Below are 135,309 nucleotides of genomic sequence, written 5' to 3'. Positions count from 1 at the left end.
GGTGGAATTTGTGGTGAGTGACGTTTTTTTTATTCTTTTTACTTTTTCTAAAGTTGATAATTGCACAAAGTACAACCGCGAATTTACCATGATGATGATTGTGTAATTACTGCGTGCTTTTGAGCAAGGTTATCAGTCAAATGATTGTCATCAAGATATGCAACTTCTCCAAGAGCTCCACTACACACACGCACACACTGTCGCTCTGAGTACATAAGGGTGTTTGCCTTTCTGTAACTGTTTTCCTTGTCTCCCTTTCAGGAAGGTAATCACAATCTGTCCTCCAAGAAAGCTGCTCCTCTGTCCCTATTCAGCGCTGCAGACATCACCCAGGTGGTCCCATCCTACTCCGTCCCTCTCGGATTGCACTGGAAGGATGGCAAATGTGGGAGTAAGTAACTTTCTGGGTCACGTGATTGTTACATGATGGCATAATTCAAAATGACCTAATTGTTTGTTTTTTTACATGTTTGAACTAAAAAAAGCTAAATTTGTTCACTTTCAAAATACCTATGAAATCTGAAAACTTAAAGCATTCACTCAACACATGTGGCTCAGACAGGAGAAGTGGTCCTAGTACACAACTAGAAAAACTGGTCTTGTTGCTCTGGAATGCAGAACATCATCATCATCACATGGCCTGACATTTCTAAATACTGTGCATTCGCAACTGTCTGCATACCTCATATGTAGTCCTGTGTCGTGTTAGTTTAATCTGATCAGGCAGGTATGTGACAAGCCTGAAAACAAAATGTCATATGACTTCTAACGACAAGCCTCTTCTTCCCTCGTCACCGTCACCTTCCATATCTGGCTGCAGGTGTAAACAGAAAAGCTGTGACACGCATCCGCTCCATGCCAAATATTGGATCCAGTACACGGCGTGTGACGGAGAACCATACAGAGCAGAGTGTCATTCAGAACCAACAGAGCACCACAACTCATGACTCTTTGGAGGTGGGATCCATGGTGGAGGTGGTTTCCAATAATGGGACCATAGTGTATGGCGTCGTCAGGTGGTTGGGCTTCCCTGCAGGAAAGTCGGATGAATGGGCAGGGATCGAATTAGTAAGGAACTCTAATTTCATACAGTTTTCTGGCTGCTTTAGCTGTGTATCGGCTTCATTTCATGTCTCATTGTTTTAGGACTATGAGGTGAATGGCTGCTCTGATGGAAAGTATGGAAGTCAGAGGTATTTCACCTGCAAAGGGAACAGGGCTCTGTTTGTTCCTGTTACAAAGTGCAGCCCTGACAGCAGGTTTTCCTGCTCCTCTATGGGAATAGAGGACCTCAAACCTACAGAGACCTCTCAAGGTGAGACACTTTGCTTATTCTTTTGAAACGCATATGTAAGGAAAATCCACATAAAAATCATATTACACACTGTGTATGTGCCACACAGGAGCTCCCTGCTTTTAAAAAAGATCCTTGGGGATAATCTTGATTGTAAGCTCTACACAAGTTCTAAATCATCACATCATATTCTCTTTTTTTAGTTCCTCAATTTGAGGACTCGGATGAGGATGCACCACCTGTCCCTGAATCAGAGGCTTTGTCTTTGTTTGTGGGAAGAATGAAGGGGATTCAGGGTCATGTTAATTCTTGTTACCTTGATGCTACACTCTTCAGGTAAAACTAGTTCACCACCCTTCAGGGTATTTTAGTTTCCCTTCAAGACGATGTTACAAACAGCCTCATATTTGATTTACATTATCTGAGTAACATTGATTTTGTTATTAGGAACTGTTGTTGAACCAGAGGAGCTATAAACTGCAAACTGCCTTCAGATAAGTGCTTAGTTGCTGAAACTTTTCTTTCCTTAGTTTATTCAGTTCATCTGTGACCTTGGATGGTGTCTGCCAGAGACCTGCTGACACAGGACAGCCCCTCACCTGCACTCTGAGAACAATAATCAACCGCTTACGCAGGTATAAACACTGCCTTAAAGACTTCACATTTATCTCATCACTTTTGTCATCATGTAGTCCCCAAAACAAAGACACAATGATTCTTTACCCAATTTCAACCGGTATCAGTCACTCTTGCGTTCTGTGCCAACCCTGATACACTACAATCACAAGTTCTCAAAGTGTAGCTGTGTCCCTGTTTGCTCTTATGTGTCTGTTGTCTTACTAGTTATTTCATAAATGAATTTCAGGCAAGGGTTCGTACCTGCAGAGAGTGTGATGAATTTTCGTAAACAACTCGGCTGTGACACATTTCGGACTGAAGAAAAAGGTATACGCCCATATCTTGTAACACAGAAGGTTTTAATGAGGTCATTGCAACATAAAATATGACTTGTTTTTTCACCACTCACAGACCCAGAGGAGTTTATTACAGTCCTCTTTCAGAAGGTGCTCTGCATGGAGCCACTGCTCAAGCTCAGGTTTGATCTTTAGCTGAAGGTCTTACCCAATTTGTCTGTGTATAGGTGTGTTTCTGAAACTGTGTCTCTCCTTAGACTGAAAGGAGAAACTGCTCAGGGTACATACACCTTTCAAATCTTTCTGGAAAAAGAGCAGGTGGGAAAGGTGCCAACTGTCCAACAGCTGCTGGAGACGTCCTGCCTGTCAGGTGATCTCAAATTTGAGACGGTAAATAGAAATGAAAGTCTTAGAAATGAAAAGGGCTAAAAGAGTGTTTTGATCAAGTCTTGTAACCACAACATTACTTTTCCTTATTGTCTCTCAGGTGCCATCCTGCCTAATAGTACAGATGCCAAGGTTTGGCAACAAGTACAAAATGTTTTCTCACATCATTCCTTCCATGAAGCTCGACATCACAAATCTCCTACATAACTGTGAGGAACCCATATAATCAGTTCCTATTCAAATCCAGCAATATATGAAATTATTTTATTTAAGATCCGAAAGATTCTTACAGATCTTGTACTTCTTACTCCATCAGCTCCGAGGGAATGCTTCATCTGTGGGTGCCTGGCAGTGTACGAGTGTCTTCAGTGTCTAACAGATCACAAACTGCAGCCAGGAAGAATCAAACAGTACTGCGCTACCTGCAACACACAGGTATACCTATGAGGCAATTCTACATGTCAAGGACCCTACTGATCAGTCTTGATTTGTAAAGGGACTTACTGTCTGTTTCTCCTTAAGGTGCACACTCACACCTCACGACATGGTCACTCTCCTAGTGCTCTATCAGTACCAGAAGGTGTAGCCAGTGATGCTCCAGTGCCCAGACACATGATGCAGCTATTTGCAGTGCTCTGCATTCAAACCAGCCACTACGTGTCTTTTGTCAAATATGGACCTGACTCTCATTCCTGGCTCTTCTTTGACAGCATGGCAGACAGATGTGGTAAGACCAACATCAGATCGTTTTGATTTAAAGTTCTTGTGGCAATGAATTGCCTACAAAGATATTTATTTCTGAGTTTGGTGCAAAGACTGGCTTGATTTGCTTTTTGTGCAAAGTGGTTACCCATGACTGCTTTATTTTCTGATAATGAATCCTCCACAGTCTAAGATAAGAGCACTGCTGAGGGCAAGTCTGACGTCTGACTGGCCTTTATCTCCTTTGAACTGATGTGTAATCATAAGGCCTCTCTTCCTCATAGGTGATGATCAAAGTGGATACAGCATTCCTGAGATCCAAGCTTGTCCAGACCTGGGTGACTTCCTGTGCCAGCCAGAAGAGGAGTTGGCCCGGGCCAACCTTTCCCAGACTCCTGAACTCGTACGCAGGCTGCTGTGCGACTCCTACATGTTTTTATACCAGAATCCTGCCACAACACTTTAAAAGCCAAACAATTAGGAGCCTGAAACACATCTGAGGACACAATGTTCCCATAACAGTGCCTTTAATAACCTTACATCTCTGTTGATCAGCCTTTGTTTACTTGATTACGTCCACACAGCAGGAACTGAAATGGATGCTTTTAAAATCATGGAGAAAATGTTGTAGATTAGAAATCGGACTTTAGCTCATCCAAGTCAGAGAAAATAAGCGGTGAAAAAATAACACTTTACTGCCTTTTAAAATTGTAAGATTTAAATTAAGTCTTGTTGCTATACAGTGATTATTTAAGATTTTTGATGTGTGGTATATCAGTGATTGTATGACTTTTTGTATGCCTGTTATTTGACAAATTGGATGTATAAACTCATTGAACACTCAGATCACTTGAACTGTACTTTTTTTCTTGTTGATTATAGGCTATGGTTTATTTTATTAACTGTAAATTATGTCACTGTTGCATTTATGCTACTGTTTGTATTACTGTGTGCGCTATACCATGGTTTCATAAATAAATGTGAAACTCCAGACTAACACAGATGATTAATATACCTGTGTGTGTGTGTGTGTGTGTGTGTGTGGAGGTTGAGGTTCCGAGTGGTCGGTTGTTTGCAATTCTGTACTCCACTGCCACCTTGTGGATAAAATATAGTTGCTTTGAATGTTACTTGGGCCAAAGTGTTAAAGTGAGGAAAAACTTACCAGTGTGTGTGAGGACCCTATTGATGTAACGATTACATTGATTGTTGTGATGCCTCTTTTTTACTTGCATATTCTCGATGCAAGCCACCAAGCCACTATGACCTGCAGTTTGTAGTGGAAACCGTTACTAAGCATTTTTACTCAGTTTCTCAGTGTTTGTACATCCACTGCGTTTCGTAGTTATATGTTTACCACTCCACTACATTTAACTGGCAGCCTAAGTTACTTTTCACGTGCAAATTCTAAAGTCTATGCATAATGTTTCACAAATAGGGCTTGTTTGCAGTTTAAGAAATGTCCAAATAGTCTTAACAGCCAATCATTAATCAATGGCTCAAATTCATATGCTGTATATAAAAGTTCATATGAAATATTTTAAACTACCTCCACTTCTAGCAGCTATAGCTGCTAGAAAAAACACTGATACCTCCCTATTGATAATCTTATAATGTGAGGTATAAATCATTTAGAGGGATCATACCAGTACTTTAAAAAACAACTCGAACATGGGCTACTGTACTCAGCGCGTCATAAGGCTGCTTTTCTGAATATCGACCATATAATATTGTTGATTGATTATAATTCAAGAGCTCTATGATTTGTCTTTAAGTTGTTATGCGATAGGCCTCTGAATGTGGTGGCAGGCAGGAGCTTTCTGTTACATGCCACACATCCTGAATTTCCTCTCCAGAATCAATAAAGTATCTATCTGTCTATCTATCTCTACTACACTGTTGAACTCAGTAAAAGCTTCACCAGCACCATAACAGAGCTTTTCAACACGAATACAAATCCCATGATTTATATCATGTTACTAAAATAATACAAAGTATAAAGAGACGTGTATTGTCACTAAATTGCAGTCATAGACAGAGTAATTATGATGACGGTGGTGCATGGAATCGCTCCTTTCATTAGTTTGTTACCGTTGCTTAGCAATCAAATGTATTCTAATCTACCTATATGTCAAGTAAATGTAAACAAGTAACAGACACCGAGCCCGGAGCAGCTTGTTCTCCTGGTACATGTGGACCGTGCGACCATCGTGGGCCTGAGAGAGCAACACGTTTTGTTAAGAGGAGGAGCCACGCTGCTCTGTACCATTTAAATTCACACGCCTGCGCAGTAAAGTGCAATAGGGACTTGGGTTACTGCTTACACAACTGTGTCTTTTCTTCATTCTGCCTGCATCTCCTCGCCGGTGTGTGTACCCTACACGGTTCTCTTTTGCTTTTAAATCGCTTAGGAAATGAGTGGGGACCATTACCACAACGAGGACCAGGTAACGTGAGATGCATTTCGTATTGTCAGCTCTTATGGTTACAGCCTTTCTTGCTACCTTTTATTTTCTTGGTTTGACAGGGTAACTCGGCTAACAGTGTAGAGTACTTGTTTATAAGCCATCATGTTTTTTGTTAACAGCCTCATGACAAGTTTCGTCAGATTTATTATTTGTGATGTTAAGTAAAGCTGCTGTCCAGACAGCTTTGGTTTTATCTCGGTAAATATTACCACAAAGACAAAGTGTGGTAATGCTACATGTATTTTGGCGTTAGCTTTTAGCAGTAAGAATTAGCCGCTAAGCCATAGCACCCATAGCACCAGCCAGCGTAGCAAGCTAGCATAGCTAGCTGGATAGCTAACAAACTGTCGCTGTATCATACAGCAAGTTCAAAGTTAGTTAGCCGGCTAGTTAGCTAACCTGCATCGAAATTTAACTGTCATCTGTTTTTGATTTTCAGATTAACTGTGGCTCTCGGGTTAATGGTAAGTTTATTACATCAAGCTAGCGATAGAAAATGATAAATATCCTCGATTTCCGAGATGTCTTAACTGATCAAATGTAATGCTACGTTAGTTCTCTGTAGAGGACAGAAATGGCGTCCAGAGACTAAGTCCTCTGTCTCACTCACAAGCGCCTATTGTTCAAAAGGGAGGTCTTGTTAAAGCTTTTCCGTGCATTATTTTTTAGATCCGAAGCGGTATTTGCACACAGTTCGAGGTGTTTTATCAGTTTGTAGCATTAGAATTTCTTTTTGGTTGGCTTTTAATGGCGTATTTCCCACCTGAAAGTGAGGGTTTGGGGGTTGAGGACTTAGTCTCTGCGCCATTTTCTTTTTCGGTGTAGCGGCCTAACTGTGCTGCAAGCTGAACCCAGGCTGGGAAGTGCAGATGGCTGTGTGGATGGCTGTGCGAGGGCATATTGCTTCATTATGAGCCAAAGTGGTGACAAGAAAAATTAGTTTTTATACGCTGCATCCATCAGTTGGGCCGTATTTTGGATACTGTTACAGGAACTTAATATTCCCACATGCTGGGAGAAAGGATAGGTTAGAAGTTGGATCTACAATTATTCGGTCAACACGTCAAGTCAGTAACTTTGATTCCCACGTCCCATTCAAGTCAAACACTGTGTTGTATTCTGGATTGTCTTTACAATATCTGAAAGAAAAGTGTGCTTTGAATACCTATTTATATTCCGTTTATCACATGTCCCTAAAGCTGGTGATAGACACCTTTAAATAACCAGCATCTTGTTTTTGTAGACTCGGGGCTAGTAGATGTCCTATTCCACATACATTTGGCAGAAACTTTGTGCCCTAAGATTGGTATACTTGATTTGTTGCAACGTTCATTTGAAGGGGGTGCTTTAATTTGGAGAACTAACTCTTATTATCATTATAATGTTTTTTTCCTGTCTTGGCTTACATTTTAAAGATGAGTGGAAGTCTAGTTTGTTCTCTTGCAAGTTTCAACCTGTCTGTCATTTCATATTGTCTCAAAGAGACTCATCCAGGCAGTAGGAGGTGCTGTGTTACTGTGGCTTTTTTGTTTGCAGCCTACATGATAGATTGTGCAGCATGGACAAACTCTTTATGTATTTAATGTTTTTATTTGGGCTTATGTAGGTGCTTCTTTGGTTATCAAACTAGATAAGAGTATTGTGTGTTATGGCCTGTCCACTTTTTGCCCCTGGCTGAAGGGAGTTCTTTGTCTTTAGATACAATATATAAACTCAAACTGGACAGCTGTTGTTAAATGATATTATCAGTCCAGTTGATTGGACTTTTTTCTTTTCCTGACAGACTCTCACAAGCATAAAGACAAGTATAAAGAGAAGGAACACAAGCATAAGGACCACAAAAAGGATAAGGAGCGGGAGAAATTCAAGCATGGCAACAGGTAATGTGTGTGCTTCCAGGCTCTTCTGGATATCTTGGAGCCTACAAAACATGCTTGATTACTTTATTGACTACTTGGATGCTGAGCTAATAGTTGTGCATTGTCAAACTCTAGTGATCACAAGGACCCTTCTGATAAAAAACATAGAGACAAGGAGAAGATGAAGCACAAAGATGGCAGCACAGACAAATTCAAGGACAAGCACAAGGAAAAAAGGAAAGAGGAAAAGGTGATTTGCCATTAACTTTTTTTTGTATCTGTCTAATCATGCTAAGCTTGGCCTGCCAAAACAATAGATGAACATCATTACTTTTTGTTGGTCTTTTGGAACCTTGCCTTGCATCACATGATGATGATAAAGATGATTACAGTATCAAACCAAGCTAGATGTTCTGGCTTTTACTACATGACGGAAAGGTTTGCAACCCACTTGTGTGTATTGAAAGGGCATTTGATCACGATTAATAATTACAGTTGCATCAATTTCTCATAATTTATTTTGTGAAACTGAATCTTTCAGATGAAGTCCTTTGACGGTAGAATAAAAAAGGAGAACGGCTTCGCCAGGTATGCAAGTTTCTCCTGGGTGCCATATTTAACATTCAGATGAAAATGTGTCTAATTCTATTGCATTTTCTTTGGCAGCCCTCCCCATGTAAAGTCTGAGCCTGAAGATGATTTTTACCACTCTCCAAGACATGACAAGCCTCTAAAAAGAGAACGAGATGATGATAACGAGTGAGTGCTCTGTTACATTGGATTTGAGTCTTTTTACTGGAGATTTATCATCTCTATATAAGTAGTGTAGTTTGATCTGTCAGACTTGTAACTCTGGGTTTTTGTTTCAGCTCTGAATTCAAGCCTAAGAAAATAAAGACTGAAAATGACAAGAAGGCCAAGAAAAGGAAACAGGAGGATGAGGTAAGCGAAGGCCTCAAGCAAGTGTAAACTTGGTCTTGGGTTTATGATTATTTGTCATGGGGCTGGGGCTGTTGCTTTCCCCAGTGTTATTGGAAAACTGAATGTAAGGGCGCTCCCAAAGAAGTGTGGAACACCTGATCCTAGCTCAAAACCCTAAATGCTTTCTCTTCCTTATTTTTAGGACTTCAAGTCCAAAAAGACAAAAAACAAAAAAGGAGAAGTAACTGATGGAAAAAAGAAAGCAAAGAAAGAGCCAGAGGAGAAGTGGAAATGGTGAGTCAATCATGTTAGCTAGCTACAGCATACCTATATACCACCCTGATGATGGAAAGTATAAATAAGTGGTGCTTAATTCCAGGTGGGAAGAGGAGAGATACACAGATGGTGTCAAATGGAAGTTCCTGGAACACAAAGGGCCGGTGTTTGCACCACCATATGAGCCTCTTCCTAGCCATGTCAAATTTTATTATGATGGTAGGACTGTAATTTGCACAAATGCTTGCCTTATACATATTGACTGGTGTTGAGTGTAAATTTTGCCGTGCATTTTTTCCATCACACATTTCAGGTAAACATATGAAGCTCAGCCCAGACGCAGAGGAGGTCGCCACATTCTTTGCCAAAATGCTGGACCATGAGTACACCACAAAGGACATCTTCCGTAAAAACTTCTTTAAAGACTGGAGAAAGGTAGAACAACAGATCCACCCTTTGGAATAAAACTGTAGTTGCTTGCCTGTTTTTGAATGTCCCATATTTTTGATACAGGAAATGACTTCAGAAGAAAAGGCTAAGATCACAGACCTAAAGAAGTGTGACTTCACTGAGATGAGTGTATTCTTCAAGGGACAGTCTGAAGCAAGGAAAGCCCTGACAAGGGAGGAGAAACAGGTCAGCAACCTATCAAATTCCTGTGTTCCTTTAATTTATAAGGATGTTGTCTTTTAGATGCCCTTGACCCAAATTCTTCTTACTGCACATTTCTGTCAGCCGACATTTACTTAGCAGAAATCCTCTGGCATCATAGCAGCCAACTAGTGCATGACTACATTTTAACAGAGTAATTGACACTTGGGAGTTGTGATAATCAGGTATTCTGTCTTATTCTTTTTAGAAAATAAAGGAAGAGAATGAGCGCACGCTGCAGGAGTACGGCTTCTGTATCATGGACAACCACAAGGAGCGTATTGCTAACTTCCGCATTGAACCTCCGGGCCTGTTCCGTGGTCGTGGAGACCATCCTAAAATGGGCATGCTCAAACGTCGGATCAGGCCTGGAGATATCATCATCAACTGCAGCAAGTGAGTGAACATTTGCATATTTTTGCTGTTGGTGAAGAATTGCTACAGTTTAAATTACCTGATAATGTCTCCATGTAGGGACTCCAAGTACCCCGAGCCTCCTCCAGGCACAAAATGGAAAGAGGTGCGTCATGACAACAAGGTGACCTGGCTGGTGTCGTGGACGGAGAATATCCAAGGCTCTATCAAGTACATTATGCTGAACCCCAGCTCCAGAATCAAGGTAAACTGTAGGGCTTGGCTCTGCACTGCATGAATATTTAAACCTGGTTTAAAATTGGTCTTTAGTCAGTCGTCGGTGTGGCTCGAATGACTGCGCTGTATCATGTGTAGAGTTTGTCGGCATATTTCAATGTGACTTTTGAACACCCGTTTATAAAATGTTTAAATAAAATGTTCTGCAATGGAGTCATCGCAATACCCTATGTATTTAACATGACTTCACATGACACCATTTAGGCTCCGTTTGTAGGTTTAACAAACATGGCCCCTAATGAATACATTAGTTTCCTTGCCTTTATTTGTTGTGTCCTTTGTCTGCAGGGAGAAAAGGATTGGCAGAAGTATGAAACGGCTCGTCGGCTAAAGAAATGTGTGGACCGGATCAGAGCTCAGTACCGTGACGACTGGAAGTCTAAAGAGATGAGGATTAGACAGAGGGCTGTGGCACTCTACTTCATTGACAAGGTAAGGATACATGACTACTATTGACATTTGACTGCTGGCTTCAGGGATTTTAATGTGGTTTAACTGCTTTTTAATGACCAACAAAAGTTGGGTTTGGTGGCCACTTAAACACTGGCTTCAGTGAGGGTAATGTCTTTAAGCCTTCTTTAATTCTAACTGTCTTTGATGTGTACTAGCTGGCTCTGAGAGCAGGTAATGAGAAGGAAGAAGGAGAGACTGCGGACACCGTGGGCTGCTGCTCACTGAGAGTTGAGCACATCAAACTTTATCCTGAGAAGGACGGTCAGGAGTTTGTGGTGGAGTTTGACTTCTTAGGTAAAGACTCAATCCGCTACTACAACACAGTCCCTGTGGAGAAGAGGGTAAGGACGAGTATCCTATAGCAATGTAGTGATCCGAGTGTGTGTGAAATTGGCATCAGTAAATATGCCTATTTCCCCCCCAGGTATTTAAGAATCTTCAGTTGTTCATGGAGAACAAAGAGCCTGATGATGATCTGTTTGACCGTTTGAATGTAAGCCCAATGTTACCTGTCAATTATGTACATATCTTTATGCCAGGAAAATATTTCAGATCCCTATTTGGAAATATTCTTAAAATAATGGTGTCAGAATGGCCTATCTTTATATTTTGATACTCAGTAGTTATGTAATGGTTACACTTTGCATTTTTCCAGACTTCAATTCTAAACAAACACCTTCAGGAGTTGATGGACGGTCTGACAGCCAAAGTTTTCCGTACATACAATGCCTCAATTACCCTGCAGCAGCAGGTGAAGGAGCTGACAAACGGTACGTCTAAAAGGAGCTAAGGCAGTTTTTGCACTAGAATTCTCATTAAATTTTCTTCTTAAACAAGAAGAAACGCAGTAACCCGTTTTGCTGCTGAAATTCTTGTTATGAATTGCTAATAAGCCTTTTGGAATAGAATATACTTTATTAATCCCTTTTGGAAGGTCCCTCAGGTTTTGCCTTCACTACTGTTTGGAGTCATTCTGCATACAGAAAACTGATTATGCTTACTGTCTCATGTAGCGGAGGACAACATTCCAGCCAAGATCTTGTCCTACAACAGGGCCAACAGGGCCGTTGCCATCCTGTGTAACCATCAGAGGGCTCCACCGAAGACATTTGAGAAGTCCATGCAGAACCTGCAGACTAAAGTATGATCTGTTCAGATAATTCCATCTGCTTTTAACGAATCCTGAAATAAAGTTTTGTCTCACATTACTCTTTAAAGGTTTGAGTCTTTACGAAAGTTTCTCTGCATTTTCATAGATTGATGCTAAAAGGAACCAGCTTTCTGACGCGAAGAGGGAACTGAAGAGTGCCAAGGCTGATGCCAAAATGCGGAAAGATGAAAAATCCAAAAAGTAAGTATGTTAAAGGTTTAGCATGGATAGAGTGCCATAACTGTTCATCCAGTGTTGCCACGTTTTTGACGTCATTGTTTTTTATCTGCAGGGCCGTAGAGACCAAGAAGAAGGCGGTTCAGAGGATAGAAGAACAACTGATGAAGCTGGAAGTGCAGGCAACTGATCGTGAAGAGAACAAGCAAATTGCTCTCGGCACTTCCAAACTCAATTATCTGGACCCTCGCATTTCTGTGGCTTGGTAAGAAAATATCATTAAAGTCTGTTGTGAACTTATACCCATAGTGGAACCTTGTTCGTCAGGTTAACTTTACTCCGTTTTGTGTTGTAGGTGTAAGAAGTGGGGCATTCCCGTTGAGAAGATCTACAACAAAACCCAGCGTGAGAAGTTCGCCTGGGCAATTGATATGGCAGATGAAGACTATGAATTTTAAATCCCAGTTTGTGGTTTTAACAATGATACAATTTTTTTTTATTGGATACTTGTTTTTAGCCTAACTTGATGGGCAGACCTGACAAAGCGACACGGTAAGACATGGCCATTATGAAGTGACAGGAGGGTGTGTGGATAGTTTAAACATCTGATCTGAGATCAGGCAACAAGGCTGAACTACCCACAACTGAGAATCAAGGCATAGCCCCTGTAATTGGGTCACCCACCCTCCCTTTTACTTTTGTCTGTCCTTCTAAGGACAAAACCTGACAATGCCTGAACTTTGAACTCTGTGGTCCTATAGCTACTGTATTGAGCAAAAAGAAAAATTGCTTTGTAACATTTATTTTCTTGGTTCGCTCACTCTGTATTTTAGCTCTCCCATGTATTATTACTGAATTCTATATTTTGATAGACAAAGTAAAATCAAATGAATTCCTTAACTTACACCCACGCGCCTTCCGAGGAAACGAAATGTGAGCTTTTTGTGTGCGCGTGTGTGCATGTGCGTCTGAGGGGCTCGATCATGGAAGCTGTCTGTTTGGGTGAATATTTTAAACTGGACTATGTTGAATTGTTGAGCATGAAAGAGGATGTCTGGGCAGGCAAAGGGGGGGGGGGGGGGGGGGGGGGGGGAATACTGCAACCTTGTCAATATTTACTTAAGCAAGCAGAATGTGAATATTTTGTTTTACAGCCTCTATCAGGGACTTCTTTTTAGTGTAAATGTGAACCAATCATTTTAAATCCTTTTTGGTTGCAAGCGTCCTCTGAATCTCTTTGCATAGCCCTGTGTACATCTGATTTTAACTTAATTTAACAATTGTTCCAAGAAAACTCCCATATCTGTTACTTGAAGAATAATGCTATGATAATGTATTTAAAGTCAGTAAATGGAAAGTTTCTTTTTTTTTCCTCCTCCTAGTGGGGTGTGTGAGGGATATCAACTTTGCCAAAAAAAATCACCAAACTGTTACAATTTAGGCAGGTTTTTTAATTGTGTAATGATTGAGGATAAAGAAATGTAACATTTAATGTGAATTATCAATTCATTTTATTCCATGGGACAGTTGATGTAAGTAGATGTAAAGTCAACATCCTATTCCTGTTTTACCTTTTGTCATAGCCTTTGATCATGTTGAGTTTTAAGCGCATTGTAGGTTGAAAAAGGAATAAAAACCCTACAGATAAATATATGCTGTACTCTTCATTTATTACCTCACATCTGTCTGCTTCTCATGTGTATGTCTAAAAAGTAGTGTTCTTCTATTCTTCAAAAACCTGTTTACATTGCATTTTACATTGCAACATCTGTTGTGTTGTGTGAGCTTGGACCACAAAAAACTGCAAGGTCTTGGACAAATGAACAAACAGCTATGGTGCATTCCTACAAATAACTGTTCCTTAGTACATCTGGAAGGCACCTTACTTTTCTCACAGTGCACATCCTTCATTAAACCACCATCTGCATGCCTAAAGTCTGAAGGCATAACTCACAACAGGCAAAATTAAAAGGTTTATTACTTTTACCTGTAATGTCAGCTGCTCCCCTGCAGGGGGGGCTGTATGCATTTCTCCTCACCACTGCTGCATGTTACTTTCACATTCATCACGCTGAATAATTTGCCTGTATCCACATTAAAATTCACTCTTGGTGCAAGGTGCTGACAAAATAAGAGACCTTACTGCTTGGTGAGTATTCGGTTTATTCTGTAAAGATTCAGAAGTGTAGAAAGGATGATACAACAGTGCTTTATGATCAGACTATTTCATAAAAGTTTTTTTTAAGTGATCATAACACCGTAAGTCCAGATTCCATTTATCTCAAACCAAAATAAATTTGTAACATTCGACACAAGTGCATACACTGCTGGTAGGAGATCAACCTCCAATTTCACTTTGGATGGTATAGCACCGTTCTTAGCTATTAGCAGCTTGACAAAGATGCAGCTTAGTAGGATTCATGTAGTGACTGTATGTTTATATAAACAAGAAAATTCAGAGGAGAGCAAAGATCTCCTCATTTGGCTCTCTAGCTAGCACAATATCTCACTCTGTCAGTGTCTAGGGATCAAATTGATAATTTTGCTTTTAAACAACATTTTGCCAGTAACAATATTTGATACAATTACAGCTTAAAGTTAAACATCTCCAAGTGTACAGAAAGCAGCACAAGATTTTTTTTCACAGATATAGACCAACAGTGACCATCGATGCACTGGCATGTTTTTTCTTTTTTTTTCTGGACAGCACAGTAGCTGGAAAGCAAGGTGATGGACAGACAGGTCATATAAACACATGGACAGAGCTGAGTAAGGCAACGTTAGCGTGACAGGCTTCTCTCTGTTCAGTTTGCAGGGCAGTGTAGTGTATTGATCTCGACAGAGCTGTCAATACCTTTTACTGTGGAGCAGTGTGATTTTTTTTTAGCATTGCTGTCTTCATTAGTGCATTGTATAGAGTCTCTTGCGTGTAGCTGAACTGCAATGTGATCACCAACATTTATACAGATCTAAATAAAACATGTTTGATTGCATCTGGACTTACAGTGACTATAGAAGAGTAAATAGAATTGAAAAAAACAAATAACGGAAAAGTAAAATTCAAGGCAGTGCTGAAGTACTGGTTGCTAAAAAAGTAAAAAATATCACAAAGCCAACAATAACATTTCCTTGACACATCTTTTGTTTGTCCAGTCAGTACAAACCCTCTTTTATAGTGCAGTTTCAATCATATATATATATTTCTCCCTCTGACCCAAAAACAATATCTCTCGGCCCTATCCTACCCTATCTTCGCTCATTCAAGTCAGTTTTCCAGTCAGTGTGCGTCTTTTCTCTTTTTCTTTTCTTTGATCCCTCGTACTGACCTCATTGTGCACCCTCCCCACACAACCACAAAGAAGCATGAAAGGCTTAAACATCACAGGACTCAAAGGTGAGAAGTTCTTTCATTTAACGATGGCAGGAAGTGATGGCAGATGGAAGAAGAAGAGGAGGAGGAGGAAGAGGAGGAGGAGGGGTGGGGGGTATTCACAGTTACAGTCAGAGTCCAACGGTCCAGCTACAATCACATCTGCTGTCATTATGAACACTCTTTCATTTTTTTTTTTTAGACCACAGCCAATGGAGCGAGCCAGCCTTTAAACATCACGATCCTCTGGCGAGATCTGGTCTGCTTCATCACACCTCCAGCAGCTCCATCCTCAGGCGATCCCTATCAGCAACACGCACACAGACAGGCACAAATTGTGAGGACGCGATAAAAAAGTTCCAGTTGTATTGTGTCTGTGCTGTACTGTAAACAAAGTACTTTTTTGGGAGGGAGCGGTGTAAAAAGATGCCTGTGTACGGCTTAACTTGCTTCTTGGAAATCCATCTCACCAAAGACAATTGTCATGATTTATTCACATATATTAGCATGCACTCTCAATCTATAATTCAGCGGCCCAGACTCCTACTTATCTAAAAATAGCTTCTTAAACACAGACCTGTGATTGCCGGAATAAGCTACTCAGCATGAGTACCTGTACACACTTCTGCTTCCTTTTTACTGTACATCACGCAGCAGCCTCTACAAACAACAAGCTGTCATGCTTTCATCACTCCACCTGGCACACATTGTTTTTGCTTTCTGGATTGATAAATCACACTAAGGCTGTAAAACATCACAAGACAGTGTGAATGAAAAGTGTATCATACTTTAGCAGTTTGTAAATGAATTGTACCTGGCCTGATTGGCATCAGTCTGTTGTTCAATGAGTGACTGATTTGCCACTGGCTGCTGGTGGTCCTCTGCTCTCTCTGACCAGTGATCCTGCAGGACTCCTGGCTGTGCTGACTCCTCAGCTCGGCCTCGCTCGCCACTCCCCTCAGACCCCATCAGGCCCAGCAGCGGTGAGTATGAATCCTGCCACACAACCCGCTGCCCTGACTTCAGTCCTGCTTCTCCTTCAAGGTGCTTGTTCATGTCTTGCTCAACAAGTTTCTTTTTGGCCAGTGAAGGGTCCTTAGGTGACTCGGCCTCTGGCTCTGCAAGGTCCTCTGACTCCGGTGGTGGTCGCTGATAGGTCTCCAGCCACTTCAGCTGCCCATTTTTGTGGCTGTAACGGCTGTCGCTGAACCAGCGCACCACCTCTGACTTTGGAAGGCCCGTCTGGATGCTTAACTCCTCGTACTGCTGACTGCTAGGCCAGCGGGTGTTGGAGAAAACCTGCCGCAGGATGTGCAGCTGCTGCGGGTTCTTGTTTCCCCAGGGGGGTGAGAAAGACGGCTGACAGGCAGACACATCGGCGATCTCAGACTTGTGTTCTTGATGTAAAATCTCAGATGTAGTCTCTGGTTCATTCATCTTCAGCCTCTTGAAGTTGATCTTGATGGGGTCAACTTTGAGCTCTGGGCAGCTTCTGTCCCCAGCATACGGGTCCTCCTCTTTAATGAGCTGCTGCAAGATTGACATGCCTTTAATGGGAAAGTCTTTGTTGCATTTAGCTTCATCTAAAATGGATGAGCTGCTTTTTGTAATGACAGTGGTGCTGGTGCTTTCAGTTGGGGATTTGCTGGCATGACTCAGGTTAGGGACACTGTCATTACAGGCAGTACTGGGGTATTCACTGCTAATACTGCTGTTGTTGTTCTTGTGGATGTAATTGTTGTGTTCGTCCTCGGGCTTTGCAGTGTGGGCGGGCTCCTGTGCGCTGCTGTTGTGATTGTTACAGGTGACGTTGGCTTTGCTGGTGTTGTCGATGATCACTTGACTCTTGGTACTGTTTGAACCTTCCAATCCGATTGGTAAACTGTTGCTTTTGGCATTTGGTTTGCCGTTGGTGTCAGCAACACAGTGCTCATCATTATTGCTAATGTTGGCAGAGCAAGTGGCGACGCTGTTGATGCTGTTGGTTGGGCTGCTGTTGTTGTTGTGCACCGGCTTCCTGGCGGCTGTCTCAACACCATTACTGCTGCTGGAATAGCTGCTGATGCTGCTGCTACTGCTGCAACTGCTGCTGCTACTGCTGCTTCGACTGCTGCTGGTGCTACTGACACATCCGCTGCTTCCAGCCATGTCCAGGCCGTTGCTCTTTTCTGGCTCCACAGTGGGTTCCGTGTTCTTGGTCAGTACCTGTGTTGTTCTGACTACTGATGGAAACTTTGGGGGGACAATTGGAGTAGAATACGAGACCCTGGTGACATGGGGGTTGGATGACATGCTGGCCTGTGTGGCTATGACTCCAACAGGCCTGGGCTTTATACTGCCATATGGAACTTTGGCCATCTGAAAGTTTGGTCCTTTTGAGCCTGGATGGGCAGTGACAGTGTGGTGGGTTACGATGTGATTGACGTGCCGTGGTGTAGTGAGTTGCTTCTGGGGTGCTCCACCTTGGAACACAGTGTTGAACATTTTCCTCCTGGCCTCTTCGATCTCTTCCGGAGACCAGCTTATGCCCTGCTTAAGCCGTTGGGCGGTAAACCACAGTTTGATCTGCTCTTCAGGGAACTCTGAAACCACCGTTAGGTAGCAGAGTTCGGCTTTGGTCGGGTAGGGGAACTTGCCAAAGGATGTCTTGAGAAAGCTGCTGGTGTCCATGGCGGCATCGTAGGTGGGGATGCTGCTGAGAGGGATCATCACCTTTGGAAGGTCTTTATTGGAATCAGAGGAGGGGGTAGAGTAAAGGGAGGGAGTGTGCTGGTGAAATACTTGGTTGGACACTGTCGTCTTAATCACATGAGTGACAGTGGTCCTCGGCATAGCTGGGGCACCAGAAACACTGAGAGCCCCGTTTTGGAGTTCAGGCACATTTGTCAGCATGCTGGGGTCTACATCCTTTCCAGTGTCTATCTTCCGTACCTCCACGGTGTGAGAAACCACAATCTTTTTGTGCTCTCCCTTGGCTTTCATCATCTTCGCAATTGGTGTTTTGGTGAGGGAGATCCCAGATTCTCTGTAGTCTTCTCCACTGTCCGTGAAGAGGCTTTGCTCAACAGTTGTCACTCCGTCCCTCTTGTTGACCGTTAGAGAGGCAGTGACCAAGCCCTCCATTATCTTAGGGTGGGAGTTGGCATTGTGGAGCGCAAGAGCCTCAAAGCGGACGACAGACACCCCACAGTTCAGGCAGTAGAAGGTGGGCTGGGCCCTGAAGTCTAAGTGGCAGTTGTGCATGTGATCCAAAAAGTAGTTAAGATCTCTGGACTCAAAACGGCAAGTTAGACAGCTGTATGTACCTCCTTTCTGCATCTCACTGCCGCTTTCAGATTTGGAGGAGCTGTGCGAGAAATGGCCAGACTCTTCTCCAGAGATGCTGAGTATGCTGTCTTCTGGGATTGTTGGTAGGAGTTCTGGTAGCGAGCCCAGGATGATTTCCTCACGCACATGTTTGGTTTTGGATGGTATCATGCAGGGTACAGTGGATTTCCTCTTGCTGGCCATAGTGCAGCTTTGTGTAAATGGGAGAGTGAGTGATTGGTTGTCCGGTGTGATGAGAACAGAGGGTGGGTGGATAGTGGAGAGGGTTGAATGGAGTTTAGTGTCATGGACCAGCCACTATGATATCACAGTGTTGCTTCATGCCTTCTGCCACCTTAGGACTCCTGTCACATGGATAAGTTTAACAGCTCCCAGGGAACCTGTGAGGAAAGAGAAGAGAAAAGCAGAGACATGTGACTCCATCAGCCCATTTTTAATGTAACAGAAAAAGACTCAAAGGCGCAGTAAGAAGACAGAAATTGTGAGAAATGTGAACATCATGTCTTAAAAGCCTTTCAGTTTAAAAGCAAATATTACAGTGTACAGTACAATCCAAAACTCGTAGCTTTTTATAGGTGTTCAGTGTGATACGTTTAGGCAGCATTTATCAGCAATTACAGCCGCAGAGTAAAAGTGTCTGACATTTTGCATTGTGCTCAACAAAAAGGAAGGTCATACTAAATGATTGTACAGAAAGGCAGTGAAGTGAAATGAATTCACTGAACACAGTTTTGAAAATGGCATCTGAGTTTGGGCACAAGAGTCATGGGGTCGAACCCCATCAGCCAAGTGGTTAGGGCTCATGTAGTAAGTGCCGATACAAGGAAAACCCAGTTCAAATCCCAGCTGGACCATTTGCTCTGCTCTCTTTCCCACAATTCCTGTATCTATTGGATGATGGCTCACAAACACCCCAAAATAAATCTAAAAGAAACAAATTCATATTTACCATTAAAGGCACTCTAATGATAAAACACACACTCCCTCAATCAATGCAGCCTATCGAAGTCTTCTGGTTATTTACTTGGATTTACAGACTTCTGTCTAGCTGTCACTTTTTATGAATGCAAGAAGAATGGAAAAGAATCGACAAAGCCACAAATGACAGTCTAATCTCAGCGATATTTGTTGTTTTTTTTCCCCCTGCTGCCACAACACCCAGCTTTTCTATTTATTGATTATGTGTGACCCCATTCTTTGGTAAAGCTTCATGATATTTGCAAATCATGCACCAAAATGATAATCAAGTTCAAATATGATGTATTTGAATTAATCAGATGAGCGTCGCCTCATCCTGAGATAATATCAGTTAAAAAATACAGCAGGGGATTTTGCACCTATTGAGTGGGTTGCAGTTGACTACAAATTGACAGTGCTGAATGTCTTAACCCTACAAACTGTTTTACATTGTCTCTACTACCACAAATATGCAGAATATGCACACGGTGTCTGCCAAACTGTTTTGTTCTGGCTGTGTGTAAGTGCAGGTATGATTATTTTAAATTATGGGGAATTTTTATGGGGCACAGGAAGGTGGAATAAATTTAATTTATATGTTGAAAATCTGTCACTTGCACGTTCTCTGCTGCTCCACTTTGGTTTGATATTGTAAAGCAGACATATGAAGGTTAAATGACTTTGCTGTTGAGCCACATTTGGATGTGAGCCATATGTTTTACATTGCAAGTTACAATGTACCTTCCTGACATAATGTGGTGTCAAGATACGAATCAGATGTTTGGTGTGTGTGTGTGTGTGTGTGTGCTGAAGCAGTCAGCCAACTGCAGTACTGTAAAGGACTTATCAAATATTCTCATAAGGTTACAGCAAACACATCTGAAACCATACACAAGCTGCCGGCTCAACCCGTCTCAGCCTACGTTTGTTCAGCCGGCAGCATGGCGATGCATGCATGCATACAAACACAATACACAGATCAGTGAATGCACAAATCCATTAGCAAACCACTTCCACAGGCTTTCCCCTCCTATAACACTCCACTCATAAGGATTGCACTGGATGCAGTCTTTAACATTTCTCCTCTTTCGTCTCCTCCCGCATTGTGACAAAAAACACGTTTCTGCTCTCACAAAGCCACAAATATTCAACCAGCTTCACAGGACAAGACAACGGTGTTTCATTAAAATAACAATTAAAAGCAGCTGTAGTGTTAACACTGGAGAGTACAAAAAAAAATATCAAAGTGGAGATGTAGCTCTGCAGCCTCTGCCCTCTGCATGAACTCCTGACACACACACACACACACACACACACACACACACACACACAGCCTCTGTATATCACTTTCGTCTTTATTTCTGAGAGTGGAGAAGTATTGATGTGTGACATGCTGCTAAAAACTTGTCTCATCCTATCATCTATCCATATAACGCAGGCTTTACCTTCTCCTGCAAGGCTATCATCAGCTGCATAAATTTAACCACCGCACCAGCCTTGGAAAAACATTCAGCTCACCTCACCTTCTTGTTCTGCATGTTAGAAAGAAAATCTTTTCACATACGGAGTTTTGTATCTGCACACTCTGAAAAGCTCTTTCACAGACTTTCATTTTACTGCATCCACGTGCATGTTCACCATGGCCGGCTGGATGGTAAATAAAAGATGAACCTGTTCCAGAATTAAAACCCTCAAATGACTGCCCAACAGTACACACTGATCCCAGACAGACTGTGACGTCCTCCTTGTAACTGCCTCTTTTTCATTTCTACTGACGGCCGCTGCTTTCTGACAGAAAAAAACTAAAACAAAACAAAACAAACAAACAACAAAAAAACTAGGTCACCAGCATCTTATGCAGTAATCCCGGTTCACTGCATCCAGACGCGGGCATGTGCTGTATGTTTTGCCGCCAGAGAGGTCATGATATCCTCTGATGGCACACTCGATTAACCCCTGGTAAGGACACGGCGTTCATTGAGTTTGTTCCACTGAATGAGGGATTTAGAAGTCAGCTTTCACGCAACACAGGGATGTAGTCATGCACATATGAAAAATCTGTGTGAGACACTTTACCGGCTCTCTGAGAAATCACTGGTGGAAAGACGTTGTTTTCTCAACAGACAGGTACATTATATGTTAATAATGTGAAGATATTTTGGTCGTGGCTGTGACCGGTGCAGCAGCTCCCACAGGGGATGCCGGTCTGTGACGAGACAGACGCTGGCCTAGTACAGACGCTCCACGAAAAAAAAACTCCACTTCCTGCATGAGAAAACCCAAGACAAGCCAAAAGTTGAGAAAGGTTACATAAAGAATCAGGTCACCTATCAAAAGAATGGGCTGCTTTATCTGGCGAGCGAGACGTGCGATCAGACACAAGACAAGGGCTTCCCAGACAGGGAGCCATTGAATGGTTCCCTCTGAAAAGCTCGGCCTTGTGTTTCAGCGGCGAGGTAGACAACGCTCAGACGATCACTGTCCCCGGTGTGTCATATGTCCTCGCACTGGCACTGACTCTGTGGCACAGGGGGAGGAAACTCTTTTCATCTGAGCAGACCAAGAGAGTCATATCTGTAGTGAGGGAAAGTGGCAGAGCTCTCAGACATGCTCTCTGAACACCCACGCTCAGTGTAAGCAGAGAGGCCTTGTTCACTGGACTAAACCCACGTTTGAACCATTCAACTTTTCAAAAACAAGCGTTTCAAAACAAATGGGATTAGGCTAGGTTTAAATTCTGATGGGGTTTATACGTTCCGCCTGATTTAATAGCAGCTTTAAGGTTTACAGGAAGGGCCCCCTTATGTGCTCGTACACTGTCATTTCCATAACAATATTATATTTACATCTCATTAATATTTAATTAAATCCTCTATACTTCTAAATGGCAAACAGACGAGCATGCTGCTCCCATTTCGGCAAACCAGTTAAAAGAAAGCAGCATGTATTCCGTTTCATCACCTCATAAACTGCTGCAGTAATTACAATATTACACCACGAAAAACATGCCCAATCTACAGCGAGCTGCTACCAGCGGGAAAGAGAGGCGAGGCTGCAAAGTGGTTGCTAGACATTAAAATTTAATTCAAAACAGTCCACTGATTCAGACACTCCCAGATCATTGGGTCACCTACAGTTGACATTAACAAACAGAGATTGGTGTTTTTGTTGTGCCGCCTGTCACATGAATGAGAATGTGAAGGCTGGAGGAGGAAGAAGGACAAAGGAAGACAAAACTCAGACATTTGGGAGTGAAGTGAGAGGATGACTGATGATGATGACAGGCTGTGCTGTTTCAATATTCCTCCCCGCTGACACCTCGTAGGCACACATCTACACACACACACACACTCCTCACACACTCCTTCCTCACCTCCACAACATTTAGCACCTGCACCGATCTGAAAATCTCTCTCTTTGAACTGAGTAACTGGCAAGGAGCCTCTCGGTGTGACAGTCGCAGAGGATCTAAAAAACAAAAAGATCAATTCTCTGTTATGACAACATTTGTGTATAATTTGACAGTGATCTGCGGCTGTCTTAAAAGTCTGTTTTAAAAGTAATCAGCCCCCTCCTCCAAAACAAAAAAAAAAAAGACCTGGTGTCCACTGGGGGTTGGGGCAGAGAGGGGGAACTCCTGACAGATACATTTGAATGATCAAAAAAAAATCTGTTTAGCTGGAACATTTTCTGCCAAATGTCCATTAAATAGATTAACGTCATGTGAGTGGATCAGCTGTACACCCAAATATAAGCCAGAGACAGAGAGCAATTACTGTCTTGCACAGAGAAGAGATTGGGAACAATGGCGCCTCATTTATAAGGGAAACGTGATCCAGTGCTGGGAGCCTTTAGACGGCTGACTGTCGAATTGCGATTGTTCTGCGTGTCTGGGTGTCTCCTGCGTCCATCATGCTGCCAGTGTGGACCAACGTGGGCTTGTACTCGACAGCATGGGTGGACAGGTTTCAGTTTGGGGACATCTTTGTGCGAGAATGGCACCGCACGCTTGCCAGCATGAATAAGTGTTGAGCACCAGTCTTACGTGTACTGAAAAACAATTCAGAGTCATCAGGGTCATTAGCACAGTGCTAATACAAGCATGCAAGTCTTAACCGCATGTCCAGCTGAAGACACACACAGAGGTTCTGGTGTGTAGTTTCTGTCTCCATTTTCCTTTACATGGGTGTGTTTGTGTGCGTACCAGTGTCTGAATGTCTGAGACGCAGGTGTTGTCAGCCAGCTCGTTCACGTCCTTCTCCTCCTCCTCACACACACTCACCCCCCTTACCTCCATGACTGCAGCCTCGTCCACTGGGAGACCGGTCGGTGGTGCCACTCATGTGTTAACATCGCCATGGCAACCCCTCTCTTCCCCTTGCCCACCACGCCACACACACTCTCTCAAACACACACACGGAGCCACTTGCCCACACCCACCAACCCCAAGATACACACTGAATTCCTTGGACTGCATCCGGTGAAGGACAAACTTAATCCACATGCCCTGCCAGCCATCTTTGAAAAGTCCATTCACGGTCCGAGCCTCTTTCAGATAACTTTGGGTGAGGCCCCTTTTCTCGTCCAATCACGTGGTAGACACAAAAATCACTGCTGCACTGTTGTTATGCGTATATCGCAGATGAACAGGCTACAAATGACCTTCTGTCACTGTTATTGTCTCACTAAATCATTGCCGAGGCCTGGATCCTAAAACAGAACAGCGCATACCTGCCTGTCCGAGCATCTTAGTTGGACGGCTCTGTTTTTTTTTTGTTAATATGAGCGCTTCGCTGTTGAAATCTTACATTGTTCTTCCAACCCTTCTATCTGTGGCCCAGATGAATGACAGACAAATAAACCATGGAGCACAGAAAAAAAAATCTGAGTCATGCATCCTTTTACATCACTTTTGATGAATAACTTCTTCAGTTCTGTAGCCAAGACTACAGGCATTCATTTGGCAACTTAAAAAAAGGAAGAAAGATGGCGGCATACCGCACATTGTACTGTCCATCCTAAAATGGCTGACATCACAGCCTCCTCTAACTGCCAAAGCCTGGCAAATGCCAGCTCCTGCTGACCAAACCTTTCTTGCATGGGACAGAGAAAGTGGCAGGGGCTCTTTTCCCCCACAAGCCCCGAGTTTTTTTTTTTTTTTTACCCCACATCAGTGCACAGACATTTCTTTTGGTTGGAACTGTGCAAACATGCTGTTTTAGTGAGGCTTTTGAGCGGTCTGGGCTTCGATACGCATTGGTCCAGTGACAAGAAAGGATGAAAGACCCAAATAAAAGTGAACCTGTATAGAACGCTGTCCTTATAGTAAAATAGCACCCAGCAATGTGTTTCAGTACATTTTCTGTGAGGATCATGAGGTACTGGAAAATAGATCTGCTTGGTGTTAGATAGTTGACTTTCTCCCCTGAACTCAAGGAATGTTATACACTCCATGTCAGCTAAATCGGCAAATCATGACCATATGACCTTCCTTGGTATTCTCTGGCACAGGACTCATTCTGAGCTGTGGGAGGCACACACAAACATAACCTCTACAGCGTCTGCTGCTCCAAATCAGAGCACCAAATCCTGAAAAGTACAGTATTCCAGGTATATGAATGGTAGCTTGTGCAGAGATGAGGGGAGTGGGCACTCTTGGCCCACTACATTGTATCTGTGTATACAAACACTCCGTTGTGGCCATAACGAAAACTATGAGCTGTGCCTAATTGCAGGGAGTGCGGGATGAAAGGCAATATGCCTGGCCTCATTAGAGCAGTTCCGAGAAGGGAGATTGAAGACCGTTCCCAGGGACCCACAAAAGGGAATTGACATTCCCCCAGTGTAAGCGTCCTGCTGGAGTGAAAACCTCCACACACACTGGACTCACCGGGCCAAGCTGAAACCCCGTCTGCCGGAGCCGCACAGCAAGAGCTCATTTACCTTTGTTTTGCCAGCCATCACACACGCCTGCAAATTAACTATCGGAGTGCAGAAAATGTTCACTGGAAAGTGGACCGTGCTCCAGTCACAGTCCACAACACCTACTCTCAGGGGAAAAAAATACAATACTTTGCGCAGTCATTTCCATGACCTACATTGTATGTAAGAAGCTTAAATAATTAAAATACATTCCAAAAATTACCAATGAATCATGCTTGTCTAGCTGTCTAGCTTCAATAATTCGAGGTTGTCTCCTGTGTTGTGGACACTGGACCCCACACATGATTCACAGAGCCAACATTAGTCAGCACAGAGGTCCCTCCCCTAAAGGCAGAGGGAGACACATGGCATTCAAAGCTGGGTCAATATTTATGTACAGATAAAAGACAGACCTACAGGAACTAATATTTTTCATTACAATGCCTCACTGATAGTCCAGAGTTTGCAAAATAACAGCGGAAACCAACAGCTCTACTTACTGTACTGTATGTTTGGTGTGTGTGTGTGTGAAAGAGTGTGTTTGTGTGTGTGTTTGTGTGTGCGTAAGGCAGCAGCAGCACATGTTGGTAGGAGGAAGAGAAGGAAATGAAAGAAAAGGAGTCCTGTGCATAGAGATACAGGCCTACCTTTCTGCTCTGGAAGAGGAAGAAATTTGTAGAGGGGGGGCGATCAATACCGGAAAATTGATACTTGGCGTACAGTTGATATAGCGCGGCGTTCAGAAGTCTTTCACAACTAAAAGCACTCACACTCACAGCACAGTGGGGAAATACAGCGCGTTGTGCAATAAAATACGCACATACGCCACATTGTATAGCGCGAGAAGAAGCGCAATTTCAGCCAGACGGAGGCTCTGTTGTTGTAACTATAACAAACTGACGAGTTAACCCGTTTCACTCCATTCACACGCCTGTGGGGCAACACACTGCTCGGAGCCGACTTGCCAAAGGCGATCTGGCACTCTATATAACCTTATGAATATTCCCAAAAATCCTCCACCCCCCTCCTCCACCTACTGTCGCCATTTTATACATTGGCGACTTCATATAAACTGCCTTCACTACAGCACCAGATGAAAATTCAATATTCAATAGCGAGACATAATTTCAGTAAACAACTTTGGATATCGCAGCTCGCCAATTATGAGCCATATTCGTGTTGTGGAAGAGTAGATGTGTCCTTACCTCAGCAGTCGGTGTGGAAAAATGGAATCCGACATTAATATATAAATGAATAATATTGGATTAGCTCCGATCGTTGCGCTTTGAGAAGAAGAGGAGGCGAGCCGGGGGTGGGAGCTCTCCTCAAGTGAACCCCGTGAACTGGCGTGAACCCGTCAGTGGCCACGGTAAGGTACATTACATTACCTTTCCACCCCTCAGCTACACTGTATGAAGACGGCAAAAACAACTATGGTCGGCGGCGCAGGACGAGGCAGCTCCAAAAAAATTATAGCGAGTGTATTTCCTATGAACACGTGATACGGAGCGTCATCCAAAATCCAAAAGCCCTTTCATCTAAAATTTTGGAGAGGGGCGGGGATGAGATGGGGATGTGTGTGTGTGTGTGTGTGTAGAAGGGGGAGGAGGGTACGTATACTGAGCCCAGTGCACATTTGGGTATATCGTTATAGGGGTAAGGCTAACAAACCGGGTTATATATAGCTACAAAGGCGCCGCGGCGCAGGCTGGACACATGGGCTATATTGTGTAAATCTGGAATTTGACAGGAGTTCAGTGATGAGTCTTTTCACTGAGCTTCATCACAAAAAGGTGCTCCTAATTAGGTCACATGCGTTTTCAATAGATGGCTGTCGTCTTTAGAAAAAAAAATGTCTTGATGGGCTACTGTGAATATTAATCGTTGTGGGAATTGTCATTTAAAGCACAGGCCTAATAGCCTGCCGGCTTTAAATAGACAGTTATGCAGGCGCGTAACAGTGGAAGACCAATTTACTTAACAGTACCCTAGTTGCTCTTGTTCATTTTTTACAGCTAAGAATGAGAGTACATGTTCCCTCAATCCAAATATTAGGACTTGCAGTGGTGGGGTCTTGCGGCTGCATCCCTCGTGACCTTGGCCTTCTGCGTAAAAGCGCACAAGCCCAAAACAGACAGAGGCGAGCTGTGGACGAGATCTTATAGAAACTGTAGAAAATGTTAATAGAGGATTATTATGGATAACGTGTTTTGCAGGGAATAATATTAATAAAACCCCAGTCACATCAGCACAGCAGATGAATCTTATAATACAGAAATAGCATCAAGTATGATAAGGTCACTCTAAAGCCTCTGAGTATTATGGACACACACATTAAATGTCCACTTAAAAATATCACAGGCCTGAGTAATATAACAGATTTAGATATGTGTACACTAGGCTATGTGGGTATGTAACTGGTAGGAGAAGGCCACACACTGTAAATATCACATCGATGTCTGATGTAATCAACATATAGAGTCAATACACGGCTCCTCTATTTACAAAACATGGATTTTGTCTTCCCTCACAGGTTGTCCTGGCTGGGTTCAGACGTTGCCTGTAGCTATGTACAGTCAGAAAAACAAAGGTTATCTATCAGGAAGATGAATCACACAAGAGTAAAACAAACACCCAGCCCAGGGTTCCGGTCTGCAGGACTGAGCACTGGGATGAAGTCATGTGTTGGCCTGAAATACTTCAGTACACTATAAGAATGAACATTTAATCTGTGTGCTGGATGTAGGTTTGGAAAAACAACCTTTTACTGTGGCTTTATACATTTGTTTTTTTTAATCATTAAAAAGGTTTACATTTTTATTGAAACAAACACGTTGCACTCACAACAAGGGCATATTACAATGAAAAAATAAAACATTATTTCTATGTGTATTAGTTACATTTCAAGTGTACAAACGTACAAAGTTCGAGTCTTGTTTAACTTTTGTTTGTTTGTTATTTAACCTTCTTAAGTAAAAATAATTATGATAAATATAAATAACTCTGTAAACAAGTATTGATGACTCGCTTCATTTAAACATATATGTCGACTCGATCTATCGCTTCCTCTGTTTATTCTCTGTAAAGTGGAGACGCCAGGAAGCAACAGAAAGACATTGTGAGTTGTTTCATTAACAGTGTGAGATTTCACCACAGAGGTCAGAGTGAGAGCTCGCTGCTCTTCGCTGCTTTCTGCTGTGTAACCGGATCAGGACGGAGCAGAGGGAGGAACGGGAGGCTTGTTTTCCTCCGAATGAGCCAATGAGACCGGTTTTACAGAGACTGACAGCCCGACTCCACGAGCCCGGAGTCGCCATTCCAGTTTCACAAGCGTGCGACAGCCAATACGGATCCACGAACGACAGGAGCGGAGGGAAACAACCAAATACAAATTTGTCTTCCTGTAGGTCAAAACGTTAGCTACCTGCCGAGGTGCGCCTGAGACCGTTAGAAGTGAAGGACCGGAGCAATGTCCCTGTCGCAGTGCCTGGACGACTCACCTCTGAGGCTGGGTCCAAAACGCACGACGGTCGACGAGCCGAACCTACAGGAGGTGTACAATGAGAGGCACCGGCTGGCTCTGGAGGAGCTGCTCTCCGGAGGGATAGATGACTTTCATGACTTTCTCAGGAGAGAGAGGATCCCCAACTTTCTGTCAGACGAAGAGATCCAGCAGCTTAGGAGCGCCGCCGTTCCCCCGCGATTCGCGTCTTTCCACGGGGAGAACCAGGCGCTGGAGCAGTCGGTCGGCAGCTCCCTGGACTGCTCCTCCGTGACATACTTCCCGGAGGTGTCAGACGTGGAGCCGCCGATACTGGAGATCGGGTGGCCCGCCTTCACTGCGGGGTCCTACCGGGGAGTCACACGGGCCGTGGCGCACTTCCAGCCCAGCTACGGAGAATGCATTTACAGCTGCAAGGAGGCTGCGAGGCGCATGATTAAAAGTGCCAAAGAGGTATACTCAAAAAACGAACTAATTAGGACCTACTATGAAATTCCCAGAAATCCACTTCCTCGGAGGGACTGCAGACACACAGTGTGTTTCTCTGTAGCTCTTACAGCATTCCTCAGGCCGAGGCTACAGTGACACTGCAACAGCATGGATACATTCAGTATTATGACAGGACTATTATAATTATAATTACTAGGTAATACTGTAACATTAAATCAGCTTAGTTTTATCTCCCACCACAAAATAGATGCGTGTTTAAAAGGTGTCTTTAAACACGCATTTATTTCGCGTGTTTCTTTGCACCATCCTTAAAATAATCATCAGATGGTCCTAGTGGAATTCCATTGATCACTCTGAATTTTGATTAGAGGAAATCAGTGACCAAAGGGATTAAAAAAAACATGAATATTTATTGTGATATTTTTTGATTGGAGCTGTCAGTCTAGTCTGCTTTTGAAAAGAGACATTCCAGCATAAGGAGCATACAGAGAGTTTGTGGCTTCAGCAGCACCCCAGGCCTGCGTAGAACCTGCGTACCAGATGTGCCTCGACTTGCTTTGCTTCTCTCTGAGAAAGTTTGCATTCTATCTTTCATTAGAAATCTTTAAACACTGGATTTCCCCTCTAGTTTACAGCTTTATTCATATATACACAGTGGACTGAGCTGGCAACCAGTTGAAACCTTGGAAAAATATTCTTGTCCAAGTCTAACTGTAACATCCTTTGTTCTTTTGTAATGTTAAACCACTCACTGCACACAGTCTTTATTGAACAAAGAAGCCACGAACTGTATCAACACACTGTGTACACACACACACACACACACACTGACTGGTTAGTTCACAGGAACAGCCTGTATTTCTGTGAGTTTCAATTCTCTTTTTACACACTATCTTAAAAAATAAGCATCCACATTCTATCATCCAAATAAGGCGTGGTGCTCCTGACAAAGCTGCATGTGGATAACGCCAGTTTGAACCAATAAATTTTAGATATGTAAACATCCATGTCTAATCCTCGACATGCAACCTTTACCACAGCATGTGAAATTCCATTCCTCTTTGCAAAAAAGGGAAAATCTCAGCACAAAACAAAGCTCAGGAAAATGGAGGCATACCCTACAGTGCACCTACTTGTCTCCTGCATAAAAGTCATTTGTTTGTTGACCAAGCGTTACCGCTGATTGCCATGGTAACAGACCACAGTCAATAGAAAGCTCATCAGCACACACATTACAGGGAGTGTGTCTGACAGAGATTCACAGCTCTGTTTGAATAAGCCTGTGTATTTGATAATAATGAAAACACAATTGTGCTACACATGGAAGAGCACGGCGGCAGCCCTAAAAGGAATCCTATTATATTACCTTTGTAATTTTCCACTGCAGGTGATTGCCATAGTTACAGACTCCCTGACAGACTTGGATATCTTTAAGGATCTTCAGGAGGCATGCACACTCCGCAAAGTCCCTGTCTACATTCTGTTGGACCAATCATGTGCTCCTGCTTTCCTCAAGATGTGCAGAAATGTCAGCGTTCGCCTGGATGACCTTCAGGTATGTGGTTGGTTCAGTTAATCTGGGCGTGGCTCTGTGTGCACAACATGAACATCCAGTGGCATCATATTAAAATATGCACTTAATCCTTGCAGCAAATGAGAGTGCGAACCATAACTGGTACGACATATTACATGAGATCTGGAGCCAGGATTACTGGGAATGTTCATGAGAGGTTCATGCTGATTGACGGAAACAGAGTGGCTACAGGTTCATACAGGTAGGAACCTGCTAAATGTTTCACCTAAAGTTATTTTATAGACTGCCTAAAATATTCTGACAGTAATGTACTACATTTTCTTGCTTGGTTTGATTATTTGTAGCTGCTTTATTGTCAGTCATGCATGTTTTTAAATCCCATTCCTGATCAGGTTCAACTGGACTGATGGCAAGCTGAACAGTAGCAACCTGATTGAGCTTTCAGGTCAGATAACAGAGAAATTTGATGAGGAGTTTCGCATCCTCTACGCCCAGTCTCTGCCTATAAACCCACGTGGACCTCCAAGTGTCCGTAGCAGCGGGATTTATGAGCACCTTGTCATCAAACATGCCTCCTCCCCTCGCCTGGCCAGAGAGAGGCCCGCGGAGCTGTTGTGTCTGACCAGCACACCCAGTCGCCTTAAACCCCAGACATTATCGGTGCAGCCTCCATGTGAGCCCCCATCTCCAGATCGTCACAAAGTCAGCCCAACGTCAGACTCCTCCACCTTAGATGGGGACTGGACAGAGCAGCAGCACATGCAGGAGGAGATCCTGGCTGGTAGCACCATCCAGCATTTCCCTGCACAGCCGCAGGCAGAGAATGAGCCATTGACCCCCACTGCAGTCTGCTGCCACGCCTCGACTCAAACTAGCCACTCAGTGACAGACAGCGACACCCAAACAGACCTCCAACTCACGCAACTTCTCAGTCTTATTACACCAAACAGAGACACCTCTCCCACCTCTTCTTCCAGGCAGCTCATGGCCACCCAGGCAGTTCCAGACACCACTTTAAAGGACTGCTTCCACAAGCTGGCCAAAGAGCGTCAGTACCACTACTCGACCATCCGCTCTAAGCTGGAACACATGGTGACCGCCCTGTCCGAGAGGCGAGAGCTAGCGGACGTCACAAACATGACTCAGGGGCTTGGCGCTAGCAGCAGGCAGAGAATACACAAAGAACCAAATCCCACAGTGCCTGTTGAAAATGCAGGCATGGGCACGTGGCCAAGAGCCAGATGTGTACACTAGTTAGTCTTCAAGGATTTTAGTGATGGATGGTACTGGGGTAAGAGCTGTTGCAAATTTTCTCTGTTCTAATTCAATTATCTTTGGCGTATTTCTCTTTGTCTGATTTTCTACAGTGCCCATTTTGGTGTTTTTTTTTCTATGTCCTGTTCATGCTGAACCAATTTCTGTGGAAGAGGTAACAGAATTGTATTGGCCATTAACATTTAGCAGAAATTTCTACATGATGGTGCATGGTGCAATAATGGATGAATATCTGCTGAAGTATGAGTGAAAATGCATTCAAGTGCCTTTATATTTTACTTTGTCTGACTGCTGTAACCACATCAGAAAGCTCACACACAGTGCCTTAAAAAAATAAATCACTATTTCATCTATCTTTCTAAAGCTATCATATAGCTTTGTTTTCACATTTTCTACTAATGAATGCTTTGTTTTCTCTTTTATCCTCATTGTAGTTTAAATTGCAGTCATGGAGAAATGCTCAGAAAATATTTACTCAGACGTTCCAGGATTCACAAGGATGCAAACCACGCCAAAGTGAATACACAAAGAGGACGAGCACCTGCGCCTTATGCACTGCAGTGTCTTTGCGCAATTAGACAAGAGACAGCATCTGCGATACTGGCACCTTTGCTGATTATGCCGCCAATCACAGTTGTCCAGGATGATTTGGAGACGGAGCTCTGTCGCAGATTACAGGCCCTCTATACACACACAGGTGGGATTTTATAACTGCAGAATATCATGTTTGTATCCCACAGATATTCTTTTCATTAAATGAGCTCTTCATGCCTCTGTCAAACAGGCTGTATAAAGTAATTGAGAATAATCATGGCTATACATCAGATGAATGTGCTGGTGAGCTGGGCACAAACAGCGTTTCACTCGTATCTCACACTGAAGCACAAAGGTCCAGCTGTAAAAATCAAGTGTTTTGGCTCTGGTGTGAAGTCAGAGTGTTCTTAGTTATAAATGTATTACTCATTCAGCTTTAGGTGAGTAATGTTTAACTACACTGAGGAGATGAGGTGTAATTCTTCCATAACAAGACATACAAATAAAATGTGGTTTTAATACATGATGCAGTGATAGAATCAGTGGGTGATGAAGTTTCTGTCATGCCAGCATCATGTTTTTAAGCCACATTTTGACATTTTCTCTGCAATTTCATGTACAACAGACATACATGTGTCCAATCAATTTCAAACCTCTGGAAAAAAACTCTTAAAAAGTCAAGTTGTAATTATTTTATAGCATATCATAGCAATAAATTACCAATTAGTTGGAAATTTACGCAACTAGTTAATAAACAAATCCAGATTTTACAGACAAAACTGGGTCTTTTTATTTTCTTATTATCTGATATCAGAATCAGAATCAGAAATACTTTATTGATCCCAGGGGGAAATTGCTTTCGTTCCAGGTGCTCCGTGTGTACTCAAAAAAGACAGAAATACAAATACGGTAAAGTAGTGAGCATAAAAATAAAAAATATAAAATAAAACCTAATAAATTCTAAACATTAATATACATTCAAGTCAAATATACTATAACTGATCTGCTTGTTAGGTGACCACAGTACAATTAACTTCATGTTAATCAGCAATATAATTTCATTATAAATATGATGTGTTTCTGTGCACTAACTTCACTAATGCAACCTGTCTCAATGCATCAGTGACAATAATCCAATGATACACACCCATCATGCCTCCATAAAGTGCTCTTACAACACATTTTACTACGGAGTATGTTTCACAACTGATTTATCAATGAATACATTTACCTTACACGTTCTTGTTAATGATCACAGAGACCTCCTTATACGAGCTATAATCAAATGATTGGTTAAATAGCAGGTTTTGTTGTGTGAGGAAAGTTGGTGTATTACAACCATACTGAAATAATTATTATAGTCAACAACCTCACTGATGAATTCCAAACCCAACATCAATGCTACAATGAACAACATACCACATTATCACCGTTCAGACTCAGTATGGCCTACACTTTAAACTATTACACGGCAATAAGGTGAGAACAGCAGGCCCACCGGCGGCTCCTCCTGTGGTGTGCACGTCTCCTGCAAGGCAAACACATCAAAAGCCTCTGCATTCATTATGCAAAATGGCGCAGCTGAAGGGAATTGATCTACAAGTAAATACAATGGCGGTAATATGTGAGAGAATGGTATTTGATTTTAATTGGCTGCTGCAAAGCAGCCACTGACTGTAATCAAGGAAGCAGTGGGGGATCCACAACACAGCAGTCTGCACCCACAGTATTAGGCTCGGCTCACTGGAAAACAGAGAAGCCTGCATGTTTCACCTCACAAGGGACAATTAAAAAACTATAACTATGATTTATGCTTTTTTGTTTTTTACCTTAATTAAAAGTGCCTGTTTTAACACGTTTACTGGTTCCTAGATGTGATGAATATTAGCTGCAACACTTGCACAATTCAGCCACCAGAGAGAGCCCTGTCCTTAGTAAACACAAGCCCAAGGGTTCATCCTCTTACAGAAAAGTGTTAACACTCTGTAAATACAGTGGTTCATCTCTCAACATAAAATAGACTGTCTTGGTCCAAATTATACAGATATTGAATTGTGCAGTAATGTGGGTTAAACTGTAAAAGCTTAGCTTTTAAATTAAGATTACACTGGACGGAGTCACTGTGATGTCCTCATCAGGTCACTTATGTTCCCTTGAGAACTGTAGTGGCAGAACCTCTCCTGCTGCATGCTGGGTAAAATCCTTGTGGATGTCAGCATGTCTGACGAGAAGGTGTAACATTATATCCCCCCAACTATTGTGTTGGTATTGTGTGTTAAGCAGTGTAATACTGAGCGAATGTGCTATTGTGCAGCATCACAGAGCGCCTCCATGCAGATGTATAACACATTTAAAATAATAGTGCTGATTGGATTTAAAGGCTTCTAATAAATGCTGAATGCCAATAAGCAAATATGCATTAAAAGTGCAAGATTTGAATGCCAGTATCCTCCCCACAACCCCGCAGAGTCCCACAGGACAGCACAGATCAGGATGATGCAGACAGACACAGTCACACAATTGATTATTGGATTTATATCCATCATCGTGTAAACCTACGCAGGCTCCCTCAATGGTTGAGTGTGAGCAGGCAGTCTGGATTTCTAACTGTACCTTATTGTATTATTTTTTATATGTTATGACCTAAATGAATAACCAGGAATTTGAGTCCAATGTTCTGACATTGCTCTGGTTCCTCACATCAGATCTGGCTTCTGACACAGGCTGACGGAGTCCAACGACTCTCCTGATGCTGAACATAAACCTTTTAATTACAGCAAACATGGTTGATGAGTTTGAAGCTTGATTACTTGGCCTTCATTAGTCAGATTGTGAGCTATAGTGACTCCCAGAGGTGCAATCTGGCATTTCTAAACACTGCCAGCCTCTGCCTTAAGCAATTACATTCACCCTACAGTACACCCAAACAGGTGTGCACACACATATACACACACACAAGCAATCATGTACGTGCACTCCTGGTTTTTATCAGCTCGAACTGGCTGAATGTAGGGATTTCAGTCCGTTCTTTAATTTGGAGAGAGAACCTGACTAAAAGAAAACACTGATAAAATGTGCTGAGTCCTGCGCTGCTGAACTCTGCCTGTCATAATGATTTCATGTTTGCTGTGCCACCTTGGCTTTGTTTTCCATCGGGGCGGCCGGTGGTTGTCACTACAGCAAGGAGGGAGCGTTCTGCCTCAGGCCACGACACGCTGATAATGAATGTTCAGCTCATTGGAAAATGAAGTGTGTCTGAATTGTGCGGTCAGGTTTTGCCCGTTGTTTGGGTATGTGAGTCAGACGCAGTGACATGCACGGATGTTCAGTTTGCACAACACTCCCTTCCTGTGTTGTAATGCTGATGTGAGGCCCAATCAGGCTAATGCAGGTGGAAGGTTCTGTTCATAGGCTTCTTGTGCTAAACTGTATGTTGAGCTTTAACATGAGGTCCAGCAGCAGCAGCCCTGCTGCTATTTTTAGATGACTACAGCTGCTCCTTAGCACCCACCCTTAAACCAGCCATTCACCAGAGATTTATGACACAAGCCCATGAGAAACAGCTGTAGTGTTGTACCACTTGGTTGTCTGAGAAGCACAGAAGCTGATGAAGAAACAAACATTTTTCTTTATGATGATGTCCTTTCACAACAGCTGACATCAGGTTTAAGTGCAGTTATCAGTTAAGTGGGACGTTTCAACCACAAGCCTAGAGCGTCCGGTGCTGCAGCGATGACTCAGAGTCCAGTCACAGCGCCACCTGATTCACAAGTTCAACAGGCTGCCCCACGGCACCATCTGTCCTGGGCCGATAGCGCAGCATCTGAAAATAACAAGTTTGTTTATCAGAGGAAAATACTTTGCGTTCCTCCTGAAGGTGGCCTGGTGTTTTTGCATCATGTGAGAACAGAGAAAGGATACCTGGGACTTGGTGTTTTGTACAGAAAACACACGTGTCCTTTAGTAAGGTTTCCATGCCCTACTGTTGCCCTGACACCATGTCTTTATGCATTTTTATAGTCATGTACATTTTTAGAGAAGCAGGCCTGGAGTGGACAGAGGGAGTGGTCCACTTATGTTATGGGGACCTAAATCTTTTCACACAGTCACATCAAGGAGACATGTCTTCCATAAGAGGACGTCACATTAACTATGAAATTTTAAGGTGAAGTCCTGATTTGAGGTTATAAAAGTGAAAATGTGTGTGTCTGTGTACAGCTCCACCAGGTGCACTGTAGCAGCTAAGCTGCAGTTTAGCTATCACTGCCAGTTTGTTGTCTGCATTATTCAAAGGGACACCTTATCAGCCCCGGGGCCACTCGTATTAGCCTTCTTCACTGTGAGTGCAACACAATGATGTTCTACGCTGTCCCACATTGACTGTGGTGTCTATTTCAGCAGCTCCCTATCCATTTATTGACGCATGTCCTTCATTGATCCCAGCATTGATTTGTCAAGCAATCCATTACCCATCTGTCTGTTTCAGCGGGCTTTTAAATGATCCATCAGATTGAGCTATTAAGGGGGTTAGTGGTGAAGTCCAAAGGTTGGTGTTACATTCAGGGAGATAGAGGTACGCGTGTGTGTGTGTTTGGGGGTTGGGTACAGGTGTTCTGAAAGTGTACGACTAAGAGTAAAGCCAATAAACACCAAATTCAGGGTACAAACAACATCAATCATCACCATCAATTACTGAACCAGCATGTCTGTGGCACACAGTGTCAAAGTTTTTCAGAGAATATCAGAATCAGAATTACTTTATTTATCCCCGAGGGGAAATTCTTGAAATAGCTTGCACAAGTGACATCATTATAACTTCTTTCACTTCAGAAGAATAAGGTTTTGATCCTGTTTTCATTGTATTTTAATAGGTCACATGAGGTCAATCAGAGGTGGAGGGATTTTACCTCTTTATTGATAGGTATTTTTTAAGTAACAGACACTCCTTAGTTTACAATGTTTTTATTCATTTTCTCACTACATGTTTTTTAATTATACACCAATTATACGTTTTTTTAAATGATTGTCACGCTGTGTAAAAGTAATCAAAAACTCATCAAACAATAAAATAATAAGCAATTATTCACAAAAATGTTCTGTTAAACTTAAAAATGCTGGCTCATCACAGTAAAGGCAGGCTGTGTTACTTTTGACATTTTAGAGTTTTTCACCTGACAACAGCAATATTTAGGAATAACACAGCGCGCTCCTGGAAATGTATTTCATAGGATTATTTTTTTATACTCTGAGAGAGGTATGCTGAGATTTTTGATGTTTCATACTTTTTTGAATTATGATCAGGGTATTTCAGGGTAACACTTTAATCTTCCTGTAAAAACACACTTTGAAGAAACAAAAAAACAAAAAAAACCCCAAAAAAAGCCACCAGCCAAACATAGATGTGGGGGCTACAGCGGGAAGCGGGGATTCAGATTGAGATGCAAGATGGATTCATATATATTCATGAATTCAGTCAGAAAAGTCAAACGGAAGCAGTATGATAATCTTGCAGTAATTGCATTTTTTCCCCCTCCGACTGTTTTTGGCAGAGCTGAGAGCCACATCCTGAGACGTGCGACAGGGAATGCAGTGGTGAGGAGTGTCACAGCAGTGGATACACTCTGACCCTGTACGCACAGCCAGTCAATTCACGCCGGGGTCAAGTGGTGGTTATGCCAAACCCACTGGATTCATGGGTAATGGGATGGCTATCATTAGTCCTTGGATGGTCAATTATATGTTTAATTAAGCAAGACAGACAGCAGATAATTGAACTATCGACTGGCCCCTCTGAGTCACATTTGTCTTCTGATCCAGCGAGACCACAGAGGAAGTCATATCAGATTTGTTTAGGGGTGTGATATGCCAATGAGATTGGAAATATAATCATCTCCTCTCATTTATTTGACAGTTTCATTGGATGTCCTGACCTCTGACTGGAGTGAACTTTTTGGGTTTATTCCCTGCCTTCTCTTCCGGGCCTCAGGAAACACCATTAAAAAAAATATCCAAAGGGCTACATTTCAAACTATCCAGCATTTTTTCATACATGTCAGTCTGCTGGATACATGTCAGCAGCCATCTGAAAAGTGCTGACATCGCTGCCCTCCTGTCCAGCAGCCTGCTCCCTCTGTGTGAACTTGGATTTAGCTCAAGGGTATAGCCACCCTGCTAATGTGATGTAGCTCCAAGAAGGAAACAAATTGGCCTGACGTCTCATACACTGCCTTGTCTTGATTGTGTGATGGCTTCTACTGCTAATGTGTTACGATGGCTAGACCTGCATGGGGAGGGAGACAGATGTGTGTGTGTGTGTGTGTGTAGAGAGAGAGAGAGAGAGAGAGAGAGAGAAAGAAACTGAGGGAGAGGATGGGGGAAGGGCCTCAGTCTGCAAGATCAGCACAAGTGGAATTGCATTGATTCAGTTAACTGCAGAGTTGGAGCGTGATGTGGAATTCTGTTTATCAAGGGTGGAGTTTACACGATAGGCTCCATTTTGATCTTATTTTCTACACTGTATTCATAATCAGCTGCGGCTCGCTTACTTATAGCAATAAAATATTAGATCACATATCTATGCTCCACCTGGACTCACATGTTTTTGTGAAAAAATGAGCACGTATTCATACTGTCTAGTAATAAACGGCCATGTACTTCCCTTTATTTTATGCGAATAACATAACTGGAAATGCTTGCACAGCTCAGATGAGACGATACAGAGAGATACACACTGCAAACATCATCATAATCTGTATTAATCTACAAGATCACATGCAAACAACTGACATCATGTTCTGTAAATCACCAGAAAATGTGCAGCGTATTCTGGGTAAATACCAACTCATGTTTTATATTCAAACTGAAGCCGCCGGCCCAGAAACGACATCTGCTGAATCTTAACAAACTGCAAAGTAAATCTCAGACATTGTATTAATTAAAGGGAACAAAGCTTGTGATAGGCTGTTTCGAATAAATGAGGGGTGTTTAGAGGCAGGAGAAACATGTTTATTATACTAAAACTGAGGGTTTTAATATAATAAATCAGGTCAAATACTACAGGACAAAAATCCTCCTGCTGGTGTTTTATTTGTATAAAAGCCATCTATCTGCAGTCAGGCCTTTGTTTTTGGCACTGAGAGGAGACATGTATTTTAAATTAATGAGAGTCTATGTTAAACAGCAATTTATGTTGTAAATTCTCTTTTCCCCCTGCCTCATTTCTATGTCTAGCTATAGGGAATTTGTCTCTAAGGGTTTATCATGACTGCCTCATAACCCCCCCTACCAGTTTGTCATTTTGCTGATCCAGACTCTTTTTCATATTTCAGTATTCTTATCATCCGCTGGCAGTCGGATGATCCATTTCACTTATTTCTTAGAAGTGTGACTGTAGCCTAAGTCAATATCTACAAAATGAATTCAGTGAAAGGAGGGCTGGCTGAGGAGGGGCAGCTAGTTAGTGGTGGTGGTGATGGTGGTACTGGTGGTGCAGGACACTTTTTTATCCAGAGTCAGCAAGGGTAAAATGTCAAGTATTTCTTAGGGAAGCAGCTCCATAGGATTTCATTCGGAGCTTTAATCTTAATTGAGAGCATCGCACATTGATATTCCATAGGCCTCTTTGCCCTTCGCCTCTCAGCTACTTTCATTTAGAGGACAGCCGTACTGCACTACAGCATGGGGATTGCTTTGTCAGACAGCCAAGAGGCCAAAGGCAAGGTCAACCTCTCTTTGTAATAGTGGCTCACTATGGAGTGAAGGCATCACCTCTTTGATGCTGTCAGTGCTTTTGTGGAACATGCAAGTAAATTTGAAATAAAAATGAATAAAATGTATTACACCCTGGCATTAAGTAGACAATTTAATATACGGTAATGTAAAAGACTCAGTTTTACTGTGCTATAAGAGAAAAAAACAAGAAAAATTATTTTCACATTTAGATTAATTATGATTTTTTTAACAAGCCACTTCCACAGCTTAGAGGCCAGTAAGTAAGAACTTGTCAAAGAGGTCAGCCTTGCCATCTTAGGCACATGCTTGTGAAGATTGCAAGTAATTGATTTGATCTTTTGTGGCTCACAGTGGGTGCAGCAGTATCTCTTAATCCTTAAACAAAGGGGAACGGCTAACTGGTCCTGGTAACTGATGCAGTGATAAGGCCCATGTCATCAAGTGAGGTGAGGAGAGGAGGTAGGTGCGGGATGGCAACGCTCCGCTTTTACCAGTGCTGTGGGAAGACTCGTCATGCCACCTTTCCAGAGGTGATGAAAACAGATGGAAATAAAGACTCACAACACACACACAAACACACACACACACACAGTGTTTACAGATGAGTGCACAGCCCCTATCTATGGGACTGAGGACCGAGTTCGCCTCCATTTCTCATGCTCCTGCCTCAGCCCACTGCTGACACAGATATTCTGTGAAGAGATAGCAGCACAGATAGATATGCGTGTGCATGACAAAGTAGCCCCGAAGGTGAGCCAGTCTGAAAACAAAGAATGAAGGGAGAACATGCGAGCTACCTGCCAATCAAACATTTCAATGACATTTCAAACAGACTTTGGGAGCACTCAACAACCAGAGGTCTGTGCAGCAAACACAAATGTTTCTCCTTCTGCTGATGAAACACTGAATCAGGATTAAAGGATTAGTCCTTTAAAGATTTGTTTTACTAACACATACTATGAATAACAGGTTTCTATAGAGGGGCTGCAGCTTCTGGCAGATTTATCAGGTAATCTGGGTTTGACAAACCTTCAGAGAAGCTACTCCTATTTCAAAGTCTTCTCCCCCGGTTCTGTGGGAAAGCCCATTGCTCCTGCTTTCCACTCTTTCCACCAATCAAGCATAGCCTTCTTTACCAAACACCTCAGCTGCCACTGACTAATCAACACAGTCAGACTGCAGATCCATCCAGACAACAAAGCTGCTGAAGTCCTCAGCAGGACATTTCACAATAACCTTTGCAGAAAGGGTTCAAGTTATAACACGGATCAATAAAATCTATTCTCACCAGGCAGTGATACTTTACTCTTTCCAATAATATGTAACCTACTTTGTCGGCTGACACGAGGACATTATTCCAAAACATGATACTACTTTGGTTTTTCATCACATTTAGTTTCCCCTTTGGGACATGCGCTTTATTTCAAAGTTAACTGTTATTACACAATCATGTCTTAAAATAATTATCACATTAGGTCATATGGATGCTGGCAAATTTATTTAAGGCAACTCAAAAAAGAGCAGTTTCAAATGTTTGTGCAGAAAAAGAAAGCGTAGAGTCCACACATGAGTCAAGGATGTTCCTCCTCTAGATTTAAATATAGCAACAGTCACCCTAACTGCTGTCACTCACAGACTCAGGGTAACCTTTTGACCTTGTCTGTACAAAAGAGAGTTAAAGCTGACATACTCTCTCTGAAGGCACAGTGTCATTTTAGGATCTTTTTTTCTGGGGCTTGATGTCATCAGTCTAATAGTTTGCCATGGTGTTATTTTAACTTATTTGTCTGAGCTTCTGTGTTCCAACAGATGAAAGGGAGGTGAGCGGTAAGGTAGGGTGGGGGTGGGGGCTTCCCAACAACAACTGAACAGTTGAACGCTTCTCAGCACCCGATGCACGAGTGAGAATTTGTCAGGTTACAAGTCAGAGGCCGTCAGCTCCTGCTGATATACAGTGTTGATGCTGCAAACCATTACTCAGCCACGTGTGGGCAGTGTGTTCCTTAACACTGTGCACGTTCTCCTCTGTCAAGAGGAGCTGCTTTCATAATAAAGGACAGAATACACTGCGATCTAGCACAACTTCACTGCTGTCTAAAAAAATGTTGCACAATGTGACTGAGGGGATGGCGAAGACTTGATAAAAGTGACAGAACTATCATGACATTTTGTATGTCTACATATATGTATGCAACTTTTTGACAGGTGGTTTCAATCTGCGTCCATCAAGGCGATGGCTAAAGCCTCCGATACTAAGCTTCAAAACCATTTTACAGGAAAATTCAAGGCATCATCAGTCAACAATGTAAACACAGACACTCACTATATACATTTTACCACTGTCACTTATCAAGGTGAAAGAATGAAATGTATGTGACTGCTGTCAGTCTCAAACAACATTTTCCATGGGAATTCTTATGACACCCAGAATAGCTTTAGTTGCTTACAAGTAACCTTTGATTTCATTTTTTTTTTTGAGAAGTTGGAGTTTCTTTTTTTTCCTGCCATTAAAGAACCCAGAACAAAGTACTTCCTGTATCTTGGCCACAAAAAGAGCAAACAAGTACATGGGTTCACTGTAGGATAAAGGCCTGCATCCCCTTAAATAGATCCCTTATAAGTTCTGTGTTGGCCAATCACAAGTTCCACTCCCTGACAGTCCGACCACAGCGCACAGTCGGTTGTTCCTCAGTTATTTTAGCTTAACATTGAACATGATGACAAAAATGGCCAAAGAATCAAAGAATGGGTGTGTAAACGTCTTCTGCCAAGTCGTCCAGCTGCAGCATTGAGTTAGAGAGGGACACAGTGGCGCTAAAATCAGCTGCTAGGAAAAATAATATGGCTTTAAGTTTAGCGGAGGGCTTCTGAGAAACATGAAAGAAGAGTTATGACACAAGGGAGATGTTAACATGACACATTAGTGGGAGAGTGACACACCCAATTCCAAGGAGGCCTGTTAGACTTCACCAAAACGTATGACACTGCTGCCATATTCGAATGTCAGCAACACCCGCTCAAGCTTATGAACAGAGTGTTAAATGGTACAAGAACAGTGACAGCTGTGGTTTCAATTTTTATCACCTGCTCATTTCTACTCCCCCCGTTGTTTGTGTATGTGCTCTTGCAGTGTGTTAGGGAAATGAACTCTAACACAGAATGAATATCTAGCTAAATCTAATTTAGGCAAATCCTTTTCTATGAAGATATTTTGCTGTGCTCATTTTATGGGCTGCCGTTCACTTAAACTCACAGTGACACGGCAACATTATCTCAAAAGCACTAAACTATCTCTTTCTTTAAAACCACTAATAATGTGCTTCCTTGTCTTTCATTTCCTAGCTAGAAAGAACTGTTTATTTTCTCATCTTCCCAAAAACCAGAGTCCTGCCATTACGTTCCCGGATACAAGTATGTTAAAGACCAGAGACACAATATGGTCCCCGGGGCCTGGACCTGCCTTCCAGGTTGTGTTAAACTCATCAGAGCACACATGCTGGTGTCTGAGCAAGAGTTGACCCTTAATCAGCAAAGCTTTGTCAACAGCAACTGAGAGCCACAATTATCTCCCCTATAGATAGGTAGGCTGTGTGCTGGGGTCCAGAGACTGTGAAGGGAAGAGGCTGTCAAAGAGTGTGGGTGGGGGGGAGGGTGCCTTAACCTTTGTGGCGTGTGTTTCTACTGTGCACTAATGGACGCCTGTCATCATTATGGACAGAAACAGGAGGGCGCCTGCCAGCTGCATGACCCCCATAAAACAGAACAGGAAATCCTAGCAGGGAATGAAAGGGAAAGACTCTTCTCTCTTCTCTCCTCTCCCCTCTTGCATTATATAAAATGATGCCTCGTTTTGCATTCCAGTGAACCCTCTGTGTTTTTCACCTCTGTTAATAGGCTCAGGCTGTTTTACAATGATCTGTCACACTGGGAGGAACCTGTATAATTATTACATACAGTGAATCACCCTTTGCTCTGCAGCCAAAGTCCAGGGTCTGTAATGTGACAGGACTTTGTCACACTTCTGTCAGTGGTGTCTACTGAAACGTGACCAGCACTTTATCATAGGCCCTACCTATCACATCCCCAGGAGTTCATGCACAAACACGGTGAACACTGCGTCCTCAGGAAGCCAGATTCATTGTTATAGCCAATAAGATAGCAAGACAAGCTTTATTGTAGGCTACACATTAATCCACTCTGTTGGATCCTGCAGAGACTGTCATGTGATTACTTGAGCCATTACCGGTAGTACAGTCATAATTACTGAGGAATCTTTCAGGATGTGGCAAAGTGGAAAAAATGCTGTCATAATGTAAGCAATAACCAGAGGAAAAAAATCACACAATCACAGTCATATGATAGAAAGATGTGTATGAGAGTGGAGATAACATAGACTAGTATGTATTTGCATACGCATGTATTTGTGTGTGTGTATGAGTGCCATGTCCATGGAGACGCCTGCATGCGTGTGTGATCGCTGCATGATTCACAGTGTCACAACTGTGCGCACAAGCGACTGGACATCCTGAGAGGAAACCGCAGCCATCGAAGCTGCGTTTTCCTGCACCACTCAACCTAACACTCTCACAAAGAGTCACTTGACCAGTCCCCCGAATAGGAAGTGAAAGAGGAAGCCTCTCGTCCATCCTGTCCTCCATCCCAATCTCTGCACTGCACTTCACGTGAAGCCACTCTTGTAGACGATCACACACGATGAGACTTTACTATTGCAAAACAACAGTGAAAGAACTGGCTGGGGCTGGAAAAGGGTTTGTTATTGGGGGTCAAACGTCTGGTCAGTTGACATTTGGCCACAGAAGATTAGTGACAATCATAGTAGAATTAACTGATTGATTAACGTTGAAAACAAAGGAATATTTACATAGCTGATCAAATAATTCTTTTTTGATTGAGCAAAACATTTCACATCTAATCTCTCACAGCCAGTCAGAATCTTCAACATGATACTAAATGTTTAGACAGTCGAGTTGGAACAAACTCAGTGCCAAAGGGGCGAGAGGTATGATATCACAGATGGAAGTGGTAAGTGATGTTTGACTGTGGGCTCTTTTGGCCTGGCCCTCCCTCATGGCTCGAGGCCTCTGGCTGTGTTCATTGGGGTTAGTGTACGTAGCCTGGCAGCCTGCATTCCTCTGCCTCTCCCCACACAATGGTGAGTATCTGCAGCATTCCTCTGTCTGTGTCCGCTGTCTGAGACGCAGCCAGGCCTTGGCAAACACTAGCATTCAACCAAGAGGTTGGCACCACGTTCATCTGATTCTGATGAGCATGTTTGAGTGTTCCAGCTGAACACTAGCTGTTGTTAAAGTGTTTTATTGTTAAATCTAAATTACACATTTTGTCTCAATAGTCGCAGTAATATAAAAAGCCCTCTGCAGAGGAGATTTTGAAATACTACAGGAGATGATGATGCTTCCTCTTTAACCTGCTTCATCATCTCGTATTTTTCCATGCAATCGTTCCTTCTCTCTGTGTGTTTTTTAAAAAATGCAAGCGTGTCTTTTCTGAAGCGTTTTCACTGCTCTTTATCCTTCTCCAGCTATTTTGCTCTCTCTCTTGTTCTGATGCCACAGCCGTGCAGACACCTTTCCCTCCTGCTGACTCAGTAGCCAGCCTCAGGCGCTGTGTGCTCGGGGTGTTGGTGGTTGGGGGTGGGGAGGGGATAGAGAGAAGTGTGAGGATACCACATCAGGCCAACCAGCCTATCACATGCAAGGGAAAAGAGCTGGCTAATCGTTTCTACAATGGCACCCCGCACACTGTCGCACAGTACCACAAACCGCTCTCCTCACCAACACTTCTACTGTATTATTCCACTGTTGCTTAGAAATTCACATGCGATGTATGCAAGTGTGCAATCACACCACCATACAGAAATAAATGTTCAGTTTGAAAAAACACATCTACTGAATTACATCAAAGTAAGTGTCTGTGTGCATGTACGTGCAAATCTTGCATTCAATTTTCTCCACCAGACTTGCTCAGGATAAGTCTGTCTACATTTTTCGGGATAATTTTAGTTGATGTTAAACAGTTGGTGTACACAGGAAACAGAAAAATGTAGGTAAAGTAAGTTAATAAAAAATGTTTGAATTAAAAAAGGTGAGCAGGCTGAAAATGAAAAGAAAAGGTGAGACAGCCACTAATTAATCAGCCCTTAAAGAGTAATAATTAGTGCCATCAGCGCTATTTTCTGCTACATCCTTGACGAATGTAGTCATCGACGTTACACACTCTCTGTGCAGCGAGCCGACCTTCAGGGATTAGGCCTGTTTTCAGAAAGAAAGTGCTTTTGCACCTGTGGTAGAGCTGACTTTCTACAGCAGAGGGCCGAGGTCGAAACTGTCACGGGTCACACATGAAAAGAGAATCTGGATTCCAGGCTAAAGTGTCGGTGCCATTAAACAAGCCACCTGCCCAGCTTAATTCTCACAGAGTGGAGACCTGTGACAAAGTCTCTTCTGACAGTAAAAAAGCTCTAAGAGTTTCTGCACGCAGGCCATCACAGAGGTTATAAACTCATTTTACAATGTGACTACTTATCACACATTATCACACTGGCCTTGGAACTATTACGGTCATACAAATATTATTGTAGTCTTGAACTGAGAATGATCTGTGTCCAGGAAATTTGCTTGAGGGTTTAAAAGAAAAAAAAAATCACAATCCTCCAGAGCCAGCCAAAGGAGCGCAGAGCAGAGTGTGCTGTGGTCGTTGTTTCTCTCTTCCTCTGTTAATGAATGCAGAGGTGATCTGTTTGTCTGAGGAAGAGAGCAGAGGGGAAGCCTGATTTCCACTCCATTTTATCTGTGCCCCACAGCCCCTGCCAGTTAGCCCCCTGTGCTTTCACATGCTGGGGTCCCGCAGGAAGCAGCACTCCACAAAGGGCAAAGGTCACGGAAGGAGAGACAGCACTCGGCCTTTCATTCACTACTAAACTAACTTACACACAGCGCTGTGATTGTTCCTGCTCTTCTGAAAACTGCTGCTACAAAATGTGCATTTTTATTGAGTCACAGGAGAATTTTCGAGTGAAACTTTTATCATGAAAACAATGTTTTTGTGCTCTTTCAGCACAATAAATGTGTAAAAACTAAGACCCTGAAATACCCTAGCTTTAAAATATGTATCTCTTTTTTATGGATTTAGAATCTAAAGGGGTTTATTTCTATACTGTGAGTGGGATTATTAGTTAATATTTTGCTGTAGCAAGTAACAATAACTACAGTAATTTGTCAGACACCGTTTTAAAAATTCACAATAGATTTATTGATCCATAGTAAATGAAAAACATAGTAAATGAAAAACAATTTGCATAATTTGTTGCATAATTGTATATCATCTTAAAAAGAAAAGCAAATAAGTAACACATCTGTCCAGCAGAATCCACTTCATAAAAATGATTGAAGTGTCATTTCAAGCGTCATTCTTTTCTGTATGTGTTTAGAAAGCATGAACACAAAATATAATTTGAGCTTCAAAATTTTAAGCAAAGCAAAAAAATCACCAAAATAAAGACTGAGCAGTAACTGAAGCAGAAGGATTAAAGCTGTATATGCTCTGATTTCAAGTATCTCCTCTCAGATAAAATACAGATATGCCTGTATAAAATAAGAACATCTCATACATGTCCTGCATGCATGCTTCATTGCCATTTTCTGTTCTTAAATTGTTATCTAGGCGTATCTATTACAATTATTTGACTGGTGTCCTTATAAAACTTGATGAATCCGCGGGATTGATTTTTTTTAAAGGCGAGCTGTCAACATGAATGCCTCTCACTGGAAAAGAATCAGTTCAGCAGGAAACCGTCAAACTCACATTAAATACTCTGGTGAGGAAGGGTTGTCACTGGTAGACCCAGTTTCGTGGTAACAGTTTGCACCGGACAGTTTCTCACACTTGAGTTTGTATGCGTCCCTCTCCCGCATCAGTCTGTTGAGTTCATGTTTCAGCTGCTCGACCTGTGACACCAGGCTCGACTTTTCGTGCTCTAAAATGTGTTTCTGCTGAACGCGCTTGTAGCGGCAGGACTGTGCGTAACCTCTGTTTTTCAGGGTCCGGCGCTTCTGCTTGAGACGCATCACCTCATCCTTGCTTAGGCCTCTGAGAAGCCGATTGAGCTCCCTGACGGACATGGACACCAGCTGATCGTCTGAGAAGTGCATGTCGGCGTTGGATCGCCTGTCGTGGCGGCTGTGCTGCTGCTGGAGGTGGTGGTGCGCACCGAGGACCTGCTGGGCCTCCGGCGACTGGGGGGACGCGCACCCCATGTCATCTTTGAGATAAGGGTCTTGACAGTGATTGCTGGGGATACCTTGCATATCGGGGTGACTCGGAAGGCCCGGATAGTGCTGGACCGGTTCGTTCAGCTGGCCGTACCCGTCGTAATCAGTCTGGAAGGGAGGCGGATGGTGACTGTGGGGCGCAGATGGGTGTCCCTGCTGCGCTGTGGCACCGATGAGGGCCTCCACTGCGTCTTCTGGTGTCAGGCCAAAAGCTTGAGGGTACATTTGCTGAGGGTAGCCCCCGTTGTTGGGTATCCAGAAGTGGTCGCCCCCGGGGTTGTTTCTCTGCTCGTTAGGATTGAGATTTGGTGATGAGGGTACCGAGTTGCAAGGTGTGCTGCCAGGGGTCGAGGAGACGGAGTCGGGTCTCTGGAGTTGGCCGCACGGTCCGACGAAAGAGCGATCCAGCCCCTGGATCGTCTCCTTCTTAACGCCGAACTTCATCATGTCAAAGTCGCTGACGAAATCCATGGAGGGTTTCTGCAGTCCCAAATGTGAGTGCGCCTCAGCGGTCATTTTAAATGGCAAGCAGGTCTCTAAAGAGCTCCTAATGTCCACTGACAGTTCATACAGTCAGCAAAATTGCACTCGCTTAAAAATAAAAAAACATATATTAGTACTTCCAAACTTTGATTTCAGCTCACGAAGGAAAAGATATTCGTGGAAAAATCTCTACAAATGCAGCTCCCACCTGATCGCACTCAACCCAGAGTTGTGATTCTGCAGCGCGCAGACTGTTTAGCTTCGGGAGCCACTAACTAAAGACTGACGGCAAAGGACCGGGCGCACCTCTGACTGTTCAGGAGAAGCGCACTTTCTTCATAAAAGCTGCATTGGCATGATGTCACGCCTCCAGACTACACCTCCACACAGCTCTCCAATCAAAACACGCTGACCAGGACGATTTGCATAAAAGCTGCTCCGAGCCTGTGCCTCCCGAGCTGTGCGTGAATTTCATTTGAGTGAAACAGCGACATATTCCTCTCTATAACGTGTCTGTTTTTTGACTTCTGATTTCGCATATATGACAATCTATTGCACAAATCCGTTTAAATGTTACACAATGTATAAAACACGGTCAGGCGTGCACACTTTGGGGGGATTACTGTCAATATTTCCCTACATACCATATGGGACCACGTTTATCTATTCCAATCTATATTATTCTTTAAAACAATGGGTCTATTTTTTATTATTAAGATCAATTTTGAATGTTGTTTTTTTAATGCCTTTGAAATGATGGTCATTTATAGGCAATGTCATGACAGCGTGATTTCACTTGGACAACAAAAAGGCTGAAAAAATTCAGGAGAATTCATTCGACACTGCCACTGTGGTTGCTGTGTTCCTTGCTTGGTACACTGGTAAATACTGACATCTAGTGGTCAACGGTGTACACTGCACTGAATGTCACAACATTCACAGGCTTGCATGAGTTCAAGAGGGATAAAGCAAACTTAAAGAAATTAAAAATGGTGTTTGTTAACAGTTTTTTCCACATTTGTGCATGTTGTGTAGCTCCATTTATAAAATATATGAACGAAAACAGGGATCATCTTGTTAAATTTTCTTTAAATATCTATATCTTTCATATCATTAAAAGACATACTTTCTCAACATGGTATATTATTTATAACGCAGACAAAACAACTACAGGCACACACACTGTACTACATACAACGTTCATAGGCTACCTTTGTGTCCTGAATGCACTACACTGGGACTGAATAACAGACCCCAATCCCCTCACAAAGAATAACTACACACAACAGGTCAACATCTGCCAGATGTGATGTAGCTGCATAGAATATTAAAGAGTTGTTCCTGCACTGAGATGACCCTTTTCAGGCAGTACTTACTTTAGATTGTGAAAGCCGCACTGACAAGATAAAAGCACTCCAGCCAAAAGCAACAGAAACTGCTGTCCGAGAAGGACCAGGCATTGTTTCAGTCAGTGGTATTTGCTGGGGAAAAGAGGAGACAGTGTGACTGAGTGAGCATTTCCCAGGAACACTTAGCATTTGCAGGGCAGGACGATACTGTGTGGTATAACTTGAATGCAAATACAGTAGTTTAACTGCTTGGCACCAGAAGCCACTCATTTTATATTTTGCCACAACATGCATGCACCTAAACAGAAAATACTTTTTATACAACACCTTTCACAGCAGTAAGGCTCAGGATTCACTTTTGTGAGACTTTTGTGCAGAAATTTAACACAATGTCCACTATTTTAAAGCAGTTAAAGTTTGTGGTCGCAGACAGTTTTGGTTTAGGAACAGCCAGCATAATCAGGATGTATTCACTCGGAAGAAGCACAGATTCATTGGTAAAGGATCGGCCACTGTGCTGTCATGCATTACATACCACATACAACAAAAAAAAAATATTGCCGCCACCACCACCTTTTCTGTTGCCAAACAACCATAAACAACCTTTAACACACAATAAAATTCATCTTCACCTAATGCTAATGGGATGAAGCATTATTGTGGCATTATATTTCCCTGTTGACATTTTAGAAATGACAACACTTCAATAAACAAACTATTGAAAACCAACAACCTACATCCAAACACCCATTAACTGGCTGTAGCGGACCCATTAGCACCATGAGGGCAATTAGCACAGGCCATTGGTGTTTCTCAAAATAAATTAAAATGTAACTACTGTAATACAGGCTACAAGTGACGGATCTATTATCAAAACAGCCAGGAGGACAGCAAGTGAAATTGTCAGTATATATAAAACATAAGCAGTGATGTTAAGTCCTGAGTCAGGATGTCTTTTCTATTATCTGGGTCCTTATCTCTCTTGCTGACTGTATACACAACATCTCTCCCACATAGCAACAGGTGGCTCCTGTGTGTTTCAGTGGATGTTTTGTAAACACACAGGGCCATAATTAAAAGTAAGCTTCACTTACCCTTCACTTCAGAGATAACAAACATGGAGCGAACAAGTAGTGTTCAGAGAAATGCGTTGGCAAGACAACCTAAGGTTGAAGTCATGATTGCAGGAGAGCAACTCAGGTATGAGGAAACATGACAGCGGTAAGACCAGGAATGTAAGTCTTTATATAAGATGTGAAGCTATAATGGCTGATCTGAACATCACTTCAAGGCTGAGACTTCATGATGGAAAACTGATCAAGGAGCGACGCTACCACTTGCGCACATATCCTAACTGCTTTGTGGCACAGGAGCTTGTAGACTGGCTTGTGAGCTATAAGGAAGCTTTGGATAGACCAACAGCTGTCTGTCTCATGCAGCACCTCATGGACCACGACATTGTTCACCACGGTAAGTAAAAGTACAACAGCAGCAAGACATTTTAGGGACACATTTTAAAAAATGTAAAAATGAACCACTCTGTCTTTCCTCAGTCTGTGATAAGTGGCCTGTATTCAAGGATGCAAAACGGCTGTATCGTTTCCGTAAGGATGACGGCACCTTTCCCTTCAATACAGAGGTGAAAATCCTCATGCGAGGACAACGACTATATGAACAGTAAGAGCTGCTGAGTTTGCTGGAAGTCAGTTGAGCAGGATCAAAGTACTAAAGTACTGAAATGTCAGATATGTTGTATGTATATAAATGTTCTTCACAGCACTTTTCCTGATATCATCTGTATCCATTTCTCCAGTCTCATAGCAGACAAAAACTCCATTCTGCAGCTGAGAGAGGAGCATGGTGTTACATATCAGCGCTCATTTCCTGCCTGCCAGCTGATTGACTGGCTCCTTCAGAATGGAGAGGCGGATAGCCGGTGTCAGGGGCTGGAGCTGTGCCGTATGTTGCAGGAGCATGGCATCATTCAGCACGGTGAGAGCTGCTTTTCTTTGCTCTTTCATGTACAGCTGCCAGTGGCTGGGATTTTTGCATCAAAAGCAAATACACCCCTTTTATTCTAAAAACCTGTCCCACTGTTTTATCTTTTTTTCTCTGTTATGTCAATCATCAGTGGCAAAAAGGCACGATTTCTTTGACAGCGGCTTACTCTATCAGTTTTGCATCAATTTCCGTCGCCGCCGGCGCCTATCTGAACTGCTGGATGACAACGAGCAGGACAATGATGAGAGTTTGGTTGCATCCACACAAGAGGACGATCATCCTGACAGTCCGTTTGTTCTGCAGAAACATCCATCCCTAGAGCACAACAGTGCTTTTCAGTCAGGTTAAGAAAGAAGTCCCTGTTTCATTTTTGCAAGGTGCATCTTGTTGTAAATTTGTTGCACTGAAATGTTGTCACTAATCCGGCCACAGTGGGGCCCTGTCAAGACCTGAAACAGATTACTAGTGGACGTCGAGGCAGCTTGAATTCCCTTCAGCTTCACTCTACAACCTTAGTAGTGAGAGTCAATCCTAAATCAGGCAAGTCTGGGATGAAGCTTTAGTGTTACTACACTGATTGAGCTGTCACTACTTAAAGACATAAACTCTGAATTGTTTTACAGTTCTTAAAAGACATGTTACATGTAAGGAATTATTGGCACCTGGTGCACCATTCATCAAGAGAGTGCTGACGGTGAGTTGGGTCATTTAAAAGCTAACATTTCTAAAATAAATCAGAACCTGGTCATGTTTGGTGCAAAGGTCCATGCCCATTTTAGGAATTAGAAAAACATTATCCCAGCCAAATATGATCAGCACAAACAACATCATGGCTTTTTCAATGTAGAATAAAAGTTCCTTTACCATGGTCTTAGGTAATAGGCGACGCTCTGGGCTGGGGTTTTGTTGTCCGAGGCATAGCTCCCTGTTACGTGCAGGCTGTTGACCCTGGAGGCCCCGCAGCTGCTGCTGGAATTAAGGTTAAATATGTTACATACATTGGAAGAAGGAATTAGCACAGTTTGTAGTGCACCTTTTTAACTACAAGAAAATACAACTTTGTTGATGGTATCTCTTTTGTCTTTAGGTGCAGCAGTTTGTTTGCCAAGTGAATGGCCAGAGTGTTCTTTACCTGGACTACAGGACAGTCTCCAGACTGGTGATGACTGGACCTCGCACTGTTGTACTGGAAGTTATGGAGCCACTGGAATGAAAACGGAACTGTCCTAATAAAAACAAAGGCTTTTTTGGGACACTTTATATTTGCAAAAACTAAAAATATCATACATGTTTATGTTTTGCATTACACATACCTACAGTCCAGTTTTTATTGTCATTTTTTACACCAAAATCGTTAGCAACAATCCTTAAACTAAACTGCAAAGGGCTGTCGTCTGTGTTTTTGTCGATCTAACTTATAAACACGATGTATGTTGTTTCTCAGTGGCAAACAAAACGTCATTATTTAGGCTATGTACAAATACAAACTTTGGGTCATCCAGGCTCTGTTAAACTCCCTACTACGACTTCCGCCTTTCTGTAGTCGCCATTTTGGATTGAGAGTTGATCATTGAAAGATAGATGAGGTTAGCTGGCAAGCTGGCCTGGTAACTGGTGCATGTAAAAAATATACTAGCGGGCACTGGGTGATCCTGGCAGGTATCACGTTTGGGCTATGTTGTTTTAATGAGATGTGCAGTACCCTGTTCTGCCATTCGTTTCTCCGTCTAGCCGCTGCAGTAAAGCAAATGTGATGCTAACTAGCTTAGCCAGGTAGCTAGCTGTGGAGCTGCTGAGCATCAGCACGCACCGGCTTTGAGGAGAGAGTGAAACATCACTCTCAGTCTGCACGTTCCGACCAAACTGTAAACGCCGCTGTTTGCCATTAATGTTGTGAACAACTTGTATGATACCAGCCTGCAGGCGCAACGTAAGGTGAGTGAAACGCATGTTAGATTTCGTCAGTGGCAACTGATAACATTAAATAACACTAACATGCTATGCAACGGGGACCGAACCTAGAGCGGGCAGTGTTGCTAATTTTGGCTAGCGCTATCAGGCTAGCTCATTAAGCTAACAACATGTTTTGTAAAACCGTAAGTCTCAATATTTCTGTTAATAGTGAAACCGTAAAAACCACAGATCTGTCCTGTGGTCCGGGTCTATGCTCAAACTAGCTAGAAAAAGGCATGCCCACAGAAACAGTCCAGACCATTGTAGAGACGCCAGTAAACATTTGATATTGATTCAATGAGTGTAGACAGCGGAGAGTTGAGCCTGTTATCTGGTATAACGCTTTTCTCTTGTGTTGTTTATTTATTTATTGTTCAGTAGTGTAATTGTAGTATTACATTATCTTAACACTGTTATAATTTTCCCTCTGTAATTTGACCTAAATGAAACCACCTTAACCTAATCTGTTGTTTCTTTTCTGTATGCTAGGAGAGATGTATCAGCTCCCTGTGAATAACCTCACAAGAATTAGGAGGGCCAGAAAACAAGTGAAAATAGCACTTGGAGACATTGGACTAGAGTACTGCAAGGAGGCAGCAGAGGTGAGGTTTCTTGTGTGTTGTGTGTGTGTAATTGAAAACTGTAGCCCATTAACTGGATGCTGGCTCTGCAGAATGGATTACCAGGCACAGCAGTGATTTAAAGGCAATACATGATATCACACATGTCAAGTTGTGGTAATCTTTTAATTTCTTTCTCCAGGAGTTCAAAGAGTTTAGCCCGGATGACCAGTTTGTAAAGGGTACTGTCTGCCTTGATATCTGTGCATGGGATCCTTCATACTCTAAATCACAGGTAAGCCTCTGTCCAAATGCCTTTTTTTACATATCACCTTATTTTTTCTAATTTCAATGTCACTGTTTTTGATGTGTGATGTCTTTTAGGAGTACAGATCAAAGCCATTCTGCTGCACAGAGTGCCCATTTTCTTCCAAATACTACTCAGGCTACAAGAACCACTTCCGTAATGTACATAGGAACCTCTTTGACAGTAAAATCCTGCTCAACTGTCCATACTGCGCTTTCACTGCAAACAAGAGAATGCTGGAGACGCATGTTAAAATATTCCACATACCCAGTACAGCACGGCAGAATTATGGAAACTCAATGGGAACTGTGCTGGGAAAGAATAACACAGTGCGTCTTGATAGAGCTAGACAGGAGAATGGTGTGGCAAAGGCCATGTACCTCTGCAAAAAATGCACATTTCGTGACACTCTCTACAATGTTGTGAGAAGACATATATACAGGGAGCATTTCCAGCATATCGTCGCACCATATCTAGGAATGGTTTCTGAATCATCTGTCAAAAATGGTGCTAACTCTGTCAATGGCAACAATATTCTCTGTAAACGATGCCAGTTTTCCACCCGTAGCTATGAGGCTCTTGTACAGCATGTTATAGAGTACCATGAGCGCATTGGTGCTCAAGTAACAACAATGATTGGACATGCTAATATTATAGTCACCAGGCCCCAGACCTCTCAGAAAGCTCCTATGATCATTACCAAGGGCCCACCAATTAGAACTGAGCCAATAGCACAACCAGTAATTGGATATATAAAGCCAGCTGCCCCTGTTGCTAAAAAACAGCCAGTCTCCAGCCCAACTGGTACTTTGCGCGTTGCTGTTCCTGGTAACACGACTGTTGCTGAAAATAGCACATCTGGTGTAAACACAGCCCAAACACAGAAATGGAAAATATGTACCGTCTGCAATGAGCTTTTTCCTGAAAACCTATACAGTGCTCATTTTGAGAGTGCACACAAAGCGAAGAAGGTGTGGGCACTGGCCAAGTACATCATGAAAATCCACAACTTCACCAGCAAGTGTCTGCTTTGCAATCGCTACCTGCCCAGTGACACACTACTAAACCACATGCTCATCCACGGCTTAACCTGCCCGCAGTGCCACTCTGCTTTTCACAATGTTGAGAAGATCATGGAGCATGTATCCCAGGCCCACCCTGATGAGTTTGTAGGGCCACCTGGTGCATCTCCTCTCACCTTCGATCTTACCATTAAGCAAGGTAAGTCCAGTAACATTCAGCTGGCTGTTCTCACTTTCAACATGAAGGAACCTGTGAATGGTCAAGATCAGCCTGCACCTGGTCGGAATAGTGCTCCACCTATTATTAAATTATCCACTCCTACAATGAGTGAGAAGAAAAGTGAGCCACTTGTGAGGAGTTTCTCCTCCCAGCTTCAGAAAAGCGAGGTGGGGAAGACTGTTTGTCCGTTATGTTTCACCATCCTCAAAGGTCCTATCGCTGATGCTTTGGCCATGCATCTGAGAGAACGACATCAAGTGCTCCAAACAATGCATCCTGTTGAGAAAAAGATGACATACAAGTGTATTCATTGCTTGGGTGTGTATACCAGCAATATGGTAGCATCCACAATCACACTGCATCTTGTGCAGTGCAGGGCTGTTGGTAGGAACCAGGCAAGCCAAGGCTTCAAGTCTTCCTTGACTCTCAACTCCTCTGGTGCTGGAATTATCAAGAGGCAGCTACCAGCGAAGGCCACATCCAACCCCAAGAAGATGAAACTAGAAAAGGAGTCTAAGATTTCTGCCACCACATTTGGAAGTCAGACTGGATCTGATGGGCTTGCTCTGGATCCTCGAAGCTATGAACACAAGACTTATGAGGCCAGGAAAGACTTCCTTACAGCTTATTTCAACCGGCGACCATACCTTTCTGTTCAAGAGGAGGAGAAGCTCTCTGCAAGTCTGTGGTTGTGGAAATCTGACATTGCTAGTCACTTTGCTGCTAAGAGAAGGCTGTGTGAGAGACATTGTGAGACCAACAAGGTGTCTGTGCTGCTCGGCTTTGATATGCAAGCTCTGAAAAGAGTTAAGCATAACCTAATTTTTGAGGAGAGCAAGTTGGGTGTTACCTTAGCAGCGAGATCTGGAGGCGTGAAGGCTACTGCTCCAAACACAGACCAAAACAAGCAGTGTGAGACACTAAACTGCACCTTAAAACTCAGTACATGCACAGAGGTCGTGTCCATAGACTCAGACAGTGAACCAGAAACACAGGATAGATCTAATGAGAATGAAAATTTTGACATCAACCAATACAAGAATGCACAGCCCACAGAGTCAGCAGACCTGACAGCAGATACAAAACATGCAGACATGGAGGGGCCTTCCAAGGAGAGAGAAAGCTGTTTACAAGAAGGGAGCGCAAATGCACCGATGACTTTCTGTTAGGGTTTCTCTGCAACAGCGTGCCTTGGAACAGTTTTCAAGTAGTGTATGACGAAGTAAATCGCAGATCCAAGCAGTTCCAATTTACAAACATTCGGTCAAATGGCATGGGCCACTAAAACTCCTCGGTTCCACAAGGAAACAATGTTTAAATTGCATAATTATATGTTGTATATATTTAACATTGTATATATTTTACCCATTGATCTTTGTTGGTTTCCTCACATACTCTGTGTTATTCACTGGTTAACAGTAATGTCATATATATTAAATAAGTATGCCAACTTAAATACTTCAGTATTTCTTTAATAAGTGTAAGAACTCTCATATTGTCATTTCACAATTAGAAAGTGTAGAATATATTAATTGCTTATGTACACATTTTAATAAAGATATTTGTTTGATAAAACTCATTTTTTGTATCTATATTTAACAGAAAAATAATTGCATGGAGCTTAATGACATTTTTGCCATTATATGCCACTACAAGGTGTTTAGGATTGAAAGCTACAAATTATGTATTGGATACATAGTCTACCAATTAAACTGGGGCTATATTTAAATGATTAAAACACAATTAATATAAAATTAAAGAAAGTTTGGATACTGAAACTTACCCAGCTGGGGAAACGACATGCTTTTGTCATAGTTTTTCTGTCATATTTACGGACCTCTGGACTTCCGGGGTATCTCGTTTTTTGATTGGTCAATGTGCAGTGTGAGGCGGGACTTCTGGTTGGTACAGTAACACAATTGGCCAATTGCCAGCTGTGCGTTCGCTGTCAGGGCCACAGTCTGCGACTGCAAATATGTCAGTGGTATTTGTATCCATAGCTACACGTTTTATTAACTCCATAGCTGTATTCTAAGCCTGAAAGCAACATTTTAGAGGCTGTAAGTATAACTATCAGTAATGGGTACCCCATGTCACTACCTTTTATGTATTTCATGTTTTTTTGGTTCGTTTCCTGTGTACTGTTTAGCAGCTAGTTAGCACATGAAGCTAAAATCGGTTATATATACAAGTACGTGACTTGTAGCTGGAGCTGTCTGAGATGACAAGTTGGCAACTTGCCGCGCATATCTGGCATGAAACATTGCGTTGAATCATCGTAGTGATATAGCTTTACTAGACCTCATAACGTTAAGCTTGGAATGTTGCTAGTTAGCCAATGCTAATGTGAGCAATATATACATGTAAATGTATTTTTTCCCTCTGTTATCTACAACGGGAAAACCTATAAGTCAGTTACTAAAATATGGGTGAACATTAAGTCTGCTTTCATTTCACATGTTATCCTTACGTACTAATGCCCAAAAATTTAAAGACAAAATAAATGCAGGAGTCCGTAAAACTCAGCATAGGTCGTGAACTGAATTTAACTGTAACATCCTTGTGTGTTTCCAGGCTGCTACTGCTAGCTGCAACACAAAGTTAAAAAGCCTTGATGTGACAGCTGACTGACTGGAAGGCATGGCAGGAGAAATCATTTAGGGTAGCTGTGTGTTGGGAATTTAATGTGTAAATAATGCCGTACAGAAACAGAGAGCTGGTGGAGTTCTTTATAAGCTACAAGTTGTCTCAGAAGAACTACCCAACCTCGTTGCTGAGGCCAGAGGATGCTGATGGACAGACTGACAGGGACATGGTCAGCTCGGCTACCAGCAATGGCTTGCTGGTTAACAGCAGGGGTGTCCAGCCTGAGACGGCTTCATCTCCACATGATGGCATAGAGGCAGTAAAATCAGCTCTCCAGGACTCAGCAGATGAGTTTGAACAGCTTTATACTCAAGCTTTCAGTGATCTGTCCTCACAGCTTGACATCACACCTGACGCTGCCTACCACAGTTTTAAGAGCGTGATGGACGAGGTGTTCAAAGATGGAGTCAACTGGGGACGTGTTGTGGGCCTATTTGCCTTTGGCGGTGTACTGTGTGTGGAATGTGTTGAGAAAGACATGAGCGAGTTGGTTTCCCGCATAGCAGACTGGATGACCATGTACCTGGATGAGCACATAAGTCTGTGGATCGAAGCCCAGGGAGGATGGGTGAGTGAAGTCAGCATGAAAAACTGTAATTGATAAACAGGGGAATTTAATACATGAAAGTAACTCTCTTTAATTTGTTGTGTTGTGATCAGTTGTAATAAAGCCTAGTCTGATACTGAAACTGTCTCTCTGATTACAGGATTGCTTTGCTGAGATTTTTGGGCGAGGCACCGCTGCAGAAGGGAGGAGATCTCGGGAGACTCTGAAGAGATGGCTGCTAGTTGGAGTGGTGCTGCTAACGGGAGTGCTGGTTGGTGTGTTCATTGCTAAGAAACAGTGAGGGTACATCTTGCTCATCATGGCACACCCTGTGTAATGCTACGCCAACAGAAATAAAACTAAATAGTTAATGTTTACAAAAAAAGCCCAGTCTGCTTGTGCACTGACAGAATGTGGATATGTTCAGTTTGTCGGAGTATCCATATTATGTAGCTTGGTGAGCTGTTACACTTCTCACCCCGCTTTGTCCAGTGACTTATTTTTTTAACACACAGCAGAGTATTTCAGTTGTTACTTTCCAGACTGGAAGTGCTTTAAATGAACCTGATAAGCTAAAGTGTGACAGATTCAGCTGGTTTGATGAGCCTGCTTATTTTTTATTTTTCTTTGTGCATAATCCAAGGACCAGTTTTTATGACTTACAAACTGACAGAGGATATAAGTTATATTTCCTTTTCACTGTGTATTGCTCAGCTACTTTTGTTGGCTGTACTGGAGTTTTAGGCATGCTTCAAAAATAAATATATTTATGTTTTTCTCCTGTCTTTAATTTGTTTTGTTGCAACAGATCTGGTAGGAAAATAATGTGGAAACACACACACAGCTATATTCTATGTTCAGAAAACCATGTGTGATAACAGGAGTACACAGTGCAGTCCCATTTACATGTATTTTCATATAAATTAATAACACTAGCCTTGTTCCAAATCACTGACGTTATGCTTGTCTCAGATTTCAGTGACTCAGATTCATATATAAGGTAGGTGAGTAGAAAAACAGGGATGTTTAAATACAGAAGTAGCAAATCTGACAGTGTTGTCAGTCATTTAAAAGATGCATTTTATAGTTTTGGCAAACTAGCTAAAAGTTTTTTTAAAGACATTTTAATATAAAATGTATTTGAAAGAGATGTAGTTTATGTGAATGGAGACATTTAAAAAAACAACATATGGAATGTGTACAAACTGTCTTTAAGCAGATAGATCGCATGGTAATAAAATTGATGTTTTAGGTTTAAGTAGTTAAAAAACATCTTCAGATATCTGCTGTCAGTCTCAAGGAGGTCAGGTGTTGGATGGCAACCCTAGTGGAGGATGGTCCTTACAGCATGGTATGGGTCCATTTTCACTTTTTGCTCTAAGTTGCTATGTTCAATTCGACCAAACTGAAAGAGCACCACTAATAACTGACTTTAGACCTTTTGCATCATAACTCAAGCAGCTGAATTGCATGAGCACAGAATTAGACGTGTTGTATCGTCTATGCACTGCTTGCTATCATGTTGTAAAATCCACAAGTTATACCTAAAATATCTTATGTAATTTAGTTAAGGTGTGTTTATCTTATTGTAGTCATTCCTCTCATGTAACGTGTTCCATACAATTCAATGCTCCTCAGCTGTCAGATGAAACTATAAGTTGTAATGTACACAGACACAGTCAGTGTTATCTCTAAGCTGCAGTGTTCAGGGTTTTACATCCTGTGCAGCGTCAGTTGGGAAAAAAACTGGAGCTGCAGCGTTGTGCTTTTACCAGTAGGGGGTGCTTGTGGACCACACATTTCAGAACAAGCAGACTACGTGTCTATTTTGTTTAGTTATAGTCATTACAGGAGAGGTAAATTAGTCACACAAGTTTGCTGAGAAATGTTGCCTACACTAATAAGCTAACACAGCTTCACAAGTTTCATGTTACAGCTTCTACCAGGACATTGTTCCCCGTGCAGGATGTGCTGTCTGAATGGGACAAACACTGAAGTAGCAGGAGGGAGAAGGCTGCCAACGGATGGCCTTGTGAGTGAACTGGAGCAGGCCTGTGGTTGCTAATCTATCCCCGTCATTTGTTGCCATTTCCCCAGAGCAGTGCTGACAGCTGCAGCAGATAAACAACAGATAGAGACAGTTGAGGAAAAGAGTATAAATTATGGATGGGCTTGCTAAATCCTCCTTTTGTGTCTTTTTTTGAGTTTGGTTTGTTAATGATAAATCCTGTGCCGCTGAACTGTGAAATATTCTCTGCTTAAGTGGGGATTAGGATAACGTGTGTGTGTAGTAAATGGATTCAAATAGAAACCTTCTCATACTTCATTGCAGTAAATTCCAGTCATTAAGGTCCTCTGGGTATCAGGGGCTTCCTGTACTGTAACGTCTGACTGCTAATTAAATTAGGTTCTTTTTTTATTTACCACTCTGTTGTTTGATAAGAAACTTGTATAACATGTGTACAGTCAAAAGTTCTTCCTTAGACATGGTTTATCATGCACTGATGTCTTGCAGTGTCATGAGTGGGTGGTGTGCCCAGATGTTCACAGGGCTGTGCTCACCAGGGTGTAACAAAATGCATAAATGGAAGTTTATTTCTCCCTGACATCTGCAGTGAAGCATGCACAAATTAGCACACAGCTGACTGATAATTTTTAGACAGTCTGAAGTGAAGCATTGCGAGCGTTGCCACAGGTTATGAGATATGACTGAATTCACTTGACCTAAACATGACACCTGGTTTTGAAACTAAAACCAATGTAAATATACAGTCATCTATTCAGGTGATTCCAGTGATAATAGCATTTGTCTTTGTTGTCTAAGGCGGGCACTGTGGTCCTCATTGACTTAACTGACGGGAGGGCGAGAGTGGCGGTGCCAGCAGCAGGTGGATGATTTGGGGTCTGTGGCCTCAGTGATAACTTATCAGTCATCCCCCAGTCCTGAGTTAGTAACCCCAGCCCTACTGCTCAGCATAAAACATACACACATAGTACATGTCCCTGTGCTGTGTTTACAGCAAGGCATTTTAGATAATAAATCGCTAAATAAATCAACTGTAAACACACTGGGTATTTAGAGGCTACCAGGTTTAAGGCATTTCTTTTATGATTTTCTTATGGTATTTTGCAGCAGCTTGCAGTCACTAAGAATTTTACCCTAATTAATCTAATCTAATCTATTACAACATGGCCACAAGTGATCAATATTAAACAGCCTACTTTGGTTTATTTGAGTGGGATTATACTTATATATCTCTGTAGTGATTTAAATGCACATTATGATAAAGTATTTGTTCATGTACTGCAGAGTCATTTTTAAACACATTTATTTTACTTGTGTTTAATTTGACTCTGCTCCCAATTGAAGTAAAACATTTTGCACAGCTTGATTTCCTGTTACTAATTCAAGATTTAAAACATTTACTAGAAATTATTCATAATGTAACCCTGGCAAGGGGTTTTCTTTTATAAAAATACTGTAAAGCTGTGATGTCATGAAACATTACTTACATTATTAGTTAGCCTGTTCTCTAAAATCTCTGAACTTTACATGCAAGCATGACTTCAAAACACAAAAAAGTGCTTCATGAAAAAACACCCAACTACTGGCAGCACTGGTCTAAATATAAAACCAGATATAAGTGTTGCACTTTAGATTAATGTTTGTCACTTCTGTGGAATGGAACATTTGCATACCCGCTATGTACAATTACACTGTCAAAGTGGAGCGCGGCCTGCACAAAGGCGGCATTATACCTGAGCAGAGGAGCACAATACCAGCACACAGGAGGCTTCACTGTGGTCAGGACACTGAGCTGAGCAGATGAGCAGGCGATTCAAATGACTTAAAACAAAGGCCTAGTTCACACATTTTATTATTTTCTCAGTAGCGCTTCAACGTGGTAATATCAAATACAAATACATACATAATTATGCAAATACAAAACAGACCAACAAAAACACAAAAGAGAAGTTTAGCTTTGCAAATAAAAAGCAGACACTTAGTCACATCAGATTTGTGTATTTACAGCTCAAAGAATTCATTATCAGTGTGTTGCATCCTCACTGGAGTGATTGTATCAAATATTAAACAAGTGCCTTATAAAGATAACATCAACAAAATGTTAAATGATAGAATACAGTGAAGTAAACTCAGATGACATGACATCCACTGTAGAAGCACATATGTACAAATCCACATAACCAGCTGGAAAACAAGCAGGTGTGCTGATTCCTTAATCTACATACAGGTGCCTGTTGTGTCATGTCACACCAGGGTGGGCACCATGCCAGAGTTGAGGTGGTGTGTGTATGGTAAGCTGGCTGAGGGGTGCAGTGGAGATGGTGTTGGAATGAGGTGTGGCGTGTGGCTGTAGGTGAGGAGAGTCCCAGGGCCGAGTGAGAAGGGCCCACCATTGTCGTCCATGGAGGGCAGCTGAGCCATTTCAGAGTACGGCTCCATCATGGCTGCCTTCTTGCTCTTCTTGTTCTTGTTGGAGACCTTTCTGTTACGAGTTTGAATCCCATCCTTCTTCATGGTGAGGGGCCGATTGACCTGGGAAAACAAGGGTCAAGTTAGGTTTTCTGGCTCTTCATGTACAAATAGGTGGTGGGTTGACTGACTCACATTGTGCAGTTTAAAGTAGAGCCCACAGGCGTTACACACTGGCTCTCCATTGGCATTGCGTCTCCACAGTGTTGTTGTGCTTGTGTGACAGTTGGCACACAGGGTACCTGCACGCTTGCTGACAATCTGAATCACAGAAAAGGAAATGGTCAAGGTTATATCCTATTCTGACAATGACTAATTATTTATGTAATAGCTGACTGAGGAGTCAACAAAAGGTCATGCCCCTGGCGTGTGTGTGTGTCATACCAGTCTCTTCTTGGGTCGGATTAAAGGCCTGTTCTGCCCGTTCATTTTGTGGTACAGTCCACAGGCGTTGCACAGATAGTGGCCTGTACCATCCCTGCGCCACAGAGGGGTGGCTGTGGCTCCACAGTTAACACACTCTCTGGCCTCTGTTCAGAATCATGAACACACAGTTACGTGAGTTTTCCAAACACTGCATCAAGAGTTTTTGTGTTCATTTGCAGATACACAGTTGCTATGGAAGTACAGATGAGATCTTTTTACCCACAGGTGATATGAATAAAAGCTTCTCAGCAGGCACTGAATGCTGTTTCTAAGGCTGAGTCTCATTTGTCCTTATTTCCAGAGTAATGGTTGATGTCATATTGTCAAAGTGTGTGTGGATCACATAGTATGACACATCTCAGTGTATCCTCACCTGGAGTGGATATCCTCAACTTGTTGCGGAGTTTAGGGGAGTACGAAGGGCTGATCCACGCTCCAGGGCTGGAGTAGAGGGCAGCAGGGCTGTACTCCTGTGGGCCACTCATGTATGAGCTGTAGGGGCTCAGCATGTGTGGATGTGAGTGGGGTGGTGTGTACACACTCCCTGTTGCAGGAGTCAGGTTTAGAAAGCTGCTGCTGCCCCCCGACCCACTCAGAGGGCTCAGGCGCTCCGCCTTCAAGGCCTCCTGGAGCCGGGGGCTCTCCCGTCCCTCTCTGTTTGGAGACGAGTATCCATCTCTAGAGGTTGTGAAGGAGGAGGTGACTCCAGGGGTGTAGAGGGAAGTTGGTGTGTGTGGGTGAAGAGAGGTCTTGGAGAGAGGATTGCTGCTCCATGCGGAGGCCGGGGGGTTGTAGGGTGAGCTCAGAGAGTGGCTTGGGGTCCCGTCCAGCAGCTGCAGGTTGCTGAGAAGACTCGGTGAAGTAAACACCTGGCGAACTTCAAAACGAAATAGAGATGAGAGTATGTTAGATCATAGTTTGGTGGTTGAACAAAGAGGGGGAAGTAGTCAGGTGACAGTGGGTGGAGGCACTGACCCGAGCTATGTCTGTAGGTGGAGGGAGCTCGGCTGTGATTTGGGTTGGTGAAAAAAGAGGGTAAGCCGGTGTAGTCAGTGTCTTGACTGGAGAAGAAGGCCTCCCCATCTTCTCCAGGAGGCAGTAAGCTGTGATCAGAGGAGAAACCGGCCAGGGGGTCTGAGCTGAGCAGGCCTGGAGATGCCCAGTGGGACTGTTCCGAAGAGTCCTCCATGTTGACAGAGAAACACTGACCACACTAAAACATAAGGCTGAAGTTTAGATTTGATTGTTAGTAAGACACCATGTTCACAGCTGAATGATTTACTGTATGTGCACAGGTTATTTGTAAGTTGCATGTAGGTCTGTGCGCTCATACTGAGGTAAAATTGAGCCTTTTGGGTTTTGATTAAGGGAGAGACATTTTTATCTAACTTTTCACTTCACAACAACCTGTGTCAACCTTAAAGTTATCAGGGACAAGATCTCTCGACAGCAGCCTTTTTTTCAAACTTCCTTTTCTAGGATCCTCATTTGACTGTAGCTGAAAGTAAAAACTAAAAATAAATGGGTCTATTAATGTAGCGATGCAACCAGTGACCAAATAGTTAGCAAGTGGCCTTTCTACAATAGGTGTGCCGGTTAGAGAAATGCAAAAGACATGTCCTCAGGGACACCCTGCTGGGTGGACAAACAGCACAACACACACACAAAAAGTTTTGTTTTCTGGCATATTTCCTCTGGTGAAAGTGTCACATTGCTCAGAGGTTTATGTCACATTTTCACACCTGTCTTCTAAAACAATGATTTTTTGTATTTTTATTCATAAATATCCTTTAATGTTATAATTTAGTTTTAAGTCCTTGAGATGAAAACGACATAAAATAACTCAAAGAACTGTGACACAGTGTCACAGCAGCGTGGTGTGAACTGTAATAACAGCCACTCAGTATCTATAGAGGGAAGAGAAGAGGAAAGAGAAGAGACTGATAGTGTCTGATAAAAGCTGAGAAAATCAGATAGACTGCATTATTATAATGCTAAATATATATCCAGTCCCACTGATACAACACAACCCTACTCTCATCTGATTATTGGAAATCTGTCAGACTGCTCAGACAAAATTAGAACTGATCTTAAATGGTTTCCAGACTCAGATCTTATTGGGTTGGGATTAGTCCAACTATTGATAATGACATAAACCCACATATCTGTGACATAAAGTGGATTAGAATTTATTTAAAACTGTATCATGTACCAAATAAACCAAATTAATTTGATCATTCCTTTGACTTTAAATATTGTGGAAAAAAAGAAATTGCAAGCATATAAATAAAATACTCAAATTTAAACTAATAAAAGAGAATCCCCGTTAATGCAAAGCTTTCAATTCTCATATCTCTATAAGGAACAGTTAGTCGGAATCCTCATTAGTGAAGATTTAAATTTCCTTTCACAGCAAACTAATACAACACATCATAATTTAACTGCCGCCTGCTGCAGAGTTTCAGACCAACAGGTCACCTACCTGAGTGGATGTGACAGATGAGCGACGACAGCAGTCAGGACTCAAATCTATACAACCAGGAGGAGGGCGGCCCGACTCGGCTGTCTACCTCAGCGCAGGCTGATGGCTATAAGAACAACTTCTCCAACCACCAGCAAAGTTTAGGGCTACGAGACAGTCCGTGGGAGGGGTTGGGGACAACTTTTTCAAAGACACACCTCTTTAGTCCAAAAGAAAAAAAAGAAAGAAAGAAGTTGTATTAATGTGCAATATTTACAGACAAAATCATATTTAACTGTGTCATATATCTACAAAATACAAATAGTGTTTGTCTTATCAAAGATTTGCGGCGTCAGTGCGAGGCGAAGGTGTCAGCTTTAAATCTTAGTTGCCCTGCTCTTCCTTTATTGCTGTGTGTGCTGCTTGTGTAGTATTGATAACATGTATGTATCTGTGATGATTTCCACAGGGGAAGCACTGCACGGCCGCAGCCGATGGACAGAAATAAGCACACCAAGTATATTTTATATCTTTATTTGTAAAGTACATTCATACATACATTGGTTTCATAACACACAGCCGTTGCAGGCATGACTGTGAGCATGCAGGATGAAGCTTTTTGTCTGTTGATGAAATGTGCATACAGCCCCTGATAAGGCCAAGCCCACATGGAAAAAAGTTTGAGACATTTGAACAAAGCAAATGTAAAATGCAAAGACGCAACTTCTTTGTGGTCCAGCAAAGCTTAGAGTGGAACACAGTAATGCAAATCGGGAAAGAAGCTGCAATCATTGGGGAGAGATATGGTCTGGACACGGCCTGGCTGCGCACAAGCCTGACACTGTCCCAGTCATTTGATAGTCAAAGCAGCTCCCCAACTTTCCTGTGTCTTTGTTCATTTACAGTTTTCAGGGAAATCAGGAGAGAGAAACAGGTGGGAAGAATTAGGGCCTTTTTCATTCAACGCTGGGCCTTTTTCTGCCATTTAAAAAACCCACAGCAGTTAAATTGAAATGGCATTTGTGAGGTAAAGATGCAGATAAAATGCTTCAGTTAGGCCAGATGCAAATCAAAATATGAGTAACTGTGGCACAGAATTGTAATTGAGCCACCGCTGTGCCTAAATTTCTACATACAGTGCAGTGGTTTCACAGGAAAAGCTACTGCTGCCTGTGCCGACAGAAATAAACTGTTGGTCAAAGTCAGCAAGGTGCACCATTGACTGGATGGGTATCAGGAAACACAGTCACACTGAAGTGTGCAAGAGTTTAAATCCAGACAACTGGACTCAAGGCATTGTTTTTGAAGACGTTTCACCACTCCTCCGCGTAGCTTCTTCAGTTCAGCTGCTATGACCTGGATGAATGAGAGCATTCATAGACATGTCATACTGAAGTATCTTCCTCACTGAGGACACCGGGGCTACAGGTCATGGGGAAGGTGGAAACCTGCCACCTGCCTGTGTCAGGTTTTAGAGTAAATAAAGTGTGGACAGAACATTTCATCTTTATGAAATTTCAAGTTGTGTGAAAAGTCTCAGTCGGGTTCAGTCCAAGCTCTTCATCCTTTAATGGTCTTCACCCATGAAAAGAAAGTCTAATAATGCCTTTGTTGACTCACTAATTAACTGATTGCATGATTAGAAGGATACTGTTTGCTTGAAGGTTTTAAAGCATTACTTTGTGCTGATTGTCTACATTAAGAAACCATAAGACCTATGAGCCGCAGGAGCACTTTCCTCAGTGAAATCCTGAGCTGAACCTGGTGTTTGAGTCTGAGTATGCCTCAGTTAGCCTTGACTGTAGACAGGAGTAATTGTTGGTAAAGCTCATTTTTCTCTTTTTTTTGTTACTTGGTATGAACTCTTTAGTCTCACAGGGCTCACAGTGGTATAGAAAATGAAATGGGAATGCAGCACATCAGCCTTTGCAAGTGCACGCAGTGTTATGAGTGAGCTGGTGTGTCTGCGAGTGTGGACAGCTGGGCAGGGATGTGGCGGCGGCCGCTGTGTGAGCGGGCTGCTCTGTTCTGATAAGAGGTTATCAAGATGAGAGGAGGAGGCCAGGAATTACAGCCCCGCCGCTCTCTTCTGTCACACAGTCAGGGCCACAGGGCCCTACAGCACGTTTGTGGCTGTGCTATGTTACACACACGAGCTGTGACACACACACACACACAACAAGCCAGTTCTGTTGACAATAGCTCAACAGAAGCAGTTTGAGCTGACAGTGGAGCGTCTTCTCAGACAGTTGGGAGGTGGTGTAAACCCGTTGTGATGGTTGTCCATTGTGTGTCACCAGTGAACTTTTAGAACAGCTTTCTAATTCCCAAGAAACAGGATTCTGTGAAGGCAGTGCCTTATCTCAGCAATGCAGGACTGCAGCAACAGTGCTATACCCAGAGGAGCTCACACACACATGCACACACACACATGGTCACTTCCAGCACTTTTAGTGGCTTAGTTACCTTTTTAGTGGTTTTCTTGACACATGAGTTGGTTCAAAAACTGCACGTGATGTTTTGTGCAGCAGCAGTATATGTTATGAGTGTCGTCATTGTCTCTGCAATGACTAATGAAGTTAGGCTGCAGAGTGGCTAAAGCTTAGCACTGGTGTATGTAATCTCAGTATTCTGCCGCACCTCTGGCAGTCTGAACAGGACACAGATATGAAGGAATGAACTTCAGAGTGTTGCTGATAATTTGTCATTCTGTTTCTCTTATGCAGGTTGTGAGTTTGTGTTCATGTCTTTGGTTGTCAGCAGCACAGAGTAATTATATTTAGGCCAGTTTCTATTAAGTTTCATTCTAAATGGTATTAATTGATGCTACATACCTGGCAGTATCACAGGTATTTAATGACATTGTTTGATGTTTACACTGAGAAAAAGACTTAAGACTCCATCCATGTTTCTGGATGTCAACATTACTTCAAATAGAAACATTCTTAAACACGGGCATCATGTATTTCTTCGAAATATAACATTGTTACATGTGGTATATTTTAATCATCAGTAAATCATTTGTCTATAAGCAGGCAAACACTGAAGCAGAAATGAAAATAACACCACCTGTTGGCAGTGAAGGGGGAATACTGGAGGATGGGTGACTCACCTGAGGTCTTTACTGCCCTCTAGTGGGAAACATGGAAATGATGAATATCAATGTTACAATGTTCAATGTACATCTTTTAATATTTAATGAAATATTTAAAAATAAAAATTAAAAATTGCTGAGGCCTAAACTAAACGAATAATATGATTTTTAAATTAATAGTTTACAAAAAATAACTGTAAGTCTGCATGTGATTCTGTATTGTTTTTCTTTCAGTTTATTACAGCCTTCTGCATCATTAGTCAATAAAGTGTGTGTGAGAATTTTGTTTGCTAAAGGAAAAAGAGGACAGAGGTCAACCAGATATATGATGCATTCGAAGCCACTTAGAAGTGTCTGTGGAGACAGAGTTACATACTAAAGGTGAGTGTATGCAATATGCAATATTTGACATTTTGGAGTTCTGGCCCGACAAACAAGTAATAAACAAAAAAAGCATAAACAAACACTCCCCCAAATTCCGCCGGTTATATAGTTAAAACAGCCTTAGCTTACAAAGGTCTAAAACAATAATGCTATTTGAAAAATTAACATAACTCTTTAAACTTTCCTCCTCTGTAAATAAAGTAGATTTGGCCAAACATCTAGTCGGATAAAAACCGTTTTGCTGTGTTTACTGTCACTGTGACACGTCAAATTAGAGAAGTCCGAGGGGCATTTGAAGGCATCAGGAGCTGAAGCTCCGGCGGAACAGATGCGGTCACACCTGAACATGAGCGACGAAAAGGATCCTGTTACCCTGAAAATAATCCTCATAGGAAACTCCGGGTAAAGTTACACTCTTTATTTCACTCACTAAACTGTTGTGATTTAGTCGTGCTCCGCTGACAGGCCTTTCACTTTCATTTACTGACACGTCTTGATTTAGTACTGTGAGACTAAAACTCAAATCTAATGGGTACAGTCCAAAGCGTAAGGACGTAAGAAAGAGAAAGTAAGTGTTTACGTCTAGGTAAAACAGCTGTTTAACAACCTGTTCAAATCCAACAGAATGCAGGAAAAGGCATCCACTGTGTGTGTGTGTGTGTGTGTGTGTGTGTGTGTGTGTGTGTGTGTGTGTGTGTGTGTGTGTATTTATTCAGGGTGGGAAAATCCTCCTTCATGAACAGATATGTGTATCACCGCTTCACCAACATGTACAGGGCCACCATAGGAACGGACTTTCTCTCTAAAACAATAGACATGGATGGGGACTCAGTTACGCTGCAGGTCAGGCACAGTAGACTGTTATATTAAATATAGATCTGTGACAATGAATCCACAGCATCATGTTTCCCTCTGTGTGTGTGTGTGTGTGTGTGTGAGATCTGGGACACAGCAGGCACAGAGAGGTTCCAGTCTCTGGGCACACCTCTGTATAGAGGAACTCACTGCTGCATGCTGGTGTTCGATGTCACATCCAGGACCAGTTTCTTGGCTCTGGAGGAATGGAGGAAGGAGTTTCTGGTCCAAGCGGAGCCACAGGATCCATCTGATTTCCCTTTTATTGTACTGGGCAACAAATGTGACCTGAGTGGCCGAGAGGTTAGTCAAAGTCTTCCCCTGTCACAGTACAGCCAAAAGTCCAGGCCAAAGGTGTTGAAGGATATAATGGGGGATATTTCTCTGGGTACTGCTTCTCTAATAGGATAACATTATGCCTTTTATTTGATTACATTCTGAACTGATGAACACTGGTGATGTGTGAACAGAAGAGAGTTACCACTGCCAGTGGCCCTTTTCCCCTAGGGAGAAATAAAAGAATTCTGATTCAGATTTTAAAATTTTCTTTTAGATTTTTTTTGGACAGAACCCCACTACATTCCATTTGATGCGCCCTCTCCTGTCACACAGGTGTCCCACAAGAAAGCCCTGCAGTGGTGTGAGGAAACAGGAGCGGAGTACTTTGAAGTAAGCGCCAAAGAGGATGTGAACGTAGAGAAGCCATTTATGAGAGCTGGTCAAAGAGGCCTGCAACAGGTGATTCAATCACTTTTACATTTGTATCAAGGGAAGAAAGACACTAGATCTATGTTTAACATGTTTATTTTTTGATGATAAAAGATACATTACTCCCTACAGTACAAAAAACACACATTGGAAAATACAGGACATTTCCAGATAACCTGCAAACAGCCGAGAGAAACTCGCAACACCTGTGAGTGCTGAGAGGAGCACTCGTCCCAGCGTGGGAAGGAAAGTTCAGAGACCTCGGCACTGCTGATGATGACCTATCTAACAAGGGTGCAAAAATAGTGACCCAGCAAAGGTACTGTGGAAGGAAAGGACACAATTGTATACCACATGGAGAGAGGAACAAACTCATTAAATGTTTTTTCTTTTTTTTGAGAACCTTCAGCTTATGGTCTAACTTAAGGCATCACTACTAAAATACACTGCTTTTGCATGCATGTCTAGTTTTGTTCAACAGACACACTGACACGCACAAAATTATGAATGCATATGAAGAGAAAGTTCATTTCTAGAAAGAAATCGGGAGAAATCACAGACGGAAGCCGAAGGCGCGAGCCGGAGAAAAGTCGGCAAGCAGACGCCTGGCTCTGCTTTTCCTGGCCTTTTAACATCACAACTGAATCCGCCCTTACAAAGTAGATGTACACTCATGTCCAGTCAGAAACCTCCCTGTACAAGCTTGTATTGTAATGAACCTAGCAGTGATTCAGACTACAGTGAATCAGCTTGACAGAAGCAAATCAGAACAATCAGGGAGACTATATATATTTATATATATTTGTTTCTTTTATAAGTAAAGACACAAAAGGCAATCAAGAGATGACCAACATGTAAAAACAGTTTGTTACAGGTAATTATATAAAAGGCCAAGATGTTTTTTTTTTGTTTGTTTTATTCTTGCTCTATGAACGAACTAATTTACAAGTGAGTACACTCCGGCTATGTAAGCTTTCTTCCCAAGACCTCCCCATTCAGAGACATACGGGTTTAGATGTCACAGTTAGCTTGCACACTGTCTGCAGTCTGAAATACAGAGCCGTGAAAGGAAGAAAATTAAAATTTATTAAATGGATTCACATACATCAATAGGGTAGGGAAATGTAGGTCTACTAATATAATTTGCATTCTAAAAAATTAAAGAGGTGAGACACCACATTCATGAGCATAAAAAGCGTAGGACAACTGATTGGGATATCAAAGGTATGAAAAGAGTGGATGTTATTTTTTCTCATACCCCATGAAATTCCATGTTTGGCAAAACGAAGCAACACAAGCATTGAGTAGTAAACAAAGTAAAAACCTCTCCTCTCCCTGGGTCCACTTCAAAGTTCCCTTCAGTCCTATAACCTCTGCGGTTCTACTTGGAACAAATACAAAAGTCTCTTTCATTACCTTCTGATAACAACAAGAACATACAACCCAACTGAATGAAGATTTTTTTTTAAAAATATAGTGGCAACCTCATAACAGCCACCCATCTTTCCACGAACACAAACTATGGGGATGAACAACAGTTAAAAAAATTGATGTTTTTTTTAAAAATGCACACAACATACACATACACACAGGAGAAAAAAAAAGCTTAAAAAATACAAAAATAAACTACACGAAGATCTTCTGCGTCATTGCTTGCTAATTTTTTGGGAAGAATTTTTTTTGTGTGTGCTGCAATTCTCAGTCCTAGCAAAGTCTGTCATTCTCTACAAATCTCTTCCTTTGCCATTCTCATTTTGTCCACTTCCAAGTGTCAGCCACCAGTCCTCATCTTGGGGTAAAAAGCGCACAGTGATGACATTACCAGGAGACTTGAGTCCAGTATGATGACTGTACAGACTTGGTTCTCGATGAAGCAAATTTGTTTTGAGCCAAAAAAAAGAAAGGAAAAAAAATTGATGTCCTCGTTCGTTGAGGACAAGTGCTTTATTTGTTTCCATACCGATTTTTCCTCTCATTTAAACTAATGCCTCCACAGCCTTCTTCAACACTGTACATCATTTTATGTAGTCTCTCTCTACATCCCCTAGAATTCACAAAACACAGACAAAAAAAAGGGTAACATTGCGCTCAGGCTGGCTCCCAGTTGGTGAAAGGTGTAAATGCTTCTCTATACTGTTCAACTACTGAAACAAGCCAAAAATAGATGTTAAAGAATGGAAGGGGATGTGACTGAAAAAGATAATGTGCTTCTAGGTTTGTGTTGCTCTAAAAATAGTACGACCAACAGAACAAACGGGGAAGAAGGAGGGTTTTATCTACAGAAACATCTCTCAGATTGACTTTCATCTTGGCTTCATACAGTTGTTCTGCCTCCATTGCTGTCTTGATCTGAGACGTGGGGGTGGAGGATGAGATTAGGATGAGGATGAGGATGAGGAGGGGTGAAGGGTCAGTCTTCCTGATAAAAGGACAGCAAGTGGAAAAAAAAAATAGGACAAAAAAAACTGGGAGGGGTCTCTGGGCAACCTCACTGGTCCGTCCTTGCTTTCTTTGGACCAGTAGTCTTACTGCAGGAGGACACATAAAACCAGAATAAGTATTGCAGCTTTTGGTTAATCATGTCTAGCCTGTGTGCACAAATTGAAATACCTCAGTACTTACGTATCAGGTGAGGTGCCTGGTCTTTTGGGGGCCGGTTTTGCAGAAGCGGCATCTTTGCCAGATTCTAAAAAGTGCAAAAATGGTTAGAATATATCTTTAAAAAATAAATGGATTGCTTACTTACTTAATTTTACTCACACTCCATTTATGAAGCTAACTCACCTTGTAGCCATCGAACTTGAGTGGCAGGACCATAGCCCTTCTCGTTGCGGGCGGCAATGCGAAATATAATGGCTGGCTTGGTGGTATAGTCAATGTGGGCATTGGAGAGGCTGGATGACTGCACCAAACAAGAGGGGTTGGGTCCACAGTACACACGCATGAAGGCTAGCTGGGCCGGGGTGGAGGCCTTGGCTTCAGCTGTCTGGTTGCTCTGGATTGCCAGGTACACGGAGTATTCAATGATCTTCCCTGACGTCACTGAGGGAGGCTCCCAAGTCAGGTGGGCACCATCTGGGCTCTAGGGAGAGGAGGCAAAAAGATGCTGAGCTGCAGCCATCTGGTCATATCATCATGTTTACACAATTTTATGTACAATCCATGACACTACAGAGGGACAGGTTACACAGACGGGTTTACCTTGCTGATTTTGATGGCGCAAGGGGCCCCTGGAAATCCTGGTAGGCAGGTCTTAAAAGCAGAAATCTCTGAGAAAGCTCCACGACCACACGCGTTGATTCCAGCAACACGGAACTTGTAAGCTGTTCCAGGCTGCAGCTCCATTTTCTTCATCTGACTGTAGTCTGGCATGATCCCAGAGTCATCCTACCAAACACATGTAAGCAATAGGAGGTGAACTAAGCACTTGTGAATGAATGAATGGGGGAAAGAAGGGGTTGGAGGCACTTACATCTCCTTGAGAATCATCTGCTGGGACATAGTAGTGGGTGACAACCATATTTGTCACTTTAACAATTCCAACATCAAACCACTGGTTCTCCTTCTTTACAACAGGCTTCACTGGAGTTGGCTGAGGGGCTTGCTTCTACATGAAAACAAAAATATGCAGTCAATAAAAATAACTAACTCTTTTTAACCCAACTGATCCAAGTAGATGTTTACAACACATTGAGGACTTACCTCTCCCTCAATGCCATTGGCGACCTCTGCTAGCGCAGCTGCTGCTTGCAGCTTGGCTGGACTTGCCACTGATACAGAGGGTGCAAATGTACTTGATGGAGCGAGAGCTGTGTTTGGAAGACACAAAAAGTGAATCTACTGCACAAAAGCCTACAACAAGTAACTAAAACAAGGACATGCAAAAGCTTACTCTCAGCAGTGGTGGGTGGCAGTAGGGATGCCACAGCACTAGTGACTGTGGCAGTCATTTCATTGTGTCCGTTGCTCTCGACAGAGGGATCATTGAGGCTGTCAGCAGGGGCAAGACCCTCAGTGGGCAAGCTTGTGTCCACGGAGGCCTGCTGGGCTGCAGCCTGAGCTTCCTGCAGCTGCTGCTGCTGTTGGACCAGAGCTGCAAGCTCTTGCTGGGTCAGCATGATGGGTATGTTGGTGGTTTGCTGGCTCTCTCCAGCAGCATCACCCTCATCTGTGAATAGTAGAGACCACAATTAACTGCAAAATCATTGAGGACTCCAGAGTAAAATTTTCCATTTGTATTTTGAACTGAGGTTATCTTTGTAAATAAAAGAATACATTCTTTCTGCAGCCAGAACTTGATCTATGAGGTTGCAGCTGAAAAACCAAATCAGTCTACAAAGCTATGCGTATACTCACTCATGACAGCTTGCTGAGCGGCCTGGAGGACAGCCTGGATAGCAAGGGCCTGGGCTTCTTCAGTGGCTGCTGCCTGAGCAGCTGCTTCTGCTGCTGCCGTCACAGCCAGCTCCTCATCCGACAGCCCTGTCACCATTAGTGTGGTTCCTTGGCCCTCAGACATCAGCTCAGATGGCAGGTTCAATGGTGCCTCTCCCTTCAGTAACACAGTGGAGAACACAAAACAATTACTTAACACATTTTCAAAGCGCAAGGCCAACATTAACTATTATATTATACTGTATTCACCTCTGCTTGTGTTTCCATAGCAGTGGCTCCCTCTTCTGCAGGTGCAGCTTCTGCTAATGCTGCCTCATCAGTTTGCATTGGTTCCTCTGTGGAGCTGGCAGCAGCACCTCCTCCCTCTGTGATTGATGAGATCGACTAGTGGGAAACAAAGCACAAAGAGAAACAATTACACATTTCTTTCATCACCACTATTACGGGAATGGTGTTAAGACCAGCTGCTAATTCAGACAGGACTTGTGTGGTGTTCTCACAGGTACAGAAGGTCCGGGTGCTGGTGTAGACTGAGTGACAGTAGTAATGGCCCTGCCCTGGGTGGTGGTAGCAATGCCAGATGTTGCTGTAGTAGAAGGCACTTCTGTGCTGCTGGTACCTTCTGCTCCTTCTTGTGTCTGCTGGGCTGCTGATGAGAAAAACATCAACAACATCTTACTTCTTGGATTTAACAAGGATCAACCATGGGACTTCGTGTGTTGTTGTCAGTTACTAGAGAAGCAAGACCGAACAGATATATAGAAAGTATATCCTTGCATGTTTATGTACCTGTGCCTTCGCCTGTCTCCATATTACAGGTGGCAGTGGTGGCTGTGTTGGTGGTCCCAGTCTCATGTGTTTCACAGGGTGGGTTGGAGCAAACCCTCTGGACCAGGCCTGTAGCTGTGCTGGTCTGATCTCCACCCATGCTGGAGGTGGCTGTGGACGGAGTGTTGGTGGTCCCCGTCTCATGGGTTTCACAGGGTGGATTGGAGCACACTCTTTGCACAGTGCCTTGTTGGCCTGCATTCATGTTGGATGAAGCTTGGGTGGCTGTGTTGGTGGTGCCTGTAACGTGGGTCTCACAGGGTGGGTTGGAACACACTTGCTGGGCTCCTCCTATGTTAGATGATGCTGTGGTAGCTGTGTTAGTTGTCCCAGTTTCATGGGTCTCACACGGTGGGTTGGAGCACACACGTAACGCAGACATGTTTGAAGACGCAGTTGTGGCTGTGTTGGTGGTGCCTGTCTCATGGGTCTCACACGGTGGGTTAGAACACACCTGCCCTGCTCCAATTGCAGCAGAGGAGGTGGTGGCTGTATTAGTAGTTCCGGTTTCATGGGTCTCACACGGAGGGTTGGAGCAGACCTGTCCTGCTCCAATGGTGGCAGATGAGGTGGTAGCCGTGTTGGTGGTTCCTGTCTCGTGGGTCTCACAGGGGGGGTTAGAGCAGACCAGGGTGACAGTCCCAGAACCTTCTCCAGCTGCCCCGGCCTCAGAGGAGCTAGGCTGCTCAGAGGTTGGTGAAGCCAGGATGGACACTGGTAGATCCTGTACTGGTTGAGCCTCTACACCACTGGGAGTCGTGATCAGAGTCACCTGAGTGGGCTGGTTCTGAAAAAGAGAAGTACAGCACCTTTACTTCTGGAGTCTTTTTGGTTTGCAACCGTAATAAAGCTTATTCTCTACTCAGATTAAGGACTGCTGTAACTTTATATTCTAAACTGATAAAGGATAAGTTGCTAGATCTTACCTGCACTGTCATAGTAGAAGAGGGTAGTGTGGAGGCAGAAGTCAGACTAGTCTGAGCAGCTGACACTGTTATGGCAGTTGGGTTAATAACTTGGCTGGACAGGGTAGCAATAGTTCCCAGTGTGGTGATGGGGGTAACCAAAGAGGCATTGGAGCTGTCAACAGTGCCTCCAGCCAAGCTAGTTGAGACTGTACCAGTGACTGTGCCCAAAGTGGTAACACCTAGAATAAAGTTTGATTTGAAAGGTGAAAATAGAGTGAGTTGTACCAAGTACAAAATCTGTTATAACATATCAACTGCCAACAACAAATTACTACTTCAGTTATTCTTACCAGTGGTCCCCTTGACAACCAGAGTGGTGACAGTGGGTTTAACAGAAGACACTGTCACTGGTGTAACAAGACGAACACCACCAACCGTGCTCATGGGCACTGTACGCAGAATGGTGCCAGGTTGGCCAGGAGCACCCTTCAGGACCACCTAAAGACAAATAACTCAGGTTTAGTCTCAAGTGCAACAAAATAGTAAAATAATATCAGTGCAGCATCTGTTTACCTGCGTCAATCCCTGTTGGCCGGCTGCAGTCGCAAGTTTGGGCACTGCAGTGATGATTTTACCAGGAGTCCCAGTGGTCATTACCTTTGTGGTAAGGATTGTGATAGGTGTTTTCATGCCTGTACTGCTGGTCACACCTGCAAAGACACACATGTATGTTGATAGCAACCAATAACCTTAATCTCTGTATGTGGGATGTCTAGTTATGCAGTTCTGTTACTGAAAACACAAATGTGCTCCGACCTGTAGCTCCTGGCTGGGTCATGATGGCTGACACTGGGATGGTCTTAATGATGGTGGTGCCCTGCTTAGTGGTGGTAGGAGAGACGCCACTGATGTTGAGGATTGTAGGCTTGTTTCCTGTGCCTCCTGCCTGAGAAGTGGTGATAATGGTTGTGGGCTTGCCATCAGCAGAAGTCACCAGCTTCAGGATGGTTCCGGCAGGGAGGGGACCCTTTGTCTGGAAAGAGAGGTGCATGTTATACAACCCATTTGAAGAAACACATCTGGTGCCTGTCTCAGGAGTTTTAAGCTGCCTCCTGTTTTTTTTCCTGCACTCATGCAGATAGCTGACCTGTATGATCTGTGTGAGAGGGTTAGTGGAAGCCTGGCCTGTAACAGCTGATGTCTGCACTGGCTTGGTTTGTACCACAGACATCATCTTGCCAAGGTTGGAGATCTGCCGACATAAGAGAGAGACTCAAGTTCATGAGTCACCAGAAAACATCGGACAGCACAGGGAGCAGGTGGTGGACCACTAATCTGGCTCTATGAGTCATTACAGCCCCAACTGATTGATGGTCATGCAGATTCCCAACATCATGCTCCCCGTTTTCTCAGTAGAGGTCTCCAACAGTCACTGTAGGCCAACTATTACACCCTTCCCTACTAGTTCAAACGTATGTTGTCATTATCGTGTGACCAAACAACAAAACACATAAACACAGACACACTAAGTGTGTACAGATTCCACGACTTAAAGCATGCCTGCAGAAGCACCATAGGGCGCTCTCAGGGTGGTACAGGATTACAGTGTGATACAGAATTCCTGTTTTCTCACCAGAGTGCCACTGCTGCCCATAGTGAGGGGGCTCTTGACCAGAGTAATGGTCTTGGTGACTCCTCCCACCACCGTAGTTACCACCTGTGCCTGCTGAGCCACTGTGACTGCACCAGACTTGTGCACAGTGATAATGGGCCTGGTGGTTGTGGTGGGAGAGGATGCAGTTGCTGTGCCCACTTGGGCTGCAGCAGTCTTCAACATCCGGGTGGCTGGGTTACTGACCTACAAGCACAAACTAATGTTAGTGATTACAATAGTCAGTATACGTCCAATGTTGGAAATGAAAACATCTACTGAGTTGTGTACCATGACTGGAGAAGCCACTTTCACTGTGGTTGTGCCAGGAGAAACGGCAACGGTTTTGAGTATAGTGGCACCTGCAGGAACATTGAGCACAGTGCCTGCAGATGAGGGGGGGATCTTCTGTGTTGCTGCAGCTGCTGCAGCTAAAGCTGCCATGCCGCTCATCTGAGGGCTACTTCCAATTGGCTGAAAACAGAAAATAAAAATTATTTATCATACACTCTTCATGCCAGACATGGCAACATGAATTACAAATTTGTCATACCGATCCTTGGGTGGTCTGGGCAGGCACTACCATTCGAACACCTGGAGGAAGGGATGTCACAGTGACAGGAGATTTTCCTGGCTGGCTAGGGCGAACTGTGACAACAGATGTGCCTGTGGCAGACTGCTGAGCTGTCACCTTTAATATAGCTGTAAAATAAGAGAACAAAATTAGTAATCCTTGTGTGTTTATGTAGATGATGGACTTCCTGGTGTACCGACTACAATGAACACAGAAGTCTTGGAATTATGGGTCACTGGTTAATACCTGTCTGTGGCAAGCTCTGAGCAGAGGGTGCTGCAGCAGCTGGTGCAGGGCTTTTTGGAGAGTTGACAGGCTGTGATGGAGTTGCACTCATGGCTGGTGAGGCTGCAGCTGGAGTTGCAGGGATGTCATACTTCTGCAGCTGGAGCAGGTATGTATCGGCCGTGGAGACCGCACCCCAACTCACCTCCAGAGAGTTTGTGTTGGCACGGACCAACTGCACCCTGGCAGGGGCATGTGGCCGCTCTAGGGGTGGAAAACAGCACGTTTAACATTTGAAACTATTTGACAAGCTAAGCCACTAAACTTAATGTTAAAGCACACTAACCTGTTTCCAGGTACCATAGGTCTTTACAACAGACTTGGTTGTTCCAAGCTTTACGATAGCCATCACGACCACTCCAAACATAGAGTCTGGAATTGATGGCTACAGCACAATGGCCAGCACGGGCTCTGGGGATGTTGTCTTCAAGGGTGTCCATCAAGACTGTCTCCCAACACATCGTATCTATAGAAGTGTTACACCAAAGTTAAAACTGGCAAAGCTGTTTAAGCAATTTTACTGTAGAATAATAAAGTAAGACAAACCGAGATTTAAGCAGGCAAGAGTGTTTGTGCATTTCCACTCTTTCTCATGTGTGGCTACTTTTACATCATCCATTACCAAAGGAACCCATCCTCCAAAAACATACATCCTGCACAAAGAGAATGAAATCAGACACACAAAACCAGACACATTTACAACACATATTCTACCGAGTATTAAGTAAAAATGTGTTATTGAGAATACAGATATAATCTCACTTGTTTGTGATGGTGGTGGCAGAGTGAAGACTTCGGGGAAGTGGCGCTGTGCCACTTACTGATGGTTTGTTCCATGTCAGGGTATCTGAAGAAAATGACAGTGTTATATGAAAACATACTTGTTTGTGTAAATACACACCAGCATGAATCAAAAATACCAATGTAGAGCTACTTTTTATGTCTCAACACAGTAAATCCTTTAAATAACAGCACTGTCTTTAATGGGCTGACAGCAGAGTATTCATCATTTTGCTGCTGTTACTTTTCCATTTACACTTTAAAACCTACCAATATCAAGCGTCCATAGATCTCCAAGGCGGCAGCCACTCATTCCTCCATAGATTATCAAGCGAGATTTCCTGCTTGTTTTATCCGTATATACCACAGCAGTGTGGCTCTCACGAGGGGGAGGCAAAACTCCATATGTGATTGGAATATCCCATCCAACAACACTGGAACCCGCACGGAGCTCGAGTGTGTACAGATCATTCAGGTATCTGAGAAACAAAATAAAGATAAATAAATACCATACACACACACACACACATATATATATATATGTGTGTATATATAAAAAACAACAGCTGTACCTGGGAATGTTGTTCTTTGGGTCCTCGCTGTCATTGGCAAGCCCACCAAAAAGATAGCATTTGTTGCCAACCAGTGAAAAACTGTGGCCAAGACGAGGACAAGGGGGCGGGCCATTCTTCGGGTTTTTTGCTTTTAGCTTTTTCCATTCCCATCTGCTGGCCTGTAACAGAACAAGTCAAAACATATGACCAGACAATTAGGTAATAACAGAAGCTGTAACTAATAAGTCACAAGTTGACCTCATTCTCCGCTTCTCATTCTTGCATTGTTTTTGTATAATTTATTTGTTCATTTTATTTTTTGTAAATGAAAACTCCTCTCAGCTCTGTAAGTCAATATTACATTGGTACATATACACTGTATATTATAAACTGAAACAGACAAAGAATTATTGTTCTCAGCTCCAACAGTGGAATGCAGATGGAGAACTTCTGTGATTTACAGCTTCACTTTCACAGTTTAACTCAAAAACACTGCTTGTCTCAAATCAAAATTACACTGATTGCATACATTTATTGTGTTACACATACCAATGGGAATATCCTCACCAGTCTGACTTACAATGGATTTGTTTTAATTCCAGATTACTTTTACTATATGGACAAACTGAGAAGCAGCTTCTGTAACAGGCTTCTGCAACCCCGCTGCTCTAACTTAGCAAGTCATTCCTGCCATCTGCCATCGGACTCTATAACTGATGGTGTCTGTGTCATTTTATAAAAAATAAAGCAATGACTAGCTATACCTATATTCAATCTATATATCAGACACAGTACTTCAACATTAATATGAATTAATGTGCACATTTAAAGTTTTAAAGTTTGACATGTAAAGTTTACCTGTAGTTCATAGAGATCGTTGCTGTACTTTCCATACTCCACCATTCCACCAAACACCAGCAACCGTGTGCCATCACAGACAAAACCATATGCAGCACAGCCAGGGGGAATATCACCACGGACCGCTGGGATAAACCACTGATTTGTTGCTAGATATTAAAACACAGAATCAAAGTTGAGGTTATCTCTGGAGCTTAGTTACAGAAAGTTACGGCATGATTAAGGTGCGAATCTTAAGACTACAAGGAGTAATAAATGCTTTACTATGACTGTAAAACAAACCAAAATCTGCATTAAATGTAATTGTTAAAACTTTAACTTAAATATGCGTTCAATGTGCCATTTTTTGTTTTGTTGTTCTACTGCCATTGTAAAGAGTCTTTGAAAAGCCCTATATACAAAAAAGTATATTATTATTACAAATAGAAACACAGAGAACACATTAGATTAGTCTGTATGTGCTTATTGGTTTATGTGCAGGAAACTGGGGCAGAGGATATGCTTAAACCAACCAGCACCATCCATTTTATTTTAGCCCGCCTTTTTTAACGTGCATTAAACGCCATTCACCGGCAGAGGGGGCGTGTGGGCCTATTTGGCCTGTACAGGCCTGTGCGCCACTTAGTTTTGCACACTAAAAAACTGTGTTTATTTTAACTATGTATACAAATGTATGAAATTGGTTTTTCATCCTCATTAGTTTCACTAAATATGTAAAGGAAATACTATGATAACTGCACAAAACAAATGATAAAAGTTCCACATGCAAAGTTAATCTTACCGGTGTTGTATACATGTAACTCGTCCACAATCCCTTCGTTTCCACCGCCAAACACAACCATAAGCTCCTTTATAGCCACAGCTCTGTGTCCATGTCTGGGCCGGGGAACAGGACCGGACCATCCAAGAACCCGTTTCCATCGCGGCTGCAGAACCGACGCCGTGGTTCCAGACACCGCGGAGCCAGGGGCAGACATGACTTCTGACATAAAGAATAGTTTAAAAAAGCATGAATCTTACCTGCTTGAATAAAACACACAGTTTCTAAATCAACAACAATCGCAGCATCTGTAGCTAACTTCTAAACATACATGTGCGGCCAGAACAGCAGAAAGGTTTAACGGTTAGCTTATGTTAATCAATACGTTCAATTCAGAAAACAATGCTCACAAGACCTTTTCATCAACTGTTGTTTTATAATTCGTGAAAAGGTTCCACGGATGCTCTAGTGCTTACAAAAAAACACACAATCTTTACAACTCCTAAGTTTTTCTTTAGCTTTTTCTGACCATTGAATTCAATCCATGGAAGCAGCCATCTTGCAACCAAACAAACCCCCGCTAACGCTACTGCCGTCTGAAAAATGGCGGAAGCAAATGAAAAAGAAAAATACAAGAGAGCAAGCTCGCTTCGCCAGCAAAAAAATACACCACCGTAAAACCAAATTCAATTGCATGATAGCAGACCAGTCAAGAAAAACAATACATAGTTGCAACGCCGACTTTATAGATAGTTAGAATCGTTAGCAAGAGTCGGCTATTTTCATGCCTCTCTGGGAGTCGCCATATTGTAGCTAGGAAACTTAGCATTCCTTGCAAACCATTTAACGCACTTATTTACATCGGAATAATATCCCAAGCTTACTTTAACGACTGCGAGTTCTGTGAAAACTATGTGTTGTATCATCCATCGACTAATTTGCAGAAATATACCAAAATTTCTAGCGCAATCGTAGCATCTAAGTGGATTCTACTGTTAGCCGTACACCGTTAGCTCTAGCGGCTAGGTGCTCAACCTAATTTGCTCAAGCTAACAACGTTAGCTCTATGGCTGGCATCTGTCAAAGCGTCGCCAAATTTCACAATTAAATTCAACGTAATTTCAAGTTATTCGGCCATGCACCGTTTACCTCAATTAAATGCCGTTGCACAAACACTCATAAAACGCAGCTAAATGGTAGTAAATAGCATAAACCCAATGTTATTGTGTTTCATGCCGTCTCTGGAAGCAGCCATCTTTTCGACAATCGGCCTACTTCTACAGCTCCCACAAGAAAAATGGCCGGGCGGTTTGCTACAACAAAACATAACAAACAAAAAAAGCACGGATATTTAAGGAGTTTACTTACTTATTTCGATGCAGTAATTCCAAAAACACGTGTATGTGCTATAATCTCGAGATAATAATCCAAATTCATTCGATTTGTGAAGAAGTATTTCCTCTCATGCCTGCCTGGAAGCTGCCATCTTCTTGACAACCAGAGGCGGAGGAAAATGGAAGAGAGTTGGCGTCACCCAAAGTAAACATGGCGACAGAGACCCGCTCTCTGCCCATTTCAGACAGAAACGCATACAGTTTTTTAGTATATGTTTTTGTGAGTCACCGTATGATGGTCTATAGAGGGCTGCACTATTATGGTTGTTTGAAATCTGTGTAAAGTAAGTATATCACGAGTTTAATCAAATTACTGCAAGTTGTGTTATAGTAGTAGGGTTATTGTCCCTTACTAAAGATGGCGACATCCGCGCAAGGACCCCTTTTATTGTACGGTTGCGGGTGATGTAGATTTTAATAGCCCTATAACTTACTTAGATTTGACAATTCTCACAAAATAATAGTGTGTGAGCGCCAAATTACTGAATTAGCGCTCATACATATCATCGTTGACACGCCCACGTCCCTCATTAGTGCGCCCTCCACTGATACAAATCCTGCATTACTACAATACAATCAGTACGTTCAGCCACATTGACTACTGGAGGCGAACTAATAATACGGAAAAAATTTCTAAAACCTTACAATGGTTAACCCTCAAGTTTCAATACGTGATTGAATCCAGAGTGCATGGAAGAAGCAAAAGCTCTCTTAAAGTTTCAGATTTAAATGCACTGAATATTACTTGATTATTGATAAACCGATATAACTGACATATAGCTTTAACTAGCATAAACATTTGACAGGTTATAGTTGAACATTGTTATGATAAAAATGTAGGCTAGATTACAACATTTTCATCTTCATAAAAAAGCCAGTCAACCTCATTATAGGAACAAAATCACAGAATGTTACCTGGGTTCTCATAGTTTCATATGTATTGTCTGAGATGTTTAACTGGTTGTATGATTGATATATATTTACAGTTCTGTACAGTAATACATTTTAGAAAAACACATCTTTATTTTGAGTCTTTGGACTGATTACTCTCTTTAGATGTAGAAATGCTCTATTATACCTGTGTTCAGATCTATGAAACACAGACTCACTGTAAAGGTATACTCTGCTAAGCATTAGATAGCTATAGCAGAGGCAGTAGGATTGTTTTTTTTATCTTATGGGAAACCTGCAGCATAATTAAACGTTCACATAATACTGTGAAGAACAACAACCTGCACCTCTTTAGATAAACAGAATTCAGAAAAGGCTAAAGCCTTGCTGTTTTATTACATGACCCTAGGTGACGTTAGGTTGATGTTAAATCAACTTAGAAAAGTTGGGAGAAAGCTGCTGTTTACTTTCAGTTACAGTAGATTATTTGTCTGACGACATGTTGTTTGCCTTTTCTGCTCCCTCCCCACTCACAATGGACATGAAGAGATTCCTAACAAAGACACGAAGAGTTAGAGTTCTTTTCGGCATTAAACCATATTGTAACGAGGCCAGGTTAGCTTCTGTTAGCTTGCTAGCGTCAGTATCGCCTCGCCACTAAACATAGCCACCTGCTCCTATTCTTATCAGCAAGAATAAAATAAATGTAATGGACCGTCAGGACACAGTGGTGCATTATATGAACAGGGAAACACTGATGTAGCAGATAAGGCAGTGCATCATTATAAACACATCCACAAGGTTTGTTGTGAATTCAGCAGTTTTATAAGCAAATAAAATAAAGACATGCATTTTTCTAAGTTAGAGGCAGGGCCATCATGTAGGGCCAGTGGAGGAAGTTCTATTGCTGAGGTGAGTGATGATGGGAAAACTCTGTCAGGTGGACAGGAGGGAGATTTGCCAGTTTTTTGTCTCTGTAAATGAGAGAAGGCGGCAGATATGGAGGCTTTGTATAATCTGTTAGTGTAGTGCCACCAGTGTGGTTGACAAAACTGTTGTTTCACTTGGAATTAGTTTCTGTATGTCACCGTGTTTTAAAATAAAGTTTTTGTTGAGTCTTTCTCTGAAATAGTCATTGAGTTAAGTGTTTACTTCTGTAGGTAAAATAGGTGTTAACAACCTGTTAAAATCCACAGATAATCGCAACTACTTCATGTTATTATATTATATTTCATAATATACTAATGTACTGTTTTTTCACCACCCACCCACCCACAGAAGGTGCCCCCCCCCATGTTTTTAATGCTTCCTGCGCCACTGGTGCACTGGAAGGAGGGATGGAGTGAGGAGTGCAGCTGAGTGAGGGAAACCCTGCAGGAGCATGAGGAGCATGCTGATTGAGTCAGTGGGGAAGATGAAGATACAGTGGTTATTAAAAAACACTTCAACACAGAGGGAGAGTGTCTTATCTGAGATGGACCAATCAACTGTTGAACCAATGGCACAGGGTGGCAGGTAGTGTTACTCTGTATCACCTAGTGAATGTGCAGTCTGTGTATGAAAAAGTGGCACAAAGATCAGAAGCAACAAATACGACTAAAGAAGCTGGAAGGGATACAAAACAAACTGTCCATGCTTAGAAACAAGTTAAGCAATGATAGTGAGTTGGGTAGCAAGTAAAATGGCAAAAAATGGGGTTACACAAAGAAATCCACTAGAAGAAAAGAGCAATGAAATATAAAAGGACAGACAAAACAAATAGGGAGAATGTTATCAAGAGACTAGAAAACAACACTGATACACTAAAACAAAACAACAAAATGTAAAAATCAATGTTGAATAGAAAAAAGCTGAAACTCAAAAATGTATTTATTATTAATCATTATTTATTATTTATTAACACCGAAGAAAGGGAATACAGATATTTGATTTCTTTTAAAAACTGGATTGAGAACGTGGATTATATTTTTAACTAACACTCCATGTGGCGGAAATTCACCTTGCAACGTTGTTTTCCACCGTAGAAGAAGTCGTGCAGGGCCTGGCCTGTGACGTGACGACCACAACACGCACAACAACAAGTAGTGTTTCAACTTGCAAAGAAGCCCTGTTCAATATCATCCGTGATGCCGCGGGTATATGTGGGCAGACTAAGTTATCATGTTCGAGAGAAAGATATTCAAAGATTCTTTAGTGGTTATGGCAAATTATTAGAGGTCGACCTGAAAAATGGGTAAGATCATCTCTCCTTTATAGCAGCTAGCTAGCTTAACGTTATCTTAATGTTCGTCCTGTACATGACAATTGTTAACAAAATACATAACAAGGTTGCTGTTCTTTATTCTACACACACGCACATTTTAAGAAACACGTACTTTAACACAACGACGATGGTAGCCGTTAACTTAAGCTAATTTTAGCTTTGCTTAACCGCTGTTTCTAGTGGACGAGTGATCTGTCGACATGTAAGATGTTGTTAGCCTCATAATAAAAGCTCGCTAATAAAATTAAACCAGCCAGTGGCCACCCAAAATATAAATGATTTCCAATAGTTTAATAAGGCCTTTCCTCATCCTGTCTTGCTGTTTTATGAACTTAAGGTTGGCGATGATGGCAGAAGGATCTTAAGAATTGGCAACAAATTCTGCTTGGTTACTGACTAGTATGAAATTCCTTCCATGTAGGTATGGCTTTGTAGAGTTTGAGGACATGCGAGATGCCGATGATGCAGTATATGAACTGAATGGAAAGGAGCTGTGTGGGGAGCGAGTCGTCATTGAGCATGCCCGTGGACCACGGAGAGATGGATATGGCTATGCAGGACGCAGTAAGTTCATCAAATCAATTGCAGAGTGTAAATATTATGCAAATGTGTCTCATCCATCTCTGTTACCTAACAGATGTTCCTTTTCACTGACAATCAAATTTGTTACAATTAAACTGTCAACGCTCTGGTGACGTGTTGCACCACATACAATGCTTTTTATACATCTCTTCCCATTAGCGCTCAAGTCTTGTCAGTCAGCCTGACAGCAGATTTTAAACAGTGAAAAAGATGTGTACTAAAATCCCATGAGTAGCAATTAGTAAAGCGAAGGTAAGACTTGTGAAGCTACAATGTATACAGTTTGAAGCCAACATTAACAAAGTGCTTGATGTTTCAATTTGAAAGAGTCCACTGCGGGCTGAGTTCGAGTCCAATGAGGGTAAAGATGACTGCCTGACCTGTTTGACCTGGGCATTCCCCTTACAATGTGTGTGTGACCTTTGACCTTTGACCATTGGTTGACATAACCGGAAGCCATGATGACAGCATCCTTTTCCAATAGACCAGGGTGACGGTGAGGAATCCCATTGGTTTTACTGCTCCAAGACATGTTTCAGAGGACCAAGTCAACACCCATTTCGGCCATTGATTTGGCTCTGAGTGTAGTAAAACAAAGAGATTTGGGTAGGTGTCATGTCTTATTAAATTACAAAAGGAATAGAGCAGAAAACAATGAACATTGCATCCATGTTGTGAGATATTTTTTTGGCTTATAAACAATATGAAATAGAAGTTTCAAATAAAATGTTACAGATAGGGACATTTCTCTGTTCCAAAACTGAAATTACCCATTTACTAATAAAATATTTAGTATGATCCAATTTCTATGAAGTGGCACACCCTGTCTTTGGTTAGGTCCAATTTTAATTAAGTCCTTCTAAGTTCTAGCATAACTGTGGTCACAGGAAAGTGGCAGCTGATACTGTACTTAAAAGAAACCACAAATAAACAGGTTAGGGACAAGAACTGCTCTCTAATCCTAACAAATTCTGCAAATGCTAAATATAAATGAATTTAATTCCAGACGGTCTGGACTGAATACAACTGGTACCTTTAAATCCTGTGTCCTGTTCATTGACACCTGTGGGCAGTCTATTTAATGGCAGAACTTAGGCATCTGAAAAGGCCAACAGGGTTCAGTCTGGAGTGATTTAGTAGATTAGTAATAAGGCCACTTCAAAGTGCTCACCTTTGGTTAAGTTCCCTGGATTTAAAGGCTATATTCCTTCAGTAGTGTCCCTTGTCTTTTCTGAAGGTAGCAGCTGGAATCGCCCTGGCAGGGATAAGTATGGACCACCTGTTCGCACTGAACACCGCCTCATTGTGGAGAACCTGTCCAGCAAGTGCAGCTGGCAGGACCTTAAGGTGAGAATGGATCTGTGTTTGATTAATGCCTCATTGTAAAAGCCTCTAGTAATGTTCTTATAGATTAAAATGTGCATAATATTTATTAAATGAATACCATAAGAATTACCCACATTAAATCTGCACCTGTCCTTGTGCAACATGCAGCATGGCAGCGATACACAACAAAAGGAAGCTAAAAGTTCTGGATGGGGCTTTAGGAGCCACACATTCAGTTTATTTTGGCATCTGTTGTGTCCTCCTCCAAACAGGATTTTATGCGGCAAGCAGGTGAAGTAACATATGCCGATGCTCATAAAGGACGGGCCAATGAGGGAGTCATTGAATTTCGATCCCGCTCTGACCTGAAGCGAGCTATTGAAAAACTGGATGGCACTGATATTAATGGAAGAAAGATCCGTCTGGTAGAAGACAAACATCGTCGTCGACGATCATATTCTGGCAGCAGGTCTAGGTCAATAAGGCTTAACATTTAGACCTAATGTGGGTTTTTTGTGTGTGTTTGTGTTCCTCGCTTTAAAGTCCAATTTTTATTTGATCCAACAGGTCTCGTAGCAGAAGGCGGTCTCATAGTCCCAGCAGAAGGAGTAAAAGTTCTCAGAGTCATTCCAGGTCTCGCTCACGGTCAGTTCAATGCTATCAGTTCATTTTATACTCAGCTAAGTATTGTGTTGCAGCATGAAATGGTCACATGTTCGGTTATATACTACATGAGTGTGTGGTGACTAGTCACCTCTTCAAATTCTTGGATGCATATACAGATACTGTTACATCATTGTGAACAGCTAGGGTAGCTTCAGCTTGTTTAGCAAGACACAACATATTGCTCCCTGAGAACCCTTTTGTGCTTTGGGATTCCCCACTAGTTAAACAAGAGTCTATAATTCAAACATTCTTGCTGGGAAAATAGTACTTTTATTCACTGATTGTAATATTTTCTTTTTGCAGTTCTCTGTCCCGCAGCAAGCATCGGTCTCACTCCAGGTCAGGGCGGAAATCATGCTCCAGATCAAAAAGAAAATCCCACTCTAAATCACACAGTGCCTCCAAGAGCAAAAATTCTCGCAAGTCACGCTCCAAAAGCAGGTCCAAAGTTAAAGCAGAGCGGAAATCTCAAAGTCGTTCCAAAGAGAAATCTTCCAGCAAGAAATCTAGAAGCCGCTCGCGGTCCGTTTCTGAAAGTGGAAAAAGAAAACATGTCTCTAAATCGCCTGCCTGTGAGAACCGTCAGCTTTCCAAATCCCCAGCCAAGCACTCTGCCTCCCATTCCAGGTCTCGCTCTCAATCACTCTCAGGCTCCCAAGATTGACAGTTTTTGTATAAATGTTCCACAAGGTAAAAATGTTAGAATACATGCTAGCTCTAAATTTGGTTTGTTTAAGATGTTTACAGATCAGAAGGAGTTTGGATTGTTTGACAAAGTTCAATGTCTTTCTCGATAGCAGTCTTTTTAATTTCTTGATTTTTGAATCTTCTGTAAAAGCATAAATAGGTTATTAGAGCAGCAAACTGTTTTTACTCTTTGGGTAAAAATATTCTTTTGCTTTTTACTATTTGTTTTAATGAGCTCATGTGTATGTTTAATCCAACAGCTCCATATTTGAATTACTTGTATGTAGTAAGTAAATACAAAAAAAAAGTTTTCAAGAAATATATTCACTTTGCATGCTTTGTGATTATTGTTTTTACCTGATTGCCTTTGAAAATTCCCAGTCTTCCTCAGGTGGGAATGAATTTTGAATAAATCTGTAGTATTTATTTGTAATGTCATACTGTAATAAAATTTAAAAAAAATAACAGTGTATCTACTTTTTTTCCTCCTAAAACTAGTTGCAGCAGTAGATAGAAGAAAACAGTGCAGTACACAGAGAGCGTTGAGACTCTTTTGTTGTTGTTGATCATGGCCATTTGTAACTGCAGTTAAAAAGGTTTAGTGTATGAGTGTGCAATGTTTCTACAATGATGTGATGATCAGTTCTACTGTCAATAGATACACCAAAATTAATGGAAGGGATATCAAACCTACTTTGTGATTTAATGAAGTTATGGTTACACCATAATATCTATCACATAGTACCTAGTGTGAACGTTTATTCTTCAATTCTGTAATGTTTTTTGGACACTGAGCATAATATTAAGACATGGTAAGGTGTATTTTATTTTGACACTGCTGTGCCGCTTGGTTGCTATGGTATAAGCGCCCTTGGTTACGACTCACTCCCACAATGCATCACTTCCTAGAGAGCTTCGAGGTAATTTGTTAGCATTGTTTAACATTGCGCTGCAATTTAACAAACAGCTGGATCTAAGTGAAACGTCTACATAGCTGTGCCTTTATTGGAACAATTGTAAACAAACTACGTTAGGGGCAAGCAAGCTCCACTAACAGGTAGTAATGTCAGTGAGTGAGCTATGGGCTACACTGCTAACTTTAGGTTAGCCTTATAGGCTAGCGCGCATTTAGTTTTGTTGTGCCAGCGACGACAGTTGGCAAACTACACCGACTCCATATTTATCTTGACGGAATACTTAGGGTGATGCCAACCACGACTGGAGAAAATCCATGCAAACTTAATATACACGCAGCAAATCTTTTATTTATGCGTTGCGGGTAGTTCATGAGACGGGACCTAACTTGCGTTTTAAACATTGTTTAGGCTTGTGGATGCAAGTAATTTAACTGAACGAAGTGAGTAAACAATGGAGAAAGAGCAGCACAACTCGGTGGTCTTCAGTGTTTCCAAAAGAGAGCTGTTTACTACGAACAATGGATACAAGTCCATGCAGAAGAGACTGAGAGCTCAATGGAAAATCCAAAGGTGAGATGTGTGTGGATTAACCATTTATTGCCCATAGACTGTCAGGGAAGAACTATTTAGATTTTTTTTACTGAAGTGTAAACTGTTGTTACTCTTCTTTCAGTGTATGTATTTTAGACATATAGTGATGGAGAAATACAAGGACTGTATAATTGCAGCAAGTAGTAGTAGAAGTACTGTACCTAAAAATACTGCATGCTTAACTTACATTCCACTGTCTAAATCTCATTTCTCAGTCTTAATCTTTTCAAAATACACGCTGTCTCCCCTAGCATGAAGGAAGAAGTGTCCTTGGACAAGTTGAAGGGTGTCAAATTGTGGATAACAGCAGGGCCAAGAGAGAAGTTCACAGCATCAGAGGTGATTTTGTTTTGTTATGAAGTCCAAGTACACCCCTAAGTACCTGTACTCCTCCACCACCTCCACACTGACCCATCTCATCGCATTTACACTGCCTTCAACTCCTCCACCACTGTTGGTGGCCTGTAAACAGTGATAGTACTGTGTGGATGCTCTCATTGGTCAACTCTCATGTTGTTGTCATGTTGTGCAGAGAGTTCCACTCCAGCTACCTCTTGTACTTCTCCTTTGCCTCACTGATTTTTGTTATCAGGTCTCTCTGTATCGTACCTCTTCTGTGTTGCCCATCAGTGTCCTGGCAGGACCTGGGGTTCACAGCATGCCTGCCAGTCTGTCACCTCGAAACAGAACTGAAGTGTCTTGTTGACCTCGTCTGTCAATCTTGTCATAGTGTTTGAAGATGTATATTAGATGTATTAATGAATGTCTTGGGTAAAGTTACAGAGACAATTTTTCACACTGTTGTATCTTTTTTCTTATTTCAGATGGAGGCACTCAAGCACTATCTGGATAGCGGTGGAAATATGTTGGTCATGCTTGGTGAAGGAGGAGAAATTAAGTATAACACTAATATCAACTTTCTCCTGGAAGACTTTGGAATAATGGTCAACAGTGGTACGCATTGGGATTTGTTATGATAGGTAATATCATATGTAAACAGTTAATAGAAATTGTGCTGCATGTTTTCTGTTCCTCTGTGCATCCTCCAGATGCTGTTGTGAGGAATGTGTACTACAAATACTTCCACCCCAAGGAGGCACTTGTGTCCAATGGTGTCTTGAACAGGTTTGTTTCTCCTTTGTTTGTTGGACAAATATTTATACACTCATGTCCCGGTGTTCACGTTATATATACAGGAATAATTATCTAATTTTTCTATTTCTTCTTCAGAGAGGTCAGTCGTGCTGCAGGGAAAGTCACAGAAATCATTGAAGATGAAAATGTTGGCAACAATGCACAGTAAATAATGTTTTTATCTCTTCTATGTCAAGTCCTGGATTCAGTATAAGGCAGTGAGACCTGGTTTTGATCTTTTCTGTCATTTATGTATAGAGCTCTTACATTCGTTTACCCATATGGAGCCACACTGAGCGTGGAGAAGCCTGCTGTAGCTGTTCTTTCTACAGGCAGCGTCTGCTTCCCCCTCAACAGGCCCGTCGCGGCCTTTTACCAAGGAAAGGTCAGAGGCGCAATGTTCAAACTCATTCCTTTACCATATAATATTTGCGATGTACACCTGTGAGATGAATAGTTTGATAAGTGTCCTGTGTCCTGTTAAGGAATCTGGCAAATTGACTGTTTTGGGTTCCTGCCACATGTTCAGTGACCAATACATAGACAAAGAGGAGAACAGCAAAATTATGGTGAGTGCATTTTTTGTTTATTTATCAGTAGGTTTAAAGAGTGTTGATTCTGATAAGCTCAAGTTGTTGACTTAATTCTTGTCTTCCCTTTTTTTAATTTCAGGATGTTGTGCTCCAGTGGCTTATGACTGATAATATTCAGCTAAATCAAATTGATGCTAAAGACCCAGAGGTGAGAAAGTGTTGTTTACATGAATAACTTTACTAAGTCTTTTAAGCCCATCTGTTCTCTAACCCCCATTTCCTTCAGATCACAGATTACACCATGTTGCCAGACACTGGCTGTTTGTCAGAACAACTCAGAGTGTGTTTGCAGGAGGGTGATGAAAACCCCAGGGACTTCACTTCTCTCTTTGACATGTCTTTATTTACTTTGTCAACCGAAACATTGCCCCAAGTAATCAGGTGAGAATGCAAAACGGCCAACACCTCACAAGCACTGATCAGTGCGCTGACTTTCCCTTTGTAAAACCTGTTTTTTGTGGTCAGTGCTTACAAGCAGCTTAATGTCAAAGATGAGCCACTCCAGCTGATTACACCACAGTTTGAGACCCCTCTTCCTCAACTTCAGCCTGCTGTAAGCTCCAGTCCTGCCTCTGCTGCATTTTATATACATGTGCAGCTAAAATATTAAGTTTTTCCAAGTTTACACCCAGAATTCAGTGTTTTTTTTTTCTTAGGTATTTCCACCTGCCTTAAATGACTTGCCTCCACCCATGTTAGACCTGTTTGACCTAGATGAAATGTTCTCTTCCGAGAAAGTGCGCCTAGCACAACTTACCAATAAATGTAAGTTTAGTACTTTTACTCCGTGATTAACTGTTTAGACCCTTAAAAATGTACCATGATGCATTTTCTAATTCCAGGTACAGACGACGATCTAGAGTTCTACGTGCGGAAATGTGGTGAAATTTTGGGAGTGACTCCTAAGTTGGATAAAGAGCAGAGAGATGGCAAGCATATCTTGGAACACATTTTCTTTCAAGTTGTGGAGTTTAAGAAACAGGTGACTGCTCCTAAAATGTCATGCAATTAACTTCAAAAATTCTCTGATGGGTTGGTCTAAATATTATTCCTTTTCCCCTACTTGCAGGAGCACGATGTTGACACAGAGGCTCGATTCACTCCATAGTGGATGGTAGTGATGTCCAAAATGAAGCAATATTGAACCACTTCATCAATTGTGTCGAGTATGGGTTTATTCATTCAAAGCTTCGTTTTAGTGACCTCTAGTAGTGAAATGGGACACACACTCATCATGTAAATAAGACACTAACCAGGGTGTGTGATGTACATATTTTAGTTAAGACTGATTAATTGGTTGGTCAGTTGATTCTATAAATGTATGTATTGCAGTAGGAGCTTGTGGATATGTCTGGATAGCAATACAAACATTTTTATTGTTAATATTTTTTTTCCACTGTTTTGGACTGAGCAGGTTTAAGTAAAATCTCACGTTACGAAGCAGTGTCGAGTGATTTGAACCAGTCGTGTGATTCACTGAGTGGACCGAAGCAGTTACTGCTTCAGATGTCACTGATCACGTGGGTTTTCCCGCACCAAAGCAAGCTTCGAAGCAGTGGTTCAGCATAAAATGCTGCAACTCCGAAGCTTGTATCGGAGCGTCGGTGTCACTTAGCCATCACTAGTGGATGGATTCAAGAAATATTTGTGGACGCCACAGTATACATTAGGGAATATTTTATTTTTCATTTAAAATATATTCCAAGCATATAAAGCTGTATTACTTTATTACAATATATTTTTAAAAAAAACAAACACAAAGGCAGCGTTTCCTGCATAAGTCCACACATGCGTCCTGCAAATCAAAAACAGACAGACTTAACAGAATGCAAAAAAAATAGTCAAAATGTTTTTAAAAAAAAAAAAAAGCCTTACCCTGACCATTTTAGTCCTTCCTTAGGTTTATTGTTGATGCACAGTGGGCGCACAGGTAAACTTTATACTTTTTCCATGTTCATCGTGGAGAAACTCCAGCTAGCGAATGTTGCTGGGGTTTTGGACTCCATGTGTGCTCCAGAGTGCTAGACTCCATATTGAACCTGGGGCTGCTGCTCTCTGTCTTAATCAAAGAAAGATCCCAAACAATTTGTGAGGCTGCATCACCTTGGGACTTGTCAAAACAAGCAGCCATTTTTGGCTTTTGAAGGAGCACGAGAGGAGTGGAAGATCTTCCCTGTAAAGGTACAGCCAGGTGACAATTATCAGTCTCTCGAGACCCCGGACAAGGAGAAGTGTCCGATGCCAAGCAGAGAGAAGCCAAAATGGACACTCTGGGGTCTGATCCATTGGCTACAGTGTCATTTGACACCCTCGAGGTGGAGAGTTGTTCCAGGGACAAAGCAGACACCAGACTCTCCTCCCCAAAAAACTTTCTGTCAAGCTCTGATGGAGAGGTGCACTCAAAGCTTTTCATGTCTAGAATGTAAAAATATTAGCTATTACTTGGAATGAACTGGTCCCATCAGTCATGACATAATTTGAAACTGTTTTCACGACAAAACGTATTTACTTACCTTTAATGACAAAAGCTTTCTCCATTGTCTCTGTGGTTCTGTGAGTGTCAGTTGAGCTCCAGGTGGCTTTAAATTGCTGAGACTGTTAATTGACTCAGCTGGTGTCTGAGCGCTTAATCAGTGGAACTACTGACTGAATATTCCCCATATTCAGTCAGTAGTTCCCATGTAATTTCTAATAGCCTCTAAAAAACTATAAAGGAGACAATAAAACAAAATGTGTGGATGAATCAAGTCAAGCAATACCTCAGATGTGCCTTAGTAAAAGTGTCCATTTGGAAGATTTTACTCCATATATAGGATGAAGCTGCACAGACATGGATGTCAGTGGCAGTGCAATGTCATAATGACTGGAATGAGTGGAAAAAAGTCCATCCTCTCTGAAGAAGGGTGTCTCCCAGACCCACAACGTGCATCAAGATGTTTCATTATATTCATATGTTAGAAGATGTGCTGAATATACTTTAATATAATTATCACTTTGTTTTCATATGTTAGATTAATGTGTAACATATTTATGGATGTATTTTAGTATGTTATCTAGTTTAACATATTTTAAAATATTTCATCATATATAGTAATGTGTTATTTTTATTTGTTTGGTATGTTTGGGTGAGTGGAGGGCTGGGTTTTTGGCTGGGTTTTCACTGTAGGAGACTGAGATAAGGGAGTGGTAGAGGGGAAGCTGGATCAGAAAGGGCAGCTGCCAGCAGACCTGCATGGTAAGACACAACAGCTTTAATTTCTTTTGCGAGCTCATTCATAGGGGGGCCTCTCATGACCATCAGTAGTCCTATGATCTCTGTGATGTATCTTTAGTGATGAGGACAGCAACTTGCAAGATTTTCCTAAGACCTTTGAAGATTTGCTCCTGCTGAGGGCTGAGGTCATACATCATCATCCACAGCGCATATGACGAGCATGTGGAAGAGATTGAGGTTTGCTTTTTCCTTTACACTGTATAGGGCTTCTGGCATATCATTGTTTCTGATGAACCTTTGGACAATGGCCTGACAGCAGGTGTCTTCCTGCATACTCTCCTGGTTCCCCTCCATCACTGCTTGGAGTTCAGGCTTTGCTGCAGAGCTCGTGTTTGCTGTGACCTGTTCCAACTCCCAGCCAATAGGACAAAAAAGCTGGCACAGGCACTCCAAGGACTGCTCATTCTTGTTGTCCAGGAGTCTGTTAAGAATGTGGTGGATCATGGTATCACCGATCATCTTACATTTAAAGAGCTCACCGATGAAGGTCATGTTGTTCAGGGACCAGCGGGAAGCTTGGACATTGTCCAGTTCTTTCAAAAGCGGTTGCAGCTCTAAATCCTCGTCCTTAGCAGCATCTTAGTCTGTCCTCAAAGATGTGGATGTTTCCATGTTTTTTTTTTTTTCAAACTCTGCCATACAGTGCTGGATCAACAAATCCTTTTTGAAGATGAGTGTTTTAACTTTCTGCAATCTGTTTTCAGTGTCCAGCTGTAGTTTTTTCAGGTGTGCCATTAAATCCAGAAAGTTTTCTGGGTTCTTCTTTCCCTACCATCTTTTCGGTTAATGGATTTCCAGAATGGTACTGTGGCTGCTGTTTATTGGCATAATTAACAGAACCATTGGACTCAGTTTGTTTGAAGACTTTTGGTTTCCTCCTTGTGTTAATAGAAGTGTTTAAAGGCTCCTATATCCCATGGGTCTGCTGTGGGTGTTTTTGCTTTTGGTGTTTTGTTTTTGTTTGGTCTTCTTTCTGGCAATTTTTGCTGGTTTTGTCCATAAGCATTTTTTTTGTGTGACGGAATGATCTCGTGTGATCTAACTAATGTAACAAAGTGATCTGGCCAGCTGAATTAAGTGACGAATCTGAAAAATCTAAATGTAACGAATGCGTAAAGTGTAAAGTGCTCTGGCGATCTGACAAACGTGAGAAACTTCTCTAAATGATGGATTTGTGTTGCAATTGATCAGTTTTACTTTGAAAATCCTACCGGAAGTTGTATTTCTTCCTGCGTGTCTTCCTGCGCACATCTCCTGCGCACTACGTCACTATCTGGCTTCTACGATAGAGAAGGGCGCGAGATAGAAATCCAGGAGCGCGGACAACTCGGGCGCTCCGCTCCAGCTGATCAGAGACTTTAGCAGTACAGTTGAATACAACAGCACCAAGCCTCCATCACCAGCAGCAGCTACGGAATACACACGTTAAACATAGAATACAACGATATCACATTTAACACACCTGCACGCAACGGCGGTAGGAAAAATCACCGTCTGAACGTAAACAACGAAAACACGGAAATGTCTTGGTGGCCGCGCGGGTAAGATGATGATCCTTGCTATCTGAATTAGCTGTAAAATTAGCAATATCACAACGAATGACATATATTTTTAATGTGACTTTTAAACTTAGCCGTATTCCTTTGGACGGAAAATGAAGTGTTATTTTGACCACTGATTCATGTGTATGCCGCTCTTTTTCGCCCACGTTAACTCGGTTTTCAGGATTTCATTTAACGCCAGGCACACTTTCTGTTCACATCCCCTCCACAACCTGTAGCAACCTTGTACGTTTCCAAACAATAGATTTTCTGTTTAGCTGCTCTGCTCCAGATAACCTAAAAAAAAACAACCCCCACAAAGGCGGGTCAGTGGCGAGTGTCTGTCGGCTGTATTCATGCTCATCACACAAAGGTTTGTTTCTCAGAGAGGATGGAGAGGAGGCCATACATCCAGACACTGATTCTGATGTGGCAGAGCAGAGGGACGGTGGGAAAGTGAAGGTGAAGTGGACGCAAGAGGAGGTGATAGTTGTGACACCACCGAGTCTGAATTACCATATAAGTGAAATTCGGCTCTGTGGGATGGAGAACATAACATATTCATGTTTACAGGATGAGAAGCTGAAGTTGCTGGTTCAGAAACTGGGACAGAATGACTGGAAACATATAGCCAGCTTCCTTCCAGTGAGTTTGTTCAGCTTTCCTATTTGTTTGTAAAGCTTCAGGCCTCATTGGCTTTTTGTTTTCATCAGAAACACTTTTTTTGTTGTTTTTCAGACTCACACTGAGCAGCAGTGTCAACACCGCTGGCTTAAAGTCTTGGATCCAGAATTGGTTAAAGGTCCTTGGACCAAAGAGGAGGATGAGAAGGTATACTCAAAATCAGTCTTGCCACATATCTAGTGTTCTTTGTGAAATTAGCTGTATTTAAATTCATGCTTCTTTATCCTAGGTTATAGAGCTTGTGAATCTATATGGCAACAAACAATGGGCACTGGTGGCTAAGCATCTAAAGGGCAGATTAGGGAAGCAGTGCAGAGAGCGCTGGCACAACCACCTCAATCCTAATGTGAAGAAGTCATCATGGACAGCTGAAGAGGACCTCATCATTTACAAGGCTCACTGTCTGCTCGGGAATCGCTGGGCTGAGATTGCAAAGCTGCTCCCTGGAAGGTAAAGATGTACTTTCCACTACACTGTGAGACTGGTCTTACTTTTTTTGTGTGTGGGGAAATTCCTTTTTTAACCATTCATGACATAATATACAGGACGGACAATGCAGTAAAGAATCACTGGAATTCCACCATCAAACGCAAATTAGAGATGGGCTTCTACAGCGGGGAGGACTTGAAGCCTAATGAACTTGAAGAGCTGTTGGCCCGTGTTAATAAGGATGTGCAGGTGGGCCAGCTGTCTATGATGTTTTCCTCAACAACATGTGCAGTATTGAACTTTTCTTCTGAAGTGAATTTTATGATCTGATTACACAGATGACCAGTTCTTCTCAAGAGAGTTTGGACAAGGAGCTGAAAACGCATCCCTTAGTAAGCAAGCAGTCACATTGAAATGGAAAATATAGACTTGCCAGAAACGGTAACTGTAGTGCACAAGCTAAGTTAATAATTACAGATATAAATGTACTTCTTTCACCAGTTGAAAGAAACCTCCACATCTGGCCTCAGTGAACCACTTACACCAAAGCCTGTCACCTCTATAAAGGACAGTTTAAGCCCAAAGAATGAAGAAGACACTACAGGAGACTTAAACAGTACCAGCTGGGTGGTAGACAGCTCTGGTTTTCTATCCCCTAATGGACCAGCACTGAAGGAAGTGCTGGACATGGTGGATGGGGTAAGGTTTTTATACAGCCCGTAGTGCATTTCAGAATTGTGACTCAATGTACAGCTGACAATGTCTCTTCTGCACTAAGGACCTTGATGGCTGGTGCAACCTTGCGGCCTTTGACCTACCTGAGGACAGTCCCAGCCCAGAGCGCCATCAGTTTCGTCTAGAGGGCAGCACCTTACAGGAGCTGAGCAAAGGTTGCAAGGGGGGGCTTATTCCCATTTCTCCAGGAGGGGTCACACCACCCTCCATACTAAACCACAGAAGCCGGAGGCGCATCACCTTGTCTCCAGATGGCAATAATTCCATGACTCCCAAGAGCACTCCTGTCAAAATTTTGCCCTTTTCCCCATCTCAAGTAAGGCCTCACAGTTTATACTGTGGTACCGACAGTGGAGCTGCTTCTGGTGTTACGTGAGGTGGTCTGATGACAAAATGTATGTTGTTACAGTTCCTCAATATGTGGACCATGCAGGACTCTCATGACTTGGAGAACCCATCCCTCACATCTACACCAGTGTGCAGTCAAAAAGCTATTGTTACAACACCACTTCAGCGAGACAAGACCCCCCTCACTCAGAAGGAAAACTCAGTGTGAGTCATCTCTATATTGTGAAGGATTTTGATAGCTGGTTCCACCATAGAGCTGGTTTCTGGGTGGCAATACATATATTATTCACTAAGCTGTATTGCCATCAAATTTCCTGTCTGTCTTTTAAAATAATAGTGAGAAAAATCATAGCAGGTTTCTCAGAGGCCTTTGTATGTGTTTGGTTCTAAATGTTCACCGCTTGTTTTCTTGTAGATTTGTCACACCTAACCACAAATCTGATCTCTGCACGACCCCACGAACTCCAACGCCATTCAAAAATGCCATGGAAAAGTATGGTCCTCTACAGCCTTTGGTGAGTCTATTTCTGTGTTGTCAGTAACACATTTTTTTAGCATACATTAATACTATTTTTGCTTTTTTTACCCCTAGCCACAGACTCCGAACCTTGAAGATGACATAAATGAGGTCATTCTAAGGGATGCAGGGATTGATTTGGTTGTTGCATGTTCAACTCCCCCAGAACAAAGGCGCAAAACAGTGAGTTTATTTTGTTATATCACATAGGTTAGTTCTGCTACAAGTGTACCACAACAATGAAAGAAATGGAGTGAACACTTCCGATGGCTGTATGTACTCTAAGCTTTCACTGACCTACTTTTACATAAGCAGGTCAGTGAAAGACTTGGCTTTTCTATAAGGAGCATGTTAAGGATGCTCCACACTGATTCATACAGAAGCCACCTTCCCCCACACAGATATTTGTAGACTTCTACTGCACCCACTGGACAAGAACAGTGGTAACCGTCATGACCAGCTTAGTACGGGCCTCCATTTGTTACCTAGTATTCTTCTGCTGTAGAAGTTGTACCTCATCACTGACATTCCTGATCAAGACAGTTACTTAGATTATTTTTTAATTCACAGAATCGCCCTCCTATGAAGAAAGTGCGGAAATCATTGGCCCTAGATGTCATGGATTGCCAAGTGATGCCTGCATCCAAGCGCAAATCTTTCAAGATGGAAGCCAAAAACACCATCAAGGTAAAGTCATCACAAATGTGCAATTTGTCTGTAGATTTAAAATTTAAAAGATCTAAAATTTTGTTCTTTTTTTTGTCCACAGGAAGAACCTATGAAAAGCTCTCTTAACTCCTCATCACTTTGCAGTAAACGGCATGAAAGTATTTTGGATCAAGGCTTCCTTTTGGGGCCAAGTGACAGCGCCATATTTCCCAGCACAGCTACCCCAGTTCTAGTAAGTTTTGTAAAAAAAAAAAAAGTAACATAATTAGTAGAAAGTACTTTACATAGTCATTTCTCTTTGGTGTGATTCTAATTTTTATCTTTACAGATGTCCAAAGAATGGGAGACAGTTGTTTGTGGGCAAACTAAAGACCAGCTCATCATGACAGAGAAAGCACGACGCTACCTTCGCTCATTAAAATCCCGCCCTCCATCCCGGGCTCTGATTCTGTCCTGAGATCTCTCATCTTTACACCAACTTATCACACAAATGTAGACTTATTATTGTTGTTTATGTTACCATTTGCTGGTGTAATATGTTGGAGAGAATTGGAAAGGCTTTCAGTGTTTGTACAGAGTTTGAATGAATCAAAACATTCATATTGCCCTATCGCTCATGTGAGAAGAAAAATGTCATTTTACATGTTGATTCATTTGCACAGACAGACCTCATTGAATTGTTATTGCTTCAGCATGTGTGTAAAGGACAATGGATACAAAATGTAATAATCAAGGCTTTAAATGTTTGCTATTACTAAGAAAACATTGTTTTATGTTACCTAATGTGTCTGGAATTTTACAGTTTTTTAAAGTTGTGAACTGTATAAACACTCAAGTTGCACCTCCATAACTAACTTGATATGTAGTAAATTCAGACAGGTTGATTTAGTGAAGAATGTCTTGTTGTAAGGACTGTTTAGCATGTTTGTAATTTACACATGTTTATAATGTACATCTGAACAAATGTTAGGTGACATCCAGTGAAAAAGCAATCGTGACACACCTTTGTCATTGACCTTTTTATGGTCCTGTAAGGTGAAAAGTACAGTTGACAGAGAAGTAGTTTTATTCTATATTAGTGAGGTGAGATGTAGTGGACAAAAAAAATGATACTGACCATTGATGGCCAGGATATTATGTTATATGGCACTCTGTAAATATGTTGGAACATTAGAATACAAGATTGTGTTATTGGGATTAATAAAACACCAACAAAACCACAAAATAAATGGATTCTTTTGTTAACTTTATTTTAAAGTATGCCTGTAATCTCTTTCCAGGCCACATGCAAACTCAATGAACAGTTTAACCAGCGACTGAAAGAAGTTGCAGAGTCTTATTACTGATCATGAGCCTTCATGGACACAGGTTTGGTTTTCTAACAAGCTTTCTCATTAATCATTCAGACTAACACTTTATTGGCAGCTGTTAAACTGAAGTCATATTCTGTGTTTTTTTTGTGTGATGGACAGCTGTGTTATGGAACAAATCTCAGTGATGTGCAACTTACATCTGGAACATGTATACATAAGTGCCAAGGCTCAGTCCAAGCTGCCCATGCTGAAGGAGACAGCAGAGAAGGAACACACTCAGTTTAACGCTGAGATAAGAAAACTGGAAGTGCAGAGTAGACAGAAAGAGTTCATGAGCATTGAGAGCAGAAAGATGAGTGAAACCAGGCAATGTAAGAGGCAGCCACATTATGTAGCTAATGAGAGTTAAACAGGTTAAACAGGGCTAACAGTTATAATTGTATTAATCATTTATTTACATTCAGTGCTGTTGAACATAAGCATCCAGCATGCATGTTAACAGGTCAGCCTTTTATCACTTCATTCTGAGAGCTTCAGATTTGTATGTATTGGATGTGTCTGTGTTGGACTCATCAGTGAGAGTGATGCAGAGGAGTCAGTGAAGAATAATGAAAGGGGTGAGTACAAAAAAGCAGATAACCATGTCAATGCAACACCTGCTGAATAGATCTCATATTTACACATTTGCCTGAGGAAGGAATGATGGGGAGTTACATGACTATTTCCATAAATAGGCTCGTCTATAACATTAGCTGTCGTTAAAACCAACAGATAGCGCTAGCTATTCATTGATTAGCAAACCATGTTATGGTAATTGTAAATGACGTTTTCAATCATCGTTCTGCAACAGCAACATCATCTTTACCGTAACATTACCTCTGTCTTTGTGGTGTTTTTCCTCCTCTTCTTTAATTTTTTCCTCCCCTGGGCACCAGACAGTGCAGGACGTTTTGACATGTTGAGCTTCTTGATCCATCAAAACAGACCACCGTGTAGCAGGTTCAGAGGAGGAGGGGCGACATAGAAAAGTAGGCTATATAATTATTAAATTAGATTAGATTAGATTAGATTTACTTTATTAATCCCAGTGAGGAAACTAAATTGTAGCAGCAGCATATCAAAAAACAATAAATACAATAGACACAGGCAAAAACTCTTATATACACATACACGCACATGGCAGCAACAAAAAAAGAAGAAACTGTACATACACACACATAAAGCAGAGCAAAGAGAAGATAAAATGATAAAAACACAGTTAATGTAACTGAGTAGTTTGAAATGCACCTGTGATAATGATTTAGTCCAAGTTTGTGCGCACAGCTCTGACAATTATTATTATTATTATACTGATACTGCTACTTAGTAGCCTTTGCTATGCAGTTAAATTAATGTGGGTTTATTCTTTTCTGAAGACATAATACCAACTAGTAATAAAAATAGTGGAAGTTACACTTTTGTTTCTTCCTCCATTTCTGGCGCCCCTGGATGTACGGCGCCCTTAGCATTTGCCTGTACTGCCTTTGCCACGGGCCGGCCCTGCTCAAGAACACACAGCTCCCCAGAAGACACATGGACCTGATCGGCATTGTTTATGTGCACATGTAATTAAAAACACATCATCATCGACAGAGTTGCTTTGATAAACCATCCTAACAAGTTGATGAACTAAAATGTCATTAATGAAAATCGTTTTTTTTAGTTAAAGAAGGCATACACACGCATTCAGTGACCAGTAGGTGGCGATGATAGACTGCTGAAAACGTAACGCACTTTTCCCACACGAAGAAGAGACGAGGTAGACGAGAGCTAAGGCGTCCTGTCTTCTCTGACAGTACTAAAAATGGCGGCGTCTGTGTGCCGATTTGGGAGCACCGTGGGTCAAGCCTTCGCCAAAACCCGCAGTGTAAGTACATGTTAATTGTCTCGAAAAGAAGATTCTAAGGTTTTCAGTTGTTATATTGACACTGTTCTCGTTTTGTTGGCTAACATACTGTAGCGATCCAATACTACATCGCTAGTTAGCCGAGACGTCCCCTTTATACATGAAACGGATGGGTTTTTAGCTAACCGGTTAGCATCTGTTAGCTACTTGTGAATGCAAGGTCAATTGTTAAGTGCAGCGGTACGACCACTTTACGTGCTGCGTATATTTTGTACACACGTTTTTCAGATAAACCGCTCTTCGCTAGTGCTGTGTCTATTCATTCACAAGATTAGTGGCAGTTACATATGCTGTTTGTCCTCACTTGCCCTCAAAGATTTGTGGCTAGCAGTGCTAGCATCGTGACTTTGGGAAGGCATATCCTGATAGAGTAAACTTTGTTCTGTAGTAGAACTTGCTGATAATTATTAAATAACCTGACACCTATTTTACGTTTATTAGGAGGCCCTGCCGGATCACCAGTTTATTGCAAATTCCAGATTTGTACTAACCCCAACGTCCGTAGTTTTATGTGATTGATTAGGTATTGATTAGATAAGAACATCCCCTATCATCACAACAGAACTTTGCCATTAGGACATTGAGTAGCACTACGATGACACTCTGATTACTTTATAGAGCAGTGTAATTTGTGGCACGCCAACATATTGTAAAGGTAAAAAAATCCCACACACGTAGACCAGGTCCTGTCTTTGGTTGAGGGAAGACTTCGTCATGGGAAGACTTCGTCAGAAATAAATACTTAAAACAAAAAACAGCCTTCTTTGGCAAGGTTAGAATTAACCTTATTTAGTGCAGTGTAAATAAAAACATTCTTATAAGTGGTTCTTCAAATAGTTAGGTGTGAACATGGAGCCCTGTACTGTAACATCAATATTTTAAATTGCTTTTATTGCATTTTCATGCCTCCTCCCTTGTAGCCTATCCTGCTCTCTTTGAGGCGGGGACAGGCCTCAGTTAGCTATGCCCAGAGTCTGTTGGGTGCCCCTGAGACTCGTCTTACTGCCCTGGACAACGGTTTGAGGGTTGCATCTGAGGAGACTGGACATGCCACATGCACCGTAAGAACATATCAATAACTTATTTTAAAAAGTAACGTCTTAACACGTTAGACCTTTGACTGTGATCCTCATGCATGTCTTCTATTTTGCAGGTTGGACTGTGGATCAATGCTGGCAGTCGCTATGAAAGTGAGAAGAACAATGGAGCTGGCTTCTTCTTGGAGCACATGGCTTTTAAGGTTGATTGTGAATCTAAAGGCCCCAGTGGGGATTTTTGTATTTAGAAATAATGCCATGCCACTATTCATTCCATTCACATCTCTTTCTTCCCCACAGGGAACCAGGAAGCACCCCCAGACAGCCCTGGAGCAGCAGGTGGAGTCTATGGGTGCTCATTTGAGCGCCTACACGTCCAGGGAGCATACTGCATATTACATGAAGACCCTAGCCAAAGACTTGCCTAAAGGTGAAAAAGAAAGAAGGGAATAGGTTATAATTTAGCATTAATAATAATGATCTGACTTAAAGTGCTTCTATATTGTTAAGTGCAAATTGTGTATGTAAGATAAAGGCATTAACAATAAATCAGGTGTGCAGTTACACACATGTATACTCACAGCAGAATCACAGTATGCAGCAGCAAAATTGCAAATTGTAAACAACAACTTTCTTATGCATTTCTCAGCTGTGGAGCTACTGTCAGAAGTGGTGCAGAGCTGCTCCCTGAATGAGGCGGACATTGAGCAGCAGAGAGGTGTGGTGCTACGTGAACTCGAAGAAGTTGAGGGTAACCTGCAAGAAGTTTGTCTGGATCTGCTGCATGCCACAGCTTTCCAGGGCACTCCGCTGGGACACAGTGTGCTGGGCCCATCCAGCACTGCCAGGTGGAAAACACTACACAAGAAACAACTCGAATTTTGTTTCATCAAAGGCCCAGTACTATCTTAATTTTTGCTGATCCCCATATTCATTATTTCCAGGAATCTGACCCGCCAGGATTTGGTGGATTACGTTAACAGCCACTATAAAGCCCCCCGCATGGTCCTGGCAGCTGCTGGAGGTGAGTCTTTGTTCTCCTAACATGCACCAGTCATCTGTGGATCTCCTCAAATGCCTTAGCTGTTCTCTGATGTGCATCCATACAGGTGTGAACCATGAAGAGCTGGTTGGTTTGGCTAATACCCACTTTAGTGGCGTATCTTTTGAGTACGAAGCAGATGCTGTCCCTGTGTTGTCACCCTGTCGTTTTACAGGCAGTGAGGTGAGATGTTAAGTGCTAATGCAGTTGATGTGCTTCAGGCCTATAACTATGAATGAGACATGTTCACACGTTCACACTGCTGCAAACTGTTTTACTGTTTTGTTTTTTTTGTCCCCTTTCTGTTGGCTCTCAGATCCGTATGCGTGACGATGGTTTGCCTCTAGCACACATTGCCATTGCTGTGGAAGGTGCTAGTGTTGCCAGTCCAGACATTGTAACCCTCATGGTGGCTAACTCCATCATTGGCAGCTATGACCTTACCTATGGGGGTGGAAAGGTTGGAAAAATCTTTTTTTGTTTGTTTGTGAAAGTTGTCATGTAAGTTCTATAAATTTTCATTTCAGCTTTGGCCACCAGATGTTTCTAATGGCTTGAGTGGCCATTAGGACTCTGGACCTGTCAGGAGTGACATGAACTGAAGTTATTAGCTTAAAGTAAAGAAGTTATTAGCTCGAAGTATAGAATCTATATATCTATTTATAGATACATAGGTTACCATTTATACTATAAAAAGCATACATAACAGATTACTTTTCTCTCACATACAGCACCTGAGCAGTCGCCTGGCTCGCCTTGCAGTGGAGGACAAGCTGTGTCACAGCTTCCAGGCCTTCCACTCCTCCTACAGTGACACTGGCTTGCTAGGAATTTACTTTGTGACTGATAAGCACAATATTGATGACATGATGCACTGGTCCCAGAATGCCTGGTCAGTAGTGACTCCATAATAGAGAACCAGACAGAATTTTGTTGATCCACAGCTAAAAGAAAATTGTGTTGTGCTACTTGCAGGATGAACCTGTGCACCACAGTCACAGAGAGCGATGTAGTACGAGGCAAGAATGCTCTGAAGGCCAGCCTGGTTGGACAGCTCAATGGTAGATGAAGCACCTTTCATCACTACAATATCACAAAAAAGCAATGGGTTACAAGTTAAACACTGCTGTTTATTTTCTAGGAACAACACCCACTTGCGATGACATCGGCAGACACATCCTAAACTATGGACGCCGTATTCCTCTGGCAGAATGGGATGCTCGGATTAATGTAAGCGTGAAGCTCTCTGGCCCTGCAGCATGATGCAGCACTTGCCTGTCTCAAGGATACGAGTCCTTACTTCTGACACATCTCTCATTTCAGGCCGTGACACCCAGAATGGTGCGTGACGTCTGCTCCAAATACATCTATGATAAGTGTCCTGCTGTGGCAGCTGTCGGTGAGCTCTGCTGTGCTAGTTTGCAGTGATTTTTACAAACCCATGCTGTAATGATTTTCTCTAAATTTTTCTTCGCTTTCTTCCTGCAGGCCCAGTGGAGCAGCTACCTGACTACAACAGAATGCGCAGTGCCATGTACTGGCTCAGGTTTTAAGATAAGTGGCGGGGTTGCTCCGTGTGTCCTATGTTTGCTCTTCTTCTTCAACTTCACCTCTCTGTCCTCCTGTTGTCGAGCGAAAGTGAAAACCCAAACATCGTCCACATATTGTCAAGACAGCACAGGCAGCCATCCATTCTACCTCTTCTCTGCCTTTCCCTCTTACCCCACCCACTCTTTACTCTTAGCTGAGGCGGGCAACCAGTCCACACCCCTTCAGCCCTGAACTCATACTCGGAATATGTATTGCAGTGTACAGCACAGGTACTTATCTGATACTTACATTTAAAGGGGAGGACGGAGAGGTTGGACTTGATTAACAGTGATTATCTATATGACACAATACAGCTGATACTGAACATTGGAGCAAGAGGATATTTATAATGTCTGTAACATTTGTTTCTGTCCATTACTGTACATAACAGAAGCTGTCATTCCGACAAAATAAAAAATACCTTTAAAACATTGGCATAGTGTTTTATCAAATTAATTTAGCAGACATTAGACAAAACAACACAGACACAAAGTACCAAAACTATTCTTTTTATGGAAGTTACAGATGCTTAATAATCTCCAGTTTGGTTGTTTTTTTTTTTTTTCATATTTGAGTGCTTACTCGGGCACTCAAAGACACGGTGTCTGATATAAAGAAGTTTTCTTTCACCCTGGTATAACTACACAACGACAGCTTAAAGCACTGGCATAAGGCACACTAATGGAGGCATTATCTAGACAATTATGCTTTCACATATAATTTTCTGACAGAACTTGAAAATGTTTCTGTTTCTGATAAACAGTTGCTGAGAATTGCCACTATGTATACACTGTTTGTCTCCAGCCACAGCCAAAAGGCGTTTCGTTGTATGTGGTATGAATAAATCAAAACTTTATTCTAAAGTCGTATAATTCGGTCTCCTTGGTGTCTTGAAAAAAATACAACTCAGGAATGCCTGGGGGAAATTTCTTTAAATGCAGCACTAAAGAATGTTTTTTTGTTGGTTACTATGACCACAAAATGTTTTGGCAATAATTCAAGAATTGATATTACATATGAGTTTGTACATATGTGGACATTTACTGTTGGGCAGAGGCATACACCACACACATTGCTCCCTTCTCCTGCTTTCTGTGTTCAGATTTTTTGAGTTAGTTTGTGATCTTTGGTTTGAGGTGCAGGTGTAGGTCATCTACGTACATGAATTTTTAACAGTGCAACATTTCTTCTGAGGAATATTTCCTCACTGAGAGTTGCTGTGTTTTAAAACACAATGTATTTTCTTAGTAGGCATAATATTGTGTGCAGAGCAGTTGGGTTGATGTTAGTTTCCACTGATGGAATTAAGATGCTCGGTTTGTGTTTTACGTCAGAAGAACACTTGAACGGTAAAGCAGGGCCCGTTGTGACACATTCTACGGAGATGTCTTCATGTGAAGTCCTGCGTCATGTTGTAGCTGCGACGGACAATAATGCTGCTGGTAGGATCCAGTACAAATGTATGACATTTGTTTGACCCGTGTTTGTTTATGTGTGGGGAAACTGAGATGGCTCATAATCCTGAGGCCCTCCAGGGCCTAGCTATTGTAGTCATGCTGTACTCATAATATTCATATTATTAGTTGGATCAGGATAAGTCCCTTGATGAGCTGGACTTGAGGTGACTTGGAAAGCGAGGTAGGCTTTGTCTTGTCGATTCGCCCTCCTTAAGCTGACAGCCTCTTCCTGTTGTTCTGCACACAGCCTTCTGTGCGATTGTCCCTCTGAGTCTCTGTATACTCTGTGCTGGAACTAGAAATACATTTCTAATATGTTCCCTTAAATGCCAACAGTGATGATATGTTATCATTTACAAAATCAGATTTTAGTAATCAGTATAATCACACAAAAGAGCCTATTAAATCCTCAGAATGCTCCAAATTGACACTTAGTTCTTTTTTCCACTTGATTAGCACTCAACTCACTATCTTGATGACACCACATTTGGTGGCTCCTGCCATCAACTGATGCACACTATAGTATTAAAACTGTGTGATGAGTATCTGGACCAAAAGTAAAATTTCAGTGTTGCTGATGTAGTCGGGTTAGGGGAAGAGGCATTTATAATAATCGGTCAACACCCGTCATTTGCATTTATCTAGAATAAATATGACCATTTATTTAGTTTTTTTTGTCTCAGAGATTGACAAATCTGATGAGCAAGATGAGCAAGTTTTTGTAGGATTCTGAGTAAGGTTTAGTCCTCCTGTAATTCTTTTAAAACCTGTACAGTAACTTTACAATAAATGTCCACTTTCAGACAGTACTGAAAATGACTCATATAAAGAGATCTAATATTAATTTATTCAATAAATATTTTGCCAACAGAGGCAGCTATCCAACTCATACATACATGCAGCTATTGTGATTATCATCATGTTATTTTTAGAAGACCATAGACAGCGATGAGTTGAAATGAGGGGAGGGTGATGGGGTGAGGAGACGTAAAAGCCCAACAATGAGGGAAGGGGCAGTGCCACGGAGAGCAGCGAAGGGGCTGAAGACAAAGTAGTCGACAAGCAGACAACCGCCAAGCCCAGTTGATCATCCGACAGCACGGTGCACAGGCAGAAGATCACAGGACGTCTGAGAGTCGGAGGGATCTGAGCTGCTAGCTTTGCAACAGGAGAGAGAAGTGCCTTTTTGTCAACTTTTCACAGTGGTGACACTGAGTGAGTATTAAAGCTCATCCAGATTGATTTGCTGCTTGTCAGAATATTGTGCATTAAGAGTTACAGATCTTAACGGATTCAGTTAAGTGAGTAAATATTCTGCACTATAATCAACATGTTTTTTTTATGTCTAATGTAAAAAAAAATTCCAAAAGCTTTTCTGTGCATCAGTAGGAAATAAGGGATAATATCACGTTCTTTTTTGGAGGATTATTGCAGAGTGTTCCAGATGCATGCCATCGCATTGTGTAACATGAAGCTGTTTTTCTCTGCAGACGGTCTGGGCCATGAGGAGTGTGCACGTGTGTTTCTGCCTGGCTCTGCTCCTGCCCTGGTGTGTCCAGAGCCAGAGGAGTGCTCCAGCTCTTGCCACACTTGATGAAGACACACAGAGGGACATGCTGGCTATCGACATCTTAAACCGCAGCAGCGTGTTGAACTCGTTGCTCCGGTCAGAGCATCACACGGTGCTCAGGCGAGCACGAGCCCCTCGCCCAGCCTCCCAGGTGCCAAAGAGAGCCCAGCAGGGGTCCCGCTTCGCCCTGTCCCTCGATGTCCCCACCAGCATCCTTAGTGTCCTCATAGATCTGGCCAAGAATCAGGACATGAGGACCAAGGCAGCAGCCAATGCAGAACTGATGGCACGAATAGGCAAGAGGAAATGAAAGCTGCTGGGAGCAGTGTGGAGGTTTGATGAAGAAAATGTCACCTCACAGTGGAGTTGTCTCTTTGTGGCTCCGACACCTGCTTAGAAATGATGTTAGTTCAGGTGAAGCAGTCACTGAGTCAGCATCTGTCCTTTAGAGCTTAGATCTGTTTTACTTTTATACTCACACTAAAACATTTATTAGATTGTTCTCTATGAACAAATAGAACGATGTAGAACATCCACATAAACACGGCACTGCAAACAATGTAAGATGAAGCTGGTCTTTTGTCTATTTACAGGGGGGCAGAGACTGTGATCAGGTTTGGTAATCTGTTTCTGTGTTTGCATGTTTAATCTTGACTTCAATGAAAAGGATGTTCAATTAAATCCAATATGATAATAATATTTCTCCTCAAGTCCAAATCATTTCTGCACTGATATCAGTCACGCTTAGTATAATTACAAGCATGAGCAGCCCATAAAGCACCAGTGAAAGGGTCTGAGGCAGATGAGCCTGCGTCACCCACAGCAGGGTCTGATGTGTGATAAGAGGACAAAGACACGAGCAGGATATTGACCTCTGAAAGAAGAACAGACCCTTTCTATAAACATTTGTTCATCAATACTTGATGCATTTGGAAAAGTCTTAGCTATTTTAGGTCGGATGCATTAGCTTAGACTAATATCAGTGGCATGATTCATCTGTGCTATCGTGGCTTTAATAATAGAAGCAAATATAACAGTAAACAGGTAACACTAACACAATGTTTATCCACATTATTGTAAAACATCTAATGAGGTCACTAATACACCTCTGAGTAACTTCAGAACACTACAGATATGTCACATACATATACTGTAAGTAGAATTTAGTGAAGTTTGATTATAATATAATGTAGTTCTTCTCCAGACCTTATCATAGTGCAGTGATCACAATAAAATGTCACTGGAAGCTACTCCTTTATGTAATGAGTGTCCTCCTTTGACACAACACACACAATCTTTTTTGACCATTTTAGTATGATTCAGTAGATTTGAAGCAGTTTTCACAGATCGGCTTTGACAAACACATTCCTGCTACGGCAACAGCTAAGACGCAATGCTTGTTTTATATTTCAGTCTATCCAAATATGATAGCTTGCACTTCAGTGTATTTCAAATTAATTAAATTTTAAGCCAAATGGAATTTCCTAAACATAAGCAAGTACTTTTTATTAGTTCAAATTTATCAAACCTGTCTAATGCTGTTTACAAGATTTTATATGCTAAATAGATTACAACTGTAATCTGTAACATGTCCCTTTAGATTATTTAAAGTGAGTAACATGTTTATCTAATACTGTTAAGCTGCTTGCATAGATGACTGTGACACACAATCATGCAGGCTGTTTCTTTCAATTAAAAGGTGCTAGAATTATAAATCTTCTTGTACTTCCGTGGGTTATTATAATATAAATAATATCATAATATAAAGTTGCTTTGAACATGTAGCAGCAGATTTTTACTGCCTGAAGTTCTGTGCTTGTCCACATGGTGCTGCCATTGTCTCTGTTCCAGGAAGCTGTGTGGGGGGGAAAAACAAAAAGTTTGTGTATCACCTGCAACTCCAACACTATGACATATAATATATATATGTAATTATATTGGTGCATCTCAATCACACCATTGTTGCTGCTGGAGAAGGCGGAGAAAATCTAAGCAATTTAATTTGTATACTTTATAATTTGGGAGTTGGTTTCATAATAAAATACTATTATTTTTTGGATACATTTTGTATTATATTTTGTATAAATTACAATTTTGTAACTTTATAGTCTGATCTGGTCTGAAGTTTAAAAACTACCACCAAAATGGCCAAACTGCATCCTTTAATTGATCCAGGTGCTGTTAATTATGGAGGCAGTGAGGTCCTCCTGCAGAGGCAGATTAGGAGACTGGGAGAAGTAAGTCTGCACACTCTGTGTCTGCTGCTTAATTTAGCTATAGTTTGTTTTCATTCTAACACTAAACACTTTTATAGAACTGTGATTGCATTAGGTTTGTTGTAAATTTTGACGTAGTGTCCCAGAGGCTGTCTGTGTGAGCCCCAGCCCTAATGCTATTGATGTGCTCTCAGCTGTGTGTAAACTCTAAAGCCCACAGACAGGCTGAAATATGGCCACTGGCAACATCAAGTGAGTTGTGTAATTGAATGTCAGTGGAAGCCTGTATTCTCTGACTTTTGTCTGACTCCATTGTCAGTTATTAGACATTTTTAAATGGGTTCAAAGAACTAGAGAAAAAAGTAGTTTTCTTGTATTAATTTAATTGATATACATAGTTAGGTGTGCTTTATCCAATGTACACAGCTGATGACAGTCTACCTGTAGGTTAAGGTGTGTAACACCAAGTGACGTCTGGGCACTCCTTGTCACACCACAATGGTGTATGATAACATGTGCTGAACATTGAACGATGACTTAATTTAGGGGTTTTTCCGGTTTTGCTCTTCAGTAATAATCGGTCACGTAGGCCTGGATTACTTAACTTTCACTCACAAGCACATAAAGATGTACTTTTTTTTAATCATTTGACACTGTTGAAATGTATTTTCTTGTCTTATAATCGGAAATCCCAGAATTTGCTTGTGATATAAAATCCCCTTTGTTTGTTGGATTTAATTACTTCCCCCTTTTAACATCCTGGTTAATCTGTAATGTATGTTCTCATACTATAGTGAAGGTGTTGCTGGTGCTCATGTTAATTGTTTCTACATACACATGACAAACTGGATAGAGGGTCAGTGGGAGTGTCTGTACAGAGTTTCTCAATAAAGCTGATAATTGCAACCAGCTCAACAGTCATCAGGACAAAGTTCAATGACCAAGTGGTGCAAAAAGCAGCAGCGAGAGAAGAGTGTGTACAGAATCGCTGAGGCTGTTCTAAACAGAGATAGGAGCTGCGCTTGAGCAACAGAGACCACCGTACGGATTATATTCAAACGAGAGCTGGTAAAATGTCATTTTTGCGACATTTTTTAAAAATTGTTCATTGATTTAGAAGGATTTATTTTACACACATGGATAAATATATGGATATGTCCTACTTTTATTTTGGCATGTCACCGAGACATTGAAGTGTATATTTACATTCAGTTAAAGCTACTGAGGCCTGTGGCTGATTTGTAGATAAGGTTTAAAAATTGCTATCTGCAGGTGGAGGTGTTCTCAGATGGATTATGCAATGAAGTCTCTCAGCCTTCTGACTCCAACGACCATCTCCAAGTAAGAGCACAGTAACAGTTCCTACTTGTCCACCTAGTTCATATAAGAATGTCTAAGTTGAAAGGGCACTGATTTTAGCCAGATAAAGCTTGTCTCATGAGTTACCAGATTGCATCTTTTGGCTCAACATACTAAACAGATTCTACCACATTTCCACTGCAGGACATGGAAAACGATAACATGGTGTTTTATGCATTATGTCCTCCTTAAATTGTATTATATTGTTTTCAGGTGTGTATCAGCCAGCGTCTCAGCCAGCACTTCCATGACCCAGCAGCTGCTGTCGGGCCGAGCTCCTCGGTCGAAGCCCTTTAGAGTCACAAATGCAGACCGCAGTGTGAAAAAGGGCATCATGGCTGACACGCTTGACGACCTGATGGACAAGGTGAGTGATGTGAGATGCTGAAAGGGGTCAGGTGGAACAACAAAGAATCTGACAGATGCCTGTCCAGCCTCATGATCTACAGCCAGCAGCGCTCTTACTCTTTGTTTTCTGCCCCTGTCCGCTCTCAGGTCAGCGACTCCTTCGGTGTGCAGTGTGTCAGTGCGTTGGTGCTGGATGAAGATGGCACCGGTGTGGACATGGAGGAGTTCTTCCAGACACTGACAGAAAACACTGTTCTCATGGTCCTGGAGAAGGGAGAGAAGTGGACCCAACACCCTGTATGTATTTGACTCTTTCCACAATGACCAGTAGATGGCACCGTTGATCAGTTTTCTCTCTCTCTACATGGCAGGCACACAGCTTAACATACTGATGGTCTCCATTTACTCAGTATTTGTTATGCTTATGATTTTTTGATACACACAGACTCTTTTTCTTTAATGCAGCAGCCATTAATATGCATGAGTCTGTGGTCTGAAGAACAATACATTGAGTGATCAGTGTAATGTTTTTATCCTTCAAACTGAATAGCAGAGTAATATGTCAGTTATTGTGCAGAGGCTGAACGCAGGATGAACACGAGAGATTAGTTTCTTCCTTCATAATTTTCGGAGAATAAAGAAGGGCAGACGTTGAATATTAATCAGACTCATGGATGTCATTAAATGTGTGCCCAAAAGCAATTAATTTCCATAGAAAGTGGTACTTTTGATAATTTGTACCCCGTTCCCCCACCCCTTTTCTGTTTACTGTTGGAGACCTTACACTGACCTTGTCACACTGTCATTTACCTTGCATGTTATCATGGGTAGGAACTTTGTAACTGTGTGTGTGTTGGGCCAAGTGACTGAGTGTGTTTCTCTTCCTGTCACCCCACAGAACAGCCCCTCCAGAGGTCAGCTCAGCAACTGCAGGCCGCAGTACAGGACAGATGTGGCCAAGCTGACCTTTGACCTGTACAAGAACAACCCCAAAGATTTTATTGGCTGTCTGAATGTGAAAGCAACCCTGTACGGTGCTTATTCGGTGTCCTACGACCTGCGTTGTTACGCTGCCAAAAGTATACTGAAGTGAGTGAGGCTGCAGAATGTTCTGATATTTTTATGCATTTGTGTTGAATTATGTAAGTGAATTGTCTCTTTTTATTTTTACCTCGAAAAGCACTGGTGACTTTACCCAAACATCATTTGGGCATATCGTAATACTTTAATCCAGTTAGAGACGAAAAACAATTTCAGTGAATTACCCTTTAACAGTTTTTTTTTTTTTTTTTTTTTTTTTTTTTTTTTTTTACAATATTGTAACAGCAGCGATTGATGTGTAAATTGTGGAGTGATATCTGACTATGCATACCTGTGTGGGTGGTGAAATGGTCAGATCACAGAAGAACAGAGGCTAGATTTTTACTGAGATTAATTTTTGGTAGGAGTTATGTCATCACTGCTGAGATGTGCTGGTTTTCGGCTTTGGCATGGAGCCTCGATCAAAGAGGATTACATTTTGCAGACTTAATATATCATGCTCACATTCCAGTGGAAGAGGTTTGAGAGGTCTTCAATTTCAGCTTTATGAAATGCACTCAGTGTCAGAAGTGACCATGTGAGGTTGTGATTATTACCCATCATTCCTGTCATTTTTCTCATAAGCTGCCATGTTAGAATTGGATGTATATTATATAAAACATACCTTATGTGGACAGACAGCCTATTAAGCACATGTAAAATCTGATGAAGGGTTATGAGGTTAACAAAAGTCAGCAAACACAAGTTATCATCTAAAACATTGTGTCTATCTCATGTTGATGATGCTATGTTTGTGTCTTGTTTTTCTAAATGAGAATAACTCATAATTTTTATGCTCTTTCTTTTGTGCTGTGCTTCCAGGGAGGCTCTGCGTTGGACCATTTTCTCTATGCAGGCCACAGGCCACATCCTGCTGGGCTCCTCCTGCTACATCGAGCAGCTGCTGGAGGAGGACGAGCGAGCGGAGAAGAGCCTGGCGCTGCCACAGGAAGGCAGGATCAGGCAGCTGCAAAGCATGTTGCTGGGAAAGACCTCCCACAGATGATGGACTAACAGTGTTGGAGTAGACATTTGTCTTCTCACTAGATTTAGGTCATGATGTGGATAAAGCCAGTGGTCTACTCCTGATCATAAAACAGTTTCTAGTGTAGTTTGGCAACCCATCCTTATGTCACTGTCACTTTTCTTGTTGCTCTGTTACATTTTCTTTTTTTGCCTCATATGTATGCAGAAGCCAACACCACGAGTTATTACTCAGAAAGCACTTTGACTTACCACTTTGTAACTTTGCCTATGCAGACATAATAAATAAAATAAGCTTTTTTATTTCTCCCATTCCTCAAAGTCTATTTAGTTTTGAATACAGTAGATTCACGAGTGCGTTCAGTGTGAGCCCATTAGTCTGACTATGTGTGTGTGGTTGCTGATCACAGTCGATGTAATTGGCAACAGGTCCAGCTGTCTCTCCCACGCTTCCCTAATTGTCCCCTGGCTTGCACTGTCCTGTCAGCTGCAGTCTGCCTCCGTCTGAAGAAACCAGAGGAAGAGAACGAGGGAACGGGATAGAGCCAGCAGCTGCAGGGGGCGAGGGGCACGGAAGCAAACTATTAAACAGAGAGAGGTGATGGTTTCAGCTGGCGGCAGAAGTGCCAATTTTACCATGCTGTTGAGGAAGGTGGAAGCAAAAGCCGCATGGATTTTATCCAAATTGACCCCAGAGAAGATACATGTCTGTAGCATGGATCCTGTAGGTGGAGTGACACAATGGTCTGTTGTCGTCCACTGGTCTCTTGATGTTTCTGTAGCAGTCAAGAATAAAGTGTATATTTAAATATAACATGAAATAAATTGATGTCTCTTATTAATTTGTGAACTAACTGCACTCCTGCAGCACAATAATGAACACTGGTCTGTTCCCATGTTTTAACTGAAAGGAGCTCATGCTTTAATCCACATGCTGTGACCCATGTAGCCATGAAATAACCTGTATTCTGATGGAAGTCAGTTCACTTGTCAGCATGTTGAATGTGTCTGTCTGTGTGTGCAGATGCTGCATTAAAGTAATATTTGTTTTGCTGATTGACCTGAATGTTGATTAAAACGTTGATTCAAACCTTTTATTCCAAATTAAATTAAACAATTACTCAAGACAAACTTCATTTGATTGCTCCTGACAATCACACAAACAAATGTTTTTTTAAATCAGTGCTTGTACCAATTTGAATATGTCTAGAGAAAGGTTCTAGGAAAGAAAAGTTCATGCTGGGGTTTTAAAGTAGCTTCACAAAGACAACCAACAAGTCTGGAGCTTCAATCTAAATGACCTTGGTACATGTCCCCTCCCTCCTCTATCTGTTTAAAGTGTGTTTTCCTGTCCGCAGGGTCCTCTCCGTGGATCCAGCAGGAGTCAGAGCTCTGCCTGCGGACAGTGCAGTCGTTTGTCCGTCCCACTGAAAGCTGTGGGTGCTGCCAGTGCTCCCTGCTGGAGCTGCTGCTGAGCATGATCCGGCTGCTACGCACCACAGGACGGGACTGAAAGGACGCTTCTCATCAACGCGCACAGAGGCTGCGGGCATGGATCACTGAGCGCAGATAGGAGGTAAGAATACAGTTTTAAAAAACTGAAAAAATGAAATAAGTCTATTTTAATTTTTAATTAATCTGTTATTTGCACGGACGTTTGTCTGAAGAAGATAATTTTGTGTAAAATACGCAGCGCTTGAAAAGCTGTTGGCAGGCAGGCAGCCTCAAACATTCCAGTTATTCATTACCTTTAATAACTGACTGTATTTATCTGTTTTAATATTAGTGATGTTTACATAGGCTTAGATTGACATATTGAAAAGCCTAATTAACTTTTGCAATTGCTTTGGTTTGACTTTTATGCAACATGTTTTTATGCAAAACTGTAACATTTCGTTTGGTTTGCTAACCAAATATTTATAAAGATTGATTAAGGTCTTTATAAAAACTTTACGTTTGACAGAAGCCTGGCTTTTCTTTGAGGTGCGTATAAAAATTGTGGAATTGCGCATCAGTCCGCGTGCTGTTTGGCACAAAGAGCAACACGAAATATCGATTTAGCAGAGGATTCTGGGTTTTAATAGAAACCTCGGGCTGTGTGTGTGTGGGAGTATAGGTGCTTGACACATTTACGGGCTCCGAGGCTGTGTATTTCTCCCACGCTCCTGAGGGAGTCCTCTCTACAGTCCGCTGGAAACATCTCACCGTTCATATCAAAGTGCGGCTGCCTGTTTGGATACTGTGTGTGTGTTTGCGATGCTTTGCGGTGCGTGCCAACAGCCTAGAGGACAAACATGCCTTAAAATATCTGAAAAATGCCCTAAACACCTCTGTTCTCGCTGCCCGCAAGGGTCCTTTTACTGCCGAGCAGGGCTCTCTCCTTAGGAAGAGATCCTGCCATAAAAGTTATTAGGTATGCACATTTTACCTTAGTTTAAAGTATACGCTTACTGTTATATAAAAGTCCATGTTATGAAACATGACATCCAGCAAGATTCATAAATCCTTTTCTATGTTTGTAAATTTAACCCTTAGTCATGACCAAAACATTCTAAGACTAAGAAATCCATACATAAATTGACATTGTAAATAATTAGCCCCTAGTGTCCATTAGAGTTCTGCCAAATGGGACAATATGCTGCTGCACTGTGCCATGACAGAACCCAGTAGACAAATCCATTCTTTCCCATGATCCACATGCTGCATGGTGCAGTTCCTGAGCAGCTATTTATTAAAGAACAACACAACCAAAAAGATGGATACACAGAGGATGAAGAAAGTCTGTGAAAGTGAAATAAGTAAGACACAGCAGGCGAGATGAGGAGGAACAGAGAAGGGAGGGGTCGCTGACAACAGTGTGGAGGTGGAGGAAAGCGAAGAGAAAAAGGGAGAAGTCTTGATGAAAGCGTTTGGTCTGAGCTGTGTGTTCATGGCTTTGATTATGAACATGAAGGAGGAAAACCAAGTCCTGCTGGACACATGGAGACAGGAAGCCATGTGTGTGTGTGTGTGTGTGTGGCTGCTCCAAAGTGGATTAACTGTCTTCTAATTGCCTCCTTGTAAAGTTAAGTAACATCATCAGTTTTCACCATGTGGCGTTCTGTCCCACATCTGCCCCCCCTCTCTCTTATCTCTTCTACACCTTTCCTCCTTTCTCCCCTAGCTTAGGTTTTCAACAGCTGGCTATTTCAGGTCCTTATTTCATTTCTGCAAATAAATAATTCAGGTAACAGGACAACATAAAGGCCCTCAGTGAGAGCCCAGAATCTTTGTTCAAACCTGAATTGCCCATCTACCGTTCAGAATGTCTGCCTGAATAATGTATTTGTTTCCCAGTGCACAGTGTATTCTGGTCAGTGGTGCTAGGCGTTATCTCCCTATTATTCAGAAGCTGTCATAGAAAGATAAACATACATTAAAGATGAGTCTTTAGAAAGAAGTTGGAAAAAACTGATGTTTGCTTGTTTGCTCCTTCATAGCTGAGGCACTCTGCAGTTTTTTTTTCTCTTGATTGCTTTTTCCAGTATGCATTATGAAATGAGCTAAAATATTTATGACCTGGACAGAAAGGATAAACTAGATTCTGGCAAAGAAAGTATGAATGCAGCTTCAACGACAGCCATAATTAAAAGTTGTAAAATCAACCTTGGACAGTAGGTCAATAAACCAATCAGAGTAAAGCTGACCTCTGACCCTCTCACTACACAGCAGTGAGGCTGGAGTCAGCATTTATACATATTTTGTGATGTACAATGTTTTTATGTGGAATGCATTTTGTGGAGAGCAAAAACTTATTTTTTTTGCTCTTTTTGTCTATATCACAAGTCCTGCTGGGCAGCAAGCAAGCAATTATCAATTTTTGCATTCAACATGTGCACAATCATGCTGTTAGTTTTGTATTTTTATCTGTTTTATTTTAACACCTGCCTGGATTTAAATTTCAGTTCAACTTTTAGATCAGCAGGAAAAAACTGCTCAACATACCACGCTGGGATTTGCCTCTATCAAACACAGTATGCAGGACAAACAACAACACGACATCTCTTCAATTTACTGCAACAATAGGACAGAATATGGCCAGACTCTTTACAGCTGTAAATGTAATTTTTTACACTACAGTGTTAACCTAGAAGGGAAATGGCAGTTCGTTTATGTGCACTTAGCGTGTCCCATGTCAGAAGCATTAATAATGCATTAATTAGCATTAATGTATTATTAATTTACCCAGCCCATCATCAGGAGGAAAGGTGATATATGATTAATATTCCAATGACCTGCACATGACCTCTGTGTATCCACCAACTGACTGACTCACTTCTGGTGTCTGTTTGTGAACTGCACTCTCATGGTTTCAGGTTAGGTCCACTGAGTGGAATTGTTGTCAAATGAACTCATCTGCCTTTCACTGTGCACACATTTGTCATATCTGCCTATTAAGGTATGAGCTTAAATGTGTACAATACTTGAAGCACTTTACTGTTTTGGTGTCCTCACGTTTAAAGGTCAAAGTCTTGACATGTTAGGGCAGCAGGTTCACTCAAGGATCCTGCATTGTTTTTGTATTTTATTATGCGTTTATCTGTTTATCTGCTGGCATAGAAATAATCTCTTACATCTGAAGCACTGCAATAAACTCCAGCCTTTCATCTGCTCTGCTTTCACCTACTACATCTGCATGGCCGCTCACTGTAGACTCAGCAGGTGTCCTGTTCTACAACTGTGTGCGTGACTGGGCATGTGTGTGTACGTGGAGTAATAAGAGATGTGTGTTGTCTTGCTGTCTTGGGCCAATTGTGCTGAGGATGAGCAGTGGCCTGCAAACGTTTTGCTCTGACATGACATTTTTCTCTTCATGGCACAGTGACTGGAGAGAGCACTCAAATAACAGCATGATGTCTCAATAGGGAGTCCATTTACACTTGTGCGTGCACACACGGACAAACAGACGCACACACAGACGAGACACACGAGCACACACATGCTGGTGGGTTTTTGTTGTACAGACAGTTTTGTACATGTTCTGTGTTCTCATGTTGGCTCCAGCCTTTCTGTTTTGTTGTTGTTCACCCCCTCAGACTGCAGAATCTCAGGCTTGATTGCTGTCATTTCTTTTCTTCGTCTTGTGCACTGCATTGTCCTGGGTAATATTTGCTGAGAATCAAAGCTCCACTAGCTTTGTGGTAGGATTGCCATGACAAGTGACTGAAGCTGCCTTTTTGGCACAAAATGGGGACTGATCAGATTCCTGAGGTCCAGACAGGCAAGGTGGATATTGTCCTTTTTGATTTATTTTTTAATGCACTGATTAAAAAACCATTAAATGTCCACACACAGCTTTCACGTCCCCCCGTGACATCTATCTCTCTCAGCATCAGCCTGTGACAGAACCGTCATACCTTCCCCACAGCTTCCTCCGGTTGACTCAACTGTCTGATTAGATTTTCAAGCACCTCGCTGCATAACTTTGCATCCTAATGAAGAAACCCTGATATTATTCAAACAGTTATGTGATTCTTTAGGATAGGGCATACAGGTCAACACACATGAGTAGAAGAAGAGAAAAATATTAGTGAGAAAAGCACACTTCTGGCTTAATTTGTAGAAAAAGTTTGGAACTAATTAGTGATGCTTGCTGACATCATGAGCTCAGATGTGGAGAAGACCTCATTAAAATGTTAGATTGTAGTAGTGGGGTCTACATTGCACATTGCCCATTATTGAGAGAACATTTTTATTTTCATTGGTCTTTTTTTAAAGCAAGAATGTGTTTATTTTCTGCTTCAAAGCTATGAATCAATATGTTTTATGTAGCAAGTATTCATTTTTGGTGCATAAATGTTAACCTCATCATGACTCCTCAGAGGTTGCACACAGGGTTCATCCACATAACCATAAACAAACCCTGAATTTGAGAAGAAGCTGTTTGCTATCAGTCCAATTATTTAACATAATAATATTTTTCAAATAATATAATGTAACATTCCCTGTAAATATTGATCTCCCTGGAGAAAAAGTCGTATGAACAAAAATGCATCCAGTGTCCAGGTTATCTGTGTCCTCACTTAGGCAAATTTAATCTTTGCATTAGTGATCAGCTGTGGTGTATTGAGGAGGACTGGATACCAATATGATAAAGGTTTTAAACATTTTTTAAGTTTTAAGTCATAGAACATGTATTTCAGTGTTCTCTGTGTATTTTGAGACATGTGACTGAGCTGATTCACTTCCTGCTGAGTCCTACACATGAGAAAAACAAATTAAGCTTTTTTATTTTCAAATGTTGAACCAAATAGTTTAAACTCTTATAATAGCCATTTTGTGAGGTTTGTAGACACTCTATGCTCCATTGTGAAATCAAACATTTTACAACCATAAACCTTTAGTTGCACATCATACGGTATTCCAGTAAAATCTTACATTAACACAGATTTTCCATTCAGGTTTTTTCACCCTCCCGCCAGCTACGCCATTTTGACAACCTGTTACATCAGCTTGTCTCACAGGAATAAGCAAGATTATCCTCACTGCCATTCATCTTTTTAATCTTTTGTGCTCTTGCTTCTGGGAAATGCTGATGTGTCTATAGACATTCAATTATACATGCAATACAGTATCTCTTACTGACTTCCCACGCCAGAGGGGAAAAGGTTGCAGAGCGTCACTTATGTGTGTGTGAAAAGCAATGGCTCTGGATGGGTGTGTATAACTCTGAACTGACCTCCCTGCCGAGGCTTTGATGCACTGCTGGAATGAAAATATATCTATTATATTGCCAGATTAGCCTCTAGGGTTCCGCCATTGTTTTGTGTGTTTCTTTACATGCTTTGATTTACATTTCCCAGAATGACTTTCTACACGCTGAGGGAAGAGGTCTAAATTCTTTCATTTCAACTGTTAGCTGGACTGTCCATTAGTGATAATAAAAACACTGTGCAGGTTTCTGTCTGCTGAAAACATGACATGACTAGCTGCATTACAGTCTCTGCACTGTCGTCTTGTGTGGTGTTAAGTTAATATGAAATAAAATAACAGTTAAAAACCTAAGAAACGGATGGCAAAGCTTTAGAAATCTAGAGTATTAAACAGGATCACACAGAACAAAACAAGCACCACAAAAAGGTCACATAAAAAATAACCCATTAAAACAACAATTTACATCTAAATGGTGCTCAAATGCGTACAAACAATAGATAGGGACACTCTAATTGAATCAAAAATAAAGTACTAGGGTTTAGCATCCAGATGTGTGCAGAATAAAATGAACTAGTTTACATGTGCATATGTGTAAATGTAGGCATATTACACTGCAAATATCAGACCTTACATTTATCCAAATATGACCAAGAATTAGATCTGTTGATTATCAAATCACAAAATATGGACAGAGGAATTAGTATATAGGAAAGAATGTCACAGCCACAGACAGCAGATTTTAATCCATTATTATTGGACATTTATTTTGGTTAATACAGTATTGGACTTTATGGTATTGTGTTGGGACCGGACTTCCATGTATGGCACAAAGACCAAAGCAGCAGCCTGAGGAATGAAGCCAATACAATCCAAAAACTGCAGTTCTTCTAATGGCTACTCTAAAAACAGGTCAGTCCCTACTGACCTCCAATGTCTTTTCATCAGAAATAAACATGATTAGAGCTGGGTACTTTGGGCAGCAATATGCCGTAGATGCATCTAGTCTGCCTTAAATCAAAAAAGAAGAAGGAGAAGTGTCGGGTACAAAAGAAACCAAAATGAAACCAGATTTTTAAGGGAGTGACCACTTTGAGCGTCAGCTGGGTGTCATGTCAGATTATGAGCTGCTCTGTCCATATTAGGATTAATGAGGAATTAAGTGAAGTGAGGCACTGCCAAGATGATGATGGCCAGAGCCTCTCACATTTGGAGCAACTCTTCTGAAAAGCTATTATAACAGTATGGATGGTTCATCCATCTTTATTTACCATCCATAATAGAGATTACAAAATAGTACTTACCGGGTGTAAAACAGGTTTTTATTACCCACTAATTTATTCCTTAATGATGGATTTAAGCCTGTAAATTAGATTGCTGTATTAAGACACTGAAACTTGACCCCAATGTAGTATTGGCAGTTTAAAAGGAGAAGGTGTTGTACAACCACTTATCACATGCATCACCTTGTAATGACCATTTCTTGGCTCTCAGTGTGAGTCAGAATCTGAGTGCCGTCTGCAAAGCACGGAAATGGTCACACACACCTGCAGCACTGCCTGGTGAGCGTCTTCCACTCGCAGGCGACTTAATTAGCAAACCACCTTTGACACACAGCTAGTTACCAGGAGTGGTGGTGCTTTATGCCCAAGTATTATCTGGATTTTGAAATGAACAAAGATGACTTTAACCTCAGCCACTCATCCTGCGGTGGGAGGTGATTCTTAACACTTTGCTGTTTAACAGAGTGAAACATTGCATTGATCTTTTTTGACTGAGTTTTGTATCCAGATCATGGTTGATCTCTACTTCTGTTGTGCATTAAAAAATCTATGTTACTGGAGTATTTCAACTGGACATATATACCTTCACTAATAATATAACTTCTAAAAATAGACTCAGCGCAGCAGCCAAACCATTACAGCCAGGGTAGCACAGCCCCAGTGTAATCATTCCATGACTAGATTGCTTTTCTGCTGTGATTTTATGATTGGCAATATCTGTCCACCTATTCTGCTCTATACGTGTAACCTGTGCAGTCATCATGCAGCTTTTCACTCAGGCAATCATGAGTCTTTTGGGACTGAAGCAGTCTTTTGGGGACTAAAGGCAACTAAGGAAACCAGAAGCAGTTAGAGAAAGGCTGATGTAAGACTGTAGAGCGGAAAAAACTGCCACCTCTGCTCCCTGGGACATCTTGTTTACCAGTGCCTCTGGTTCACCCTTCTTCTCTACTTCCTCCCCTTACTGCTTGCTTTAATCTGTCTCCTGCTCTCCAGCAGGCATTTCAGGCGTTCCAGGTGATGCATGCCCCCTTTTAAGCCAAGAATCCAGCATACAGCCCAAAAAATCTATATTTCCATTTCCCTCCATTCTCCATCTAAACCCTTGTTACCCTGGTGGCAATCAGACAGTCTGGTCATGATCTGAGCAGCTGGAAACCTCCAACACGAGTTGAGCAAAGTGGCTGCAGGGCTGTGCTCGTGTACACTATTCAATTCTTCACTCTGTTTTTTTCTGACCTCATGTTTTTCCCCCCACTTTACTCTCCCCAGTGCCCCTCTTTTCATTTCTGCCTACATCCCCATGAGACTTCCCTTACAGATATAGTCATGAAACTACAAATCTATATCCTTACGAACTAAGCAGCGCTGTAGAAATCCTCTTTTCTCCATAAAGCCATATCACTGAGAATTTTTAAATGGAGAGTAGTGATGGGAATTTCGGCTCTTTTAAGAGAGATGGTTTTTATGGATCGGCTACACAAAAAATACATTTTAAAGTACAAAAACAATACTTAAGTCAGTTTGACAAAAAGATCTGATGATTGTATGTAGCTCATATTGCCTATACAATTTTAACTATTTGTTCAGTGCAACAACAGAAGAAGAATCACACAGGTTCACTGCACTGATGGCTGTACAGTTCTAATGAGCCTGTGCAGCTGCTTGATATGAGATTTTAACCCTGCAAACTTCACAGTCGCTAACAATGTAATTGAAATGAGACATTTTTCAGAATTTCCTGTAGATCCTCATCCTTCCATTGTGTTGTCTCTTTAGCAGCTGTTCTCTCTCTTTCTCGCTTGTTTGTGTCTCCCTCCCCCCTGATTCTTTCTTGTGTGTGTGTGTTGTTTCTGTACCCCCCCCCCCCCCCCACCTGATCGGTGTAGACACCCAGGCGCGACCACACATTGTGTAGTTGACCAATCACGTGCAGCAGAGAAAACAGAGGAAAAAGAGCCAGTCCTAAGAGCCGTTTGGTTCATGGCCGACACATCACTAATGGAGAGTGCTGTTGATCCCAGGGGACTTCTGTTTCCTCCCACACTCTGTTGTTTACAATACCCACAGAGACCAGAACACCTACAAGTCAACAGACGAGTCATTATTCGATTCAACAATTACTACATTATCATTGCACTTCACTGTTGACATTTGACTCATAATTTAACAGACCCATGATATTGCTTCCTTTTTTACCCCCACAGGACTGTTTTAATCTCTCTGTTTTGTAGTTGAGCAATGCTTTAACTCTACTGCACTACTGCCTTACTGTCACCAAAGAGCTCAGTGTCACACACCTCACCGCTATAGTACCTGTGCCCTCATTAATCTAGTGCCTTGTAGTGAGGTTGCCATGGCAACAGAAGCTGGGAGAAAATGAGTCCATCACTCAGCCAAATGTTTTGTTGCCAAAGTGGAGTTGTGCAGCGGTTGATATTTGGGAGTTGATTTGTTGCGCTGTCCGGTTCCTGAGCTCATGACTAGTAAGGTTAGTCATCAAATGCTGGAAGCACTTAATGCTGAGATCTTCACTCAGACATTGAAGTGAAGAGAAGCTGTGATTTTAATCATTCAGTTGATTTCCTGCAGGTGCAATTAGTTACCATCCCCTAATCAATCAGAAGCGAATGTGGTTTATGGACTGACTTTCATCTTGTAGCTGTCAATTTAGCAGGACGCTACGTCTGTGTATATTGGTTTAGACTGGCTTTAACAGTGGAGACTAACAACAGTCATCGATGACGGCTTCTGCATTCAGCAACAGAGGCTTGCCGTCTTGGAATCTGTGATCCAAATACTCTGGTGTAGTAAACCTTACAGAGATAACATTCTTCTTGTAATGCTATTTATAATGGAGCACAGGTCACCTGTTAGAGTACATATAAGTGTTGGACAACAACTACAGTAACTGAAGTTCCCATCACTAACTTCTTGCACTGTAATAGTGACTATAATTCAGTGAGTGCAACTGGTAAGTGTGATTGTAGGTCAACCCCTCACACTGGTTCTCCTGACAAACACAACTAACACAAACTCTGTCTACAGAAAATCAGCTGTACAGTTTAGACTCACCTTAGACAACAAGCCGGTCAAACAATGCCTAAGGATTTAATTCCAGCAGCAGATTCAGAGCCATCTCTCTGTTGCTCCTGCTGCTGCATCATAGCATAATTCAGCCCATTCTGTTACAGTGTATTTGCTTTCTTGCTGAGAGTCAGATGAGAGGATCAGCAGGCTACCATCCTCATGTCTGTGCTTTACATATAGAGTTGCAGTCGGAATAATGTGATTTGGTTCGGAATGGTTATTCTGAGACAGTCAAATTTGCTACAGCAAGGTTAATGGTCGACCACAGAAAAAGCTGGATTTTCAGGACGACAGAGTGCTAATAATGTGTGAACAGTCAATTTTGATTTTTAAGTAAACACACATGGATATTCTAAAAAAAGTGGGCATTTTTAATGACCTTTAGTATATTATAAATAAATAATTTTGGTAGAATCAACAATGTTGAAAGAGATTTACCTTAAGATCTAATATTCATATTATCCTGTTCATCCATCTACATTGTTTTCTTCTGTGAGCCTCAATCTGAAAAACCGTGTAAATATCTCAAAAAAATCACCAGGTTACAGGTCAAAACAATCCACAGACAATGTAATTCTATATGACAATGTATTTCTGTAACTGAAATACACATTTATTTTGGGGTGAACTGCCCCTTTAAACCTGCCTTACAGTCGGTGTTATAACCTATAGCCTCTGGTGTATTCTGCAGCTGTTCTTATAGTTTTCCACAATATTTTAGCTAATGAACTCTTCAGAGGTGACACTGAAGTGAATTTATTTAAAGTCGAGCTGGCTAAGGCATGGCCACACTTGATGAATGTGCTTCCTTGGCTCCAGAAATATTCTAAATAAACCACATGGTCTGCTACAGTTGAGAGAAGTGAATAACCAATTTAGTGTAACTTGCTGAATGTGTGGTTTTCTGATCCAGTTGATTGCCTGCTGGTCTGATTACTTAGCTTCATTCAATTTGGCCATTCCCCTGAGCTCTGGTGCACATTAATGATGGCCTCTTGTGGTGGCCTGTGATTCAGACAGCTTGTGTACACGTCTCAAGCTGTGGCTAAGCCAAAATGATAGGGGACTGACAAAGGGGGCTTGATGCATAATGCACCTGTTCAATCTGCAGGTGGTAGGGTTGATAAATGTATTAGACAGACAGACAGACAGACAGGCAGACAGACAGACAGACAGACAGGCAGGCAGGCAGGCAGACAGACAGACAGACAGACAGTAATCTTTGTGTTTGGTATCCACAGTTATGTTGAGAGAGAGAATAATGTGTTTTGATTTACTCTTCCACAGTTCATTTCTCATCTGTCCGTGTTGTGTTCCCTTCTCCCCAGTGCTGTCACCAGGCTGTTATTTATCCCTGCATCATAGAGGCTCAGCCTGGTGCATCATGGGAGCTCATCAGCAGTATGACAGACACAATATATGAGGACTGAGAGGTCGTCATGGAGACTGGCAGCTACACCTCAGGCCCAGCCATCCCTGGCTGGACAGCGGCCGGGCTGGAGGGAATAGGAGTCCCTCAGGAGCAGGATGCAGTTGGGGGTTCATCCAGCACTCCAGCGTCATGGGACATGCCATACTCTTTGAGCTTCCAGGTGTCCCTCACTGCCTTCCTTATGCTGGAGCTGGTGTTAGGTTTCAGCAGCAACCTGACAGTACTGGTGCTCTACTGCTCTCAATCCAATCTGGTGGACTCAGTGAGCAACATGGTGACTGTGAACCTGCACGTGCTGGATGTGGCGGTGTGTGTGCTGTGTGTGCCTCTAACTGTGGTGGTCATACTTCTGCCCCCAGGACCAAACCTGGCCTTACTGTGCAGCTTCCACGAGGCCTGCGTCACCTTCGCCAGTATCGCCACAGCCGTCAACATCCTGGTTATCAGCCTGGATAGGTATGACATCTCAGTACGACCGGCCAACCGGCTGCTGACTACGCGCAGGGCCGCACTGCTCCTGGCTGCAGTCTGGATCACATCGGTTGCTGTGTTTTTTATCCCATTCTTGGAGGTGCAATGGTCCAGTGGAGAAGCAGCACAGGAGACAGGACAGGTGACACCCCTGTCTTTGTCCTCGCATGGCGCAAGTGCCACAGTGGTGCCAGCATGGCGGAACCGGACCCTCCTTTGTGTTGGCTATGAGGGTCATTACATGGGCCTGGGTATGTATTACCATCTCATCCTGCAGGTGCCCATCTTCTTTACCACTGTGGCCGTCATGTTGTTTACCTATTCTAGAATACTGAGAGCATTAAACATTCGCATTGGCTCCCACATAAAGAAGAGCCAGCGGTTTAGGGGCCCTACCTGCAGGGGGCGCCACAAGAGACAGAATAAGAGGAAGGCAGGACTTAAAATGAGTGATAGTGGGGAAGCAGGAGGGGAGCAGTGTACTATTGACACTACCAAACAGCTCAGCCATCCTCCTCTCATCCCATCCCCATCCCCCACCCCAACAGCTACCTCCCCTCCTGCCCTGTCCTCTTCCGCTCCACTTGTCACCTCTGACATAGGCGCTGCCACTCCTATGCCAGCCTCCATGGGTGTCCATGCCTCTGTGTCAGCCATCATTGCCTTGCGGCGAGCAGTACGACGACACAGAGATCGAAGAGAGCGCCAGAGAAGGGTGTTTAGGATGTCCCTCATCATCATTACAACCTTCCTGGGCTGTTGGGCTCCCCTTTCTGTGACCAACATGCTGATTCTGGGCATTGGCCCCAGTGACGTCCTGGTCAGCCTACGCCTCTGGTTCCTTGCCCTTGCGTATGGTACCACTGTCTCCCACCCCCTGCTCTACGCTTTCACTCGACAGAAACTACGCCGTGCCCTCCGTGCCAAGGTTAAAAAGCGGGTGGTGTCCCTGCTCCAAGTTGACCCTTCACCGGGCGGCACTGTAATACACAACTCTTGGGTGGAGAACAGGAAAACCAGCCGACAGGTGCGGCTAGAAGCAAGCGAAGGTACTGACCGCTGTCTGGCAGAGGCCCTGTAAAACTGAAACACATGGGTCATAATTAAAAACCAGAACAGAGTCACAGGTGTGTTCCATTATAAAAGTCACTGATGCGAGAAGGCGGTGTAAGAAATGTGAAAAACACATTTCCACCATGGGAGATGTTTTAATCTAACCACCAGCAGCGAGCCCCTGAAAAACACCACTAATATTCACCTCAGGCTGTAGGGGAAGGAGGGTGTTGTTGTCACTGTGGCACGCATATACACGTGTATGTATATAATTTGCACTTTGTGAAAAGAATAAAGACTATTTACATATTGGGCTGCACATTCTCATAGTGGTGCTTATGTAACGGCACCAAAGAATGTGTTTAGCCCGCGGAAAATATAATCTGCCTCCTACTCAAAAACTCCAAGGCAGCTTTAAAAATGTTGAGAAACACATTAATGTATGTACAAAATAATAAGAACTTTATGAATGTATTTAATAGTATGTCTGCCTTAATTCAGGTCTAGACTTTCTTCAAGGGTTTAAGGAGTGTCTGTGTACAGAGAGATGTCAGAGGACAATTCAAGTGTGAAATATAAAATGCTTTAGCTTCACCGGTTATTTTACATTCAAATGTTACAGTGTTTACATAAGATTTTTGCAACACTTGTTGATATAAATGCAATTCCTTTTTTTCCTTTATAATCAAATGGTGTAATATCTTGTTTGGTATTGCAAACTTACTGTTTTTTTTCCCCGTTTCCACTTTTTATGCTAAAATAAGCTAACAAGGCTGCTGACTGTAGATTAGTGTAAACATGGGAATATTTCTATATACCACAGTATAGTACCACCTGAAACACCTGTACATCTGTTGTGTCCTTAAATAGTATTTATCGCAGGTCTGTTGTTTTAGACTCAGTTTAGCATGCAAAAAGCATGCAATACTTTCTGAGAGAACATCCATGTATATGATGTAAATACTGGCCAGATATGAATGTACTACATGTGAAATCTACAGTAGCAGTCACTCTGTGTGATTCTTAGATTAGACGAGTGTCTCAGCTGCAGCTGCCTCATCTCTGTGTCAGCACCCAGACATGTGTTCCCCAGGGGTCAGCTCATCCTCTGGGTTTGTCCTGCAAACAACAGAGTGACTGTCACTGTAGCCGTGTTCAGACAGATTGCTGGGTTTAAAGGACTTAGTGTTTGCTGTTGACTTTGTTCTACCTGCTCGTGTGCTCACTGCTCACACTGGGGCCATGTGACTTACACCACGCACACAACCAATGCATTTATAAATCTAAACGTATGGAAAATACAAATATATATTATACTCTCTGTACACCGAGAATATGCTATCTTTATAGGTTTTATCCATGGTGTTGTTTTTATGTGAATGTATCACAAAATCGTGATTTACGTCAATAAATTATAAAATACTAAAGACTGCCTGTGTTTGCGTGCTCGTGTTTGTATCGTGTTTTGCACATAAAAAAGCCCCGTCCTGGGGCAAAGCCGTGATAAATGCACATTTTCTATTATGAAATTTAACTAGAGAGAAAACCATGAGGACAATGTAAAGCTCTGTCCCTGTGCCTCACATGATCATTCTCTCTGAACCAAAGGAGACATGCGCCTGTATCTGAGGTAATGAACATACCAGAACATACATTATTACTCACACTAGCGCTTATGGTCTGTGTAGAACAAAGAGTTTGCACAGTATACTGTGTTTGTGCATGTGCTGATTTATTATCAGAAAGCAGCCAATAATATATTGAGTGGGTGGTGTCGTTTGTATGTGTTAATTTTAGTATTGTGTTGCCACAGTTGGTGTTGAAATCACCGTTCATCCTGCTATATGCTTTCCCATGTGAAGCCATTTTTTTACAGGCTCAGTGGGTGCTCCACGTTCAGTATGGATGCCCTCCTTTGTGGGCATGGGGCATGTATACCTGGCAGTGTTTGTCACATGCTCCTCCCACTGAGCTCTCCTGCCTGCCTGCTGTTTGAAAACTTTTGCGTGGGTTTTGTGCTGCGTGGGAGGGAGGCGCAACAGACCTCTGCAGTATAGGAAAAAGAAGGTCATCTATGTGGGATGAAGCCTGCAGGGCAAAGTAGGATAATTCAGCAGCACTAGAATAATAGGACTGCTAGTAATGCCTGTGATGAAATATATTTTATTATAATTTGAATTCAAATTACAT

The 135,309-nt window shown here is 42.1% G+C and overlaps 18 protein-coding genes across 33 annotated transcripts in view; 14 read left to right on the top strand and 4 right to left on the bottom strand.

The window, feature by feature from the left end:
- Positions 1-4,245, top strand: part of cyld2 (cylindromatosis (turban tumor syndrome) 2) — a 5,165-nt gene extending 920 nt beyond the window's left edge. For all 3 annotated transcript variants that reach the window (XM_028406149.1, XM_028406148.1, XM_028406150.1), the window contains 13 exons: positions 1-13; positions 262-391; positions 821-1,068; positions 1,147-1,315; positions 1,498-1,630; positions 1,825-1,929; positions 2,160-2,239; positions 2,324-2,390; positions 2,466-2,598; positions 2,696-2,804; positions 2,912-3,030; positions 3,118-3,322; positions 3,582-4,245. The exon at positions 1-13 is cut by the window's left edge. In XM_028406149.1, the coding sequence (XP_028261950.1) occupies positions 1-13; positions 262-391; positions 821-1,068; positions 1,147-1,315; positions 1,498-1,630; positions 1,825-1,929; positions 2,160-2,239; positions 2,324-2,390; positions 2,466-2,598; positions 2,696-2,804; positions 2,912-3,030; positions 3,118-3,322; positions 3,582-3,763 (1,693 nt within the window). In that variant the 3' untranslated portion in view covers positions 3,764-4,245. The remainder of the gene's footprint in view (positions 14-261; positions 392-820; positions 1,069-1,146; positions 1,316-1,497; positions 1,631-1,824; positions 1,930-2,159; positions 2,240-2,323; positions 2,391-2,465; positions 2,599-2,695; positions 2,805-2,911; positions 3,031-3,117; positions 3,323-3,581) is intronic.
- Positions 4,246-5,606: 1,361 nt separating this feature from the next.
- top1a (DNA topoisomerase Ia) lies at positions 5,607-13,557 on the top strand. The gene is made up of 21 exons (XM_028406730.1): positions 5,607-5,744; positions 6,205-6,229; positions 7,549-7,645; positions 7,760-7,874; positions 8,166-8,212; positions 8,291-8,383; positions 8,494-8,566; positions 8,748-8,839; positions 8,925-9,040; positions 9,135-9,256; positions 9,335-9,457; positions 9,681-9,868; positions 9,947-10,091; positions 10,412-10,555; positions 10,732-10,917; positions 11,001-11,069; positions 11,232-11,346; positions 11,590-11,717; positions 11,833-11,927; positions 12,019-12,168; positions 12,259-13,557. Exons 1-21 carry the CDS (start codon positions 5,712-5,714, stop codon positions 12,359-12,361), a joined length of 2,259 nt encoding a protein of 752 aa, XP_028262531.1. The 5' UTR covers positions 5,607-5,711; the 3' UTR covers positions 12,362-13,557.
- Positions 13,558-14,049: 492 nt separating this feature from the next.
- On the bottom strand, positions 14,050-27,018 carry zhx3a (zinc fingers and homeoboxes 3a). 3 transcript variants are annotated; one of them, XM_028405575.1, is made up of 4 exons: positions 26,685-27,018; positions 22,931-23,025; positions 16,088-18,980; positions 14,050-15,576 (listed from the first exon to the last, which is right to left on the bottom strand). In XM_028405575.1, exons 3-4 carry the CDS (start codon positions 18,781-18,783, stop codon positions 15,543-15,545), a joined length of 2,730 nt encoding a protein of 909 aa, XP_028261376.1. In that variant the 5' UTR covers positions 18,784-18,980; positions 22,931-23,025; positions 26,685-27,018; the 3' UTR covers positions 14,050-15,542. The 3 variants fall into 3 exon arrangements, with proteins under 3 accessions (XP_028261376.1, XP_028261374.1, XP_028261375.1); XM_028405573.1 differs by lacking the exon at positions 22,931-23,025; XM_028405574.1 differs by lacking the exons at positions 22,931-23,025; positions 26,685-27,018 and adding an exon at positions 26,127-26,486.
- A 1,484-nt stretch (positions 27,019-28,502) lies between these two features.
- Positions 28,503-32,974, top strand: fam83d (family with sequence similarity 83 member D). 3 transcript variants are annotated; one of them, XR_003670603.1, is made up of 5 exons: positions 28,503-29,434; positions 30,819-30,986; positions 31,082-31,206; positions 31,358-32,394; positions 32,675-32,974. XR_003670603.1 is itself a non-coding variant. In XM_028405577.1 (5 exons), exons 1-4 carry the CDS (start codon positions 28,949-28,951, stop codon positions 32,217-32,219), a joined length of 1,641 nt encoding a protein of 546 aa, XP_028261378.1. In that variant the 5' UTR covers positions 28,503-28,948; the 3' UTR covers positions 32,220-32,256; positions 32,675-32,974. The 3 variants fall into 3 exon arrangements, 2 of the variants coding, with proteins under 2 accessions (XP_028261378.1, XP_028261377.1); XM_028405577.1 differs by having other exon boundaries at positions 31,358-32,256; XM_028405576.1 differs by lacking the exon at positions 32,675-32,974 and having other exon boundaries at positions 31,358-32,545.
- Positions 32,975-47,771: 14,797 nt separating this feature from the next.
- mafbb (v-maf avian musculoaponeurotic fibrosarcoma oncogene homolog Bb) lies at positions 47,772-49,599 on the bottom strand. Its single transcript, XM_028405957.1, has 2 exons — positions 49,506-49,599; positions 47,772-49,405 (listed from the first exon to the last, which is right to left on the bottom strand). Exon 2 carries the CDS (start codon positions 49,328-49,330, stop codon positions 48,344-48,346), a length of 987 nt encoding a protein of 328 aa, XP_028261758.1. The 5' UTR covers positions 49,331-49,405; positions 49,506-49,599; the 3' UTR covers positions 47,772-48,343.
- Positions 49,600-51,763: 2,164 nt separating this feature from the next.
- LOC114435967 (DEP domain-containing mTOR-interacting protein) lies at positions 51,764-54,040 on the top strand. Its single transcript, XM_028405958.1, has 9 exons — positions 51,764-51,846; positions 51,938-52,116; positions 52,200-52,323; positions 52,460-52,638; positions 52,778-52,990; positions 53,080-53,187; positions 53,271-53,341; positions 53,523-53,627; positions 53,735-54,040. The coding sequence occupies exons 1-9, from the start codon at positions 51,764-51,766 to the stop codon at positions 53,858-53,860; spliced, it is 1,188 nt and encodes a 395-aa protein (XP_028261759.1). The 3' UTR covers positions 53,861-54,040.
- A 57-nt stretch (positions 54,041-54,097) lies between these two features.
- adnpa (activity-dependent neuroprotector homeobox a) lies at positions 54,098-58,288 on the top strand. Its single transcript, XM_028405956.1, has 4 exons — positions 54,098-54,582; positions 55,090-55,202; positions 55,363-55,455; positions 55,545-58,288. The coding sequence occupies exons 2-4, from the start codon at positions 55,095-55,097 to the stop codon at positions 57,876-57,878; spliced, it is 2,535 nt and encodes an 844-aa protein (XP_028261757.1). The 5' UTR covers positions 54,098-54,582; positions 55,090-55,094; the 3' UTR covers positions 57,879-58,288.
- A 346-nt stretch (positions 58,289-58,634) lies between these two features.
- On the top strand, positions 58,635-60,679 carry LOC114436115 (bcl-2-like protein 1). Its single transcript, XM_028406213.1, has 3 exons — positions 58,635-58,769; positions 59,284-59,923; positions 60,063-60,679. Exons 2-3 carry the CDS (start codon positions 59,405-59,407, stop codon positions 60,201-60,203), a joined length of 660 nt encoding a protein of 219 aa, XP_028262014.1. The 5' UTR covers positions 58,635-58,769; positions 59,284-59,404; the 3' UTR covers positions 60,204-60,679.
- Positions 60,680-63,772: 3,093 nt separating this feature from the next.
- gata1a (GATA binding protein 1a) lies at positions 63,773-67,449 on the bottom strand. 3 transcript variants are annotated; one of them, XM_028407324.1, is made up of 6 exons: positions 67,306-67,449; positions 65,799-66,036; positions 65,197-65,700; positions 64,782-64,927; positions 64,533-64,658; positions 63,773-64,460 (listed from the first exon to the last, which is right to left on the bottom strand). In XM_028407324.1, the coding sequence occupies exons 2-6, from the start codon at positions 66,010-66,012 to the stop codon at positions 64,173-64,175; spliced, it is 1,278 nt and encodes a 425-aa protein (XP_028263125.1). In that variant the 5' UTR covers positions 66,013-66,036; positions 67,306-67,449; the 3' UTR covers positions 63,773-64,172. The 3 variants fall into 3 exon arrangements, with proteins under 3 accessions (XP_028263125.1, XP_028263127.1, XP_028263126.1); XM_028407326.1 differs by having other exon boundaries at positions 65,799-66,027; XM_028407325.1 differs by having other exon boundaries at positions 65,799-66,049; positions 67,306-67,448.
- Positions 67,450-71,032: 3,583 nt separating this feature from the next.
- LOC114436789 (ras-related protein rab7) lies at positions 71,033-73,226 on the top strand. Of its 4 annotated transcripts, none has more exons than XM_028407237.1 (6): positions 71,057-71,164; positions 71,265-71,330; positions 71,479-71,605; positions 71,702-71,920; positions 72,230-72,355; positions 72,458-73,226. In XM_028407237.1, exons 1-6 carry the CDS (start codon positions 71,091-71,093, stop codon positions 72,542-72,544), a joined length of 699 nt encoding a protein of 232 aa, XP_028263038.1. In that variant the 5' UTR covers positions 71,057-71,090; the 3' UTR covers positions 72,545-73,226. The 4 variants fall into 4 exon arrangements, with proteins under 4 accessions (XP_028263040.1, XP_028263039.1, XP_028263038.1 ...); XM_028407236.1 differs by having other exon boundaries at positions 72,440-73,226; XM_028407239.1 differs by lacking the exon at positions 71,265-71,330 and having other exon boundaries at positions 71,033-71,164.
- A 165-nt stretch (positions 73,227-73,391) lies between these two features.
- hcfc1a (host cell factor C1a) lies at positions 73,392-85,421 on the bottom strand. 2 transcript variants are annotated; one of them, XM_028407230.1, is made up of 28 exons: positions 85,287-85,421; positions 83,940-84,140; positions 83,159-83,307; positions 82,319-82,479; positions 82,017-82,225; positions 81,729-81,813; positions 81,513-81,619; positions 81,253-81,432; positions 80,928-81,170; positions 80,661-80,809; positions 80,399-80,581; positions 80,090-80,314; positions 79,604-79,708; positions 79,273-79,489; positions 79,030-79,166; positions 78,807-78,954; positions 78,475-78,695; positions 77,510-78,335; positions 77,221-77,369; positions 76,970-77,104; positions 76,682-76,877; positions 76,218-76,493; positions 76,028-76,134; positions 75,798-75,932; positions 75,527-75,712; positions 75,110-75,407; positions 74,948-75,011; positions 73,392-74,853 (listed from the first exon to the last, which is right to left on the bottom strand). In XM_028407230.1, the coding sequence occupies exons 2-28, from the start codon at positions 84,133-84,135 to the stop codon at positions 74,814-74,816; spliced, it is 5,127 nt and encodes a 1,708-aa protein (XP_028263031.1). In that variant the 5' UTR covers positions 84,136-84,140; positions 85,287-85,421; the 3' UTR covers positions 73,392-74,813. The 2 variants fall into 2 exon arrangements, with proteins under 2 accessions (XP_028263031.1, XP_028263032.1); XM_028407231.1 differs by having other exon boundaries at positions 77,221-77,366.
- A 2,812-nt stretch (positions 85,422-88,233) lies between these two features.
- Positions 88,234-92,117, top strand: LOC114436788 (serine/arginine-rich splicing factor 6-like). Of its 3 annotated transcripts, none has more exons than XM_028407233.1 (6): positions 88,234-88,436; positions 88,888-89,030; positions 90,286-90,395; positions 90,647-90,843; positions 90,942-91,019; positions 91,344-92,117. In XM_028407233.1, exons 1-6 carry the CDS (start codon positions 88,330-88,332, stop codon positions 91,702-91,704), a joined length of 996 nt encoding a protein of 331 aa, XP_028263034.1. In that variant the 5' UTR covers positions 88,234-88,329; the 3' UTR covers positions 91,705-92,117. The 3 variants fall into 3 exon arrangements, with proteins under 3 accessions (XP_028263034.1, XP_028263033.1, XP_028263035.1); XM_028407232.1 differs by having other exon boundaries at positions 90,647-90,849; XM_028407234.1 differs by lacking the exon at positions 88,234-88,436 and adding an exon at positions 89,376-89,654 and having other exon boundaries at positions 88,893-89,030; positions 90,647-90,849.
- A 488-nt stretch (positions 92,118-92,605) lies between these two features.
- ift52 (intraflagellar transport 52 homolog (Chlamydomonas)) lies at positions 92,606-96,386 on the top strand. Of its 2 annotated transcripts, XM_028406404.1 has the most exons (14): positions 92,606-92,647; positions 93,053-93,214; positions 93,487-93,574; positions 94,060-94,189; positions 94,285-94,360; positions 94,466-94,534; positions 94,628-94,754; positions 94,855-94,938; positions 95,042-95,110; positions 95,189-95,343; positions 95,428-95,515; positions 95,619-95,727; positions 95,805-95,944; positions 96,032-96,386. In XM_028406404.1, the coding sequence occupies exons 2-14, from the start codon at positions 93,096-93,098 to the stop codon at positions 96,068-96,070; spliced, it is 1,293 nt and encodes a 430-aa protein (XP_028262205.1). In that variant the 5' UTR covers positions 92,606-92,647; positions 93,053-93,095; the 3' UTR covers positions 96,071-96,386. The 2 variants fall into 2 exon arrangements, with proteins under 2 accessions (XP_028262205.1, XP_028262204.1); XM_028406403.1 differs by having other exon boundaries at positions 92,626-93,214.
- Positions 96,387-99,525: 3,139 nt separating this feature from the next.
- On the top strand, positions 99,526-104,303 carry mybl2b (v-myb avian myeloblastosis viral oncogene homolog-like 2b). Its single transcript, XM_028406193.1, has 15 exons — positions 99,526-99,777; positions 100,164-100,260; positions 100,351-100,422; positions 100,516-100,608; positions 100,691-100,911; positions 101,007-101,139; positions 101,229-101,282; positions 101,392-101,589; positions 101,669-101,941; positions 102,035-102,177; positions 102,389-102,488; positions 102,566-102,673; positions 103,061-103,177; positions 103,260-103,391; positions 103,488-104,303. Exons 1-15 carry the CDS (start codon positions 99,758-99,760, stop codon positions 103,614-103,616), a joined length of 1,890 nt encoding a protein of 629 aa, XP_028261994.1. The 5' UTR covers positions 99,526-99,757; the 3' UTR covers positions 103,617-104,303.
- A 1,948-nt stretch (positions 104,304-106,251) lies between these two features.
- Positions 106,252-110,520, top strand: uqcrc1 (ubiquinol-cytochrome c reductase core protein 1). The gene is made up of 13 exons (XM_028407072.1): positions 106,252-106,378; positions 107,338-107,478; positions 107,571-107,657; positions 107,755-107,884; positions 108,104-108,302; positions 108,399-108,478; positions 108,564-108,679; positions 108,813-108,956; positions 109,228-109,388; positions 109,472-109,557; positions 109,638-109,726; positions 109,820-109,895; positions 109,985-110,520. Exons 1-13 carry the CDS (start codon positions 106,316-106,318, stop codon positions 110,047-110,049), a joined length of 1,437 nt encoding a protein of 478 aa, XP_028262873.1. The 5' UTR covers positions 106,252-106,315; the 3' UTR covers positions 110,050-110,520.
- Positions 110,521-113,045: 2,525 nt separating this feature from the next.
- Positions 113,046-113,423, top strand: LOC114436800 (urocortin-3-like). Its single transcript, XM_028407256.1, has one exon. It carries the CDS (start codon positions 113,046-113,048, stop codon positions 113,421-113,423), a length of 378 nt encoding a protein of 125 aa, XP_028263057.1.
- A 2,836-nt stretch (positions 113,424-116,259) lies between these two features.
- Positions 116,260-119,412, top strand: cidec (cell death inducing DFFA like effector c). The gene is made up of 6 exons (XM_028406427.1): positions 116,260-116,397; positions 116,602-116,670; positions 116,902-117,055; positions 117,184-117,333; positions 117,935-118,125; positions 118,939-119,412. The coding sequence occupies exons 2-6, from the start codon at positions 116,618-116,620 to the stop codon at positions 119,120-119,122; spliced, it is 732 nt and encodes a 243-aa protein (XP_028262228.1). The 5' UTR covers positions 116,260-116,397; positions 116,602-116,617; the 3' UTR covers positions 119,123-119,412.
- Positions 119,413-120,622: 1,210 nt separating this feature from the next.
- On the top strand, positions 120,623-133,219 carry LOC114436411 (G-protein coupled receptor 22-like). Its single transcript, XM_028406655.1, has 2 exons — positions 120,623-120,676; positions 131,492-133,219. The coding sequence occupies exon 2, from the start codon at positions 131,603-131,605 to the stop codon at positions 133,145-133,147; it is 1,545 nt and encodes a 514-aa protein (XP_028262456.1). The 5' UTR covers positions 120,623-120,676; positions 131,492-131,602; the 3' UTR covers positions 133,148-133,219.
- The last annotated feature ends 2,090 nt before the right edge of the window (positions 133,220-135,309 follow it).

Source organism: Parambassis ranga, chromosome 5, assembly GCF_900634625.1.
Source record: "Parambassis ranga chromosome 5, fParRan2.1, whole genome shotgun sequence".
Lineage (NCBI taxonomy): Eukaryota > Metazoa > Chordata > Actinopteri > Ambassidae > Parambassis > Parambassis ranga.
The sequence above is the reverse complement of the archived record's forward strand: the minus strand, read 5'-3'. Positions and strand labels throughout refer to the sequence as shown.

What these genes read in the sequence shown, in the direction of transcription:
- top1a (XM_028406730.1), top strand. Translation starts at nt 5,712, where the DNA reads ATGAGTGGGGACCATTACCACAACGAGGACCAG. An exon ending in CTGTGGCTCTCGGGTTAATG is followed by an intron (nt 6,230 to 7,548) that starts GTAAGTTTATTA and finishes TTTTCCTGACAG; the next exon opens with ACTCTCACAAGCATAAAGAC. An exon ending in GAACGAGATGATGATAACGA is followed by an intron (nt 8,384 to 8,493) that starts GTGAGTGCTCTG and finishes TTTTTGTTTCAG; the next exon opens with CTCTGAATTCAAGCCTAAGA.
- zhx3a (XM_028405575.1), bottom strand. Translation starts at nt 18,783, where the DNA reads ATGGCCAGCAAGAGGAAATCCACTGTACCCTGCATGATACCATCCAAA. An exon ending in ACTGATGCCAATCAGGCCAG is followed by an intron (nt 15,577 to 16,087) that starts GTACAATTCATT and finishes TGTTGCTGATAG; the next exon opens with GGATCGCCTGAGGATGGAGC.
- fam83d (XM_028405577.1), top strand. Translation starts at nt 28,949, where the DNA reads ATGTCCCTGTCGCAGTGCCTGGACGACTCACCTCTGAGGCTGGGTCCA. An exon ending in TGATTAAAAGTGCCAAAGAG is followed by an intron (nt 29,435 to 30,818) that starts GTATACTCAAAA and finishes TTTCCACTGCAG; the next exon opens with GTGATTGCCATAGTTACAGA. An exon ending in TTCGCCTGGATGACCTTCAG is followed by an intron (nt 30,987 to 31,081) that starts GTATGTGGTTGG and finishes TAATCCTTGCAG; the next exon opens with CAAATGAGAGTGCGAACCAT.
- mafbb (XM_028405957.1), bottom strand. Translation starts at nt 49,330, where the DNA reads ATGACCGCTGAGGCGCACTCACATTTGGGACTGCAGAAACCCTCCATG.
- LOC114435967 (XM_028405958.1), top strand. Translation starts at nt 51,764, where the DNA reads ATGGAGCGAACAAGTAGTGTTCAGAGAAATGCGTTGGCAAGACAACCT. An exon ending in GAGAGTCAATCCTAAATCAG is followed by an intron (nt 53,188 to 53,270) that starts GCAAGTCTGGGA and finishes ATTGTTTTACAG; the next exon opens with TTCTTAAAAGACATGTTACA. An exon ending in CAGCTGCTGCTGGAATTAAG is followed by an intron (nt 53,628 to 53,734) that starts GTTAAATATGTT and finishes TTTTGTCTTTAG; the next exon opens with GTGCAGCAGTTTGTTTGCCA.
- adnpa (XM_028405956.1), top strand. Translation starts at nt 55,095, where the DNA reads ATGTATCAGCTCCCTGTGAATAACCTCACAAGAATTAGGAGGGCCAGA. An exon ending in ACTGCAAGGAGGCAGCAGAG is followed by an intron (nt 55,203 to 55,362) that starts GTGAGGTTTCTT and finishes TTCTTTCTCCAG; the next exon opens with GAGTTCAAAGAGTTTAGCCC. An exon ending in CTTCATACTCTAAATCACAG is followed by an intron (nt 55,456 to 55,544) that starts GTAAGCCTCTGT and finishes GATGTCTTTTAG; the next exon opens with GAGTACAGATCAAAGCCATT.
- LOC114436115 (XM_028406213.1), top strand. Translation starts at nt 59,405, where the DNA reads ATGCCGTACAGAAACAGAGAGCTGGTGGAGTTCTTTATAAGCTACAAG. An exon ending in TCGAAGCCCAGGGAGGATGG is followed by an intron (nt 59,924 to 60,062) that starts GTGAGTGAAGTC and finishes CTCTGATTACAG; the next exon opens with GATTGCTTTGCTGAGATTTT.
- gata1a (XM_028407324.1), bottom strand. Translation starts at nt 66,012, where the DNA reads ATGGAGGACTCTTCGGAACAGTCCCACTGGGCATCTCCAGGCCTGCTC. An exon ending in CACCTACAGACATAGCTCGG is followed by an intron (nt 65,701 to 65,798) that starts GTCAGTGCCTCC and finishes TTCGTTTTGAAG; the next exon opens with TTCGCCAGGTGTTTACTTCA. An exon ending in TCTACTTTAAACTGCACAAT is followed by an intron (nt 64,461 to 64,532) that starts GTGAGTCAGTCA and finishes TTGTTTTCCCAG; the next exon opens with GTCAATCGGCCCCTCACCAT.
- LOC114436789 (XM_028407236.1), top strand. Translation starts at nt 71,091, where the DNA reads ATGCGGTCACACCTGAACATGAGCGACGAAAAGGATCCTGTTACCCTG. An exon ending in AAGGACGTAAGAAAGAGAAA is followed by an intron (nt 71,331 to 71,478) that starts GTAAGTGTTTAC and finishes GTATTTATTCAG; the next exon opens with GGTGGGAAAATCCTCCTTCA. An exon ending in GTGACCTGAGTGGCCGAGAG is followed by an intron (nt 71,921 to 72,229) that starts GTTAGTCAAAGT and finishes CCTGTCACACAG; the next exon opens with GTGTCCCACAAGAAAGCCCT.
- hcfc1a (XM_028407230.1), bottom strand. Translation starts at nt 84,135, where the DNA reads ATGTCTGCCCCTGGCTCCGCGGTGTCTGGAACCACGGCGTCGGTTCTG. An exon ending in TCAGAGCTTGCCACAGACAG is followed by an intron (nt 80,810 to 80,927) that starts GTATTAACCAGT and finishes CTTATTTTACAG; the next exon opens with CTATATTAAAGGTGACAGCT. An exon ending in GACCCAGCCAGGAGCTACAG is followed by an intron (nt 79,167 to 79,272) that starts GTCGGAGCACAT and finishes GTGTCTTTGCAG; the next exon opens with GTGTGACCAGCAGTACAGGC.
- LOC114436788 (XM_028407232.1), top strand. Translation starts at nt 88,330, where the DNA reads ATGCCGCGGGTATATGTGGGCAGACTAAGTTATCATGTTCGAGAGAAA. An exon ending in TATTCTGGCAGCAGGTCTAG is followed by an intron (nt 90,850 to 90,941) that starts GTCAATAAGGCT and finishes TTGATCCAACAG; the next exon opens with GTCTCGTAGCAGAAGGCGGT. An exon ending in CATTCCAGGTCTCGCTCACG is followed by an intron (nt 91,020 to 91,343) that starts GTCAGTTCAATG and finishes TTCTTTTTGCAG; the next exon opens with TTCTCTGTCCCGCAGCAAGC.
- ift52 (XM_028406404.1), top strand. Translation starts at nt 93,096, where the DNA reads ATGGAGAAAGAGCAGCACAACTCGGTGGTCTTCAGTGTTTCCAAAAGA. An exon ending in TCCAATGGTGTCTTGAACAG is followed by an intron (nt 94,361 to 94,465) that starts GTTTGTTTCTCC and finishes TTTCTTCTTCAG; the next exon opens with AGAGGTCAGTCGTGCTGCAG. An exon ending in ACATTGCCCCAAGTAATCAG is followed by an intron (nt 95,344 to 95,427) that starts GTGAGAATGCAA and finishes TTTTGTGGTCAG; the next exon opens with TGCTTACAAGCAGCTTAATG.
- mybl2b (XM_028406193.1), top strand. Translation starts at nt 99,758, where the DNA reads ATGTCTTGGTGGCCGCGCGG. An exon ending in ACTCAGAAGGAAAACTCAGT is followed by an intron (nt 102,178 to 102,388) that starts GTGAGTCATCTC and finishes GTTTTCTTGTAG; the next exon opens with ATTTGTCACACCTAACCACA. An exon ending in ATGGTCCTCTACAGCCTTTG is followed by an intron (nt 102,489 to 102,565) that starts GTGAGTCTATTT and finishes TTTTACCCCTAG; the next exon opens with CCACAGACTCCGAACCTTGA.
- uqcrc1 (XM_028407072.1), top strand. Translation starts at nt 106,316, where the DNA reads ATGGCGGCGTCTGTGTGCCGATTTGGGAGCACCGTGGGTCAAGCCTTC. An exon ending in CTGGACATGCCACATGCACC is followed by an intron (nt 107,479 to 107,570) that starts GTAAGAACATAT and finishes TCTATTTTGCAG; the next exon opens with GTTGGACTGTGGATCAATGC. An exon ending in AGCCAAAGACTTGCCTAAAG is followed by an intron (nt 107,885 to 108,103) that starts GTGAAAAAGAAA and finishes TGCATTTCTCAG; the next exon opens with CTGTGGAGCTACTGTCAGAA.
- LOC114436800 (XM_028407256.1), top strand. Translation starts at nt 113,046, where the DNA reads ATGAGGAGTGTGCACGTGTGTTTCTGCCTGGCTCTGCTCCTGCCCTGG.
- cidec (XM_028406427.1), top strand. Translation starts at nt 116,618, where the DNA reads ATGGATTATGCAATGAAGTCTCTCAGCCTTCTGACTCCAACGACCATC. An exon ending in TTGACGACCTGATGGACAAG is followed by an intron (nt 117,056 to 117,183) that starts GTGAGTGATGTG and finishes GTCCGCTCTCAG; the next exon opens with GTCAGCGACTCCTTCGGTGT. An exon ending in GCTGCCAAAAGTATACTGAA is followed by an intron (nt 118,126 to 118,938) that starts GTGAGTGAGGCT and finishes CTGTGCTTCCAG; the next exon opens with GGAGGCTCTGCGTTGGACCA.
- LOC114436411 (XM_028406655.1), top strand. Translation starts at nt 131,603, where the DNA reads ATGGAGACTGGCAGCTACACCTCAGGCCCAGCCATCCCTGGCTGGACA.